The 144179-nt window shown below is 37.7% G+C and overlaps 2 protein-coding genes across 4 annotated transcripts in view; both read right to left on the bottom strand.

Annotated features, from left to right (window-relative positions):
• Window positions 1-54307, bottom strand: part of GRB14 (growth factor receptor bound protein 14) — a 58341-nt gene extending 4034 nt beyond the window's left edge. Inside the window, exons 1-13 of one of the 3 annotated variants that reach the window (XM_054277877.1) lie at window positions 54177-54307; window positions 52411-52543; window positions 21015-21171; window positions 16471-16592; window positions 14264-14338; window positions 9180-9317; window positions 8018-8128; window positions 7733-7828; window positions 7078-7158; window positions 4741-4857; window positions 4563-4620; window positions 4383-4470; window positions 779-872 (exon numbers count right to left, since the gene is read on the bottom strand). In XM_054277877.1, coding sequence (XP_054133852.1) covers window positions 779-872; window positions 4383-4470; window positions 4563-4620; window positions 4741-4857; window positions 7078-7158; window positions 7733-7828; window positions 8018-8128; window positions 9180-9317; window positions 14264-14338; window positions 16471-16592; window positions 21015-21171; window positions 52411-52543; window positions 54177-54307 — 1401 coding nt within the window. Of the gene's footprint in view, window positions 1-778; window positions 873-4382; window positions 4471-4562; window positions 4621-4740; window positions 4858-7077; window positions 7159-7732; window positions 7829-8017; window positions 8129-9179; window positions 9318-14263; window positions 14339-16470; window positions 16593-21014; window positions 21172-38683; window positions 38817-52410; window positions 52544-54176 lie in introns of those variants that run through there. The other 2 variants (XM_054277878.1, XM_054277879.1) reach the window with 2 other exon arrangements.
• Window positions 54308-72049: 17742 nt separating this feature from the next.
• COBLL1 (cordon-bleu WH2 repeat protein like 1) lies at window positions 72050-139653 on the bottom strand. The gene is made up of 14 exons (XM_054277793.1): window positions 139491-139653; window positions 105053-105232; window positions 100442-100643; window positions 99324-99552; window positions 97638-97676; window positions 96644-96738; window positions 96280-96519; window positions 89178-89322; window positions 88153-88221; window positions 82667-82925; window positions 80090-80175; window positions 77137-78746; window positions 76315-76497; window positions 72050-73612 (listed from the first exon to the last, which is right to left on the bottom strand). Exons 1-14 carry the CDS (start codon window positions 139514-139516, stop codon window positions 73526-73528), a joined length of 3450 nt encoding a protein of 1149 aa, XP_054133768.1. The 5' UTR covers window positions 139517-139653; the 3' UTR covers window positions 72050-73525.
• Between the last annotated feature and the right edge of the window lie 4526 nt (window positions 139654-144179).

Genomic DNA, 144179 nt, shown 5'->3' with positions numbered 1-144179 from the left:
GTCTGGAAGAAAGGTTCTTGTAAAGAGAGACAAAAAAAGCTCTGGGTCTGCTCAGTTATGTCAAGCATCTGTGGCCAAAACACTAAATGCTCAAGTATTTCTCAACTCAAGAGATGCAGCATGTAAAGAAACCCACATAAACCACCTTGGGAGAGAGTGGAAGCAATGAGGATGGCTAACCATTCTCTCAGGATAACTAGACAGTATGTTCAATGAAAACTAACAGAAATATGATTTCAGCTTAGTAACTTCCAGCTTACCTATAAAGCAGCTGGACTAAATAATGATTTTTTTTTTTGTTCCTCTGAATATACCACAGTAACAAGAGAGGTCAACAAAATATGTCTGACTACAAATATTGAAAATAACCTCAACAGAAGACTCAGTGAGATATGGACACATGATGGAGGCAGTCTAAAACAGATGACTTAGAAATTGCGTACATACTGAAAAGTAACAGGAAACATGAACTTTCTTAAAACATGATTTTCATGCCATCAGGGTTGCTTCTATTCCAATTGAAACAGATTTGTTTAGTTCTTCAAGAAAAACCTTTTAGGATTTTGTAATACTAGTCAAGCTTTAGAACAAATCAAGCAGCAAAGCTCAAAAACATTCAACCCTACTAAAGAATACTAATTATAACTAGTGATACAGGTATGATGTTTACATCTCCCATAAAACAACAAAAGAAGAAAAAAATCCATCCATATTCTACTACAGTTCTTCAATTTTTTGGCTTTAAAATTCCATATATAAACTGAAAAAACTTACTTACTGGTACAATTTGAAAATGTTTTATTTTTAATCCATGACTCAGTGACAATACAAATGTTTTGGGGTTACTTTGGCTATCACGAACCAGGAATACCCTAAAAGAGATCAAAAAGTTTCAAAGTAAGAACATTTGAAATCCTTTTATAAACATGAAGTTAAAACTGTTCTAAATTCATTACAGCAAGTATTAGTGAAAAGCATAAATAATATCAATTATATAAGTTAGGCTTTTAATCAGTATTTCTTTGCAAATGTGTCACTGGGAATACTTTCTCTTAAGTTCTTCTTCACCTTGTCTATTATGTGAAAAACATGCATTCTCAGAATAAATGACACTGTAGGCGTTAGTTTTTACACTGCATAGAATTACAATACATTTCTTCAGACAGAAAAGCACCCTCAAAGTTTGTGCTTTGAACAAATTTTTTCTTTGGACTCTGACTAGAGAAAACTTGAATTTTCTAAATCACAAGCATTTTAAGTAAAAGTCAAAAGGTAGTTCAGCAGGAATTTTACAGAAAAGGTAATGCAAGGCACACCAGAATGTCCTTCACATCTGGCCAATCCTCATAAATGCATGCTCATTTCTGCACAGCAGCAACATTCCCAACAAGACAGAGCTACATTCTGCTTGCTTTATGGAATGATTATTCAAATCATGACACTCTGAATGGCCAACAGTGCCACTGCAACTAAAATTCACTGATAACTTATTCCAACCAGAACATGCACAAACATAACTTTGCCATAGCCCTGGTAGAATAATTTGGTAAAGACAAAGGATGATTACCAGCATGAGACAGTTTTTACTGAATCACCTGACTTGGAATATTGGCAGAGTATTGGCAGAGAACAGTTTGGAGGACAGGGAAGAACCTGTAGATAGCTTTGGAGTGGAGAGAGTCTGAACTGCTCATACTGAGCAGGTCTGGAACAGATATAGCTGACCATTGTACCAAAGAAGGGAAATGGAGGGACAGCCACTGGCAAGCATGCTTCTCTTTCAGGACAGAAAAGAAATGGGCAAAATGGACTTGCAGGTTTCAATCAAGTGAGCATTAGTGACCACCTAATCATAACTGTTTGTCCCACCACGCACCAGAAATGAGAGCCCGGGTACCACATGAAAAGAAAGAATTTCAAGGGGAAAAATACCAGCCAAAGGTTTGCAGTGAATTTTCACTGACTTCCAGCATGGATTCAAAGTACTAATTTCATTCTCAAAGTTTTTAAGAGTTCTATTTTTACATAGTAAGAAAATTCCTGGAATTAAGAAACCTGGAGTCCATGTTCATTACCGTTTCTGTCAAAATGCCTGAGCCCCGTTACTGACGCAGTTCCCCCCGAGAGCTGCTGCCAGCCCAGCGCTCGGCTCGGCACGGCACGGCCCGGCACGGCTCGGCACAGCCCGGCCCGGCCCGGCTCGGCACGGCAGGGGCCGTGCACCGCCGGCAGCACGGGCTCCGCTCAAACCGGCTCGCTCCCACCACCTAGCGGGCTCTCACCCTCCCGGGACACGAACGGCATGCTCACAGCACTCACAGATCCTCCGCACTAACTTCCATACTTTATATGTTTGTCATCAATGGCGGGCACTTCATTTTTTTCAGAAAAATGACACTGTAGGAATGTGCCACTTTGTAGATATCCAACATAGGGTCTCTCTATACCCAGTTACTACAATCCACATTTAATGATACACATTTATTGGTTCTTATTCATCAATTCTTTTAAAGTACATTTTCTTACTTCTTTCCTAGTTTTATCACACATATAAGGAACAATTCTTCTCCTTCAGAAAAAAAGACCTTCATTATTTTCTAAAATAATCACAATTACCTACTTTAACTATTTTAGTTGTCAAAAAACCTTTAAAATTTTTGTTATGACAAAAGGGCTGTAGTTCACAGAATCTCAGAAATGCTAGCTGCAAAGAGCTTTTTAGACATGCTGGATGACTCCAGTCAACTTCTCCCTCGTGAATTTCTCTGAATGACGAGCTGGACTTTTTCATTGGCCTTTTGGTAATGCTCTTATCCCTTTCATCAACCATTTATCACTGAAAAGTCTCTTCAAATATACTTTAGGTGGTAAAATACAAAATCTACAATATTACCATATGAACTTTTTTAAGAAAGTTGGTTTAACACCAGATCCAAAAACTTTCCTCCTTCATAACATGCCTTAAGATTAGTGCTGTTCCTAATTCTGTTATTGGGCTATCCAAATTCTAAAACTACCGTAACTAGTTTATTTAACTGCCCCCTTGTCTTCTAAAAGCCATCATGAAAAACATATTTGTTGGTACATACAGTATTACAGAGGCCCTATTCCCTTGTCATATATGCATGAGGACTACTTGCTCAGGATCACCTTAAAAGGCCCAATATGGATTATTTTCTCTGCCCTTACTCCCAGAAACTATTTTTCCTATTAAAAATGGCTGCATTTCTAGTGATAATTTATGCTTTCAGATCATCAAAATGATGTCACATGATGTCATGTGTTCATTACTTCACTGTAACTCCTGAATATGTATCTGACACATATGAGCACTCCTACTACCAGTGTTCTAAATAATTCTGCATAGTCCACACAAAAGTTTCATCCTCCTCAAAATCCCACTGCACAGTTATGAATGGCTCCAAGAATATAGCATAAACAACACTGTACTGAACCAATGCTAGCAAGGTATTCACTTTCTCATTTCAGTGTGTGTGTAAGAAATACACTGAAAGATGCATCAGTTCAGAAATACATGTTGGATTCATCCCCATGTCCTGCCCCACTCTTCTAACAAGTGCAAAAATAAATGCAGAGCACAGAACCAGCTTCAAGATGATAAGCCAGGCTTAAAAACAAGACTCCAGAAATCTAAAAAAAAAAAACAAAAGTGGAAGTCCAATTAACCATTCCTGTGCTGGGTTTGTCTCTCTTTGTCTCTCTTTCCTTCCCTTCACTTTTTTTTTTCCTGGAGCCCTTTCTGTAGATGTAGAAAACAATATTACAACATACTTAATACACGACTAAGGATAAAATTGCAGGAATGAAAAGCAGGAGGATTTGAACATAAAATGCCTACTCGCTTTGTCATTTTTTAAATTAATATTTAAATGAAATATTTAAAATATTACAGTCTTATCCTAACGTTTATTGTTTACTATTAAAGAATGACACAATTCTTAGTCAATTAATGAGAAAAAACCATACATTTTTTTCAATGTCTGTCCCAGCAAAGCCCATCTTAGAGTACTGTTTTCAGGCTTTCTTTCATCTTTCATCACTAATAGAGATACAAAAGAGTCGTGCCAAGGCTGACAGCTCCAGAGAATCCTGTGCAAAGACACAGCTCTAGTGCTTGGCTCTGAACGGACACAAATAATCAGTCACTGACAGAATCTAAGTCCTAGATCACCACTGCACGGTTTCCAAATGATATAGAATAGGAACCAACTGATCCCCAGATAGCCCTATATAAAAGACTTTTTATCCCTATTAGGCAAGTGTAATCTCCTTGCTCCACCTCCCCCAGTAAGAGGCACATGAAAGCAGGAGTTTTTGGCTAGAAACATGTCTCAGAGAAGATAGGTAAAGAATTAACTTACCCATCTACAAGTCCATGCTGCAAAATAAGTCTCTGAGCCTCTTCTCTAGAGATTTTATGATGGAACCATGACTGAGATCTGTGTATAGCTGTAGAAAAAAAGATCAGTGAAAAAACATTTTCCCTTTATTGAAAGAACCAGTTATTGCATTTGTCTGGCAAGGAATTAACTCACACATACCCATATTAGACATGGCAATAGGACTACCATGGGAGTTGAGTCGGAGACACCCTCTCCTCTGTATGAGAGAGAAGCAAAAATGTGACTTCAAAGCTCTTTTGTTAAAACAAACAAACAAACAAAAATGAACCCCACCAAACCAGAAAACACTATTCTGATAAATCAAAGATATTTATACCCGCCATGCTAATCCTTCTTCAACTGCGACTGAAAGGGCTTCTGTTGGATTTTCTATAATTCTGCTTCTGTGTCCTGAGAAATCCATTGCTACTAAAGAATTTTCTGAAATGCTTCTCTGCAACAAAGAAAAATAAATTTAGTTTGCTCACTTTTTACAAGATCCATCATTTAAAAGCAAGCTTCTGAGAAAACATTATGTTTTGTAAGTGATATTTCATGTATTGGCAGTGTTTCTCATCAGAGCCAAACTCATTTTACCCTAGGGAGCATTTATAATTCCAGTATGCTGCTGCAAAGCTCAATTTTGCAGTCTGGCTGGACAGACCATTTTTTTGCATTACTGCAATGGATGACAAATATATCACTTTACCATAAACTGTATTTATATTTTTAACTATAACTAGCCCTTTCCATGTCAAAACAAGTCAGGAAACTGTTATTAAGATGTCCAAGTAACAGGGAAAAAAAGGTAAAATACAAAATTATTATACATAATGATCCAATTAAAAAATATTCAAAATATTTCATTAGAAATATGTCAGATTTATATGTTTGCTATATAAATTTCCATTCAGTTTACCATATTTAAGCATTGAAAACAGCAATTTCTATGGAGTACAGCTTCTATTTTAATACATCACTTCTAACTCTAATCACAGACTCAATAACTGCAGCATCTGTTACAAAAAATGCTTGTGTTTTTTTCTCTCAGTGAAGATCAATTTTGTAACAACTGAATAAGAACATTGAGGTTTGACAAAACAGTCCTAAAAATCACCAAAATGTTTCTCAGAAACCAAGGTTTACACAATCAGGTTTTATAAGAATTGTGATGGCAGGCACTGGAATATCTAATAAATAAAAGAGCATTCTACAGGTTAAAACAACATCTGGACACAAGAGGCCCAGATTTCTGTAGGGTTAGCAAAGCTTCCCAGTCCAAAACCAGAGCAGGTCTGGTTATTGGTCTTTTTTTGGTGGTGGTTTTTTTTGGTTTTTTTTTTTTTTTTGCTTTGTTGCAATCATGAATATAACTACAAATGGAGGACAGCAATTCTGTAGTTCACTGTACACTGTAGACTACGGTCTATCTGAGTAACCTGTAAAGAACTTTGCAAAAGTAAAAAATAAGGGAAAATTAAGAGAAAATGTTTGCCTCTAGCAGGGTGGAGGGAACCCTCTGTAGATGACATGGTTGAGAAATGAAGGGATGTGAAACGTGGAAGTGGCTTCCTTATGAAGTACGTTCATCAGCGTGTGCGCTTAATCCGCGATTATTCAATTTGCTGTTTTATTCATGAATTATACACCAGTAGAAAAACAGTGCCATTGTTAGCAGTGGGATAGATTCTGCCTGTTAGAAGCTATGGGAACTAAAATGCACACAACAGTGAAAGAGAAGACAATCAGTAGTAGCTCTCTGATCCATCATAAGAGCAGCAGCTGGCTATTGCAGTAGCTTCACAGAACACAAACTAAGGCACAGGCAGCATATTAAGCACATGCTTAATAAGCCATGCTTATTAGCAAGATCACTGAAAACTACTTATGTGAATACCTGTGATAGCAAATGCATTTTTTGGCATTTTATCAGCAAGAACTATAATAAAAGCTAAAAACAAATCACTATAAAATCATTGTCACAGATCTTTGCAAAAAGTAATTTTTATCCAATTTAGCAAAAACAAAACACAAAAGGAATATAAATCATCCATGAAAAAGTCTGAAATGACTCATAAAGAGTAGGGATAACGTAAGATATAAAGAAATGGAAAACCTCATCCAATCCCAACTATCCAACTGAGAAGAAGGACACGATATCTTGTATAGTCTGCTTTTCTCCAAAACAGGAGAAATCTGCCAAATTATGGTTTTCCCCCAAAGTCTGGTCAGTATTACACCAGCTCAAATTCATCTCAAGTACTTAATGTTTTTGGGTATTTTTTTTAATTAAAAGAGGAAGTATACCAAAAAGGATTTGTTATAATCTTCTTTTTCATCACCATGTGTAACCTTAAACATTTTGCTTCTCTTTTAACACATTTATGGTCCTGCTGCTTTCTTTTCAGAATCTTCTTTCCATTCAACAGCAATAAGCCAATGAACTCCCAAAATACTGAAGATTTTACAAAGAGAAAGCCTTTTAACTCATTTGTTAAATTGAAATTAATTAATTAGCTCTCTAGTCAACCCTGGTAGCCCTTAATATTTCGGCAAGCATTGGCACATGCAAGGTTTTGAAGGAGCAGGTCAGTAGTGTAACTGACACAAGTTACTTGAAAAGAGCACAATGGCAGAAACATGTATTTATTCATGGAGCTACTGTGGGACATACCATAGGTGTTATATTCAAAGGGCTGCAGCCACTTCTACCTTGATATGGTTGCATGTAATTCTGATACAGCTGCATCCCATACTAAAACCAGAAAATAACATGGTTAGCATTTTAAATTATAAACCTAAGCCAAGTAAGGTTTTTTCCAGATGAAAAAGATAGCACATGCCTTTTTTTACCATTAAAAACCAGGGAGAAAAGCTGTTAGGCTAAGGAAATGTACATCATCACTGTTGCTGCTGCCTTTACAAATGTTTCACTTTGCATGAAATACTACCCATTTAATACACCAACTGGCCTGTTCCTATTTTGTCACAAACAGTCACATTTTAAAAACACTGAAGTTCCCTTGTTGTGTATTCTTGTCGCTTTGTTCAACATTACTCAGCAATCTCACACGAATTCAACATGGTTACACAGAAACATATGCTTAATGTTAAATATTTTCAGGACTGAGGCATCATTCCACCCCTTAAAATGATTTCAGGATTTGAACGCTCTCTTCTTGTGGGGATAAAAAAAAAAAAGATTTCAAAGTACAAAATTGATACTGCTATTGCATGGGAACCTAAAATGATGTTACCTCTCTACTCACAGCATCAAAATACCACATAGCACACTTAAGCAAGAAGTTAACTCCACACAGAAAAATTACCTTGAGTAACCTAATTGCTGTCATCCAACAGGTCCTACTTTGTTCATCATCTGCACAGAGCTGTTTCAGGTCTCTGGTTCCTCCTGATTTGTTAGGCTAGAAGGCCACAGCACATTTTTTTAGCATTAAAGCATATCTTGAAGATAATACCTGTTGAAATAAAAGCCACTAATTCTCCTATTTTATAACAGACAGCTGAATATTGCTTTCAAAGCCTTAAAGAAACTTAAGCTTACCTAAAAACTGTGGCTTGCTTTAATATGTATCAGAATAATAAGCTTGTACCTTAAAGCAGAATCCATAGTTTGTTGGTGCTCCAGAAATCTTTTTGCCTGTTAAAGACATGTACATATCACTATTGCTGAATTCACAGAAAAACTGCAGATGCCTTGGCTCCTAAAAAGAAAAGTAATGTAATACCGTTAGACTACTTTTAGCCAGCCTCTCCAGATAAGAAACTTGGAAGAATACAGTAGTTATCCTGTTCCAAAATACAGTCTTACAAACTGCAGTTTCAAACATGACATCATGAAGTCTAAAAAGAGGCAACTCAATAGTCATTTCATAATTCAGAGGAAAAAGAAATCAAATCAGTTAAAGAGTTTATTCTTCCAGAGGGGAAAAATCCCCCAGACTATAAGTTATATAATTTCTGAGAAAACTTCCACTAGATCCAAGCAATAATAAAATCAGAGTAGGAGGCAAGTTTTGAGAGCAGTATGCATTTCAAACATCAAAACAAAATAAACTTTCATAAACTGAAAAACAACATACTGTTATAATTATTGCCCAGTACCATTTCTAACTATTATCTCTCCCCACTAAGTTAATTATGTCAAGGAAGCAAACGAAATTTGCCAAAGGATAAAAACCAGCTCAATGAAAACTTTGGCAGGTAATTACAGAAAATCCAACATATGAATAAACATTGCTTTGAGTAGTTTATGTAAAAGGTTTCTCAACTCCAATGCTTAATGCGATAAGGCTTAAAGTACCACCACCAAAAATTTGAACTAGTAGAATGAAAAACCGTGCAGTGACAAATTTTGAGAATTCCCAAATTTATCTGCAGAAATTATTATTTTATATAATTAATTACTGTATCCACTTTTCAGAACATCTACTTATACTTCAGAAATTTAATTAGTATTTGACAATTTGTCTTAACAGGGTACGCTGTTCTGAGAAACACCAAGCAGAAATGAAGCAAACTTATCAGGCAAAAAGAAACCAGAGTTTCTAAGAAAGCACCTTCCCAGTTTTGTATCTCCATATCTCTCTAGATTTTATCTATAATAACTAGATTTATCTTTTCTTTTTTTTATCACTCTAAGTTTAATTATTTGGTTATAAATTTTGGTTGTTATTATTACAACAAATGATAAATACATACATATTTGCTCTGACTTCACAGTTCTTGCTCTCTGTCTTTTTTTTTCCCCCTTACCTTAGATGTACCTTTAGTGGAAAAATAAAGGCCAGATCTTCTCAAAAGAAAGTACAATTTTTTCCATGATTTTTTCCCCTGCTCCTTTGCATGCAAATAACCATGAATCTCAGGATATGTGCTGGAGCTAAGGAACATCTGAAAGAAAGTATCAGACATGCATTTTTCTTTCTCTCAGAAATCAGCTTTGTGTTTCATTGACATACTCAGGGCTAAGGGGAATAACTCCTAAATACACTATCACACCACAGTAATTCAGTTATGATCACATCTAATCTCATCAACAGCACTTCTCATTTAAGGCAAGTAAGAATGTTATATAACTCCAAGGTATGCTAAGCAAGTTACATATTTATATGGAACCATATGGTTTGAAATGAGAGCATTACTTCTGCAGTATGTGAACTTCTGCAACTAAACTAGTGTAAGAAGTACTGATCCCATGCCTCAGACCCTATTTATATAAAACTGCTAATCAGTGCTAACAACAGAAGAAAAAAATTATGTCCCTCCCTTCATCCACCACGTTACAAACCAGAGAAATTACCTGACCTGAGTTAAAATTAATTCAGCAAACCACAAACTCTGAATTACAAAGCCATGCAGGTCAGGTAGATATTAGCATTGTCAGAAGTAGGGAAGAAAGGGCTCTGCACCTGAAAGGTGCTTCAGGAAGAGCTTTAGCTGAACCAAAATCAGAGCGACTGGGCCTGTCCCCAAGACAGCTCCTGCCTCTACTCAGGATATTCAATTACTTCTCTTCAGCAATTTCATCAGACATTGTCAGAGTGCAACACAGCTCTCATCTTGCTGAGGCTTTGACAGTTCTACTCAGTCTTGCTGCAAAAGTACCCACTAAAAGTGAGCAACCACATTAACTTTACCCTGATTCCATGTAATGCATTCATTTTTATCACTCTTCTTCCAATAACACTGCTCAGAACTGACTCTAAACATATTAACCCAGAACTGTTCTATTTCTGTATATACCACAGAATCTGTTATCTCTGAGCTCTTCTAGGAACCTTGCCCCGGGACTGGTCTGTGGTATCATAAATTCTGTCAAGGCTTGCATAGAGGTATGGCACAAAGGATTTTCTGGTCGATATCTGCAGTTTTCATTGCTGAATTTTCTTCCCACACACTTCTATTTCCAGAAAATCTTATTTGAGGAGTGAAACAACAGATTACAAGGCAAGAGATGCACTGGCCAGTACTGGACTCCAGCAGAATGAAACAGCGAACGCTATTTTGGAAGCACACCGAGTTCTCTGGCCACTAAATAATACAGTCCAACCAAGATATAGAAGGTTTCTTTGACTTTTTATTGTTTTTCTGCCTTGCAGTGCGATGCATGAGTACCAGCTGCAGACCAACCTGAGCTGGTGTGAATGCAGTAACAGGAGCAGGGCCCCACTGGCCAGGGCAGTGCCCCAGCCCACCACCAGGGCTGCATTATGAGCAGCTTCACTGCTATTCATCTGAACAGCCCAATTACAGTAAGCCCAGGTGCATCTAGCTACACGTGCTGCTGGCACACAGCTGTGTGCAAATGCAGCTAAAGCTATTTTAGCCACACTGAAGCAGATGGGTAGGTCTGGGTACATGTTCTGGCTGTTCATCTTCCCTTTTGCCATGCACTAACAGGTTCACTGGTGGGAAATATGCAGGCTCAACTGAAAAAGTATAAAATCCATAAACAAAGTCAACTTAAAGCCTTAAGAAAATCTAAACAAGCCAATGTATGCAAAAACAAAAGAGCATCTTTTTAGGCTTTAATGTCTCTGCTGAAACTAAAAGGAGTGGTTGGCTTCCTGCCTGCACAAGTGTCTTCCCCAGGATTTCTGCCATAAGAGCTTCAAACCAGAAATGTTGTCATGAAAAACACTTCTCTTACTCAGCAGACCAAAGTGGAGGAGCAATACAATGCTAAGCTTCGACAGCCACTGTTGTACCCATGCTATCAATTAAAATAAAATAGCAGTAATGCTAGTAAAAAGGCAATCTTAAATCCATCTTTTCCTTTCTAAGGAAAGACAGCTGAGGACTATGTGAGAAAATAGAACATGAACAAGCTGTAGTCAAAACCATTAACTGTCAGAAGGATGAGCAGTAAAAATATTTCAGAGTGAGAACTGAATGTCTGTAATAAATGCCAAAAATGAATTATAGTAGGAAAGAAAATTTCCTTGTTTTTTGTTTCAGCTTGCTTTTTGTTGGGGGTTTTTTGTTGCCCCTTGTTTTGTTGGTTTTTTTTTAATAGAGATACATATAAGTTTGTTATAGAAAGGAATGGGTCCCTGTTTATGCAAATAAAAATAAGAAAAATCCTTAGTACTGGAAGAAGAGGGGAGACCTAAATGATAGTACACTGCAGACAGGGACTACTGGTCACACAAAATGTGGAAATAAACTTGCACCCTCTTCCCCACACAGTGAAATATATCCCCTGATAAGCAGAGTGGTGTCAAATGCCACCATGTCCTTCAGCTGCTGATATAGACAGCACTGAGGAGTTGAAACATATGCAGTGTTTCAGGGAGTTAAAGAAGCCATCATTATACTAGACTTTGTGAATTGTGTTGAATTTGATGACTGATTTCTTCAAAGATGTGATGACAGTTAGCCAGACCAATGCTACTGGGAATGAGCTGGATTTTTACCGTGAACCCGCTAAAAATTTTGGGAGGACCAAGTAATACTAGCGAAGAATTGATTCTGAATCTCAATATTGTCCCCTATAGACTTCAGTCCACCTGAAAGGTTTAGACTGGGAGGCCAACAAAACCTAGAGTGGAAGACAGAGTAAGGCAATGGGGAGATTAAAACAACACCCAGGAGACTGGCAAGAGACTGAAATGCAGTGCAGGTCTGCTTCAGCCTGGAGTCTGAAATGGCAGTCATGTGAGAAACTGGTTAGGGAAAGGGGGACTTGCTGTGGCAGAGAGATTAAAGAAATTGAAGCCTGGCTCTTAATAATGATCTTAAAATTGTCATACCATGTTCATTTTTGACATATAAAACAGCCAATTTGCAAAAATAGCCTAAAGCGAGTTCCAAATGACCCAGACTGCCTGCCACTACACATGCACATAGAGCAGTGTGTCTCAGAGCTGCCATACCCTGATCAATACGGTGACACACCTCCTCTGTAGGCTAATCCATGGCAGCAATTAAACCTCTCTTGGGTACACACAGGCACTCAGTATATCCCAGACCTCGTACTTTCACTTAGCACATGCTAAATGGATAGGAGACTCACGAACTTCTCTTTTGTTTTCGTGGCTCTGTTCTACAAAGATGCTCTGATTCAAAATCATCAGCCAAAATACTCACTCTTCCACTTTCAATGAGAGTTAAGAAAAACAGACCTTGAAAACATTTTACTTGCTTACAGTTCAATCCACAAAAGGATGTCAAAGTATCAGAAGTGATTTTTTTAATGACTTGTAAGCATTGAATTGTCAAACTAATGTCTCTTTTGATACTTAACCAAGCACATCACAAATAATAATGCAGCCCATTAACTTGTCTTAATGAAAGTTTCCAAGGAGATAGTGACTCACTGTAAACAATTTACCCAACAGTTTCTGCTGAAATGCGCACAATGGCTGCACAATCCACCAAGGTATTCTCTACTTTGTGCCTATTAAGTTTTATTTGATGAAATACAATTAAGCATACAATGCAACACAAAATAGCAACAGAGGAGAGTTTGCAACATGTTTTTCAAGTCACCAAAATGACAAGTAACTAGCTGTATATTTAGAAGTTTCTTAAGTTTACCTAGCAGCTTTGAACATATTCTAGATCTCACAATTTGGGCTTAAAGAAGTTCTGCACAAGAATATATGGCAAACAGTTATCTTATAAAATTCTTCATTATTTTTGAACTACTAAATTACATTTGTGAGGAAAAATATAAACCTCTATTAACATAGGGGACAGAATTTTCTAAATTAAATGTTTGTGCTAGACTGCAAAATCTGTATTATGTAGGTGGCAAAATGGAAACAATTTTCATTAGATTTGCAGCACTTCTGAAATCACAAAAATTTTATTTAGGTTTGTAAAAATTACTTACAGAATCTAGTGTCTGTAAAATCTAATTCACAAAAATTTTTACCATATTTGGGATAATCTTAACATCTTGATTAAAATCCACTCTTATAAGGACATAATTATTTAATATGAAAGAGTACTTTGACAATTAGTTACTTAAAATGTTTTTCATTTACTGCTGGAAATTAAGGTAGACATTATCATATAGTTTTTTTTAAACTGTAATTTCTGTCTTTCTTTTCTTCTGCCCTAAATATCCTGTGTTAGGTTGCCTTTCCAATCATTCTTTATCCCCAAAACTCATGCATAGGGTTGCTGTCTTAAGACCAGTGGAAGTTCTTCTATTATTTAATTTTTCCAATGACAAGCAAACAAGAGTGATGTGTATGTTTCCACCTTTATTACTCATTTTTCCCCTCTTTGAAAGTAAGACAATGATCCCTGATACGGTCATTTTGTATTATCATTTCATTATTCCCACTGTAAATTAGAATCCTGTGTCTGCTTAAAAGATGACTAACACTGAGTGACCTACCATAATTTTTTTTGAAGGCTACAGTAGCCCTCAAGCTAACAAATCATACTAGTCAGTCTAAATTTTCTACTCGTTAAGTTTAACCATTTAACTCTTTTTTATATCCATTTGTGTCACATCACCAGTATTTTGGTATTCTACCATAGCCTGCTGCTAAGTTTGTTCAGCACTCCTCCACCTATTTAAGGATAAGGTGTCTTACACCTGAAATACCCAGTAAAGGTGTTTAATGTTTTCACTGTATTTCCTTCATTTTGGTGCTTCTTGATTGTTAAAGGACATCCAAGTTTCCAAGTGTGGACACATAAAAGCTGCTAGGAAGGGACACATTGTCTCTTATCTCTTGAGGAAAGAAGTTATTAACCATGTCTTGAGTTATTCAAAACCTAGCAACAGATCCAACAGCAATAAAGAACTATGCTCACACAGCACAGATAATGTGAAATTATGAGCTGTGCTGGGTCATCTTCATTCAAGGATTACATACCTGTAATATCCCAGAGTGGCTTAGAGCAGCATTGGTCTCACTTGGAAAAGATATCATATGATCTGGAAAAAAGCTCTGTAACAACAAGAACTTGTATCAAAGTTCTGTAGAAATAAATACAAAACTTTCTCTCTTGGATGTGCAATTTAAGTTCTCAGTGCAGCACAAGACACTGAAGATTCCCTGATCCAATAATTTAAGCTTACCTTAGTATCATCCCAAAATTTGGCACATGCTATATATTATTTGCTGAAAAACACAGAATTTTGAGAAAACATCAATAGTCTCTGGAACAGGGTTTCAGACACCAGTGCAAATCACATTGCAATATTTGGCCCTTAGTGTTGTTTTTCTACCAGTAATTTCTATTGCTGTTGACATATAAGATTTGCCTGGGGAGTCAATATGCTACAAAGTAAGGAGGCTATACACCAACATGCTGAAAAGTGTGTTGTTCTCTATTGTTTTCATTACACTAGAAACTCAGTAGAATATTTTGGAATATCTTCCACTAACAGAGAAAGAGTTCTCTCCTTTTTTTTAATCTTCTATTTTATGTATTGTACAAATTAACAAAACAAATCTGACTACATCAACATGATGGGGTTAAAAGCTTACAACTAAAATGCCAGTTTCATTATCAAGGAAAGCTCAAGGGATAATTTATGGGACAGACCTGCAGCTGGGGTGCTCAATACAGTCATGCAGATATGAACCACACAAGGGTCTGACCATCACAAATAATGTTCTCTCAAGGCCTGGACAAATTTGAAGTTAATATTCCCTTAGCCACCCAATGTCCAGCAATTTCCATTTTTAATGAAATTGAACTTCTGGTAGGGTTAATTCATATTAACTCATTGTGATAAAACATTCTTGCTGCAGCTGGGACCAGAACACCCAGCAGAACTCTGCTTAGCTATAGCTGCTGAAGCTGCTGTAGCTGCAGCTCCACTCACTGGGTAAACAATATATAAACTTAATTTTTGGAGGCAACAGACAGAAACTGATGCATACAAAGTCCCCCCTGAATATGAGGAAGAACTTCTTTACTATGTGGATGATCGCACATAGTAAAGAAGTTCTTTACTGGAACAGATTGCCAAGAAAGGCTGTGGAATCTCTCTCAATGGAGATATTCAAGAACCCTCTGGATGTAATCCTGTGTCATGTGCTCTGGGATGACTCTGCTTGAGCAGGAAGGTTGACCCATTCTGTGATTCTGTGAAAGCCTCTTTACTAACTGCAGACCATCTCAAGATGAAAAATTTTTCACTGGTATAGTGATATCTCCATATCTGGGACAAATCTATCATATTGGTCCAGAGACACACAGTTCAATCAAACAAAAAAATTCCCAAAACTCTTCTACTTCTTGTTATCTTTATATTTACCTTTTTATATTTTGCATAGATAGTCTGAGTTCCCTTTCACTTTTTATCTTTTAAGCCCTCACGCAGTTCTGCTATTTCTCCCTTTTACATCTGAAACAAGCTGGTTTTATAAGAGACAGCATTAGGAGTCGCCCAAATACACCATGGAGCAACCAGATGGTGAGTTCCTTCTGCTGAGCCAGGACTGCTTCCCTGGCCTTTGCCATCAGCCAAGGTCTGAATCAGCAGCATTAACCTTTGGCAACATCCCTGAGTTAGAGGACATCTCTGCTTTCTTTCCATTCCTTATGTATGCTAACTTTGGCTTCACTTTCACTTACCCCTAGTAGGTTATGGCTGCTCATGGCCTTTTGTGTCAGTTGTCACTTAGCTACAGCTGAGAGAAGCTGCAATTTGGCAGTGCTGGGCCAGAACATTCAATTTTCACTTCAACAATAAAATCATCTTTGCTACAGGTGCCCCTCCTCATACTGCTTCATTTTATATTACGTTGTCACTTGATGAAAAGTTCAGTGAGTAGCAAAAATTTAATTTGGTTTTACGTTCGTGTGCAAATTTCAATACAATTAAACCCAATCACTGCTCTCATCACTCCCAAACATAAAAAATGAACATGGCTGTTTGACAACTCTAAGAAAGGGACCAGCCAATGATCACATGCACATTGCTGTATTTCACATATTCCCTCTTGATTATTCCTTTTGACTCCTGCTACACTAAAAAATTTAAACTCTGACTATCTGTGTGCACCAAAAAAGACTTTTTTAGAAACAGTAACTGCAGTAACTTCACAGATAAAGTTTTAGGACTTACCAGTGGATTTTTAAAAAACTCATACTTTGCATAATTTTTTCTAAAATACAGTTTGGTTTCCTCTTCCATTACCCAATTTGACTGGACTTCCATCACTAATTCATGGTCTTCTATAGCTCTTCCTATAAGAAAAAAACCAAAAAATATTAAAGAAAAAACAAAAGCAAATATCAAGCTCATGACTAGCAAAAGCCAAAGAACTCTCATGATCTACAGATAAAGTGAAGTTAAACTTCCATTGCATTTAACTTGCCCTTCATTGAATTTTAAAAATTTCACCCAATTTTTGATCCAAAAAGACAGAAATTAAAGATGCTGTATGAAAATCTCATTTTGTAATCAGACTAAATGAAGCAAATAAAACCATAAAGAAATTCAGAATACAAAAAATACCCCAAAATAGTGAAAGAAAAGTAAGCATTTTGAAATCTTGTACAGGTTGTTCTATTCCAAAACACATTCTTTAGATGCAAGGGCAAAGAACTGAAGCTCTGAGTTAAAACCAGCATTTTTTTCCTTCAGCTTTATAAAGTGCTCCTCTGAGATGACATTTAAAACTCTTAAATGCTTGGCATTGTGACATTTAAGAAAACACCATTTCCTCAAGACTTACTTCTTGGTAGAAAAATATGACATTGTGCATCACCCCAAAAGATGGGTAAAGGTGCTGATATTTCTTTATTTTTAAGGTGTCACAGCAAAAAATATTTTATAACTGAGTAAACTTACTTTTTTGAAGGAACTGAAACACTGAGTGCCCTCCAAAAACACAGCCCTGTAATCAAATCCTTAAATGCTGACATGAAAAACCTGCCTTTCTGTTTAGGTAAATAATTTTTGTCTTCCAACTAGACTGGAGAGTTTCTACCTCCCCTTCTATCATCTCTTTATTACTGCTATCTCTAACATGAGGAGCACCTGCTACAGTCCACAACAGCCTCCTCAATTATGGAAGTATTTAATGCACATGAAAGATTTCATATTGGAGTACATGATAGAACACATTTCAAAAAGCCTCTTCTCCAGCCACCCAGTGGGGAAAAAATTTAAACTAAATAAGAAATAGAAAGCCATTGCTCAGCACTACGTCACAGGTAGTGCTTTATGAACCTTCCCAGCCTTCACAGACTACCTGAAAGAATGCAGAGTGAAATCAAAATGAGACTGAAGGATACTGATGTGCCTGGCCAAGGCACTGTCCTCTACTCAAAGAGGAGCCCTAGAAAATGTGTGTTCAGATGTAGAAGCAAACAGAAAACTCTTTACAGCCAGCAGAAAAATTTCTCACTATACAAGGAAAAATTTCTGGATGAAGATAGTACTTCCCTTACAAAGGAGAGCAGTTACAGAAAACTGTTCTGTTTGCAGAGCCTGCCCTGCTCAGGGGAACTGCAGCAGATGTATGGGACTCACAGCACCAAGGTACTTGGTGCTAGGGATGACATGGCATCATCCAAATTTAGGCACACTTCAGCTGCTTTCAATGATCTTAAACATTGTGAAAACCATTCAAGTTAAAATAACACATACCAGAAAAACACAAGTCTGAAATATATTGATTAATAGAGCTGCAGGAATTGCTGAACTTCAGATATTTGAAGTAGAACCCCTGCAACTGCAAAACTTGGGAGGTGGGGAGGAAAGCTGAGCTTCCTGGCTGCCAAGGCAGCAGCAGTGAGGACACAACCATCCTTGGTGTTCAACAATAGAGCTCTGCACCCAAGGGCACATATGTTTGTGAAAAGTGAAATATAGAGACCGTGGGTTTATGCTTTGCCCTAGGTGGGAGTTTTGTTGGGATTTTTTCCTTTTTAAACTTTCTCAGCAGATACCTCCACACAGCAATGAAGGCAGAATTCAGCAATGTAATTAATGTCTGTCTTGATTAAAAGCAGAACATTGTGCTCAGCTCACTAAGATTCATGCAATTATATCTAATTCAGGAGTATTCAGACAGCAGTTAGATTTTAAAGAAAATGTTCACTAATTGATGGATGAATTATTAATCCATGTAATCCTGGAGTTTACACAGACACACACATTTGCCCACAGCACTTCTCCTTTCAATACCAATTCCCCTAACTTATGAGATGAAAAAGACTTTCCAAATTTACATGCATAAACATACAGCAGTAACAAACAGAAAACAATCCCAAACTAACTCATAATTTAAAAAGTATTTGTTCAAACTAATCTTCCAATGCTTAAGAATATACTTAAAGCAAGTCAAGATGAATATGTTAACTCTTTCTAACAAAACCAAATCTAAATCAGCATCGTTAAAATAACTCCATTATTGTTCAGTGCTCTAAAAATACATAGGGGATATCTCAAATTGTTCCTTTCCTTGGCCAGTAATATTGAATTGCCAACCTCATAATCTAGGAAATTATTTTACTTTTAAAATTAAGCATTCACCTTTTTCTAGAATTACATTGAAAGCAGCTGGAGCAATTATAACACTGCATGGTGAATGAAGGTCTTCAGCAATTTCAAGAATATCAGAATATTAGGAAAATCAATTTCACTAATTATATGATATTGAAATCTTCCAAGAAATCCTCCAGATTGAAGACAACACACTACTTGTCAAAAAGTGTACTGTGCAAATACAGAAAGGTAGAGAAATAGTGCCACTATTGTTGTGGCATGGTTGCTCAAAGGCATCTTCTTCAATAGTTAGAACACTACTTGAACACCAGCTACACTACAGGAAACAGAAAACACTTCTGCTGTTTATACAGCACTGTTTTCTAAAGCCATTTTGCTACCTCTTCTTCTATAGCAGTCATTTTCAACCTCGACCCAGATTTAACTCTGACCTTCCTCTGAGTTGGAAGCACCTTACAGCTGATACATTCAGCGCAAAAGGTTACAAATATCTTTGAAGTTTTACAAAGCATGAAAAGAAATTTGAAAAACGCTTGTGTCTGCCTTCATAGGATAAAGGAGTATAAAAGGGCAGAAAACAGTTTTAGCTTTTGTAGTTCATCCTCAAATTACAGCTGATAAACATAACTGAGTCAGAGATGCACAGTCAAGTTTATTTTCAATAAATGCACAAGGCTGGATTCCCTAGATACATCCAGAGGAAGAAAGGGACTCTAACAATAGTTTTTAGTCATATTTAAATATTTGGGGGGGTGGGGAGGGTTGCAAGAGAGAGTGGCCAGGGAGAATGTTTATGGGGGTGTTTGATATTTGTTCCTGGTGTGTACATTTTTTTTAAATCAACAGCACTGGAGTTACCAGGTAGCAGCACAGTCTCTTTTGAGAATTAAGAACTCCATGGAGTTTTCTATGTATTTTAGAATGCAGGAAGGCATCCAGAACATCCTCTTTTTCAAGCCACACTTTGCACTAGCAGATGGAACTGCCCTTGAAGTTGCAGAAGTACTACCTTTTTTAGCTCTAGTACAGTGCCAAAGTTCAAGAATAACATGGAAATTTTGAGTGATGTGAAATTATAACCATATTTCTTTGGCATTTGTCTTCTAGTAGATTTTTTCTAACATAATTTCCTATCAAAAGCATACACAACACAGTACTGAAATACCGTGCTGTAAAAGCAAGATTGTCTAACTTGAGATTCAGTTCTATTACTTTCCAGCAGTGGGCTTCTAAACTCCTCTCTTGCTAAGGAAAGTCTTTCCTGTATTCTGCATTTTTTTCATCTCTGCAAACATTCCCTTTCTCCCTACAATTAATTTGTCTTATGTTTTTTATACTGCAAAAATACACCTATACACTTGAAAAAGGAACAGAGATCAGATGTTATATTTTGAAACCACAGATTACACATTTTGAACCGTATAATAGAAAAAGAGAAGTTTTACTACACTAGAGAAACACTGAAAAAGTGAAAGAATTTCAGAACATCTTGTTACCAGCAACTTAAAATACTACACATGGTATTGCTTCAATGCAGTTCACTGGTCCTATGTGGAAGTTTGGAGGAATGGTTTTGTTTTCCTTTTGCAGTAGCACTATCCCAGAGTTCACCATAAATCTAGCCAAAGTGAATGTAGTGAAGGAAAATACTGACAGCCCACTCTGATATTATTTCTGAAAACCAAATCCTATAGTAAAGATAAAATAGCACTGTGTAACCTCTTTCAGTCCCTGATGTCAGATATTTCACTCAGGTGTGTTAGGAACAAACAGGATTTTATTTCCAATGAAAATAACCCAAGTCTTTTTAGAGATAAGCAGAAAATACCACCCGTAAGAGAGAAAGAACTGCCTGATAAAAACAAGGTAGAGCAAGGAAGAATTTGCAGCGAGAACTTTAACTTTTAGTGTCTTCCAAATTGTTCATACAGATGCAGATCAACCAGTGTGAAGCAAATATACCATGAAAAAAATCTAGTTTATACCTATGCTTTCAAAAACAATCAGAAGCAACAACCCCAAAAATAAAAAATCAGAAGAAACTTCCCATCATATTGCTTCCAAGCCTTTCTATTAGAATTGTACTTCCATGTATGAAAATGAAAACCAGGCACCTTATTTACCATCATTTCATTATATGTTATTAGTCTTACCTAAACCTGTGTGGGTAAGTTGTTCAAAGAGAGTCCAGCTGTGGTCATCAACATAGTGGTTCTTCAATATCAAGAGCTGACACACATCCCTGGCTGTTATATCACTTGGTACTTCCAAAGCTCTGCTAGTATCATCTTCACTATACACTTTGATTACCTGCAATAAATAAAATCTCTAAAATATTCATAAGTTTAATCTTTGCTTCAGTTACTCCATGTATGTTGCTCTCTCAGCTCTGTGACTGAGACAAGAACCCACACACACAGAGTGCAACATGAAAGGCAGCCATTCCTCTCTAGTGCAATAGCATCATTGAGAACAGAACAGCCAAGCAAATTCCCCTACTAAATTTGACCACTGGATATCCCTTGCCACAGGACACTGGCCAGATTGGTACTTTACCTTGAAAAAAATTAATGGAGAGATAAATAAATGCAGTGAAACTGTACATTCTTAATAAGCTGAAAAAGAAACCACACAGCATAAACAGTGAAACTCAAGAATTCTCCGACTGCAGAACTGTAGAAGGATTTGATAAAGGAGTTAGTTCAGAGAATGGCAATCAGACTCAAGATGCTCACAGCTCACAATTCTGTAGAGAGTAAAACAGGAGATGTTACAGAGTGGCTTCAAATTTTGACAAGCAAGAACTGGAATTCTTGCACACACATCCTCAGTTTAAAGGGTGCCCAAGATGCTTTTAACTGACAAAATACTCCTCTCAGTTTATTGAATTTATCCATATTCATGAGAAAGCAAGACAAAACTCTCCTGAAATTTATGCGCAAAACCTAAATACCATTGTAAATCCCTCATTAAACAGCAAGATACAAGTTCTCACTTTAAAGACAAACAAGCCTGTTACTGTCAGTCATTCCTAACAGCTGCCTTACCGAAGGCACGCTCGTTTCAAGCATCTAATAAACAAGCAGCAATGTATTGTGCCCTAACTTGTCAAGGCAGCTCCCTCTCTGGTTTGTGCTGAAGTTGGTAGGAAAGTGAGCAGGAAACTCCAGCTGCATCTCCTACCACCTGCATCTTCCCACTAACAGAAAAAAATCCAAAAATAATTTTTAAAAAGACAGGTTCATTCACTCATGTTTGCCAAACATCAGATCAAGGAAAAAGGACTCCCTTTGTAAATCACACTCAGATTTTAAAGCACACTGATGGCCTTACTCCTCTACAAAAACCCATTTTTTCTGTGGAACTAAAGACCTATAGAAGTTTGGTTCCAAACTTTGGCCCTGCACATTAAATGAGTATGGAGCCCATGATAATTTGCTTTAATATTGCACCTAATCAGTGTTGACAGGTCAAGAGTCCCACACAACATTCATCCACCCTTGCCACAACACCAGTCTTCAGGATGTGGCAAACATTAAATTCATGCCCTAAAGTGCTGAAAACCCTCTCCCTACACATGAATCAACCACCTCAAAGCTGAGACTCTCAAGGGAAATAGAAGCCCTCAGAGAAAGAAGATCCAATGTTTCCACAGGCCTAAGCCCAGTATTTCCATTTAATCCAAAAGGCAAAAAGACCACATAGCTACTGAATTTAATACTGCCAAAGCAGCCATGCAGGATGGCTGTGGTTGGTGTTGTAAGACATCTCTGCTTTGGCAGCGTTCCCACTGCTAAGCAAAGGAGACCAGCAGCAATGCACCCTGCTTGCAGCAGAGCCTGGCTCCACACACACAAAGTCCTACTCCAGGCACACAGAAATCATGTTTGGCTATTCGGGATAAACTAGCATGAATTATTTAAATTCCTGCAATATTTACAATGGTTCAAAGATGAAATCAAAAGATGCGTCTGGCAGGGTGCACTGTGAATGGGATGGAGGGCTGTAGGGGTGACTGGAGGAAACAGCATCCCATCACCTTAAAATAGGTCCTACTGCGGGCAGCACTGAAGGTCACAGACAGCTTCATTAGTCTGTCCAGCAAGTCTATGTCAGGCTGAACCTAAAGGATTTTACAGGCTGAAATGCCAGAAAGGAGAGAGACAGTGGAGAAGGTGAAAGCAAAGGTAAGAATTGAATTAACTTTCCAAGTATTGACAATTGTTCTAAGTCCCTTCCAGCTGAAATATTCTATTCTGTTTCCTAATATTCTTGCAATAAAGCCAGGGTGGGAATCCACATGAGCATGCTGGCTAGGGACTCTATGGCACAGAGCAGCAACTGCAGTTTTCCCCAGGCACTCATCAAGTTCAGTGATATGCTTATTTTACAGCAAGAGCACGTACAGCCCATGCTGAGGCTCTTGACGGATATTTTAACAGAAATTCTTTTTAAAAGGGTTAAGAGTCGCAGTGCAGATGACTTCACTCTTATTGCTAGAGAAACAGAAAAAGAGTTTTTAAAATGCTGGAGACAGCAACACAAGTCATGATAATGAGCTGCCTGTGGCCATTCAGCTCAGGGAGTGGGAAGCCTTGGAGGTGGCCTTGGACTACTGGAGCTCAGCTAAAGCAAAACAAAACAACACAACAAAAAAACCAATGAGAAAAAACCCAGTTTATATTCTCTGTGAGTATTCTCACTCAGTTTTCTCAGTATAGGGAAATAAATCCTGCTCAAGTCTAGGAGAACACATCACCCCAGCTCACAGCTATGATGGGGTACCTTACAAAACACAAATGCTGTGACTTTTTCTTTTCCTTGCAAGGGATTCAGATGCAGCAGGAGACAAGAGTCACTTAATAGACACTCATCAACTTCTGTCACACATTTTGCTTAACGAATTGGTGTAAATCTCATCACTTAGAGTGATCTTTGGGGGTTTTTTTAATTAGAAGTTGCTCAGTATGCACTTGGTGTTGTGTTTGAAGCAAAGTCTCCTGTAAGATTGCTAGGAATGTACTTATTCCAAGAGGAGTGGATCAGATGAAAAAAGATAAATCCCAAATGCCATTTTTCCTTGGAAATATGTTGCAATATTTCTCTTCCTAGAAGTAGAGGATGCTTTGAGAATTAAAGGGTGGCAGAGTTATGCTAAAGATGCAGCTATGCTGACTTCCTACAGAAATGAGTAAGCTTGAGTGATACCTCCACTTTTATTGTGGCTCTCACCATGTATTTGACTGGCCAGTCATCTCCACTTTCTTCCATTTTTTTTTTCCCTGAAAAATTTGTCTGAGAAGTAGCACACAAGAAAAGAGCTGCTAATTGAGACCAAGCTCTCATTACAGTTTTCATACCCTACACTCTCAAACTTTGCTCCAAAGCAAAGCAAGCTGTTTCACTTCCCTTGACTATACCTATTACTAGGCAGAAAAACTTGTCTCAGCAGCACTGAAATTTTATTTCCGGTCTAGTTTATAAATACAAGGAGATTTTAGTTCTTCCCAAGGCTAGAAAAAGAAACACCTCAATAGCTTCTATTTAAGTCACTGGAAGTAAGAAATAAGCAGCTCCAAGATTTTCCTATAAGAGGAAAACACCAAGCTCAGCATGACAAGCATTAATCATTTTCACTGCCTATGGGAGCAGGCAAGGAGGTACAGCATTTCTACATGTTCTCTTTCAGATTTTCAAGATATTAAAAATCAGCCAAGATCCCAGAATTATGTGTGATGCATCTTTATCCCTCCAAAAATTATTACTATAAGAAATGTTGCTTCAAAATGAAATATATTATTTTTCATATCTCACTAATCAAATGAACTCAGAATGTAAAATAAATGGTGAAAAATACAATCAAATATTTAATAAAGGAAAATAGAAAGAAGACCCTAGTTTTTACACTAAAAACTAACCAGAAGAAGCAAAAAATCAGCAATTGTATAAAAGAATAAGTAAAAGAGCACATAAGGTAAGCAGTGTGGGAGGAGGGAGGAGCAAGAGATGCAAAGCTGGACTCTACTCCCCCGAGTCTTCTTCCCCACCCAACCGTCATCTCCACTACAATAATTAAATAAAGTGTTCATAGACTTTTAAGAGATGGTGTCCAAGTCTGATTCTTCAGAATCTTCATGCCATCTGTTTCGGAAGTTCCAATCTGCAGAAACAGCACAAACATATGCCCTGCACTGAGGAATTTAAAATTTCAAACCAAAGTCCTAACGTGTGAAAAAAGCCAGGTAGAAACCCACAGAAAAAGAACCAATACCACACAGATTCCATATTTAGGTGCCTACACCAATATGACCTGACATTTATGTGATTCTTAATGCTTCTGTATAACCATTGACACAGTGGGTAGTCAACACCTTTAAAAAAAAAAAAAAAAAGGGCCACATTTATTTATAAAGATAAAAGCCCCTAAATTTAGCTTATGACTTCTAAAATTATTCCCCCCTTTCCCCCAAATAAAACACTGCACATTTTTGTAATTACATTATAATTTCTGACACATTTTTGTTAAATGCAGAATTATTGTATGCAAAACCAGGCTTTGAAAATTCTTACACTCCCAGGGTGTCATACTTCTCCTGAAATCTGGCCTGATACTCTGCTAACCCCTCTCTATAGTTAAACAATCAGGCTTTTTGCCTGCAGCATTTGTTCTCCAACTCCCAACCCTTCTGCCTGCTAGACCAAATTTTTTGCTTATTGATATTGGCAAAGGGTAGAGGAATTTGGAGTGTATTTTAACTACAATGGAGGTGCTTAGAAACTTCTAGCACTTTGAACTGGTTTATGACTTCTAGCAACAGCCTGTCTTGGTTTAGTAAGAGTCAGCTAAATTCTGCATTCATAAAAATATTTAAGAAATTAAGTCACAACTGTTGTTAGAAACAAATAGCATGTTAGTAAAGTTTACTGTGTTCTTTATCAGCTGTGAATGCAAGACTTTCCATTCAAATATCCCCATCTACAGTTAAAATGTCAGCTTCCAACATTTCCTCCAAAGGGAGAATTTCCAGGCCAAAAGGATTCAAGCAATTTCCAGAAATTTACATCTGTCATTTAAAAAAGGTGCATACAATGTCTAATTGTACGTATCTTGACTTCTCATTTGGAACACAGTATAGCTTCAAGAGGCAGAAGGAACACAGCTCCTATTTTCTGTCTTGTAATGAAACCAAAGTGCAAAGAAGGAAGAGCAAATCTAGGAAAATTGGTCTACCTCTCCTTCCACAACCTAGAAGGACCTCATACTTTTTCCATCATTTAACCTTTTTTAAAAATGACATTTTAAAGAGCAAAAACAATGTTAATTTCCAGCCTTTATTCCAATGTAAGATGACAGACAAGGTCAGTTTCTCTAGCAATTAATAAAAGTTCTTGCTTCAAAACATAAAAATTTTTTTAGACCTAAATATTCTTCTAGAAATTATTTTAAAGCTTGTTAAATTTCATGTTAAAAGTATGCATATTTTATAAATTAAAACAATTTCTACTTATTTTCTGTAATATTCTTCTGTGGCAATGAATTTACTATGGCACTATGGCAACTGTCTGTATGATGCAGCTCACAGAGCCACTCCCCTACTTCAGACTGCTGGTACAAACTCCATACCCTGCCCAATCCAACCACCCATGACCATCCCAGGAATTACAAAATTACACCAAAAATACAAACTGAATAGCAATGCAAAGAAGTAACAAAAAATACTTTCTATTACGTACAGGCAAAAAGGTCCAATTCTTACTTTCAAATGGCAATTCTTGCTTTCAAAAGACAGCCACCTGACATTGGGCAAGGCAGCATTAGTCCCTCAGTTTTGCTTTTAACAACATGAGGCAGGGGAAGTGAAATCTGTTTCTGTACAGCAAGGTAACAGACTGAACTCATTAAGATTGGTAGAGCACTTATACCTCCTCACTTGACTGCTGCTTTGGATGTGTAAATATGTTGTATTATAAAAAGGGAGGTTAAATTATGCAGATCTCCAAATTATAATAGGCTATGTGTAAAAATATACCAGCAAAGTTCTTTCAAAAAAAGGTTATGACAATCTCATCACGATACTGGAAAAAACGGCAGAATGAGGACAATATGACATGCAATCATGGCAAAGACAACGTCAGTAAAACTGAAGAGAAGCAGAGTTTGAAAGACACAACAGGGAAGCTAAAATACAAATATCATTACTTAATCCTGAAATTGATGCATTCAATTTAACAATATTGGTCAACAGAAACAAAATGTAGTTAAAGATAGTAATAAAATAGTTACAGAGGATTCCATTTCCCTGCATAAAACTGAACAAAAGGGCAAAGTCTAGAAAAAGCCACTGCCATGTGTTGGAAAGTTAACTCATAATACAACTACTTTTAGAGCAGAAAGTGAGATTCTTGTAAACTATATGATAATTAAATGACACTTGGCCCAAAAAATTACAATAATTGAAGAATTAAATAGCAACAGCAACATTGTAAGTACAACATCCTGTAAGTAGGAATGGCAGTAATAAATAAAGTGAAAGATTTATCACCATCAACAGCCATTACCACAAAGGACCAAATCAGGAGTGAGAAATACAAAGGGATCTACAGAAGTAAAACACAAAATAAACTCCTTAAAAAGAATGTACATTATTTATAAGGAAAGGTAGGGGTAGATCAAACAATTTGTTTAAATTGGGAGTCCCAAGTTAATCTACCTTACCAAAAATCTTTTTCAAACTATGGAGATTCCAAACAAAGCCAGTGAAAAAAACTTCAAATACAACTGTTAAGATGTGTGCAAATAACTAGAAAGTTGTGAGGAAATTTAAATATTATCAGCAAAAAATTCAAATAATACACTTACACGGAACATCAGAAATGAAAGAAAATTAGCAGACTTGCCAAATGATTAAGCTGTTGAAGGAGCACTTATACAAGATAAAAACACCACAGAGAAGCTAAATCATTTATCAGCATTAATTATTCACAATAGATATGGAACAGGTTCCCAGATCTAGTCTTTATAGGTGAAATAAAATCGTCTGTTTAAAATGGAAATAAACTGGAAAAAAAAAGGCAAATAGTTAACAGGAGGTTATACAGTCTAGCATTTAAATGGCAAACCTCAGCCTATCCTAGCACCAGTGGAAAGGGAGGCTTAAGCTCCATCTATCACTTCTTCTGCTGTGAGTATAAAGTTCTGCTCAGACCTGAAAAAGTGGAAAAGCCCAAGGGCTACTGCAGCAGATTAACTTTGGGTATCGCTTTGCAAATTCGTGAGTCACCAGTGCCTACCACCAGGCAGCTAAGAAAGAATCTACTAACATTACCTAAATCTATCTCTTCCTAGAAGAAAACCTACTCTTACATTTATGAAAACTTTTTTTCCATCTTGTTCATAGCAATTCCTGAAGGGATTTAGAGTAATCATCATAATTCTGAAAAATCTCAGAGGGATAATGCAGTTTACACTGACTGGTATCAATAACTTTTCCCAGGTCCTTCAAAAAAAGAGCTATAATAAAAATTAAACAGTTATGAAGAAATAGACTACAGAATAAAGGTAAACTTGCAATACACAGTTCATTTTTAGAATAGCCATCTATAATCAAGTCATTTCAGGCTCTTACTCATATTAACCCTCTAAATCAGAATGGAAGAACCATGTTTTACTAGCCACAAAAAAAACAAGTCTTAGTTATTTTTCATTAAAATATTATTAATGCTAACTTTATACATTAACACCTGGCACAAGGCTATTTGTAAAACTTCTTGGTGCAGGGAAAGGTAAATGGCTCCCTATTCCTGTCCTCTTAAGACTACCACTCAAAGACAGCTAATCCAGCATAGGTTCCCTCTCAACTCCGGTGCACAGAATGCATGGCTTTTCAATTAATCTAATCACAATATGTGGATGATCAGGAAGCCAAGAGAGTTTTACATCTTCCTAGCCACTAAAAATAAATTAATTAAAGGTTAAATTTCCATGAAACTTGGGTAAAATTCTATATACAAGGGAAATTAACTTGAAAACTCAGCTGAGACCATAATGTAATCCAACCACTGCGTAAATGTACATAGGTTATTCTCCCTTAAACCAAGCATCACCACTTCTTGTGTTGGAATCACAATGCTCCTTCATCGAGTTCAGTTCATACAGTCCTCCTAACACAGCTCAGTTGTTTTGGCTAAATGTACATGCTTTATGACCCATTATTTTCACTCAGATCTTCCTCATTATTTCTCATAAAATCCACAGAAGATTGCTGGAAAAACCAGCAAGGTACAAAAATCCCCTTGGTAATAACTAAGAGTTTTTACCCTCAAAACAAGTCTTTTCTGATAAAGTTCAAAAATCTTGTTGTTTGACTGAAAGAGATTAATATTCAGACCAAACTTGATTATTCAGGTTAATAAAAGTGTACATTCACATGAACTTTTCTTCATGAAAAGTTAATTTAATGGAGCTGATCAGCATATTAGCCTTATTAGTAAACTTATGGTATTACTATCTTCAGTCCTTTGTTTCCACACTGCCTGCAAAGTCCTAGCTTTAAATAGATTCTATATATTTAATAGTAATATGCAGGTTTACATTTTACTACATACAAAAGCAATAAATAGAATGCACTTAGCATAGACAGATGGAAAACATCCAGTTAGACTAACTGGACTTAAAAAGAGAGATGGAACAATCATACTGGAGGATTCAAAGTATCTGACTTAAGAAGATACTTTAATATTTCACTTATTAAAAAAAAAAGTTTGTCAAACAGAAAATGAACAGAAAATGAGTCATGTCTGAAGACAGAGGAAAAAAGGAATTTAAATATGAAGCCACTAAAATATACTTCTGGTTTTTGTATTCTGTGTACAACGAAGATGAGGGCAAAATGTTATCAGCCTCATGTTTGTATAGCTTGTCCCTATTTATGTCAAGGCACTAACATTATTTAAATGAGGCTTTCTGTATTTAATAGTGCAGTTTGTCCAACATATCCTTCGCTTGTCAGAGATAAATAGAATGCTGTGTTCCAGCACAAGAGAAAGCAAATCTGTTACTGCCGCGTTCTGGCTGCAGTCTATGTTTCTGAAGAGATATCAGCTATAAAAAGAAGTACCTATTGTTTCTACCAGGTTTTTCACACCATGTTGCTGGTTTCTCAGTAGAGCAGATCTCTTGCAAAGCTGAGAAAGACCAAGTCTCTGAATAACACTGTTAAGAGACCAATTAGCTTCCTATTTCCTTTGCAGCAGTCCTGAAATAGATTTTTTAAATAAGAAAAAAAAAAAGGAGAACAGATTTTTTTCTTAAAACTCTCTTTCACTTTGGCCATTTTAAACAGAAGCTTTGGCTTGAACTGAAACACAGCTTAAAAGAGAAGAATGCCTTTATCATCAACTATAACAGCTGTGTATTCCCCTGAATATATAGAATATATAGAGGAGAAAATCATGTAGACTCAAAGACAAAACAAAGTTTAGATTTTTAGCTAAAGATACAGTTTGAAAATTTTCTCTATATTTCTGGAGTGGTACAAGGAATGTCCAGAGCAAATATGACAAAGGCCATGTAGAGTAACCTACTGTAATAAATGGTTGCTTTACAATGCTGAAATACTTTGCCACTTGGTATATGACAAAAAAACTTGTTTTGCTGGGTCAGACTTCCAGTCCAGTACTGTCATCTCTGGGTATCTGTTTCTAGCCATCAGTGGAATGTAAGAGCAAAGTTTAACTGTTGTAGGATAGGTATTCTGACAGAAAATTTTATTTCTCAGCACTTCTGAACATTTTTTTCATTCACATAGCATTGTTCCCTCTGGCCAAAGCATAAAATCCAAATAAAGCGTAAATCCTGCAGTAAATTTAGTAAGTCTACTCAAACCATGTAAAACCTTCAACTATACACTATTGTGTTATTACAGATTTGTCAGCAGGTTTTGTTGGCAAATCCAAACCCATAAAGGAACAGAAAAAGACAAAGGGCATCTGGGCATGGAAACCAGCTCCTGTAGCTGTTGGCAAAAGTGTAATAGTCACCACGTGCAGCAGACTAAAACAAGGGAACCAAGTGAAAAGGAAGATAAGTAGGTGATGTAGTTAAAAGCGGGTGATAATTTCATAAATTTAGTCTATTTTGATTATGTTTACCTCTAATCGTTTGCTCTGAAATGAAAATGAGATACATAGACTGAGCAGTCTTCAGTCCCACAGGAAAACAGAAGCCAGCAGCACATTTCCCATCTCTACACTTGTTGTGATACCCTACATTCAGAGGTCTGCTGGGTTGTCTGGCTGCTGCTTCGCTTGCCCACACACAAGCCATGTTCATATTACCATAAATATATGCATTTTATTTCTGTTATGATCATCCTACAAGTCTTGTCAAACAGATACCCAAAAAGACAGTGACAGACACCAATCCAACAAGTTACAATCAACAGGACCAAAGGAAAAATAACAACATTGAGGACTTGCATATGCAGCTGATGGGTATGATGAGCTATTGAAGCCTGGCTTTTGGGCCAATACAAGAAAAGCTGAGGGCTCCAATTGCTATTCAGTCTAGATATCATTTAATTGCTAACCTCTTGGAGAATAGGATTGACTAGCTCAGAAAAGCAGTCCAAGTGGCCTAAAAAAAAAAAAAAAAGCACAACACTACATTAGCGCGAAGGTTGTCAGTAGAAATTATACAATAGGCAACAAGAGTGATCAAAGGACTATGAGGAAATCACAATGCACTAAAGAATAGTGGAGGGGGGGGGGGGCGGGGAGAGGATTCTAGTAGAAAATAAAGGAAAAGCATTAAGGGTGTAAACTGAACACCTCTTCCCAGGTCTCAGTCCTTTATATGAATTTTAGTGGTGCCAAACAAAAACTATCTGCAAAAACACCAGTTGCAAGAAGTAGCAACTGCAGGGATGTGCAAAAAATGGGAGAGAAAGGAATTAAAGATGTCTCTCCAAGTTATCATTTTTGATGCACAAGCATGAGTTTTGGTGAAGATATTGGTCAGCAGTCCAAGACAGCCATTTGGATCTGGCAAAAAAAGGAGATGAAATATGAGAACTATGATGAAATATGCAATACCTGCCAAGAGCCTAACAACTCTGAGTGAAGAACATGGATGTGTATTCTTGAAAAGTGCAACTTCAAGTTTGACTTGCTTTGCTTTGTATTGTTCCCAAGGCACCCATTATAACTGTAGTGCAGCAGAGTAAATCTGTTCTTATATAACTACTTTAAACTGTGAAAAACTGGTTGCCTTGAAATAATGTAAATATAAATAAAGGGTTGAAAGCAACTGAATATGGACAACTTCAAAACTGAAATTTTAGAAAGTCACTACCAATGTAAGAGACTTAGACAGACTGGAACTGGGCTAAACTTTCCAGCGTTACCACAGAATTCTATCAGTTGAGGCATTTTGATCTGTGGTGGGTTGACATTGTCTAGACACCTGGTGCCCACCAAAGCCACTCTCACTTCTCTCTTCAGCTGGACAGAAGAGAGAAAATATAACAAAAAGCTTGTGGGTCAAGATAAGGATGGGGAGAGATCATTCACTAATTACCATCACAGGCTAAACAGACTCAACTTGGGGAAACCAGTTTTATTATCAATCAAGCCACAAAAAGGCAATGACAAATAAAACTAAATCTTTTAACACATTTCCCTACCCCTCCGCTCTCCCCAAGTTCAATTTCACTCCCAATTTTCTCTACCTCCTCCCTGCCAGGGGCGCAGCAGGACAAGGAACACAGGTTGCAGTCAGTACATCACAGACTGTCTCTGCTGGTCCTGCCTCCTCAGGGGGAGGACTCCTCACACTGCACCTGCTCCAGCACGGGCTCTTCCCACAGATCCCGCCACAGCCTGTGCATTGTGGGCTTTCCACAGGCGTCACAGCCTGCCTCGGGCACTCACCTGCCGTGGCTTGGGGCCTCCAAGGGTCTGCATGTGGGTCTGCACACCCCAGGGTCCCACATGGGGACAGATGTCTGACCCTGTCAGCACCACCAGCTGTGGAGGAATCTCTGCTCCAGCGCCTGGAGCACCCCCTCCCTCTCCTCCACTGACCATGGTGTCTGCAGGGCTGTTCCTCTCACATGTTCTCTCTCTTTCTTCTGCTGCAGTTGAACAACAACCTTTTTTGCATTCTTAAATAAATGATCCCAGAGGCACTATCACTGTTGATGATGGGGTCAGCCTAGGAGCCAGCTAGCATTGCCTCTATTGGACATAGAGGGAATTTTCTAGAAGCTTCTCACAGCAACCGCCCGTGTAGAGCTCCCCTCCCCCTGTTACCAAAACCTTGCCATGCAAACCAAATACATGAATAAACAGTCATAACTTCTTTAGATCCTTAAGGCAGCTGTCGTTTTGTCGGGCTGGTCTTGCCTCTGCTCCTGACCAACAGGCAGAAAAACAAGGAGTGAGGAAGATGGGGCATGGGCAGTACCTATAGCAACTGCATGAAAATGAGGAAGAAAGCATATCTAAATATGAATAATTCCTTGCCTCAATGTGATGAGTTTTCTTTGCATTCAGTGGTGTAGCTTCAGTTCATCAAAAGTAAAGAAAATTTTCTAATTTTTCAGGCACTTGCTTATGCATGTAGAAAGTAACATGTAACAGACATAAAAGTAAGGGAAATTTGATCTTTTGCATAAGGTTCACACCAACACCTTGTGTGCCGTTTGTTGAGTTTCTCCCTTCACGTAGAGCAATGCAGCATAATCGGTATGGGGTTTACTTCAGCAAAAATAGCTATTCAGCAGTAGCTCCTGATGCGCTTCAAGGCCAGATAACACAGTCTGAAGGTCAAGTTCTGACTTCTTGAAGCCTAATTTATTCAAGAGGAGACTAAAGTACTAGAGCTAGAAAATGGCCAAGCACTTTCTTCAATTGATGAAAAAACTGGGTTTTTTCCAAAGGATTTCTGCCCACAGAAGAGGATTATGATCAGAGTAGGGCACTAAACACTGCCAATTTCCTTGGTTACTGTATGAAGAATGTTAGATGTTCAAAGAAAGCAAGAAGAAACTGAAAAAAAACATATCAAAGATCTGTTCAAGAACTGAAGATAGAGAGGAGACAAAGTGCAACGTTAATTGTACCACTAAACCCTGTCAAACTATACAAAGGACAAGTAATGGCCAAGTGCATTAAACCACTGAGATTTTAAAGGACTTTTAAAAAGCTCAGTGCACTTAATACTCACCCTCTCATAGACACATACACATATACATCTCTGTCTACCCTTCATGGCAACTATGCAGCATAATGCTTTACATTTTAAATTTCAAGACCACTGATGGTTTTGTGTACAAAACACTCTAGAAAATCTGATTGCTTGTAGAGACTAGAATCCCAAAGGATAGAAAAAAACTCCCTTTCCCTGCCTGCACCTGAACCATAAGGACTGCTAAAGTTAGTTCCATTTTGATTTCATTTATACATGTGGGATAATTTTTGTACACAATAAAAACAGAAGGAAGTTTTACTGGTTTCATGCTAGTCAAAGCAGAAACTATGTCTGGTCAACCAATTTATGATGACTGTACCAGAATCCATCTTTAAGTGCCGGCTTGAGTATAAGGACTACATATTCAGTGCAAAAATTGGTCTAAAATTCTTTTCAAGTATAGTTTTAGATCTAGATGTATTTGGCCGACATCATAAAAAGGGGATGAGTGCTGCAATACGCTCCCTGAAGGAGGCTCTGTTTTTCTGGCTCAAAACCTTTATTCAATTTGTAACAAATTGCAGACAAAGAAGTAGCCTATCGTGATGTTTCATCCTAGCAATTTATGTCTAAGACATAATTCTGAACTGAATTTCCAGTCACACCCATCCTAATGATTTACCTGTGATTACCCCCATTACCTTCTCTCAGATTCCTCAATAATTCATTAAAGAAAATATTCCATTTTAAACAAAAACTCTTAATTCAAAAATTTCATCTCAACCACCACAGTTTTTCTGACCACTGCTCCTTAAGCCTTTAAAAGCCTTTAAAGCCCACTCAAGTCCATCTCCCACTCCCTCCATCTCTAAGAAACCTCTCAGCTGTCTTCAGAACTTTGCAGGATGCTGCCCTTACATTACATTACATTGTATTATAGTAAAAATCTTATTACTGTAGTGTACAATCAAAAAATCCTAGAAAGACTTGTGTTGGAAGGGACTTTAAAGATCATCTAGTTCCAGTCCTCCTGCCATGGGGACCATCCACTAGAGCAGATTGCTCAAAGCTCCAATCCAACCTGGTCTTGGATTATATTATTTATTATTGTATTTCTTTTATTTCTCTTACTGTATGAAAGACAAAAAGGGCACTGGCATTGTTTTTGTATTTTTAAATTACTATTTTTCAAACTGTCCTTATGAAGAGATGTTTCACACATGAATGCTTGGTCTGTATCCAGTAATTGTATAAAAGGTATCCATTTAATGACACCATTATCATGTCACTTAAAGTGCCTTATGTAAAATTCCTGGATTAGCACACTGGCCTTTCATCTCAGGGGTCCAAACGCAAAACTGAAAAATTACTTTCACGCTCTTAGCCTTGCAGACAGAAATTACTAATTCTCAGTACAATTTCGCTTAAGTGACCATTTTTCCTTGGGGGAGGGATAAGCGTTGATTAAAGCATCATGTGATTTTGGGCCAGAAAAATAGATGGAATAAAGATGCAAGAATATATTGAAATTTTCATGCCCAGTCCTAGATCTGAGCAATCTAAAATCACACCTTCCTTTTGTCATATTTCTTTCCATTAAAAGACACTATACAATCTCTTCAAGAATTGCTGGAAATTATTCATCTGCAATACATATTGACTGTGTACACAAAGCTTTTGAACATCATCTGACCTAGTGTGTTATGAAGTTCACAGCTGTTGTGGGAAAAAACTGCAAGTCTCTGTTCATACACCTTGCATACAACATCAAGTGGCTAAGTCTTCCACTTACCATGTAACAAATCTAATAGAATTGTGTTTATATTGAAGAATTTTTCGGTCTTTGACTGTAAAACAATGTCTTGAATGCATTATAACCTTTCAAATCTAATTTTTTAAGTATTTTTAGAAGAGTATGAAATTCTCCATACAAAAGACAAAATCATTTACTCTGACTTGGATTAAGTATATGTCTAGTCGATACAAAGTATAAATCTGGGTGTGATAGCACTCAATATACATAATTCTCCATGTTCATTAAGCATGTAATTTTGCCATCTGTGTTACAAGACCCCTTGGAACCTAAACAAGACTCAGTAGCTTTAGTTAAAAATATATTACTTAAGAACAAAACACATCAACTGTGGTAAGTACTTCACATCAGACTTCAAAGCAGAAAGTATAAAATAACTTTGGACAAAGTATATTAGACATTTTGAATGAAAATGAGAAAACCTAAGTGCTCAAGAAGTTGGCAAAACAGATTAAGTACACTGACAATGCAAAATTTTACTTTTTGTGAGATGGGAAAATAAAGATTTGCAATTTTTGTAGTATTGTGATTAAACTAGACTTCTTACACAATTACCTATTCCATGAATTTAAGAAATAATTCTTTGTAATCACTGACACACTAAAAGAGTATTTCATGAGCTAATACTTAAGTTTCTCTTGACTATGCAGTGTTAATGTAAAAATCCTACTTTTCCAGGTCCTTCAAGTGCAACAAAAAGTAGAAATTACACCACTTTAAGGCAAAGGTTCTAATGTCCATGAGAAACACAAACAAATTTACACATGCACATATGTCAGCCACCCCTCACCAGCATGGCTCTTTCCTGCCCACCTTCCCTTCCTCCACTATTCTAGTTCTAGAAATTAAGGCATTGCTATAGAAATAAGAAAGCCCCTTCTGCAGAGGGAAAAGATACTTTCAGAAGAAACTCTACATGCCTAGATACAACCATCACAAGCCTTAACAAGCCTATTAAATTTGGCACACAGTGAGACCTCAGTGAGGACACATGCCTTCAAGAATTTTTTGAAACAGCGTGCAACCCAATATCTACCTACCTAAGGCAACACCCTATGCTGCTTCCTCCTACTGCTTCCATTAATTTTATTTTGGGCTTACAAAGTGCAGAGATAAAGAGAAGTAAAGCCAATAACTGTTGGCAGCTAATTTGATAACAGCATGAAAAAAAAATGAGAGAGAATGTGCAGAAAATTATCTTACTGTGAATTTGTCAAAAAAAACTCTTGTATTTTCTCAGAGAATTATTATCTTTCAACATCAAAAAAAAATAAAAATCAATCCTCTGAAATATACACTACAGTTAAAATTGAGTTTCCCAGCCTTCTGAATGCTAGATTGAGTGAAGTTACACCTCTCCCCTCCCACACAGCACCAAGTACTGCTGTGTGCATACCACAGGAGTCTAACACAACTACACACTGCAAGAACAAAGACCTTCCTCTCCTTACATACAATTAACAAAACCCAGACAAAAATAAAATAACTATGACAACTCAAGATCTGAGCTCTAAAGGGGTGTTAGGGGGAGGAAGACAGGACTGGAAAGTAACCACAAGATTGAGAGGATGAGAGCTGAGAAGTTAAACCACAATTTTTAAAGGAGTATTTTTGAGAAGTGTAACAGAGATATTGCAAATTGTTAGATAACACCATGTTAACACTGTGCACATCTTGCACATATCTAAATGTTAGAGTTTTCATACCAGAAAAATAGTATATTATCATGCTAGTGAGACAGCAGCATAATCTAATCTCTACCAATCAATCCCAATTATGCTCACAGGCTGCCCCTCCAACTCAAACAATGAAATAATATAAATGAATACCATTTATATCACAAATCAATAAAAGTTATGTGTTTATATACTTCTTTAGACCCACAGGACTAATGCCATAAATATATGCTGCATTCCACATAAACTGCTCATGAGAACCATTTAATACTGTAGCAATCCTTCGGTGAACTTTCATTTTTCACAATGCTGGTACATTAAAAAGCCACTGACTAACAGAAGAGTCTATTAACAATGAGTTAAGCACATTATGCAGCAATGAGGTTTTGAAAAATATCTCCACATTTACAAAATAAATCGAACTAATTAATAACTTACAACTTGTTTGAAATAACTTCTCATAAGTTAACATATCTGGCTCAGCAGAGAGTCATATTTCTGTACTTCATTTCCGTGTGTATTTTTAACTTCACAGATACCCCCAGCGCATTGAGTTACACTAGGCAATCCTGGTGCACACAGATGTAATCATTTTGCACTGCTTACACTTTTTACTGAGATAACAAATAAAGGCAAGGTACAGTGGCTAAGGAAAAACACTGTACAGTGTCACCCTGGTTCCCAAAATACATGATGGGCCATCCACTCTAAAGACATTAGCCAGAACAGGTCAGCAAGAGCACATTGTGTGTAAGGCTGATGCAGAACCTGTGGAAGCAGACTCCAGTAATCCTTTGTTACGAACAGTATCGTAGCCTTCAAAAGAGGCATATTTTAAAGCAATCATGACATTTTGAAAACTACATTAATCTCTAAGTAAAATAATTTCCTGCACAAAGTACAGAATTATAGTTACAGAGAAAAGAGCACCAGTAAAAAAATTCAATTGTGGACACATATATATTTATAAGCAAACATATTTCACATAATGAAATCAAAAATTTCTACATTTATCAAAAAAGAAACATTATTATTACACTAGAGAAATTTAAGAAAAGGTGAAAAAATAAATACAGCCATGTTTAAACATTGTTATCAACCCATACTAATGTCAGAATTAAAAGACTGATTTAAATGCCATACCCTTTTCTGCAGAGTTATTGGCATAACTGCAGGCAATGTTACTCTTCTGGAAGACAAATTCATGTCTGCTTTTCACAGAATTTGGCAACCTTCATCCAGGTGATAACACGAAGCAGAACAAAGTAGTTAGCAATATTTCTTGAAACCTAATTCCTCATAACCTAAATATTGGAGAGTCAGCACAAAGACTCGGGCTCTAGTAAATGTCATTCCATTTATGTGAATTCAGTCCTACTCAAAGCCAATGACAGAACACAGTGGGGTAGGGCAAAATACAAATCAACCAACCAAAGAGCTTGAAAACTTGTGTTCTGTCCTTGCAAATGCCCACACTATCTCTGGCTATAAAAATAAGCAGAACAACATGCATTTCTATCACTCAGAGCTTTGTCTTTACTGTCAAAACAAAACCAAATCATTAAAGACTGCATTCTAACACCTCACACTGAATGGTTACAGTCTTGGGGCTTTTTCTCTGGCTTTTTCCAGGGAAACAAAATACTCTTCAGTGCTTCTGATCTTTGAATTCCAGAGAAGTAACTGAGCACAAGAATAGATTTAATGAATCCATGGAGTTTAATTATATGATTCTTAACTACCTTTATTCAAAGCAGAAGCAAAACATCCCTTTTACTTTAAGTAATGCAATTACTACCTTTCCAATGCAACCAAGGTCTGAAACAATGACACATAAAATGTTTCAAGGAGTGACATTTAAGACTGCTTTATGAACCCAAGTTTTTAATCACCCCCATTCACATAATTATTTTGTGTATCAAATATCTGCATAAAAAAATCTCTTTTTATTAACATGGTTTGACAAAGGAAATCTGGGGTTTTTCTTTTCTTCTTTGTCAAAAAAGGCAACATTTTGTATTGTTTAAATGATAAAGCAAGCTATAATTCTTTTTAAAGGTCTCATAATGCACTTAATAACAGAAATTTTTTTTCTGCTTTTATGCAGCATGACTAAGCAAAATTTCTGTTGTAAACCAAATTATTAAACAGATGTTAGAACTGTGATATTAGGTATTCCTTTTATAACTCTTGACCAAGCAGTTCTTAACAGAAACATTGCTTTTCATAGCTGAAGATTGCAGACATTTTAAAAAAAAAAATATTTTTATTAAGCACTCATAGCTTCTTGAAGAATAACATGTCAGATATGCAGGCTGCTGTGTTTCATAGGCAGTCACTGCAAGCATATTTTGATCATACACCTGATGCATAGGTCCTAAAAGTATTCAGGACTGACTTGGTAAATATTACAATAATCCATACTAAATTTCACTAGAACATATTTATAGGGGATTTTTTTCCCCAGTGGAAATGAGCACACTCTGTATTAATCCCAAAGTATCTAGAAAAGAATCTCATCTCCAAGACATAGGAAACTATTCAATGACAAGTTTAAAATAAATAATTTTATTTCATGGGATTTTCTGATTTGAGAGTTTTCCAGGTGGGAAATACATAACAAGTCTCTGGCACAACTGAGATACCTCAGAATCTATGAATTCAAGCATCTCTTTTCAAGCTAAATCACCCTTCTCAAACCCTAAAATCGCAGTACTTAAATAAGTTCTGTTGATGAACTAGAGGAGCAAACACCATAAATACAAAAAATACAACTCCCTCCAAAAAATAAAACCTGCATTGTACTGGCATTTTAGCACCAGCTCTCAATTAGGAATAAAATACGGCCAAGGAATAGGAAGTAAAGATAAATATTTTCCTAAAATTTCAAAACCTCTTGTCCTTGATTGAGACACACAGGATGGAAAAAAACTCATAAGAAACTTATGCCAAGTCACAAAGAGAATTTCTTTAGAGACAGACATTTGATCCTCGTTGTTAGCTTTAAAACAAGAGCTTCTAACAAAACCATAAACCTATTAAAATACAGCATTATTATTAAACAACTCATTGCCTTGCCTCATAATAAAGGTTCACTTTTAACTTTGACTCCTTCTACATTCAGTTTATAGCAGCAAGAGATCCATAGCAACTAATCTTTTAGGTTTAAGGTATTTATTTCATTTTATTTTTGTCCAACTCCAGTCCAAAATCTTTTTGATTGCTTTTGATAAAATAAAAAAGTACTTCTGAGATCAAGTTTAAAGTGTTACTTACGTAACATTTGGAATTAACATCCTTTTCTACTAGAGATAGCTATGATAAATGTCAAGTGTTTGCAATTAGGTTTTTACCTTTCAGGCACACAGTTTTTATTTCCTGTGGGAGCATGTTTTCAAAATTCTATAATATAGCTCCAAAATTTTGCTGTAAGAGCCAGAAAAAAACTTGTGGTACCAGAGCCCGATCCCACAGGCGTTTTACTCAAGGAATATTAGACATGCACATAATTGCAGCACCAGGACAAAAAACTCCCTCTATCCTTTTTCCCTCGGATCTTATGAAAAAATGTTTGGGTAATAGCAGCTGCAGAACTTGCAGCATTGCATTAGTGACTTCACTGGGAAAGAAACAAAAATAGCCCAAGCCATTTTTCCTTACCCTTGGGTACTGAAGGTCCTTGGCTCTTGAAAGCATGTGCAGCTTTTTGCTCTATGAATAAAATTGACCCATTTGTCTGCAAGGTGAAGCAAAGGCTCATTTTCCTCAGTGCAATTATCTGTATTGTATCTTTTCCAATCAGATGAACAGACCAGACCCATTCAGAAAGTAACCGAAAAATTAAGTGTTGCATTTGACTTGGTAATAAAAATCCAATATTCAAATAATGATTAGGTTTAAAAAAATATTACAGTAATTTATGTATACTAGTGAAAGTAAACATGGTTGCATCCAAGAGTGCTAAAGATAACATTAATTAAAATATTTTCTTTTTTTAAATTTCACAAACATACATTTAAGAAAATAAATGGAATAAAACACAACTTCTAAGTGCAAGCCTTTTAGAATCACTTCACCATGTGAAAGTCAAGAGGAGTTCTATTGATAAATGTGAGATACAGAAAGGCTTTGAAAGCCAAATATGCCTTCAGAGAAACATATGACCACTTTATTTTTTTTCCTACAGATAAAAGATTTTCCTTGTCCATGGCAGGTCTGCAAGGAATTTTGCTGGTGCTGGTAGACAGGAAGGAAATCAGATCCAGCTCACTTGCTGAAATAACTATGTTTATGCAGCTTTTCACTCCTATTTTTGTCACTAAGCTACCAGATACAGTTGTGAAAACATTGTGCAGATACTTTTTAGACACTTCAAAATATAAACCACTTCTACTTCTTGCCACTTAAGAAAGCATGACTAAATGGAGTGGGCAAGAATTGAAATGCCCTTAGTAAATTAGTAACTCCAATAAGGGTTTTAGAAGAACATATGGAATAGAGATCTCCTGCTAGAAGAGGAAGGTCAGTGATGTCCTTAAGGCACTGAATACAGAGTCACAAGAGCTGATCTATTCCTAGCTCGGCCAGATATAATGCAGGAATGTGAGCATTTATACGTAACAGAACAAATCACACTCAGCTTTTGCTTCTGTAGATGAAGAAGAAAAATCCAGATAATATAAATCCAGTAAGGTTTATAAAAATTTTTGATGCTATTTTTTGTACTTGTCTTTGAGCTAAGGCAGTAGTTTATTACACAAGACCAAGGTAAATCAGGCAAGTTATTCATGGTGCTATTTGCCCTTCCTTATGAGAGCTCCTGTCTGCCTGGCACAGCCACTTTGTCTCTTTAGCAGAAGAGCCCTTTAATGTGTGACCATAGAAACACACACAGTGTGGGTTTTGCACAGGTACATTTACATACACTGGACAAATAAATACTTACTTTAAAACCACCCCACAAAAGAGAGGTTTCAAAGTGATTGAGGTGTTGTTTTTCTACTCATATAGTCCCTTGCACAAAGAAAACTAACAGGTCTTAGTCTTCACACATAGCATACAGTACACCCTCCTGGAGGCTCAATAAGGACTGCTGCAGATGCAGTTGCATAAAACAGACTGTATTACCTGTAAAGCAACACAGACATTACAATGTACCTAGGAAATTCACTAAGTATGAGCCACAAGGAACATAATGAAGCTTTCCATCCCTGCCACTTTTCCTCACAAACTAGGGGGATCTTGAAGCATTGTTACACATGCTCCTTGCAAAGCTTTTCAGCTACCTATTTTTGTGATCAATAGGTTCAAGCCTGATAGAAAAGCACACTGATTAAGTTCTGTCAGCTGAGTTATTTAAGAAAACCCTCGTATTGCAAGGGCTTCCCTCTCACTACACAGCAGTGAATTCTAGCAATTATGAGAATAAATTCTTGCAAACCTCCAGCCTGTTTCTCAACAGCTGATACCATTTCTGTGCCATTATCAAGACCTTGCAGCTGTTCATAAACACCAAGTCTTAATGTAATCAGTAACAGGAGTTATCATAACATAACTAATAAAAAAGGCTATTTATAGCCCAAGAATGCAGTAATTGAAAAATCCCATTCTGATCACAGGACAATCTCGTGTATATTGATTTCCTGTGGATATAATATCAAGTGAAGAAGCTAAAAGACAGAGGTACCAGTATGCAGTATAAGCATATCAGAAACAGGCAGGAACACCTCATCAGTATCCTAATTAGAAGCACAGGCACACAACTAAGATAACCGATATATGTTTCTCTCTTGGGACTTCAGTATTAAATATCATGTACACTATTGGGCTAAAATATGAGCTGATTAGCTGCAAATGAATGTTCTGTGACTTGAAACAGGAGAAAAGCAACTTCACATTGTTACTAGAGCAGAGGTCTAATTTCTTCTTCCTCTTAATTTCTCCTCCCACAACTGCCCTTCATGAAAGATTTTTGTTGGCCTGATTAGCTTTTTCTATATTCCCATTTGAGGTGACTCCCATCAGGACTTTAACATGAGAGGCATGCTTAAATACTCTGGCTTGAAATTCTCCCTTTCTGTTCATTCCCAAATCAAAAGCAGTCATAAAAATGTGAATGCCTTTAGAAGTAGCAGCTTTAAATGTGCTGAAGACAAACATGGAGGACATGGGCATTGGTCAGCTGTTATCTCCAACTTATCATTGCCAAGTTTCACCACTTGCTAGAGACACAAGTGCCATCTTCTTCATAGGAATAAGCAACTGCTAGAAAAGTTTGGAAACTCTGAGCCCTGAAATCCCCAGCTGGAAGGTGTATCAGTTACTGCCTCTGCACACACACAAAAAGAGATCAGCATGAACTGTCCCTAAGAGGATGTCCTTCCACTGCCTGGCCATTGGTGTTCCTGCTACACAAGCAGCAACAGACAGCTATTATCCTAAAGACTCTCATCTGAGTGATCTGCAGATGTTAAGACACAGATATAAGTTGTCCTCTACTACAGAGTGTGGTAAGAAGGGTGAGAGATCTCAGGGTTATTGACAGCTTCTATACATTTCTTATGCAAGGGAACTGAAAGCAGAGAGTGAAGCATGATATCAGCAGGCACCTGAAAAAAGTGAGGAATTATTTTCCTGTCCTAACAGTGACATCTCCAATTGGTTCAGTTTTCATTACAACTCTAGCTTGATCTCTTAATAACACTTGTCACAGAGTAAAGATTACCACTGCAAAGAGTTAAAAAGAGCACGAAGCAAAAACCATGGGGAACAACCATACTGTATTAGTGGCTCTAGAATTATCATGTGAAAGAACAAGTAAGTCCTCAGCCATCTACTGTAAATAGATACAAGAAAATATGAATGTATAAAGAGTATTAAATTATTTTATCAATCACAAATATTCAATACTATTCTACATGGATGACCAAGTTAATTCCACCTAGTGAAAAATGACCAGGTTTAACAGTGGTGTTTATATGGAGGCATGGGTTTTTTTTAATATAAAATCTAAATTATACTTATTGTGTCAACATTTATGCACAGAAGTAGGATGGGAATATGCCTCTCCTTGTTTCTATAGTTCTCAAGCTCTTATTTGAAAAGATAATAACTCAGAACATCAGAAATGCAGTAATTCAAGGATATGCTAAAAACTGCACCAAAACTCCTAGGAAAAACTGATCTGAATTTGAGTTCCATTCTTCAGCTAATACCCCAACACTAAACTAACAAAGTTTTATAATGATAAAATCATGAACATTCAATCATCTTACACACTTTTTAGTACTGTAAAATGTATGGTAAAGTACCTTGTATTTTCTCCTTCCGTTGCACACCTTTTCATTCAAAAGAGGTTGTAAACCTTTATTAAGAATCATCTAAGTTGTCAACTTTACTAAACATGTATAATTTAAGTAATTTAACTATTAATCATTGACCACCCTAGTCTCATTCAATGCAACTATAAACTGTTTATAATATAAAAATAGCAGTAGCTGATATAACACTGGTGTTTAAAACACTGAGCAATGACACAACAAAAGAAGACCAGAAAAGAACAACAGAAGTTTTATAAGACCAGAAGAGAACATTGAGGAAAAACAAAATGGAGGAAAAAACCCCACAAAAATACTAAAGGCTTCATCTAATTTTATGAATATTACTAAACACTATTCTGATTAATCTAGACTGTGTGTCCCAGGAAATCAGAGGGGAACGTGTATCTGTTCTGATCAATGACAGTTCAGACAATGGCCATAAAGGAAAGATGCCAATAGTGTTCTGCTGTTACAATACTGACCTTTGCATGCCTCCTTAACACAGCATCACTTACTGACAATGCCATCACTGAGAAGAAACCTCAAAAAAGATCTGCCAATCAAATATTTCTTTAATCACTGATCTGTCTATGGCAGCTATGGAGTGGCTACAAAATGACCCAAACTTTCCAGCTCTCCAGTCTAACCCTAAATAAAAGTACCTGTCCCTGGGAGCAATTATAAATAAAAACTGTGTTAGTATCCATCACACCTCATTTCATTCTGTAAATTATGAGGATTCAAACTCCATTCACAAGAGTTTAATCTTTTAATGTCAAATTCAATAAAACTGAGTTATCACAAGTGACTCAGCAGCATAAGAGAGTTCCCTGCAGTTTCACCTGGCTTTAACTGACAAGTCTCTTGCACATTCAAAGAAGTTGATAATGTTTGTATCATCACCTGCTCTAGACACAGAGACTTGACAGGGCCAAAATGCCAGGTAGTCAGTGCAGAATTCAAGAGATAAATATTAATGGTTCACTTCTGGGAAAAATCAAGATTTCCAAATTTACAGAGGTTTTTCTGGGCAAGTTATTAGATCTACTGCAACATCACAGAGGTTTCTTGTTCAAAATAGAACTTCCCAAATAGCACAGAAGAGGCAGTTTCCTGTATTGAGAAAATGGGCCTAAAAGAAAAGATAAGCAGCTTCAGGTTTGACTTTTAGGCTGATGAATTCAAAACAATCAAAATCCAAAGGATTGTTAAAACCATTTCAATCTGACAAACACTGGCAATATGTCTACCAAAATCTTTGACAGTAATGATGTTTTTTTTTTTATTTTATACAAGTGAAAACTGTAAAACTTAAAGCCTAACACCTTCCTGATGTTACAAATTAAGCAAAAAGCTTGCAGAGGCAGTATCTTAGTAACCATAAAAGTTAGTTGTTTTCTTGCCTATTAGAATGGGGGGAAAAAATGCTATTTTTGTGAAGTTAGAATGTTTACAGTCTTATTTTTTACAGTCTTTGAGTTGTTTTTGGACAGTAAAAAAGTGAAAGGAAACACTAACATGAAGTTTGACAGAAAGCAACTAATTTCAATGTAAAGAAGATAAAGTAAAATACAAAAAGAAACAGACAGGTGATTATTCTGAAGTTTCCCCAGCCTGATATACCACACAGCTTGTGATATGGCACCTCCAGTATAAGCCAGGCAATATTCCTGATTGCTAAAACAAGAAACTGTTCAACCTTGCCTCCTGATTTTTACCTATGTAGACAAGCGACTGTCACAGTGTTAAAATGACTGGTCAAAGTACAAAGGTACCTGCATTAAAATCGCAAGTTTTAATAGGGCTCTAAATAATTCCAATCTGCTGTAATATCAATAAATCTTTCCTTGGTGGGCAGGTACAACCATATCAATGAAGAACAGAGCACAGGAACTGGAGCAGACCACCAAACGAAACATCACAAAAAGGGATCCAACTGAATCCTTTTTGCAATCCTTATATTAGAGATTTCATTGAGCTCTTTAATTCCGTTCTGCACAAAATGTTTTTACTGTTAATCTATAAATTGGTTGGAAGAGTTTTTTCCTTTCCCTTTTGACTTTCTTGTGTAATTTAAAGGAAAGCCATGGGGAAAACTGATATATGTTTGGAGTAAAGAAGAAAAGATTTGAGAACTTACAAAGGAGGACATGTGCAATTGTCTCCAGCTTGGAAGGAAATCTGCTAAGAAACACACAGACTGGAATTACAGAGTAAATTCAAGAAATGCCTCTTTTGGTCAGAAAAGATGTCGCAACCCTTGGAAATTGATTGGAAATTTATGAAACACTGCATTTCAAAAAAAAACCCTTTTTGTTATTGCCCTGTTTGAAAGTCAACAGTAAACAGATATTTCAGGCAAAAAATCTGTCATGAAAACATTTAAGTACCAAAGACTTAGGCCTGTATGTCTGCTAGTAGAATTATATGCAGTTTTGGAAAATGAGGCTCCAAGCAGATACATTAGAAGACCCTGAATTATAGCTGTAAAAAAAAATAATAAATGGTGCTCCAATTACAACAGTCAATACTCAATAGTATTCATAAACTTAGAACAGCACACATTTTTAAAAATTCTGTTCTTAAACATAAAGTTCCTGTTGGCTCTTCTTTGTCAAAGAGCTTTACATTACAACCTTTGTGAATACAAAAAGTAAAGTCAATTCCACTACAATCACATGTATTTGAGGTCTCCATACAACTCAATTCCTGGAAAGAACATTGTGGGACCACACTTGGAATCTACATCATAAAAATATCTACTTGTTTAGAACATCAAGAAAGACAAAAGAGGCAAGGTAAAATTTCAAATTTTCTTGACCTTGAGATTTACTTGAGTTTTATTTTTGCACTTCTAATTTAATTTAAAGAAACAAGGCACTAATTACCTTGAACTACTTTTGTCATGAAACACTTTTTGGCTTATCCTTGAGCAGGGCAAGAGTCAGCTTCTGCAGTGAAAATATTCAGGTTTTGTTTTCAGAAAGCAAAATAACTAAGCTTCCATAAAGCTACAGTAACATCTTCTTAGTTCATTTTGCCAAAGACAACAAGAACAGAATAAGTTTTCTTACAATTCATACTTTTCCCTACTAATATTTATTTTAATCATAATTAAAGCCAGAAGTGCAGTGTTTTATATTTTCAGTTCCTTGTAATTTCTTAGAGAACACAAGCTTTGAGGCACAATTAGATTTTCCATGCAAGTTCATGGATTCCACCCAGAAGCAGGAGATGCTTGATTCCTCAGAGGAAGGCAACATTTCCCACCATCCACCAAACTGACCACACTGTGTTGGACATGAGGGGAAAAACGGTATTTTCTTAGTCTATTCAGATAAAAATCTACCACCTGAAACATGAAATTCAGTTTATCTGAACACATTTCATAGAATCAGAGAATGACCCGGTTTGGAAGATACTTTACAGTCACCCAGTCCAACCATCAACCCAGCACCACCACCGTAACCCCTAAACCATCACCCAGCACCAGGTGCAGATGCCTCTGAAACAGGGATGGTGACTCCATTACCCCAGTACTGGGAAACCCACTCTGATGCCTGCCCACCCTAGCAGTAAAAACATTTTTCAATTATCTAATCTGAATTTGCCCTGCCTCAGCTTAAGAACACTTCCACGTGTTCTCTCACTGCAGAGACCAGCCCCCACCTCACCCCAATCTCTTTTCAGGCAGCTGTGAAGAGCAATGAGGCCCCTCCTGAGACTGCTTGGGACTAACCAAAGCCAGCTCCCTCAGCCACTCCTCACAAGACACATTCTGCAGTCCTTTCATGGGCCCTGTTGCCCTTCACTGGACACTCTCCAGTATCTCCACGTCCTTCTTCCAAGTGAGGAGCCCAGAAATGAACACAGCACTCAAGGTGTGGCCTCACCAGTCCCTGGCCCTGCAGGAACCACTATTCCTGATCCAGGCCAGGATGCCCTTGACCTTCCTGGCCACCTGGGCACACGCTGGCTCGTGGTCAGCTGCTGCCAACCAGCACCCCAAGGGCCTTTTCTGCTGGGCCACTTTCCAGCCACTCTGCCCCCAGCCTGCAGCACTGCATGGGGCTGCTGTATCCCGAGTGCAGGACCAGCACTTGGCCATGCTGAACCTCGTGCCCCTGGTCTGGCCCATCCATCCAGCCTGTCCAGGTTCCTCCACAGGGCCTTCCTGCCCTCCAGCAGATCAAAGTCTGACCCAGCTCCCCATGGTCTTTGAATTTGCTAATGGTAGCTCAATGCCCTCATCCAGACCATCAGTAAGGACGTTACACAAGACCAGGCCCAACACTGATCCCTGGGGACACCTCTAGTGAGCGGACACCCGCTGGACGCAGCAGCACAATTCACCAGCACTCCCTGGGCCTGGCCATGCAGACAGCTCCCAGCCCAGGGAAGAGTGCACTTCTCCAAGCTGTGGGCTGCCAGCTTTTCTGCATTCTTTTGCTGAAAGGGTTGTCAAGCACTGGAACAGGCTATCCAGGGAGGTGGCAGAGTCACCATCCCTGGCAGGGCTCAAGACACTAATGGACATGGCACTTGGTGCTATGGTTAACCAAATATGGGGGTGCTCAGTCAAAGGTTGGACCCAACAATCTTGGAAGTCTTTTCCAAACTTAATGATTCTGTGATTCAAAGATATAACACAAAACTCTTCCAAAACTGCAAGGGGAGAAAAGAGATGGACAGCTGTGTTGGTGAGGCAGACCAAATAATGTTCAGAGACATGGACATACCACTTCCCAAGCACAGAGGCAAATCACTATTCTGCTACATGGCTTTTACCAATTTGCTTTTATAAACTTATTTTCAGTGAGTCAACTTCACAAACATGCTGTTCAAGCAGCATGTTCAACGTTTTGAGAAGCTTACAATAAAAGATCATTAGAAGACAGTAAGAATTTCAGCTTAGAAAAACAAGAATTCAAAATAACGTTAATAATCTATTTAGAAGTAGAAAGATTTCAGATGTCACAGGTGCTATGAATAAAAGAGAAGATATTCATGACAACTTCTTTCTTCTACAGCAGCAGAAAATCTTTTTTGGAGAGAAAAACAAGACAGAAGAGGCATCTTTTCTTTTTTTTTTTCTTTTAGAAACACCCATTTTGATAATAGTTATCTACAAGACACAAGTAGAAATTCACTCTGCAATTTTCCTGCCCTATGCTTGAAATTAAACGCAGAGAAGAAAAAGAAACTAAATCAAAAGCAAGCAATCTAAAAGAAGAATCACTGAAAACATATGTAGATCATCAGAGGAGAAAGAATTCTGGCAGCTGTCAACGCTATGCACAAAAAAAAAATTCTTAAGAGTAGCTGGCTTCTCTTAAGAGTTAGTGAACTATCAAAATGTAACAGTAATATTCATGAAATTTTTGTATACAGATACATATTTGCACACAGAGCTACTACAAAGTTGACAAAATAAGGACAGGGGGTGGAAATACAACATTTCCTAGCACAGTTCCACAGCCACCTGTGGGAAGTCAAAGTCACAGCCAGTTCACTTCTCTTTGCACACCTGCTTAGCATTCCTTTCTTTTTAAACCTGAGTAATTTTTTAACCTATTAGAAGACTTCAACCTGAATTTCAAAGATAAAAGTTCAATCTGACAATTGTCATTTGGCCCTAACTTAAATAATTTTAAATGAAGAATACAACAACAGTCATTCTGAGTCTGAAAAATGGTCTGCTTGGCCTAGAATAATTTCTCCTTATAATTTCTCCTGTTTAGGGCAGTGGCCATGAACTGACACCTAGGGGACACAAATCATAGTCTTGTTAAAATGCCTCCACAAAAGTAACAGGAATATTTCTCTCCATTTTTCTGGTAGCTGCAAAACAGGTCAGGCCCTCCAACAGACACCAGCATTATGTTAGTTCACTTCTGTCAGGAAACCAGTTGTTCTTGTTCCTGCTTTTACCGGAAGAAGCACTACATTCTTAAATAAAAATCCGGGAGAAATTGAAGGACTGTGAGCAGAAATCATCACAAGAAGTACATGTGAACCCTTAGGAAGAAGCAGAAGTAAAGTCAGTGAAGACATGAACTTCAGCTTCTGGAAGACTGAAGCTGATTTAACCAATGAAGCCTGTCAGTAATGTTAAATATGACTGGCCACAAAAGCAGTTGACCTTTGTGTGTTAAATCATGCTTCCCAATTTCAAGTCCAAAGATTACCACAATGACTGTGACTTAGGCCTGCAACTAATTTAAACTATCTTTTTAAAAATGTGACTTTTAGTCCTTTTGTTCTTAAAGATAATATTACCAATTCAATGTTTCTCCTGCCTCTGCAGAGACAGTCAATGCTTCCACCTTGCCCAAGAAGAGGAAACTGGAACAGTTTTATCCCACTGTGTTAGCAACATTCAGATGCACACTGGTCACAATGCATCAGATTAGTATTGCTATTGTAGCATAAGTACTAAAAGCAATAAAAGTAGTCCAGAAAAACATCATAACTTACAGAGAGACACCATGGTGGAAATGCAAAATAGGGCAAGATCGAATCAGGGCAGTTTCCCAACACATACAAATGTTTTTCACTGGACAAGTGAGGAGAAGGCTCCTCCTCAGGGTACTGGTCACAACTTGGCTAACAAAGTTCTCTGGCAGGTGCACAGAAACAGCTGTGGCAAGTTAGCTTCAGAAAAGTTAACACAACTACAAGAAACTTCAACTTCCAAGCATATTCTTCATGCAAATCTAAAAATGGAATAAAAATGGAATAACCATTAAGGTTAAGTTCTTACACCACCAATATCACCCTTAAAACTGTTGAAACAGTGATCATGCAGACCACCAAAACACAGTGTGTGAAGGAGGGAGTAATCCTAATCCCACAGATGTTCCTTGTCAGAACTCTTTCCAGTCTCAAGAAGAGCAAAGAGGATGAGACAGGTAAGCTTCCAAAGAGTGAAACTGATCTTCAACGCCAGTAATCTCCAATAACTGGAAACTCTGTCTGAACAGTACTGCCAGGTCTTTTTGCCTGCTCAGATCTTCCCCTGGCTTACAGTTTAAGGTCTTTATGGAAATATATTAACATCAGCCACACACGGATAAACACACATGCATATAACATATAGCCAGGTACACAGCATCTCCTCCTTCCCCATCCATTTAGGTTTTTCCCATTATCCTGGCAAAATCAGAACTTTAGAAAAGCTGTTCAGTGACTGTTAAAACCCTCTGTTCTGTAACACTGATGACAGTAATTGGAGGTGGGGAGGAAGGGAAAAACGAAATTAACTTCTCATTTAAGGACATAAAGTACTGCCTGTCTGCCCCTGGTTCCACTTAAATTGAAAAATCTGCAGAGCCACACATACACTCTCTGAAAGAACAGTCATGTCTTAAGTCACAGATTCCAAAACCTCATTTTCTACAATCATTGATGACCTACAGAAAAAAATTCACCAAATTACAGAAATATGAACACCTCTATTTTAATAAAGTAATTTAATAGATAACTGAGCTTTTCCTCAAGATTTCATTTAACCAATTTAGGAACTGTCAAACAATAATTTATAAATCTTACCTGCTTTTTTCTTGAAGTTGCCTTGGGCAACAGACTGGCTGACAAAACTGATGCAAACGGCGAGCAACACAGCTCAGGAAAAGGATTTGGAATTGATGGGTTCTCCAAAATACTGTCACCTTTCTTTTTTCTCCTATTTCAACAGAATACATAATATCAAGCAATAATTGTAACAGCTGCTGTTAAAATTGCAATATCCAACCACAATATATTAACTACTGAGGCACTAATACCACGATGCTTCCTGGTTGCAGCAATTAGCTTTCTTTTTTGGAGTTATTTTATTTAATCAGTAGGCTGAATATATTAACATACAGTGCCTAACACTACTTGAAAGCAATCCAAGTATTCAGCTCTGAATATAAAGTTGTTTGAACATGCGAAAGTCTTTGCAGAGTAAGAGCAGAGATATATTTATATTGGCTTCTAAGGACATTAGTAAATATTTTGTTGTCCCTCTGTTTATGCCATTCCCTATGTACACATATTACAACAGTAGATGCATGTAACTTCTCAGCAAAACTTTCCAAGTACACCACAACAGTATTTTAAACAAATGCAAACTTTTTTTTTAACCAGAATCGAATCAAAGTGACTGACAAGAGAAAATAGTGCAAAGCAATCTATTCATTTCTGTTTTCAGTTAGTTTTGTATTGGCATCTCTGCAGCTCCATCATAAAATGAATGTCTCAGTTGTTGCTGTCTGCTGAAACAGACAGGATTGTGTCAGAAGTACCACCAGCCAGCATTTGCAGGAGTAGGGAAGGTAATCACCACTGCACTTGCCTAAGAGATCCGTTATGCACGGGTTTAAAGTATCACATTAATAATGTGGTTGTTTAGACTGCTGTGTACATTACAGTGCATGGTTTTCTCACATAAAATATTGAAGAGCACTTTGTCTACTTGATTTCATCTGAAAACCTGCACGCAAAGCACCTGATGTATTTGCATCTGCCAACATATTACAAGAGTTTTCTACATGTGTGAGTTAATGCCCCCAAGCTTCATATTTTACTTTATTACCTTCTTTATTATCATTCCAGATTTCATATTTTAATTAGCACAAAGTGGAGAAAACCAACAGAATAAGGTTACAATACAGAATGAAGATACTTCACTTATGGAAAATCCTCACCACACCGGTGAGGATTCATTTGAAGTGATATTTTCCTTTACGAGGAGCAAAAAATCCTGTAATGCAGTATTTTAAGATTTTGTAAACTTCAGTCTACCGAAACTCATCAGATGCTTCACGAAAAACCCAGCTCATATCTTCCTTTACTAAGAATAGAGACCAATGCCTTTAAGAAGAGCCTGAGAGGTAACAAACGGGGTGCACACCGCTGCCAGCGGCACTGCTCCCGGTGAAGCGGTTTTATCTCACCAACACTCTGAGAAAGACACTGCAGGGATAAAGTAGCTGCTGGCTCAGCCTGACAAGGCAGGCTCGGCACCGCCGGCTCCTTTCACCTCAGGCTGACAAACCTCAAAAATAAAAAGGGAGGTGGGGGGTGGGACACGCACGCATCCGCAGCGGCGGAAAGTGTCTGCAGGGCCGGGAAACAACTTTTGAGCTCCGGGGAAGCGCGGGCCGGTCCAGAGCCAGGCCGCCCCCTCCTGCGCCTCGCCCCCTCCCCAGGCCGCCGCACCCCGGCCCCGCCAGCCCCGCGTCCCGCCCGCAGGGCGCCGCCCGCCCCCCGACGGCAGCGGCGGCCCTCGAGGGAGCGGCGGGGCGGCGGCGCCTGCCGGGCTCCGGCCTTACCTGTCGGGGGGCGAGGGCGGCGGGTCCCGCCCGGGGGGCCGGGGCAGCGGGCGGGGGCAGCCGCGGGGGCCGCCGCCAGCGGGCTCCGCCGCCAGCCCTGCGCCGGGCGCACCGGGCAGCGGGGCGGCCATCGGCGGCGGCGACGTCCTGGCGGGGCGGCACGGCGGCGAGCGGCCCCGGCGCTGCCGGGCGGAGGCTGCTCTCGCTCCCGCTGCGGAGGAGGGGGAGGCGACGGGGAGCGGGGGGAAGCGCCGCCCGGGCGGCACCGAGCGCCTTCCCCGGCACACGTGCGAGGGCGGCGGCGGCGGCGGGGGCGGGCGGCCGCCGGCTCCGCGCTGCGACGGGGAGGCAGCGCGGGGCGGGCGGGGGCCGAGCGGGGCCCTTGGGCTGCTCCGCCAGGCCGGGCGGCGGAGCGGGGCGGGCCCGGCAGGTGCGCGGGCCCGGGACCCGAGGCCGCGGCGTGACCCGGCGGGGCCGGGGGCGGTGGGGCCCCGCCGGGCGGGCCCGGCCCCGGGCACCGCTCGCCCTGAGCCGCTGCGCCTTCGGCCGAGGGGGGCAGCGCGGCCCCGGCATGGCCCGGGACCTCCTGCCCCGCGCCGGGCAGCGGCTCCAACCGCGCTCCGCCGGACCGGCCTGACACGCGACTCAGCGCCTGGCAAATCATTAACTGAACTGACACATCCCTCTGGGCAGCGGGGATTTATGGACGTGCCTTGGAGAAATAGGGAATGACCGAGGCCGGGGAGCAGACCCGTCACCTTGTGCCGGAAAAGCGGCTCGTGAGGAGGCTGGGCTCCCGGCTGGGCCCAGCACCCACATCCAGCCACAGCCTGGGGCACAGTGGATTGTGAAAAGGTTTTCCCTCATGCCCAGGGCTGCTCCACAGCAGCTTGATCCCGCTCTGCTTTATGTACATAAATTCCTCTGTGGCAATTCCATGGTCGTCCTTATCAATGTTTGTCCGATTTCAAAATAAAAAATCCCCCTTGCTGTGTGAAGAACAGTTTGATGGCACCGAGCAGAGTGGGCAGTCGTGTTTAGGTCAATCCGATAGTCAAAAACTGAAAGCCCCTGGTGAAGACAGCACCACGCAGAAACCCTCTGACTGTCCTTGGCATGGTCAGGGGCAGTAACTGAGATGTGAGACTGGTAAAAATGTAGAATATTTTGAGGCAAATCCTTTGCTGTCTTCCTGAATCCACTGAAAAAATCATCACACACAAGCCAAGATTTCAGTTCTGGGGAAAGATTTTTGTGTCATAGAAGCAATACTTGCAGTTTTCATTTTGGCTGAGTCACAGATGATTTTGCAGGACATTCATTTTCAATTAAATGAAGGATTCCTTGTCCTCTGAACAGCTCATTCTGTTACACTTACAGCAGAAGTGGAAGTCTGAGTTGATTAACAGTTCTTATATACAAAGTCTGGCAAATATATCAGGAATTTTATAGTGTCAGATAATTGACTGGATTTGCTTGTTTCTTGTGAGCAGCTATCCTTTTAAAAACTGCAGAGACAAGGCCACTGGGTTTTTTTTCCTGGTTGATTCACAGGCATAACTGTGACATGTTAAACCTCATTGTCTTCAGAAGAATAGAAGGCAGGACAAATGTTATAGGTGCTCTAGGTAGAAGACTGAGACTGGAAAGAGATAAAAACCTGCAAGTGGCAATTGTATGCTGATATTCATCAGCATTTAAAAAGTTCAGCCACAAAAAGAAAATATATTTTGATTTTTCACCTATTCTGTGCAATGTGTTACAGAACTGCAACCTGACATACATGGTATGTTTTTGTGTCTTTGGCTTAGTCATGTAATTGTTTTAAAATGCCAGGCAAATAAAAACCACAATTAGAATGAATAACAGCAAATAAATACTTTATTTTTTAAAATAACTTTGGTGGTAATCTAATTAGTTATGACAGCAGCAATGCCACTTCTAGAAAAAATCAATAAAAATGTCACGCTATTATAATTTCACTTGCATGTTGTAAGAAACAAATTTACTGAAATTGTTTTTTTACATATCTCATAGTCTGTCCTGATGCTTGCTGTCAATGCTTTCTCTGGGAACAGCATTGCATGAGGGAAATGCAGTCAGTGGAACGCTGAGGCACAGGAGAACCTATGTGACTGTTCCAGTGTAGGCATTGCAAATGTTGCATGCATGAGAATGTGAAACTGAAGGTTCTCCAGCCTTACTGTCTCTCTTTGCAAACAACTGTAAGAATACAAATGGTTTCATGAGCTGGGCTAAAGATATCTGAGAGCATTTGACCTAGAATCTGTTCAAGTGTAACCTTTTTTAACTCCTTCTTTGAACAAGTACAAACTCAGTAATCTCTGAACAGTTAATAGAGTTGATATTAAAAGACTGGCAGATTTCTGCTGAGACCCAACACCAAAACATTTGTTGAGCTGTGTGACTTGGTTTCCTTTTCATCATAAATACACTTAAGCTGCCTAGTGTGTTTTTTTGATAATTGCCATGCTTGTGCAGCACAGTTGTTCTTGTAAGATTTACCATTTCCTAGTGTCCTGGGTTGGCTATATGATGCTGGTATCCCCAGTTCTCTGCTCTGTTTATGTTGGACAATAAGTTTTGCACCTTTAAGACTGGTTCTGAGAGCAAAGGGGGGAGAGAAGACTAAACTAAATTCCTGTGTATTCTTCAATACTCAACTCAGTAGGCTTATTCCCTGTCTTTTAATTTTTACCTTTCTTAGTCATAATCACATCCAGGTGTTTATCAAGTAAAATTAAAATATATATTGAGAAAAATTGCAACAGATTCAAGCTATTCAGTATGCACCCCACTTCCAGAAAATCAAGCTCTCCAGTTCTCAAAAGCCTGTATGCTATTTAGAATCACAACACTTGATTAATGTGACAAAATTATGCCTTTAATTAGAGTAAACTCAATTATTACTGACAAAGTGGAGGTTCAAAAAATCCAAACTACCTCTGATTATCTTCGAAAACTGTAGAAGATTTTTGTAGGGTTTTTTTTGTCCCCTTCCACACGTCCTCCCTTGCTTTTATCAAATTACTCACAATATATGTATAATAGTTTTATCACATAAATCTTCACTGCGCTAAGAGAGCCAATAGCCTACCTTTACACCATCATTTGTCGTAGCTGCAGTAGTAGAGAAATGAATTATTTCTATTTAAGTACTAGATTGAAGCCACAGAAATAGCTCCTTTTTCCCATGCAAGGCTACAACCAGGTATGTCTTGTCTCCTCATACATTTTCTCCAAAAGCCTCCCAAAATAAATTGCCTCAGCAGTAATGCTGAGGATCACCCTAAGAACACAAAGGATCACCCTAAGAAAAAAGTAATTTGTTCAGTAAAAAGGCATGTGCCAATTTATGTGAATTTATTATCTCAATGGACTTAAAATGTGTTGAACAAATGAACCTCATACAATGAGCTGTGCATTCTAGCTCCTTCTTGAGCATTTCAAAAGCCCATTTATAACTTTGAAAATGGGCTCAAGTACTTCATGAGAGCCAAATTTATCCAGTGACCACAAGTGGAGATACCACTAGCTAACTTCCTGGCAGTAGTGCATAAGTCTTTGAAAATTATCTGTGGTTGAATGTTTTGTGAGGAGTCTTCCCTATTATTAGAGCTTGAATTGAATGTTAAGTTTACAGTTATTGTTAAAATGTGTATCTTTTATTGCAGGTAAGGAAAAGGTTCCAAGGCATTAAATCACCAGTACCACCAGTCTCAGTCATTTCCCCACGCTGCTTTTCAACCTTATCTGAAACTCAGTGTACACAAACCACAGCAGAGTAAAAATCCAGTGTTTCCCCTGACTACATTCCCTTTCTCTGCACTTACTGTCAAGAAGCAGATTTGCACTTGTTTTCTGTTGTTTGGTTTTGGACTTTCTTTATCAATTGAAAAGCATGATTACTTTAGCATACTTTTGTAACAAACTTGAGTAGAGAGATGGATTTTATTGCCAGCTTTGACAACAGTGTTTGCAATTTCCATAGCAAGTTCTGTGATTCCCTGTGATAGCTCTGTCAGAACATCCCCATGATGGAATTTTGCCTTGAACTGTAACACAAGATTGAAATGAAATCCTGTGCAGGGTTTTTTAGAATAAGAATGATACCCTTCAGATCTATCAAATTAAATCAAATCAAGAGCTTTTGATATGTGAAATGTTGTTGTAGCCAAGAGCAGATAATGAGGTTCAGGGCAGGGCTGACTGAGTGGCATGTAGTGCTTGTGAGCTGCAGGTCAGACATGTGACACGCTGGCTCCTGCTCCCTCGCACTGGGGCTGCATGAAATCAGTCACACAGAAGGTCTGTAATAAACAATGCATTAGGTGATGCAATCTGCACTGGCCAACCTTGAACTGAGGCCTGAAGTTCCTTCCTAGAGAGGACTGTAATAGCACAGGGTGAGTGTTGCATACATGGGGGTTACCGTGGCTGCATCTGCGTCTGATGGTGGTTGGAGGCAGTGCGCTCCCTCCCAGAAATAGCTGCAGCAGCAGCAGTGCATTTATTGTGTGCTTCATCTGTCCACAACTACCCCCATACCACAACAGCCACTGCACTAGATGTACTCTTCTGGAAGGGAATTGACAAGTGGACGACTTTAAACATCACATAAATTATTAACCATTTAGATAAATTAAACAGGTGATGTTTCACAACAGCAGAGTGCTGCTGATACTTTTTACAGCCCTATTTCTGCAACTCCACCTTACACAAAAAATGTAATTTCTGACCTCACATGCCTTCAGAGTACTGCACAAAAACATGTAATTATTATGGAAGGAAAGGTTGCAGGCAACTGTGCTATCTAGTATTCCATGTGTTTATGCAGCACATAGAAGTTTAGTTTCCGTAATGTGAGTTGTTGGGAAATCAGATTCGAGATCCTTTAACACTAGTCATTTTGTTGAGTGGGAAACAAAATACAAGCATTAAAAAAAAAAAAAAAACCACTAACCAAAACGACAAAAAACCCCAACTCCCCAAACCAACCATAAAAAAGATAAAGACAAGAAACGTAGAGCTAAAATGACTTTTAATAAACAGCCACGCCACTCATAAGTCTCAGCCATTTCTGAGCTGCTGCCAAGGACACTGAAACAGTAGAACCAGACAAAGAACAGTAAGAGTCTCCAGATACATGCAAAAAGGAAGGCAAATATAAACTTCTTTTGGTCTTAAAGAAACAACATACCTGGTCAGACTCAAGGTGTGCAGCACTCAAATTTTGTTAACAGAGTACAAGGCTGATGTGTGCAATTGAAAGACAAAACGAATTCTGCTTTTGGAAGAATTGATGTAGAGATTTGTTTGCCTAAATGCAGACATTTCATACCAATTTAGATCCCTATTCTACCATGCCCTAAGATGGCACAGATTTCCTGTTCAGCCTATGTCACACAGGTCTGTCCTCTGGGGATGTTTCAGATATCACTGGGTATTAAATATGTCACGAGTCACTTGTACTTAGGTGCCTAAACTTCACTCACATTATTTCTTTTCTGCTTCTGTAATATGCAGCTTGCAAAAAACTGGCCGAGGCTTCAAGAAACAAAGTCTAGGAACATCAGAGATACTGCAGTGTGAAACTGGATTTTGAAAGCTTTCATCAGATCTAAAGAGATTTTCTCCAATTCTGGGAACAGTAAGAAATTTGAAATGTGTTCATTTGCATATCGGCATACATGTGAGAGAAGGAGGAATTTTTCTCTTCCAAAATCACTGGAATGATCTAGCCTAGATTTGCACCCCCAAATTTGCACCAGCCCTGGTTGAGCAAAGCAATTTCCAAATCAATCTACCAGTGCATGTGCAATTTAGAATGCCTTGAAAATGGGCTCTGGGACGGAAAGCTCTGCTGAACCCTGATGATGGAGTCATTATGTTTCTGCCAAATGACAGAAACCAAACAAATGCTCATCAGTCCAGCCAGAATTCTGGAGGTAGTGCCAGTGTATGATAACATACCTGCCACCATTTTAATACATCACCTGGTAGGACATTTAGCACTCTTTGGAACGAATTAATCACACAGAGAAGGTAATTTTCTCTGTCTCAAGAGTTATTCCAAGAAATCTATATTCGGGAAATGAGATATTCAACAAACCTTTGAAAAACCAACCTACCGTTCATATTTTAAAAGCATTGTGCTGACTACTTGAAGTTATTATATTAAAAGGTTATTAATGCAAATCTCTGTAATTCAGGAACCCTATCTAACAATGCCAATCTCAGCACTTATTACAGACCTAATTATCACAACATCAGTGCACCTAACATTTTAATGTATTTATTCCCTTCATACGGATGAGTAAGTGTTTGCATCTTTATGTGCCTGAACAGGTTTAAAAATTAACCCTGGGAGGGTATTCAGAGTACCTGACTTTAGACAACTATACCATGTTAGACTGGCCATCACAAAGCAGACAAACAGAAGACTCCAGATGTCAACTAAAAAACACAGGGTGTTCAGCACTGACAACCATCCCAGAAAGACTTTTTGTTTCCTCTGGGTTCATAGAAAACCTTAGGAGAACTGTCTTCTTACTTAAACATCTCTGTTTGCTGTTGCAAATTAGACAGTGCAATTAATTTGCTAAGTGGTTTTCTCAAAATCTAATGGAATTTGTGGCTCAGTAAGAAATGCAAACTCTGAGTCCAAAATTAGTACTCTAACAATCAGGCTGTCCTTCTTTGTATAATGAAGGATTCTTGTTTCTAAAAATAAAAAAAGGTAAAATGCATTAATACTTTGCCACTTCAAACAATAGATCAGCTTTAAATCTGGTCCAAAAGGCGTTTTTCCTTTGAGCTGGAGAAAAAAGTACCTTTTCTTTGATTTCATGCTTATTGAAGCTGTGCTCTGGAGTTGTTAAGTACCTACTAGAATTTAGTTTTTTTTCTAAAAGTCATAATTTTACCATGACAAGTAGAACAATTTCATAACACTAAATGTAAGCAACTATCTATTTTGCTTCTGTGTAATTATGAAGGAGACACTCACAATATATGAAAAACAACATAGAAGATAAATCCAGACAATTATGTTACACATAGTGACCTTATAAATTGTGTTTAACAGTCAAAAAGTTTTACAGAATTTCCCTTGGGGTGGATAGGCAAGGGGAGAATGAGAAAAATGCTGGCTACTGAACAAGTTCATAAATAATTTGCACCTGACTTCAAAGAAATTTAACATTTGGTGTATCTGAAGTATTTGGAAAGAAGGAATACAAACTGAGTGCATATCTAAAATTAAGAAAATTATTATACTCACTCAGCCCGTTCAAATTCAACCTTCAGTGTTCTCCACGTCCATAAATTTATCCCAACCCATTATACTTGTCTCAGAATTACAACTAAGAAAGCAGAATGTTTTTTCTTCTTTTTTTACACTACCTGAACTTAGTTTATAAGACAATGACAGTGAAGTTTTCAGACTTAAGTCCACTTGAGGTTTCATCCTCTCCATCAGGAAGAACGGCAGGACTAATGCATCCCCTTTCTAAAATGTCTGGGTCTTTATACATCCACACTACACTTGGTATACTTTCTTATGACTGGATTTCTGTGCTACTGGATCACTCAGGATGGCATATCCATCCCACAGATGGGCTAAGCACACAGACACAGTTCTGTCAAATTTGCCACAGCACACAACAAAGAATCTGTAGTAGCTTTATGGTTTTTCTGTTCTCATTATGGGCTGTGGGAGGACAGACAGTAACTAATCTGGCAAAAAGCCTACTGGTAAGAGTTCAAACCATTGAAAGTCTCTTAAAGAATTGGAACTGACAAAGTGAATTTGAGGATTCTTCTTCCTGTGGCAGCTCTTCAAGGCCTCAAGCCCCTTTTAGCATTTTGTCAAGCCCTGGCCACAGAGCCAATACCACCTATTAATCATGTTAAAGCCAAGATGTATCACTGAGGGTGATACGTGAAACTTACTGACTGATATACTGGACTTTGAGCAGTATATAACCAGCTTAACCAAATTCCAATTGACATTCCCAGCCTGCATGGTTTTATTTGGAGAAGGTACTTTGCGGTGTAGCTGGAGGTAGCCCATTTAATATTGCATTTGATCCAAATGTAATTGCAGATCAGCAATGGGTGAAGGCAGTTAATTCTTTCATGGGCTGAATTTTGCCTAATTGCAACTTGGATTCAGGCAAAAGCTGTTTGAATTTCCATGAGGAGTAAGAAAGGTATATTTTAATATCTTTTATTATCCCAGTCCCTTCAGAACATTTCTCCTTTTGTTTATTTGGAGAGAAAAATCTACCATTAAGTGATTTGTTAAAATATTAAAGCCCCAGTTTGGCTGGCTCTCAAGCAAGAACGTAGGCTTCTATTATAACATATTGGGAGCTTTCAAACCAAAGCAATTCATAATAAATTTATTCAAATTGACACATTTCTGGTTATAATGTCTTCATTATTTCTTCAGAGTTATGAAACATGAATTATATCACTGTAACCACAACACTAAGTCAAGGAAATCTAATTTTCTGTGAAGTGTTTTGAACAGTCATCATGTAGCTCAAGGCATACATTCAATTGCTTTTTTTCACTGTTCCTTATATTGGTGTTATTCCAAAGGCTATAGTAATATTATAACCTCATTGCATCTCATTCTAAAAAATTTTCTTACTTGGCAGGTTCTAAAAATATACAGCAACATAAAAAATTAAAAATAATTACATCATTAAAATCCATTAGGCATACATTGAAGAGAAGTGCATTTCAGATTATTTGGTAAATTTCAAACACTTTCTCTTTAAACAGTACATGGATTTTAATCATCATAGCCAGCAAGCTGGCATATATTTTATTCAATTTAAATTAAAACCGAATTAAATTAACATGGCATAGAATTCCTAAATCGTGAGATAAACATAAACCAAAAAAGAACTTTTTAAAGCAAAAAAAGGTTCTCCATAAGAATCTTTTCTGTCTTATACTTAATTTATTAAATTCTTTTAACAATAATGAAGTGAATTATAATTTAAAAAAAAAATTAAAAACACAACAACAACAAAAAAAACCCCACCTCGATGGTCTTTTTTACAGTTTCCTAGGATCGAAAGATTTTTTTTCTCTCACTTTGCTGTCAGAAATGAAAGCCTTAGCTGCAATCATTAAAGGTCTCAATTTGCATTTTTCAGCAATCCAGAGAAATGAGAGCAGGTATTGTTATCATCATTAACATTATAAAGTTCTTTGTCTGTGGATATTCTAACAAAGTCGCTGGTCAGCTGTTTGTCAGATGCCGTGCCAGTGATCAGATAATCTTATAGTAGATTAAAAAGAAAAGCAAATTAAAATTATAACTTTGTGAACTCATAGCTGTTAAATCCTCTATAAACTCAAGTAACTGGATGTGGTGCCTAGTGCTAGAGGCCAGCACAGAAAAAACTGCCAAAGCTAAAAATAAATTAATGGATTTGTTTGTAAATAGCTGGTAGGATCTTGTCTCCTAACACAGTCCTCTTTCCTTCCAGTCCTCTTTGTTCAGACAGCTGTTGGACAACCTCACAGAACTAAAACTCCCCTAGGCCTACACCTCTCCAGCTTACTGTATTTAGAGCAGGGATTTGAGGATTAATATTCAAGTCAAAATGACCTTTGATAAGACCTTGCTGGCCTGAACTACCAGTGAGCAGGATTGAGAGCAGTGTGCAAGATCCCTTCTGGAGTATTGCAAGGCAGGATCTCCTCTGCCACAAGCCAGACCAATTTAGATGGCTCTTTGAGTAACTGATTGAGCAAAAAAGAGGCAAACTCTAAGAATGAATCTTTACAGACCTGCTATGGAACCTGTCCAAAACCAGCTCAAGCAGACACCCCCAGAAACAGTGTGTCAGTGTGTTATCTGCTAAAAAGTATCAGGAAAAGTGGAAGCCAAGAAGTTTACTGTTCCTAGGGAGGTTAGAAGTATGCATATTTCATTTCCATTTTCTCTTACAAAGCGCCTTTATTTGTATTTTTTTTTGCTATGATCAGATATATGTGTATGTGTAGTTTCCGTGAGGAGTCAGTCTGGACCCTGTTTAAACACTGTTGCTGTAGTGCTGACTGTGGCAGACTTCAGTGGAGGGCTGCCACTGGCAGCTTTATCCAGCCTTCACCCCAGGGCAAACCACAGCCCGTGCTCAGCGTGCTGCCATGTGGATCAGGAGTGAGGCAGCATGTCCTCACTCCTGTGTGATGCTTTGGAGGTGAGGCAAAACTCTGCACAGGCAACCAACACCATCTTTGCTTCCTGGTCCTGCTCAAGGTGGGAGAACAGCTGAAACACAGTGTCTGCTTTTGATGTGGGTTCCCTCAGCATCTCTTTGTCCACCTCTGGCACATGATGGCGTGGTCAAATGCTCTTGGTACACCTTGCTGCAAGGGAGCCATGGATGTGCCAGAAGCGGCTGCCAAACACGAGGGGTGGTGTGGTGTTAGTCGGGGATTGTGGAGAACTCTTCTGAGTCTGCTGCATAGATCTGAGCAAGGTACTCTGACCTGAAAAGTCTTCTGGAGTGCTTGGCAGCAGTCAGATAGGGCAGGTGAAGTACTGCCATTGTTTCCAGAGTTCAGGGAATTAATGCATTTCCAGTGTCTGGTGGCTGCATAAGGGAACAGAAACAATTTAACAGCTACTGCAATTCGTTTTCATACTAGGATTCCATTTTTCAGGGAGTAATAGTGAGAATATATCAAATTGTTGACCCTTTGCAAGTGGGCTTCAACATAAATTAATTGTTGTGTTAAAAAAATGAATTTTATGTTTACACTGCAATTTGTCCCTGAAATGGAGGCTCAATTAGAGTTTCAATGATTTACTAAAGACATTTTAAACATAATGTCCAAACAATGCTACATAAATTAAACATGATGTAATTGAGTGTAACACTAAGTGGCTCATCACTGTTGATTCATGTGGAAATCACTGAAATTCTACTGATCATTATGCATTCATTCAGTATTAATGCAGATACCATATGTGCTTCCATGGGGATTCTAGTGTTACTCAGCATTCATTAAGTTTTAATGTACCATTAAAAAGGCATCAAAAGACCCATCTAAAAACACTGCCACAAAGGTAGTTCATTTAAAGACAGTTAAAGCAGCATGTTTCACTTAAATATTGCAATTCAAAGTAAGGTAACAATGAATCAGCAGAAACAGTTCAGGAAAAAATAGCATTTGATATCAAATGCTCTATTGTCTCTACCTAGCAATGCAGGCTAGAGTGTTTGAACTAGGCAGAAGTACTTAACATGCATGTACATGGTCTTTAAGTTGAAATTAACAACTAAATATATATCACATCCTTAAGATTTTAAGTTCTTTTTTTCACTGGCCAGAGAACTGAAAAATCACCTGTGAATGGGGTGATCACATCTGTGAATAAATAGGATTCACAAGATTCTATTCAGCTCAATGTTTAGTGCTTTAGAAGCATGACACAAACTTTTCTCAAACTTTGATCTTGTACAGAATAGGTATATCCTGTAGATGAGTTGCTATAGCAAAAGGAGACAGATTTAAAAAATAAATGTGTCTAAGAAAAAAAAAATTCCTCTTCCCAAGATATTGAGAGAAATAAAGCATAGGCATGTTCAGACCTATATATTTGTTTTGCCAAACCTTGCTGATATATAATTAATAAAATGGCAAAAGTGTGCAAGCCTCAAATGCCTATGGCACAAGTCCTGATGTTATGTAAGGCCATGAGTGGCACAGAGAGCATGAATGGGGATTGATGAGTTAATATCTCTTTCAGGAAAAGCATTGGAGAGGATAAAATTAGGCTAGCAAGTAGAAGTTCACAACAAACAAAAAATTGTTTTTCAGACAGTGTATCATTAAGTTGAAGAACTCCACATCACACAGGAATGTGTCACTCTTCAAAACTTATGGGAGTTGAAAAATTAGGTTGCCAAGCTCTTGAACAAGACTATTTAAGACTATTAAATACACAGAAATCCTCTTCACTTTGGCATTCTCAGAGCTAAAAATTGTTGAAGCTTTAGCATACTTGGGGGTAAGTATTACTTTGTGTATTTTATACTCTTATGTTTCTCCCTAAGAATATACTTTTGATCATTGTCAAAAGCCAGATAGCCAGCCAAATAAACCTTCAGTTTGACCCAGCATAACTATTCTTCCTTTATGCTCTGAAGCTAGAACAGTCTATTGCTTGAAGGTACAATGATTAATCACTTGCATTCATGTAGCAACTTTTGTGTTGAAACATGGTCATCCTAATCAGTTTTCCCTTTTTTTCCCCCTTGTTTTAACTACAGCAAACCCATTCCTTTAATCTCTCTTCACATGGTTTCCAAAGGTCTTGTTTTGTTCTCTCACCCAAATTGCCTTCCACTGTTAGATAAGCTATTTAAAGAGTTAGAATTCAATCTGAAATTCTGCTGCTTTTAACATCTTTATTTTTCACTTAGAGATTTGATTCCTGCTTATGTTGTTTTTCCCACTGATGATCAGGCAACTCATGTTTCACATCACCTCCAAATTATGTTTTTAAAGTAATGTAATAGTTACACAAGACACACCTACTTCCTTTTCCTGACAATATGGTCTAGCAGACTCTTCCTTACACCTTTTCAACCTTTTATCTTTACTTGGCAGGAAAGGCTATGTCTTTTACGTCTATTGAACTTCCAAGCACACCTGACATTCTAAAATATTTTTTTTTTTACTTCAGAAATTTTCTTTTAAAAAACACAACAGCAGACAGAGTTTAAATAAAGTGGAAAAAAAAAGTCACTATTTACAGGTACAGCCTTGCAGCCCATGTCCCCCAGACCTCCCTCTCTCGTGGTTCCTTTTCCTGAGGAGCCAAGGCCCAGGTGAACTTGATACATAAAGCTTGTGCCTGTGTCTCATGGAAGCTTCTGTTAAAGCTCTTAATACAGCTCACAGTAGAGCTCAGGTAGAGGTTACACAATGTGTAAGAGATGGTCAAAACATGCTTAAAGAGCTGGGGCCACCAGCAGCTCAACTGCCCTCTGACCATTCAAGAACCACCCTGGCACCAGTGCTGGCCTCGAGAAGGGCTGGCAGCACGCTAACCCTTGACCATGAGGCACCCACCTGTGCACTGCCTGGGTGCACAGCTTGCTCCCAGTCCTCTGCCATTTAAAAAGGAAGATTTCTGCCATCCACTTCTTCAACCTTTGCTTCACCTCCTTGTTTCACTTAGGTGCTGAGTTTAGAATCGCAGCAGCTTGGCGTTCATAGCGTGGGGATTTCCTTTTTGGTACATGCACTTTGAAACTGCAGGTGGCCAAATACACTTCAGTTAGCAGAATGCAAGTGTTTAATTAGCTTTTAGCAATTGAAGCAATGGAATAGTGTCTGCTGATCAGACCAATCCTGCTGTTTAACCAAAGGTGACCAATTTCAGCTCCTGCATTCCATCTCCCCATTTAGTTCAAGTATTTAATTTAGAAAACCGCAATCAGCTTAACTACTTAAAATATTCTTTTTATTGTATTATTGATAAATCAGAGCTATATAAAGCCTTAAGCAAATGTGAAATAATTTCATTTTTTCTTTCTTTGCCACTTCAGATTAAGTGTGACTATACCCTGTTAGATTGCAGTCTTTCTTGCTTTCTTGGAGATCACATAGAGGGAAAAAAGGAAAAAGACATTAAACAGGCAGACAGACACATATATCTGAGGGAAAACTACAAAACTCTAGGTCCGGCTACAGTTTATTAAATATTTTTAACTAGAAATAGTTTAACCATTAGTAAGTACTGTAGTGGTTAATGTACACCAGCACTAGCACACTGAGTACACTAGCACTTGCAAACAGCCACTGTTGGCCAGATTTTTTTTAATAGCTGTTAGAGGTTCTGTGGACTTAACTCTCCCTCTGCCCTGGGCTGATTGTATGCTTCAATTCCTTTACTCCTTTGGATGGTCACCACCACATACACCACAAACCCAGTCTTTAATAGTTGCATTCTTTAAACTATTCTGTCACTTGTGAAGATTTCTTTGGATGCCCAGTATTTAGTGTATTTGGTATTCTTGTTGCTCTGGCTGGGATGACATCAAACATAACGGGCAAAGCAAATTCTGCCCTGCTTAGTACTGAGAACAACTGGTAAAATGGATGAAGAGGCTAAAGAAAATTTCTTCCATCAGTCTGGAAGACTAGGAATTTCTGAAGAATGCATTCTAGTATTGTCTTAACAAGGACAGCTTATATATCATGTTTGTTATTTGTATTAACTGTGACCCAACTCTCAGTAAAAAGTGTATCAGTTGTTCTGAGAGCATTGAAATGACTAAGGGTAAACTTAAGAATAAGCTTTCCACCTTACCCCTCAAACTCCTGCTATAAGCATTCTTTGGGACATTCACCAGACGCTCATGGAAACTAATGCTTTAGAAATCACCAAGAAGATTTGTTGAAACAGAAGACAGTTGTTCTTCACCCACAACACCTGCTATCAACAAAACAGCCACTAAAAATACACTCATTGTACAATCAATCCCAAACTGCTAACAAGCAAACATCACTGGTGTTTGTTTATAATGACACTGCTACGTTATGGGCACAAGACTGTTCTCAAAGCTTGGGAAGTTCACAGAGAAATTACATTCCTTACGTGAACAACTTACATTCCAATTAAACTCTTTGGGATTCTTTTTAGCAATAGAGTTCTATTTCAGCTGGGAATGACACAGCCCTAATTATTTCCAGGTTCATACATGCACAATAATTTTAAAATAATACTAATAATACTACTACTAAGTTGAAATTTCCTAAAATTATTAATTTTCTTTTTAGATACATTTATTTTTCCTTTTCCCAATGCTAAGAGATTTTCTTCCATCAGTATATTAGCAAATGTGGAACATGCTGTTCAAGAAAAGCATCCAGATCAAAAAAACCAAAATTCCTTTTATCTCTACCTCATCCCTTCTCCTTCCCCCTCTCTTTTTTTTTTTTTTTTTTTTCTCTTAACTGTCTTAAATAATTTAGTCAATTAACAGTTTTGGTGATCTTTTCATGGTGATGGAGGGATGTGAAAAGAGAAGTGTTCGTCCCCTCTTTCACTTAAACACTATCTGTTGTACTGTTAGAGAATGTGAGGTTTAATACAGCTAAAAATGAGAAAACCACACATCTCTCCCAAATATGCTGCTTGAAGACATAAACCCACCAAAAATGTAAATTGCTTGTGTTAATAAGTAGGAACATGACAAAAATTAATGCAACTTTATGTAAAATATATTGTAATAGAGTCTTGATGAAAAGCTTCTGTGTTAGCTCCCATACCAAATAGCTCTTTCAAGGAAGACAAAACAAAATTAAGTTTTTAAGTTTTTAACAAGCGTATTTTACCATACTTGGAAATTTCATGTCATTTTAGCAAGGACACCTTCCCTCTCACAAAGCTACCCAATCAGAAATTTTAAAGAAAGAAACATCCATCCTAGCTGTGATTTTCAATTGGGTTGTATAAAATAATCCCCCATAGAAGGCAAGCTTTTCAATTAGAAGCTGTGAAACATTTCCATTGATATTGCTACAGCTTTGCTTTATCACCAAAACAGACTTCATAAGCAATCTGTCAACAAGTGATACTTCAGCTATGCCATCAGCAGCCAAGCACTAAGAGAACACCACAGCTCCAGGACCTCAGACCATTCACAGCATCCACAAACATTTTGGGCCCATGACTGTGGCAGTTCTGGTCCAAACACACCATTTTGACTTCAGTCTCACAGTCAGGTAACTCAGACAGAAAAATTAAGACATGTTCCCTTCTGCAAGGAGCTCTATTTGTTTGGCTCCCAACCCACCTGCTTAGTCATTTACATTTAGTCTTTTATCTTGCTGTAGTTGTCCAACACCTCATAGGATGCAGTCTGGCCAAGCACTCAAGGATGTATGCCTACTGCTCAACAGCACTTTTTCCTTGTTTCTACCTAATAGAAGCATTGCAAACCTTTTGACAACTTAAAACAGGATTCTATGTAGCTCCAACTGAAAGTGTTTGCTTTGGCTGGTAACAGCTACCTGAAATAAAGCTAACAGTATTAAGTACTGTCATGTGTGATACCATGCTTCTTGTCCATATCCACATAATTTTCATGTCTTCCTTGGAGATGGTCATGCTGTATGCTACAGTTACAAGTAGCTGGAAAAACTCAGGCACTGATTACTTAATGTACATCCCAAAAATGGAGACCCTGAGTGGTCCAACAATTTGCAGCTGCAAAGTATAAGAGCTCTTACCTTGGCCTTACAAACTTTAGTCACAAGAATATTTCCAAACGTTGTCTGGTGATGCTGTCCCAGCAAAACTGCTCCCTTCTCCATCTCTAGTCTTAATTTTATTCTTCTGTAGAATAAATTTAAAAATACATCTTCTATAATAGCTTCCAAGATCATTTTTACTACCTAACTCTTTGCTTTGCTAGCCCTCCTTAACTTGAAAGCCCTGGAGTCTGAACTGTGCACTGTGCTATGTGGATACCTGCTGCTTCTTCAAAGAACTGGTACCAGTAGCTTATAATGCACCTTCACTGGGCCTGCTGTTTCATCTGGACAATTACACTGACATTTCATTTACTATCCTGACTCTCATTCCCAAACATTTTGACTGCCATGCAAAACAAGGGGATTATCAGAGGTGTAACCACCTGCCTCCTGTTGGAAAACCCCTGTGACACATGTTGTCCAAACTGTAAGTATTCTTGAGCTCAAAAAAGAGTCTGTTTACCCTGCATGTAAGGTATCCACAACAAAAACTAAATGCTGTCTAGCTTGGGCTTACAGTTACTAGAAACACTTACTTGTTACTTGAGCAGAAATGTTTTTATGCTTGAATAATGAATAAACACATCAAGTTAATCAACAAGAGTTTCTCTAGTAGACTTTAATAAAAGAGTGTAAGAAAAAAAAGCATCTGTAGAAATACAATAGCAAGATTTAAAAATGTCTTACATATACATGTTGGAAGAAGAGGGAAAGAGAAAGTTTAGCTAAACAGAATTGCCAGCTAGTCACAAGTCTCATTGAAGAGTTTCACAGTACTATAGCATGTGTAGACATTTCAGTTAGTTATCAAGCAAGTTCAGTTACACAAAGAAGAAACCCTAAAATTCAAGCAAGGTGGTTCTAATCTCTGTTACATCAGATGATACTCCTTCAGGAGTTCACATGGTTATTTTTAATATATGGGACTAAGAAGCATACATAAAGAAAAGAACAAAGTATAGTTATTTGAACTTTGCCCAAAATAAGAAATTGGACAATGTTGATTTTTTTGAAAAAGTGAAACATCATATATATTTGTATTAGCACAGATGGAGATTAAAATTATTTTATTAAATAGCTTTGGTCACCTTGGCAGAGAATACCAACATTTGAAAAAAAACCTCTAACTCCCACACACCCAAAGTACAAGGAAAAGACCCTTTCACAATGCAACCCCTTCTCTGGCAGTTTACGATCAGCATGGTGTATAGGAATGCCTAAAACACAGACTTCAAATAGCACAATGAGCACAGACTACTATCCAGGGAGCAAGTTACAATTTTCAAGTCCCTCAAGACACCGTGAAATCCAGAATGTAAGTCCCAGTTAGAAACTAGAAACGCCCCTATATCTTTTATCTCACTATTTTCAAGTGAAGGTTGAAACTTTCTTTTGCAGTCAGACCCTGAAACAGATCTACTGAACTACCATGTGAGCTTCCCCCACCCTCAGAATGAACTCTTGATTGGAGGGAAGAACAAGGAAGTGGTAACACATTGGAAGTGGTAACGCCATTGACAAGGGACTAAGATACAGGAGAGAAAACAGGAGAGAACAGCAATGAAAAAAAATGTTCTTCAGATCTCTTTATGAATTTCTATTTACTAAAACATTCCTTAAAGGGTTTCAGCATTAAGTTAACACCGTAACTTGTAATTGGTAGTTGACTCTGTACTAGAAAAGTAATTAGACCTCTTTGAGATTATTGCACAAAAACCTGGCAGCAAACAATTTGAAAATGCACATATAGATCAGTTTCTGAAACTGAGTTACATAATGTTTCTAAAATACAATACATATATATATATAGTTAGAGAATAGAAACTAAATACAATTGCTTAATTTTAAATCAAGTCTAGCACAAAAATATTTTAATATGGCAAATACCCCAGGACTAGCTGCATTCATCCATAATGTAGCTATTTCATCATGAGTGTGATCATATTTCCACCCCTCCCCCAAAATGTATAATCTTGACAAAAAACTCAAAATAGATAAAATATAACATCGAACATTTTCTTTTAATAGATATTCCTATTTTTGTATTTAATGCTTAATCTATAAACATGATATCTGACATAAGCACAATTTATGTGGTTTTGTGCTATTTTAAGATTGAAATATCTTACATTAATTAGTCCAAAGCAGTTCATTTTTTAGTTATACTTCTAGTGAAAAAAATATTCTATTTCATTAGGTATCAAAACTGGAATTTGTTTTTTATTAGTAAGTGACTCTAAGTTGATGGTTACTTAAAGATATAATTAGTTCACAAAAATTATTGCTTATCCGAGTGCTAGGTAAATATTATATACAGATATTTAAACAGTAGTTGAGAAACATCACGTCACACTACTGTTAAGAAAAGGTTATGAGTAGTACAAAAGTTACCAATAATTTATGTCCTGAATTTTGTGTGTGTGCTACCAGGAAAAACAATTACAGGAAGGTAAAAAAAAATCCAAATATATATCCCAATTACTGTCTGCTAAAGGAACAAAAACATCAATTTTTTTTTTTTAGACAGGAACAAAGTATTGCATTGAATTAAGATTTCTGCTAATTACAATTTTAATTTAATAAAGTAATATGGAGGCAGCATGTGGTATATTTAAGTTCATACAATCTGTTAAAGTAATACACAGTCAAAAATTAATTATTTAATCTAAACCTTTTAGGTCTCTTCCAATCTGTAATTTCAGCATAGTGCTACATATTGTTCAGTCTTGAAGGCTAAAATCAACAATCTTCAATTCTCATTCTATCATAAGCAAAGCTCACCTACACCTTGTCTTAAAATATTATAGCAGCATAGTCAGCTTTATAAAGATAAAAAGGCAAAATATTACTATAATTTACATATTTTAATAATCTTTTCAAGGCATCAAAAGACCCAGCTTGAAATTGTTATTACCATTGACAAAAATATATTAACATATACTCGCATTTACACTTTCAAAAATTTGTAGTTAGTATTAAGTTGGCCTAAGAAGCAGTAGTAAAGTGCAAAACATTTGGTATAATATCTAGGGATTAGCCTTAGCTTCTGTGGAATACAAAGGATTAAGCCTGGCTCTTCCATTGACAGCTATGGTGTTTGATGGAGGACCAACCTGGAGGCAGGGTGTGGGAAGAAAAAAAAAGAAAGAAAAAAATATTAGAGAAATGTTAACCTAAATTTCCAGATTTTTATCTCTCTAATATGTTACACAATGTTATTTCATTTCTTGTTTTTCTCACTGCAATGAAAGACCTCCTATATGATTTCTTAACTAAGCATATATTCCAAGGAAGAGGAAACAGAAGACATTACTTAGAAACATATTTTATCCTGACTAAAAATTTCATATATATTCAAAAGACACATGATTTTTAGTCCTTCTCCACATCTGGTTGCAAAGAAATACTTTGAAAACATCACTAAACCAAACATTTTTATTAAATATTGAACAAACCTGATTTCTTACTAACTCTTCTAACAATTTATACCGTGGTACTGTTTCTTTTATCAGAAGCAAACTGTAACTTTTAGCAGAGATAGCCAAAGCCTGATTTTCAGTGGAACTGCATAACCCAACAGCTCCAGCTGGAGTTAATAGGAGCTGTAGATGCTCCACAGCCATGAGAACCACATACCACAGCACACAGTTTACCAAACACAATAAAAACATTCTCAAGAGAAAAATCCTTAAAAAGAAACCTCACTTGACCCATTTTAGGTTAGTAATTACTGAGGGCCCTATTGAACAGGAAAGGCCACAGATCTCAGCACTGCGTACTCATAACATATTAAATAAAACAGAAGGTGAAAAAAAAATTAAAGAACTTGGCAAGCTGTGCCAGGATTTTATTTTTTAAATGGCTCTCAGAGCTGCAAGAAGAGAGATTATGATGAGAGGTAAAAAGAGAAGCAAGTACCTGACAGACATCTCTCATTGTTCAAATGGATCAGATTATTACTCCTTTTCCTGACTGCAGCACGATACTGGAATCTATGAGGTGGATGCATTCTAGAAATCCTCTCAATTCTCAAAAGCACTTTTGGGTGCAAATAACTTATTGATACAAAACGCTTCATTTCTCTGTCCCACTACTGCCAGTTGTCCATGTTAAGCATAAAATGAGACCATGTTTTTATTAACTTTGCTGTATGCCAAAAAAATCTCTTTCTGCTGTCAGACATACCTGTACCACAGCATATGCACTCTGAGAGTGAAAAGAACAGCATGTACAATTTTATGCTTGGCAAAACTTCAGTGAGTTCTTCACTGCATTTTGTTTGTGTTCCAGGGGTTTTTTTTAAGCCTGGTTCAGATTTCTGTGCTGCAGAGTGCTCTTCTTTATGGTTACAGCTTCTTCATTATTATAACTTCTTCTTAAAAAGTACAGTCCTTTCATCACCCCAGTCTCAACATGTAATTTACTGACAAAGCACATCTCCCACCCACAGAAGAGAAAGGGAGGGGAAAAACCAATTTCAGTCATTATCTCTCTCCCCTTCCCCATGCCATTCTTGTACCTGACTGATAAAGACTGTATGGGTCAACTCTACACTAAGAACATTTCTATTATAAAGAATAAATAAATGAAGTGTCATATTATTCAGAATGTAATTATGCACTAGAAGAAAAAAAAATCCTAAAAATATATGCAAATAAAATCCAAACAGTATTTCTGGTAGAACAGATTTTACCTCTAACAGATTCTGAACAATACAGCATTTTCTTCATCTTATCCTGTTTTTAATATGATTACTGACATGTAGTTAAAAGCAACCCTACAGTGTATTATATACCATTTTTACTGACAGGAGATCAAAACCTACTTGAGCATGCTTGCAACTTTTCCAGGAAACTCAGTCCTCCTATTCACTGTAGAAATGATGGGAGATTTTACAAGCCTCAGAGAGGCTGCTGCACTACTACACTGAAACAAAAACCTATGAAACAGAACGTTCCACCATCTGACCATTCACTGTGAGATTTTGACCCGAGGGAATCAAAGACTTCCATAAAACAAACAGATAAAAATATGCCCACACAGGATTAGGTTATTTTAAGTGGAAAAGGGAAGGAAAAAAACCTACTGAATTTCTTCGACCTTCTGCAATGAAAATATATTCCTCAAAACAGAATGCAAATTACTAATGTGAAGTCAAGAAAACTTTGTGAAACTATGATTTTCTGGTTGCATACTAAAAACAGTACAGATTTTAGAAATGCAGACTGTTTTACCCAATAAGAGATATCTAGGTTAATTTTAGGAGAGAAAGTTTTTAACCAGAGGGGGTAGGGGAAGATGGTCCTTCTGGGACTGCTGACAAAAGATTGAGAAATATCTTAGTTATGATGCCTAACAGATTAAGGACCTGATAAAGTGTAATAAATAAGAAAACTGTCTTCAGAAATATGTGTTATGTGCCTGCAAAATGTTTTAGCCACTTCAGGTCTAGAACAAAGCTGTTCAGCAGGTTTCTAAAGCCAAACCCTTTCAAACCATGTAAACACAAACAAGTCAGATTTTACGGACAAGATACTTAATGAGAGAGAATGAAATAGAGATTTCTATTTCATTTCAGGAAAATTTTGATTACGTTCGTACTGTATGAAATTACAGACATTTGAAGCTCTGTGGGTGCATTCACCAGTTTATTCTGCAAAACTGACCCTCTTCCCCACCTCCCTTCCCATTGTTAAGAGAGCTCTTGGCAGCAGTTTGTGCCAAAACTAACTGCTTTTAGAATCAGGCATTAGTATGGTAATTCTGAAGGAAGCACCATGAGTTCTTTGTTTTGGATGCAATGATGAAAACTCACCCTTTTCAATTTGGCAGCAGCCTCTCCAGAGCGGATTGCAGCCAGCAGGCTCTGGTGGATCTGCTCGGGGTCAGCGCGCGGGAGCGTCATCGCCGTTTGTCTCTTGGTGACAGGGCGTGGGTGGCCAGGGGAAGCACCTGACTGCGCCTGACTCTTCTGCTCACTATGCACATGGCTGTCTTTCTATAAAGGGAGGAAGTGGAAGGAAAAGAAGCCAAAAAGTTTTCATCTGAATTAGTTATAAATGGAAAATCTGAAACAACCTGGCACAAGGTTGCTTAGCAAACTGCTGCCATTCTAGTGTTTGCTTGGTTCAACATTTCTGACATCAGCCACACTTCCAGCATAGCACATAGTTTCTCTCTCAAGTAATTATGCTGGCAAAACTTTACAGCTCCATTCAAGTGCGCTTGTGGCATGACCACTTGAAGCCAAATGGATCACACCACTCAGAATTAAATTTAAGAAATCAACACATAGAACTATGAAGAACAAATTGTAAACACTCCAAACACAAAAATAAGTATTACACAGGATATATGACTATTTAATTTACAGTTCTTTAAAGTAGGGGATGCTAATTATGGCAGGAAATAATTATTTCCAATCATCTGAATGATGTTGCTTTTATTTTTAACATTCCCTGTATTCCTGCACTTCATTATAATGCTGTGCTGCTGGTGGACACCAGGTGGACAGGGTGTTTTCCCTGCATAAATACAGCACTTTCTGGCCAGGAAGCGGTTCAGAAACAAGGCTGTACATCAGCTGCTCTTGATAGCACTGGATCCACAGTCAATCAGTATTAGAAATAAAGTTTACCTTATCCATTAGACTATTTTGTGACCCCGCTGTTATGGTCTGTAAGGAAGGACTTTTCACTTCAGCCATGGAGGTAGCTGAGGAGAATTCAGCTGCCAAAGGGACAGAGGAGAGTTCCACTGGAAATTCCTCTCTGGGTGCCTGGCTAGCGATTGTACGCGTTTTGTTGAATGACTGTGACCTTTTGACAGCAGATGAGACAGCAAGAGCAAAAGGAGATGGTCTTGAGCTGGAGTATGGCTTTGGAACTGCAAAATTTCTGAGAGTTCTTAGATTCAGTGGTGCTGGAGGACAGGAGGGAACATTTAAAGGCTTATTGCTTTTAACAGGAGAAGTGGAAGATTCAATGATTTTTCCATCATAAACTTTTTCTTGATCTGCAGGAGGAGAGGGAATACTTGGTTTTGGTAAAGGCAAAGCAGTCAAATCAGGTGATGAGATTTTTTTACCCATCTCTGTATTCTTAACTTCATTTTGAATTGAATTAGGAGCACAAACCGTGCTTCTGGCAACTGCAGATGTCACATAGTGACCTGACGCTCTTCGCTGCATCTGCAGATAAAAAGAACTAGGCTTCATTGTAGGACTTAATGGACTTAATGCATTTGACTTGTCCTGAGTCTCAGAAGAGGCATTTGTATTATCCAAGTTTAGCTTCAGTGGGACAGGCTGCCTGAAAGACTCACTTTCCATCTGGTTGCTCTCGGCAGCAATCTCAGCTCCAGAGGTCACAGTATGCTCAGAAATGCTGTTCACTCTCTGCAGCAGACCATTTGCAGCTGCAGATTCATTTTGTGACCCAACCTGTAAAGGACCCACACTTTTTGACAGATGAGGAATTTCAGTTTGCACTATGACTTCTTTGGGGTCTTCCAAAGAAGATACCTCTTGATCCTTGTGATCTGATAGAACTTCTGATTCCCAACTCTTCATCATTTCTAAGAATTTTGGAGGAACTATCTTATAAGTAGTCATCCCAATTTTTGGTATGTAATCCCTTGTAATTTCATTAGCAGGTTTGGGTTTAGGTTTGGTGTCCGGTCTATAAAAAGGCTGATCTTTTACAGGAGAGTCACCTGGAGTTTCAGCAGTTGTTTCTGGTGAAGCAAAATCACTGCCATTTATATAGATGTGACTCTGGTCTTTTATTGGAATTACTTTATGAGTAACTTCTTGTGTCTCAAGATTTTGTTCTATTGAAGTATCTTCACTCTCTTGATGCGTTCCATGCATCACTTGAGCAAGGGAGTTGTTCTTATCTCTGTTGTGTTGAGGAACCAGTTCTCTAAATGTGGATGATTCGACACCCTGAGGAACAGTAATTTCCTTCTGCTCAGTCCTTCCCAAATTGCTATCCAAAGTCTGGATTCCAACATCCTGAGTTTTTACTGTGTCCAAGCCAGTTGCATTTGTTTTGCCATCTTGCTTTTCTGAAATCAGTTGAGGATAATTCCTATGATTTACAGAGATGTCATTTTTACATGCCTGGCAGTTTGATAGTCTGTCAATTTCAAGCTTGTTATTCTCTTGAAAATCGACTGTTTTAATTTCGGCTGGCTGAAGTTCTTTTCCTTCTTCTGTTGTTGGAAGGAGTTTTGTATCACTGTGATCTTTAAGTTAAAGAAAGATTCCAAAATTAATGCAAATGCCAAAAAGATTCAAGCTTCCTTATTACATCATGAAGCTCTGTATCCAGTGTATTTAGTAACAATTACTAGCTTCTCACTGATGCTAATATTTTCCCTAACCCTTTTAAAGATATATTTATATTTTATTAATAATGTCAAATAATTATATTCTAACTCAAGTATTCTTCCTTAATACACAGGTTACAGATGCCATGCATCAACTTAATAGAAAAATTATTCAAGAACAATTTAAAAAGTGCTAATGAATTCCAGTTCATTTTATAGGCATCAGTGACTCAAGACCTCAAGGACTATTCAATATTGAGTTAGATGCAGTTTTTATTTAGTGCTACACATTTGTGGCTTCTGTTCTTAAGTTTTAATGTTACAAATCTTGTCAAATACACCTTACGTATTTGTACAAGGAAACAACTGAAAAACATATGGACAAGAGCAATTTGCCAAACCTATTTTTCCTACCTTTTAGTTGGTCTGGTAATTCAATTTTCCACCTCTGGACTAAACATGTGATCATCTCCCAAACATGTGAATATTTTGGTCAAATTCTTTTAAACACAATATTGGTAAAAAATACATTTTTCAGGAATAGTCATATGGAGTAGTATTTTGTAGGGGGGAAAAAAAGCCTCATTTCATGTATGCTATAAAATGGTAGTTAAAATTTATATCACATATAAACAGGACTTGTGTTGTTATGATTTATTAACAGAGGTGCACTGAGTATAAAAGACTATAGAAGGCCTAATATATAAATCTGAAAATCAGTGTCACAAAAGAACAAAATAAATCAGTCGGGCCACTAAATCCACAGAGAAATTTATGGCCCATTAGATGCACAGGATGTCGTCATTTTGTTTCAGATCAGTGTGCCACTTTCTGTTACTTGTGCTTAAAAATATTTGCATTTTAATGCAGAAAACTCATCCTAATTTCATAAGCAAGGAACAACTGATGGCTTCTTCTTCCCCAGTGGGATGTGGCAGCCATGTCACCCCATGTGGCAGGATTGCCTTTGTGTCCAGCCTTCCCCCTCCTCAGCACTGTCCCACCCACACCATCCTATAACAGCACAATGCAGCTTTGACTACAGCTAAAACAAAAATATATTACAAACAACCCCCAAAAAACCCCAAAACTGCAGCCAATTCTTGTCACCTCATCTCAAAGAAAACACACTAGAGCTAGAGCAAGTGTAAAGAAAATAATCTGATGATAACAATCCAAGAGTTGACTACATAGTCATTTCTTCAAAGGAATAGGAAAGTTCAAGTTTCAAGTATTAACAACAAGTAGGAACTACTCACCAACATTTTTATTTTGATCTAAAATTTCAAGCTTCCTATCTGTTTGAAATCCAGCATCCTCGCTGCTTATCTCAGTCTGTAGTCCTCTGCAAAGCACAACAGTACGTTAAATATGCTGGTATCATTCATTTCAGTAAACACAAGGAATGATGCAAGAGAACTGGCAAAATTCTCCAAACACAGATGGACAAAACAGAACTGCTCTGCCAAACACTGGAATACTCAACAGAATCGAGTTAAAAAAAAAAAAAAAAAAAAAAAGGGGAAATGCTGCCATGATCTTTTACCAAAATGACATGCAGCTCCACTTGCTTCTGTGTAAGCAGATGATCAGTCTTCCTTTGTCTTCTCCCCCTCATTTTGTTTACATGTGCAGTTTGAACAACCCACTTTCCAATAGCAACTCTATTCCAGTGAAGCCACAATGGTTTTTCACTCATATAAAGTTTTCTGACACCCTCAATCTAAAATGTGTCCCTGACTTTGTCCCCTGCATGCTGCATGAGACACTGACTGTGCATGAACACATGAACTGAGCAGTACAGACTTCTCAAAGTAGTCCCTTTCAAGAAATACCTTGAGAACAGCAAAGAAACACATATACAACATGTTACTTACATTCTAAACATCTTGGAAACCATACAATATCTATTTTCCTTATTTCTCTTGGGACAAGAGAACTGCAAAAATTCTGAATGAAAACCTCATCTTTTTGGGTGTGGGGTGGACATATTAAGTCCTTGGCTTCAAAAGGTAAATGAAAAAGGCAAAAATACTTAAAAATTTATTGATAAAATGTTATTAAAACTTCAAACTTTATTCAAGGTATTTTTATAATATGTAGTTAGAAATACTGGCATTATAAAGATTGCAAATTATTTGCCACACCAAATGCATTAGTTGTCAGAACCAGTGCTTTGAGCTGACACATCTGCTTTGAATAATTTAAAATGACACATTTCTCAATAACCATCCATGCCTGTGTTGTCTGTATAGTCCCAAACACACTGTAAGTGTCCCATAAACTGCTGAACAGGAGCATATGCTCTCAAAATTATTGCTGGAAGAAAGTTAAAGCTCAGTCCCGCACTCTGTTCTCTTGCTTAGCTCCATTCCTTTTAACAGAGTAAGATGGCTGAACTAAAACTATTAACAGGCTGAACTAGAATTTTAATAGGAATTCAAAAAAAAATCCAATCAAAACCCACCAAACCCAAAAGCCACAAAACACCATGGAGTATCATTATAGAAATTAGTGGTTTTGACTGGAATATTTTGCATGTATCCTAGGCTGTATAAAAAAGAAACACTTCTCAAAGTAACTAGATCTTATGTATAAAATCAAAATTATCTAAAGTTTTCCAGAAATATAATGTCAGAGAAGCCCCACTCCTCATTTTGGAATCCCCAAGATATTTCAGGAAGCAACTCCCAAGCTCTAAAGCCAGAGTGCAGTACCTTCCACCTGATCAACACCAGACATGAAAGACATGAAAGGTCACTACCAATTCACAGGGTGGAAGGGAAAGAAAAATCCCCTGGACAATTAGGCAAACTGGCCCAATAACACAGGCCTGACAAATTGCAAACTGAAGACAATTTATTAGATCCATAAAGAGGAGAATCACCCAAGTAACTGGGACAATATTCACCAGGACAGAGTATCAAAGATTTTTGCAAAGCCACATTTGGCCTTGGACTGACAAAAATGTCCCTTCAAACACAAGTTAAACCTCCCTTTACTACCTTGAAAGTTCTTGGCTACTAGGGCAGTCACACATTTTGGCTTCAGTACAATAATCGAAATAGTTCTTTCAATTTAATTTGGGAACAGTAGCCAGCTTAGTTGCCCCAGGGAACAGAGAAATAGTGAATTACATTAACACAATGGGACTTCTCTGGACAATCAACATTTATTTCAAGCAGGCACTAACTCATGTTGGAAACCTGCTGAGTCAGGTAGTTTAACAAACATGCTGAAGGGCAAAGGTACAGCATCACCAGAAGGGAAAAAGAGCAGTTAAGGAAACTAATGTGTTTATTCTTTAAAAAAGCTGGATTAACTTGTTTTCCTGAGAGCAAATGGATTGAGACAGGTCAAGACCACATATAAGGAAAAGAAAAAATAAAAATTAAAGCCAAAACAAATATGCAAGCAATAAGAATCATGCCCAAAAGAACAGAAATGGCTGATGTATCCATTTTCCCTCATCTGCAAGAATTATTTGGTACATTTTTATTTAACTAATCAATCCAAATTTTTTTGCAGCATTCTGCTCTGGTAAATACACTGGACATTTTAGAGCTGGGTTCAGCTTTTCTGGGCTCCAGCTGTTTGAGTAGTAAGGAAAGGGAAGATTAAACAGAACTGCAGAACACTTCATTGTCATTTTTGTTGAAAAGCTGCATGAATTACTGTGCACAGAAGAGTGCTACAATGAAAGCTAAGCATATTAAAGCTCATTCCTCTCTCACAATTCTCTATTCTGTGCTTCACAATAAAACAGCACTCTGTATTTTATTTGCCTCCCCCATTGTCCCCCCAATGCTCCTTCCTTTGTCACAAAACGTACTTACTTGCCATCTGTGCTCATATTTTCTTGTTTTTCTTCCTCGAAGCTTTGCGCGTTGTCTGTGGGAACACTGCCAGGAGCAGGAGCTGATGAAGCAGGATCAATTCTGTCATTTCCCAGTGATACCTCAGCAGAGCTGAGGGCTGCAGTAGCCTCTCCTGTCCCAGGAGAGGTGTTGGTGCTCCCACTGTCCTCTCCCTGTTGCACACCTATCTCCTCCCTTTCATCAATCTCTTCCAGGTTGTATTCTGAGCTCTTTACATCTACAGTCACAAAAGAAAGGAAAAGAACGTAAAAATACCTCCAAACCAACAAAGCCCAAACCAACCCACAGCTCTCAATGCAGGTGGTAGATTAAAAGGGACTGTTCAAGGCCGCTTAAATAATTTGAAGAAAGAAAGCAGATTTTTTTTCATAATTCAGGTAAATTTAAAAAAAAAATTAAAATTTAAGAAATCCATTCAATCTTCACAGAATTCTCTGTTTCTTTTCAATTCTCTCTCGACACGAATATGCTGATCACTGTGCTACTGTCCATCTAGTTCTGTATCTACTGTAAAACATTTTCCATATTTAACCCAAGTATTGAATTAGGATTGTTACATATATTTTCATTTATCTCATAACCCCAAATTTGATGGAGGTGGACAGTTGCTTTTACTCAGACTTCTTGTACTTCCATTAGCTCTTCAGTGAGTTTTAAAACACACAGTTCCTCTATATCAGAATAAGAATGTTCAAGAACTAAATAAAGGGTAACTGAAATACCAATTTTGTCCATGGTTTGAACAAGTTTCACCAGCACTATGAAAAATTTCCCATAACCATCCTAAGTGTATTAGCGTCTTGTGTAGTGCTTCATGGTACAGTACAAAAATAAAGTTCATAGAAAAGTGCTAATCCATTAAAATGCTGACATTTGCAGCCAGAGAACAGTTCAACTAAAAGGTTGAGTTGAGTAGGACATAGATAAATCAGTGTACTTGAATTAATAAATACACCTGACCAGGGTACTCCCATCAGCTTTGGGTGCACTGACACCTGTTAGGAACAAGCCTAGCACTTGGACAATTAGGCTTCAGTCCAAGCAGCATCAGTAAATTTCCAAGTGTAAACCAAAGTCAACAAAGAAAACAAAAAGGAATACTGGAAAGTCGCAGATCCCAGAGTACAAAAAAAACTTAGACTGACAAAAATGTTAGACTGACCTTTCTTAGCAGCTGGTATCCTACAATGCTTCCAGTACCTCTAGAGAAGTACAGTGTTATAGAAAAGCAATAAGAGAATGTATGTATTGGACAAAGGCTCTGTACAGAACAGAAACTTTGGAGTTTACAACATGGTCATTAGTCAAGAGTCCAGTAATACCAAAGATACTCATTCAGAGTTACAGAGAAACTAGAAAAGCCAAATATTTAACTGTTTAATTCTTGGTTTTGTATTGCAATCTTGTAATAGTGTTTTGTAGTTACACATTAAGCAATGTGGTCAACACATGCCATAGTGCTGAACACAGAGCCAATTTAGATCCCCGAGGAAAGAAAGGCAAGACTGCACAGTGGTGCAGGTGAGCTCCTTCCATGTGGTTTCAGCACAGGTACATACAAATATGTCACACTGGTATTACAGGGACTCCTACAGGTTTACTAGTCATAAGGGCCTTCTCCTCCTTTCATTGTCCATCAACCCCATTTCCACTAGGGAACACTCATTCCCAGCAGCCTCATGCTTTGGGGGATCATTTTGGCGGTGGCAGTATCATTTCATGTGTGACAAGTTAAACATGTATCTGTCAAAATGAAAAAACAAAGCATAACAGAATGTGAGCAAACATTGACCTGGCTAAGATTATCCCACAGCCCTAACTGGCTCTCTAGAACATTGCCTCCTTCCTGGTGAGACCTATTATGCCATGGGCCTGAGCCATCACCAACAACAGGAACAAAGACTGAGATTTTCAGTCTAAATGCTCTATGGAAACCTGAATTAAACAAAGAAGAGCCAGGATTTCTGACAAGGGAAATGGAAGCATTCTGGAGCTGCTATGGCTTTGTGCCCAGGCACTGCTGGCATTCCCTGCTGCTTTTCCTCTGGAGACGACTGTAACAAAGGCTGAGTTGTATCTATACTCCAGGGATGGAAACTTAGCTTGGGTTGGTAGGAGACATTCCTGACATTCCTGCTATGTCAAAGTCTGTTCTTTGCTGTGCTAGAAACACTTCCAAGCATTGGGGCCAACTAACCTGACCTACAAACAGATAATGCCAAACAAAAACAGCCCTCACACTTCTTAAGAAATGCTCTACCTCCTCTGCCAGCATAAGATCAGCCCTGCTTGCTAGTGGATTTTCATCTGTTACTGGGTCTGGTTCCAGACCTGGGCCATCGCTGCTGCAGGAGAATAAAAGCTGAAAACATTTGAACACAAACAACATTTAAAAGCCACCCTTCACTTACATCATGCAGGTAACTCCATAGGGGAGCACTTCTGACTCTGATTTGTCTCCAAGCCCTCAGTCTATAGCTCTTACATGCGATATGGAAGAACTTACAGCAATATTGGCCAGATACTGTTGTCTTATTGCTTATACACCTTATCAGTAGTTCCATATGTAATATAAATCGCATTTCCACCTGCATATAGTTTATTCTCCGGGAACATTAGTCACTGGGCTTTAAGAAGCCCTAAGTCAATACAGCTAGAGTTACTGTGTGTCACTGTGAAGGTAGATCTATAGATGAGTACACACATGTATATACATATATACACACACACACACACACACCCCTAATGACTGAGATACCAACTGCAAGCCTCCTTGGAGCAGTAAGAACACCCCATGCCCAGCAGAGAACAGGCTGGTGCTGCTCTGTGAGCTCTCCTGCTCATAAGCACCAGAGCCTGAAAGCCTGACTACATCATGCAAATCTGCTCTTGAATCTACAGCCCCTAACAAGGTGCTTAAGAAATACTGTAACCAATAGGATCATATCAAGGATTTGTTTGATGGAAAGTTTTCTAAAAATCTCCGATTTCAAAACTCACTTTGAATACTGTTTTACTGTCTTCCATAGAAAAGTAAAGACTAATAATTAAACTTTGGGAAGGTGAACAAAAAGTATAATTGATAAAGAGAATTGTTGTTTATAATCCCTAATTACTTCTCTGTCAATGCTTATTCTAGTAGATGTGTGTCTTCAAAGTACTTTTGTCAAAGTACACAGTTTTTACACCATGGGAAAACTGTCATTTCACAAGAGAAACGTTGCTTATTCCATACTATATCATGTATATGTGTCTAAGTAGTGCATGGCTAAGAGACACCAAAACATTTGCAGTGGTTCATTTTAGGGCAAAAGGTAACACTGTATTTGCAGCTTAGGTTTTTTTGCTTATTTGCTGAAGTAACACTGCATAACAGAACCACTCTGGAATGACAGTCACAGCCAAACAAAAACTCACAATGCTTCCCAGATGCCTGACAATCAAAGCAGTATTAATCCAAATGGAAGGAACTCCTGGGTTTTGGTAAAATTAAAATTATGTCCAACTTTGCAATTTAAGTGATACTGAACTATTTTATCCATTTAAAACAATACCCAAACACAGATAATTTTCAGACTAGGACTAGGACAAGTGTACTGCATCTGATTTTGCTGCAGGTTAATACTGTTTCTCCCAGCATGAGGGCCTTTACTATAAGGACCCTTTATACACAGACCTGACAGTTTCAGAGATGCCACCAGAGAGCAGCAGTATCCCATGAGAAAAAAAAACAGGCAATGAAGCTGTGCTATGTGACTTATATGTACATTAAACAAAACTGCACTACATTAAGTCTTCAGCAAAGGACACTGAATGAAGACACGAGGAAAACTAGAGACTGAAGATTGTCACTAACTGCAAAGGTAAATCCAAGGGCTCAACATAGACTGCCCTAAGCCCAGTAAAGATGATTACCTTTTTCTATTTCTTTCCATTACAGCTTAAATTAAAATATTTAATTACAGCACTCAAATGCCTCAAGCAGAAGTTTCTAAATCTAAAAAATAAACAAGCCATTTCTTTGAAGTTCAGGGTTGTTTATCTACACAGCACTTGTTAATTACAGTGATGGGAAAGGCAAAAATTCTAGCACAGATCAACAATCTTCAGATGGAAACAAGTAGAAGAAAACAAAAGAACTTGATTTAAAATCACAGTATGATGAACTTGCTCATCTTAGACACATTGCATTTAGACGGACAGTTTTCAACACACAAAATTCAGTGCTAATAAACAAACCACACACTCAGATTTGATTATTCTCTTTCATCTGCTGCAACAGCTAAGACAAGGAAAGGTTACATCTTTGTGAGATCTTCAACCCCAGACTCCACAGCATAGGTTCACATTCCCATTTAGTACGTTACATGTTGTTTCTACTTTATGTCTTTTTCAATAATTTACATAAATTGCCCTAAACGCAAACCAAGCCCAAGTTTACTGATTACTGTTTTTTATTTTTCCCCCTTTGCCACAGGCCTATCATCCTAGCAGATGACTTTCAGCTCTTGTGGTACACATTGTTTTACCACTCCAAACAATTTGACTGGCATACAGAATAAAACACCTGGAAAGCTACTTTAAAATACCTGTCAACTAGCACAGTAACTGAGTGCTTAGCCTTATATAATGACAGCGGCACCCCACAGGCTTAGCATTTATACACTCGATTCTTAATAAATTCATTGAAGAGTTATTTTTTCAGACTGCACTGGCACTGATTATTCCAAAAACTTTTGCAAATTCTAGAAGACTTCTAGATGTTGTATACTGTAACTGAACCCCACAGTCTGGTGCTTACAAACAACAGTATTTCACAGTACAAACGGCATAAATTTAAAAAAGCATTATGTTCAGCAGCTAAATAATTGTATTTTAAACAGCTATACTTTCATAAATCACATTTTTCCCATAATACCCAACAAATAATTTAATGTATAAACAGCTATTTATGCATTCAGTTTAGATTTACAACTTATGTTTTCAAAGGCTGTTCAGATGTCAACCAAAGCCAGGCACAGATTTGCTCCTGCCCCTTTGTTATGCAGGTCAAGGGCAGCACAAGGCAGGGTTCTAAAAACAACACTGGGCTTTAGCTTTTGAAAACCTTGTCATGAGGTACAAAAAAATCACAAAAAACTCTGGATAGTTCTTTTCTGTAACTTGTAAGGAAGGAGAGAAATCAGAGATAATGTTTAGTTTATTAAATGCAAAGCACAGATAGCAACACAAAATATATTGTATTTGTTTCTGTAGACAACAAAGGTAAAATATTCTTACTTTAGAAAGCCACACTTTTACTTCAAAGGAAAAGGTAATTGATCTGAAGCACTAAAATTAGTTCTATACTTATGACATATCCTTAGTATAGTAATTTATTGCTATGAATTAACATAACTTGCTAGGAAGTAAATTATATCAGTACTTTTGTAGAAACAACCAACCTGTTTCAGGCTGCATTTCAGTGGCTCTTCCTTCCACTTTAGTGGAGGCTGATTCTGTTGACTCTGTTACTGCAAAAAGTGAAGCAACAACTTTTATCACCTCTCAGTTTCAGCACCAACAAAAGTTCCAAATAAAATGTTAGATTGTGGTCATACAGCCTAGCAATTTCTTCAAGAAACTCCTCTGAAACAATTAGTTCTCATTGTCACATTTTCCAGATATTTTAATCTCAACTCTTAGGCATTTTTGAACCAACAAACTGAATTTCTGATCAAATGGAAGAATTATATAGAAACAAGTGGACATTCTCTAAGATTCTTCTAGTCAGTCCATTTACTATGATATTCTCTCTGATCCAGAGCAGCTAATCTTTTCTCCCCACCCCAAGCAGTCCATCAGAATAACATAAACACAATTCTGTACTTAACCTAAATATAATTAATTTGGTATTGTCTGGGGCTTTTTTCTGATCTGCATACTCTAAATACTTCTCTTTCTCATACCTGTGGGAAAATAACAGAAGATTGATGAGGAGCACTGTAAACACACTCAAGTGACTTGCAGTAGGGGTGCAAAACCCCACATATATGATATTAATTGCTTTTTAATCTTGTGTGTTTGACAAGTGGAACACCTGTGTTCAGATAACATAAGGCCTGTGATTAGACTTACAAGGCATCTTATGAGGCATGCTGGAGATTCCTGCCCTGCTGTGGGTAAGATCAAAGCACCGTGGCAGATACACCTGTGTGAATCCCTGACACAGAGGAAGGGAGCAGGTTTGGCAGCGGTCTGGCACGGGCTGGGCTCTGCGGTGCCGGTGTTCCCGCTTGGGTTCCCACCTGGACACCCCTGCCTGGGCTCTGCTCCCGGGCTGGTGAGGGAACATCAACAAACGCATCCTTTGCATCTGCGCTTTTGTGGTTGCTCACTCGAGGTTCTCATCTCATACGGTGGCGTTACCTTAATGTTTAGCCAGCTATACTTTCTGTTGCCTTGCAATTACACAGCATAAAAAGATTACCAGGCTCATTACTGCTTTCCCTTTGATCTCCGGGTGCTCTGGAGGGCGGCGAGGGCGCCTTGCGCTTGGTCCTGCGCAGTGAGGAGTTGACGGCAGCGGCGTCGCAGAGCGGCAGGGAGCCCTTCCGCACCAACCCCACCGCGGCCTGCCAGGGGACACGGCGCAGGAACATTATTAGCAGTCGCTGGAAAACACTGAAATAGCTCCCGTAATTATTCTCCAAAAGTATTTATAATGCTCATTTGGGAAAGAGAGAACGTATTACCAAATGTATTGTGTTTTTTCATCTTAATTCCCCCAAGGAGTTGTTTTAAAAAAAAAAAAAAAAATTTTCTCGAGTAATTGAATATATTCAGAGATGTGCAACATAGAGCAATAGAAGAAAATCAGTTGTTACATAGCGTCTAAAAGAGAATTTGAATTCTTTTATGCCCAAAGGCCATTCTACAAATCCAAAATAAATCTTTTCTAAAAGTAGCTAAAATCATTGTGGAAAGAAGCTTCAACTACATCCTACCACAACAACATAACAGTGTTTCCTTCTCCATTCTTTCAACAGCAGTCCTAAGTGGCCTGTATACATAATTAGTATGGATTTCTTTCCCTCCTTGAAATACTTGAACTTTCATAAAAATTTTTAGAATACCTCATTTCAAAACTTATCAAGTACAACTGTCTTAGAATATTTAACAAAGTTAAATTTACTAAGTTGCAAAAAAAAGTTATAGTACCTACTGATGTTACAGCACAGTAATGCCCTTATTATTGTAGCAAAAGTAAAAAAATCTTAATTCACAAATAATCAAAACAATTAAAAAATGGACAAAGGATACCTGCAGAAAACCTCATATTTTTATGACATAACAGTCCAATTGCATTTTAAGCTGTTTTTAGAAACACAGTCTCTGTCTCAGAAAGACAGTGATTGTAAATTTGCCTGCCATTCCTAACTACAGTTTGCCTTATGCTGAAGAAAATTATAATATCCACATCTATTACATAGACAGTGTTCAGGATTCCAGCAATAAAGGAATGGATTTTGGAACTGGACACAGCTGCCTGTTTCTGTAGTAATTCTGATTCCTATCACTTGTCTTCACAACAATAAAATAAAATCCTGCAGTGACATTCATTTCTGTCTAGGATCCACACAGTTGGGTGTGGGGTCATCTCCAGAGAACTTCTCTGTGCTTCAATTAACCAGCCTGCTTCACAAAGCACAATCTCAAGGAACAGAGAAGGCATAAAGACACCCACATATTCTTGTTTCACTGACAATCCTTTCAAAAACATCAGACAATAGAATTGTTGACCGTGTCAATTTCCATGGAAAAAGATGCTTGTCATTTAGAAAGCTGCCACTGAACAAATATCCAAAGATTCCACAGCAAGTGGGATATTAAAGACCAAAAGCTACAGCATTTGGTTGTATACAGTCAAATCTATAAAGAAAACGACAACAGAAAAGATACTGTCACAAGGTGTCGTTTGTCAGGCAGTGTTTGGCAGCTCCCATGAGACTGCAGTACAATACCTGAGTGGATGAACAGGGCTTTGAATGAAAAACTATCCTCTGAGCCACCCTGGGCACCCTCAGTCATCTGCTTTGTCCCACCCCGGTATCAGGTACAACAGGGCCACAGATACTGCACTATAAGGAGCACCACTGCCCAAAAATGTACACACAATTCTACCCACCACTCTAACGCCAAAGAAAGCACTCAAACCTTTTACAGCAAAGCAAGAGTCAGGGTTTAAGGGAGAAAACACAAAGCACGAGGTGAAATGTTTTTTTAAGAACACCAGATGATAGGAACACAGCAATCCTAATTAAAAATACTTGCATGCTTGAGTAGTTTTTAAACAAGTCAATTTCTAGATTAAAATGTCACACAACAAAAAACATTTTACACGTTTATAATTCCTTATTCACAGTTCCATAATAACTCTTAAAAAGCAAAAATAATAGTATTCAGCCTTTGAATTTATCCAGGAGGGGATATCAAATACAACATTATTTCCCCAAATGAGTTTTTTTTTTTCCTTGCTGAAGCATTTTCTCCTCAGAGCTGGGCAGTTGTGTGTGTCTGCTCTCTGGCAGCTGTGCTGAGGCTGCAGCCCCTGTGCTCTGCACAAAGGCACATTTCCCTGTTCCGAGGTCTGCCCCTCTGTGCTGCGCGCGGCGCCCTCAGCGGCTCCGAGCTCCGCGTGCGCTCACTCACTGCGCAGATGTCACCAGAGTCCCCTCTGCACACCACAAGTGCGTGTGTGTGCGTGTGGGGAGGGGAAATGTTCTCAGCACAAGAGCACAAATGCTACTAGGAGATTTTTATAAGCCTTTTACTGCCCTTTGCATCCAAAAGAAACAAACAATTTGCAAAGAGAGATTTCAAGTAAGTACTAAATGTTCCAGTTAAGGTTCAAGTGTTCAACAGATTTTCTCAGGAATTATTCAACATATGAATATTAAGAGCTTTCAAATCCCAACAAAGGCTGTAATGTGAAAATAGTACTTTAAACAGATGGAAAAAATTAAAATTATGCTATTAAGACATATCTGACAAAGCTTTGGAATATACATCTGGGTGTTCATGTGTCATACCAACTGCCTCTGATAACCAGCGCTTTATCAGTTACATTTAAACTAAAATTCTTGTTAGGATCACTAAAGTAATTAACTGTGTTTATGCAGAAACACCAGTGACCTCTGTTGTAACTTCTATAACACATGCAGGAGTTCTACTTTTAACACCATGCACCCTCTTCATCCTGCAACAAGCAAGGGTGGATATGAAAACTTTTTAATCTCAAATTTGACACCAAATCCACCTCAAGCAAACACTAGTGGATCCCAGTGCTTCCCAAGTTCCAGCCTCTGTAAGCAGTGGCAGACATAGTGCCTTGCCCTTCTTTTCATTTCAAAAAAAAGCAAATCAAGGTAATCAAGGCACAGTAATTTTGAAGCTGCAATGGAAGAAAAAAACCAAAAAGCATTTGGGAATGAATACAGTGGTAGTGGGGCATTCCAGTGTGCTGGAAAGCCTACCCCGTACCAAGGATCACTAGAGAGAAATTTTCATATCACCACATCCCACCTCTTTTGCTCCATACACATCTATGTTTAACAGAGAAATATAGGTGAGTGTATCATATAGGGATAGCAAAGTACATTGCTACTCATATTTCCAATACTTCTTTCTTCCCTTTGTATATGCAGGCATATGTCCAAGGAGTAACAGCAAAATATGTATTTGCTCCTACAATAACTCATGCACTCAATTTCTATTACATGGCTTAAGCTCCCCAAAACACTTAAACTTATCCTAAATACTACAAAGGAAGTAATATACCTCTGATCCATTGGAAAGAAAAGACATACAGAATATATTTGAAAAAACTCAGCTGGTGATATTCTGTCCAAACAACCAATATGACTATTTTTTACTAAGATTTATCTTCCTGGAAAAGAGACAAATACAATAAAGGAGTAAAGTTTACTCCTTTGTTGTGCATCTGATATACTGAAAAGTAGATGCATTCAACATTCATCACCAATTCTGAAACATTTCAGAATAATATCGGATTATCTTCATGCAAACTTCAGATAGTCCTGAGCACTCTTCACCCTGGCTCTACCCAAAACTTCCCTGCTGTCCATGTGCTCAATGTATCATTGTCCAACTTCTCCTTTAAAGACCTGACCATAAAGTGCAGGCAAGCTTCTGGTGTAATTTCTTCAGCATGGAACTCAACCCTCACAGAAATCCTAACTAAGCTGTCCTGTGACAATGGCTAAAAAAATCTTTTCAGAAGTACTTTAAGGTTCAGTTGCTTCCCACCCTTCACCCATTCTTTCATCTTTTTCCTTTTCTTTTTTAAGAGGTAGCCTGGAGATTTAGATTTCTTCAGGAGCTAGGGTTGTGTAAGTAACAGCAATTTGTATTTCTAGAGTCGAGAAGTTCTATCCATTATTTTAAACTGTAGAAGTTTTGACTAAAATTTTTCACTTGTTCCTATCCAAGCATAGTTTACACATGCTGCTAACAAGTGTAAACAGGGTAAGGAGAGAAACATTAATGGGATAAAATGCAGATGTATCAGTCTAGCTTTTATAAATAAAGCAGTAGGAAGAAAATCAGCTGTGGCATTTTGGGCATAAGCAAATACTTTTCTTTTAAAGAAGTGTTATTACTAGAAAATTGCAACCGCTATAATGAAAACTGTGAAGATACACACACTAAATTATACAACACTTTTTTGCAAAAACCCTTGAGAGTCCTCTTTACTTGCAAGTGTATTTAAACTTGCTAGTTCTAAACACACTTCTGACAAAAATCATCTTGCCCAGAACTAGAACTGACAAATAAGTGAGAGATTTCAATATTAGAGACTAACATGCTCATTTCCCACTTGATTGAAATAGAAATTTGCTGGACAAATGTTAACCATTTAAGCTTACTAGGCATCTTCCAAATCTCACGCAGGAAAAATAGGAAAATCATGCTATGTAATAACTTCTAAAAGGTACCCTGTCATCCACTGTACTATTTTCTCCCCTAAAAATAGTACCATGTCCCTAAAAACTAATTCTAGTCACCTTGAAATGGAGGCAGAACCTCATATCAGAATATTAACTGCTCACACAAAGAGAAAGCAGTTTCTTTAATGGAAAATTACTGGGGAAGCTGTAGGAGGTAAACATTAAAACCCTTTTTCATACTGTGAGAAACTGGACTACAATATGTTGAGAATTTGAAGAAAGACAACAGTGAGAACTCTGTTCCCTTAAAGTTGGCTCATTTCACTGTTGTCTGGTGTTACTACTTTGAACATTTCTCTCAAACCTAGGCAGGCAGTTCATCCTGCCACTGCCTCCCTGTCTGGGGGCTGGAGTACCTGCCTCTCGGCCCATTTTGGTGCCAACTTCAAGTTTGTTGAAGGTGGATTCAGTTCCATGATGTAGATTGTTTATAAAGACATTTAACACTATTGGCTATACTACCAACTTCTTGGGAACTCCACATTACAACCAGTCTGACTTGGAGCCAATACCACCACCGTTTGAACTGCAGCCACTTTTTGTCCTATCTTGTGTTTCATCTGTCTGGTTTGTATCTCACTTTTTCAAGAAAAAAATTTGAGGTAGACTGTGATGAACACCTTGCTAAAATAAAAGGTAGATGACGCCATCCTTTATCCTCGGATTTCTGCTTGCCACTAACTTAGAAATTTCTTGCTCATGACATCTTCTGCCACTCTAGCACCAGGCTTGCTTTTGCATTCCAAAGAGAACCTACTCATGTCTACATAGAAGTATCTATGTATTTCTTTCTGGGAATTGTTCTGCCCCCTTTTATTTTTGAACTTGAGTTCTTTCAGTAGCAAATTTAAATAAGACTGTAAAAACACATAAGTGTTTGTTTTTATGTCTACTCCCATTCCCACTTAGGAGAATGGACTACTCTTGTACTGCAGGAAGGCTGTCTCTGAAAATGTTTTAGTACTCTTCCAAGCAGCAAGTTTATTCTCCAAGGAAGTCTACAATGGGATCCTTATCAGGACTTCCCTGATCAAGCTCAGCAATAAGCCAAATTCATTCATTAGATGATAGGGAGGTAGATACCAAAACACAAAATATTTTACTTGACTTAATAAAATTCAAAGGAAGGAGCAAATATTTGTCCACATTTAAGTCCCAAGCACTATATTTTCTGATAAATCACTGTGCAATTAAATCCAAATGAGGGAGAAATCACCTTAAAAAAAGCATGTCAAAGGCCTCGAAGTTTCAAGTGAGTTGCACAAAGTAGTACAGAATAGAAAATATGCACAAAAATGTAACTTGATCTGGATGTCCTCTCTTTGTAAGCTATTCAACATCAGTCAGATCACTAAGAAATGTCAGTACAAAATAATAAATCTAAGCAACTGAGTGACAGCCAAGCAGTCATACATTACTTTTAGACATAATAGGATATTAATCATTTAAAGCATGTTAACATTCACAAGCTATTTTTTAACAAATTGAACTCAATTAAAAGAGAAACATGGTGGAGTAAAAAAAAAAAAAAAAATCATTATTTTCTTACTCTCCCCAAAGATTCCTTTTACTAAAATTCAGAAAGAAACCTTTATCTTCTTCAAATGATAAAGCTTTTCAGCAGGACACAATACACAAAAGCAGAACTTCTGTTAAACAGTGCTCTCTTGTGGTTCTGTGCATCAGTGAAAGACTAAATCATTGTATAAAGGTAGTCAGAGTCTGAAATTTCTTGTTGCCAAGTCTAACCCAAAATTAATCCCTCAGACTTGGATTTCATTTAGTTCTGCATTTAGTTTTTCTAGCATGTTAATAACCTCACATCCAAAGACCACCTTTAGATACTGTATTCAAAGCAAAGCAAGAAATTAAATTTAAAAATATAGATAACAAAAATGTTAACCTTTCTCTTTTATTGGAATTCACAACTGACAATATGTGCAATACCAGGATAGCAGTTAATGCATCAATTCTCACAAATTCTATAGGCACAATTTCTGCATGTCATGGTATATCTATATATGTTACTCAAATATGTAGCCCAGGTCTCGTTGCTTAAACAAAATACTGCCCAACTTTTAAAATAAAAATCTTACTTTAACTTGCTGGGAACAATATTTAGACTGCTCCCCATTTCCACTTTTTTCAACAATATAGTGTAAAGAACAGTATTCATGAAAGACTATTCATTATCTCATGTAACTAAAATATTAAAAATTAACAGGAATAATTAACCCAAATTACTAGTTATAATAAAGTGAGACCACCTTCTCATATTTAAATATAGAAAGTATTCATGTAAAAGAACAAAAAGGTGCTTACAAGACCAATTAATAGAAGAAGTTGGTGCTACCTCTTCAAAATACGGCAGCTACTTTTGATTATAAAATTTAAAAGGAGTGCATCGTTCAATTTCTACAATTATTTTCTAGCTAAAATTTTTTAAAGCAATTACTTCATTTTTATTTTCCATTTATTTCAAGCCTCATCATATACTAACAACAGGGTTATCGGGGTTGCTATGTCTGTATTTTAAAGAGAAGTGAAGCAGACGTGACTGACCTGCTCACTCCTGCCAAAGCTGTTGGATTTCACCATTTCGGGCGCAGCTGTGCCCTGGGCTCGGGCGAGCTCCTGGGGGGCGCTCTGGGAGCTGGGCAGGGGGGGCAGCGGCGCTCGGCGCTTCTTGGGCATCTCGGCCGGCAGCGTGCTGGAGTCGTACTGCCTGCTGACAGTGCTGGACCTCGTGAGGAACGCTGGCCTGGGCTTGCTCATCAGTGGAGTTGCTGGGGCACTGGCAGCCTTGAGGTGTGGGAAACAAAAAGAAACCCAAGTTGCAGATATTTTCTGGAAAATAATCAACAGTATTGATTGCTCAGTCTGAATACGCTTCTAGAAGTTTTCCTTATGTAAAGTTACACCTTACTTGTTCTCTTTTCTTCTTGTTTCGTTGGAAAAAGCTGAAAAATCCTTTGTTCTCTTTCTCTTTCAGAACATCTATGTTTTCAGATTGGTAGGACCCTAGAATAGAAAACAATAGTACTAGACATTACTTCATGCAGAGATTATTTTTCCTACATTCTTACTATTTCACCATGTGACAAACCTCCTGCAATGATACACCAAACACATCATAAATCATCTATATTAATATTTTTTCTAGATGTGGCAAAATGAACAGTTTGCCTAGCATCCATGTTCTTCTTCTCCTTCTCAGAACCCAGGGCAGATGAGTTTCAGCTGCTCTTAATACCAGTGCATAATCCAGCCCACCCCACTTGTCATATGCTATGGTTCATATCACAAAGGTAGTAAAAGGGGAAAAGAGCATCAGACTTTTCAGCTCTCCATTCCTAAAATTTATGGCTTAAATTTATGGCAAAGTGGCAAAATGTCATGTGGGAAAAGCCAGGCCCCAGCCTGCACATGGTGTAACTGTGGAGAAAGATCCCCCAAACACTCAATCAGTGTTTGAGTTGCAGTTACTATAATTGCGTGGCAGTTATAGTAACAACAGTCAAATCAATTCCCATTATCTTGCAAAATTTATCCTCCTTAAATTGATTTATTCATACAAAGGATTTGTAAATCTCATTAATGACTTTTTTTTAATTTTACTAGAATGAACTTTCTGAAAGAAATCTCATTGAATGCACATGTAATGAGCAACAGAAATCTGCAAGTGTGGTAAAAGTATCAACATAAACATGACCCTAAATTGAACAAATTGATCTAGGGTAAAAACTATACAAAAGTACTTTCTATATAGCTGTGTATATCCAATTCTGCACTATCATTTGCAATATGCATTTAAGATAGGACAGAGATATTACTCATGTCACAGTTAAGCAGATGCAGTAGGAGCAGGTGCTAATGTCCCATAAGTGCTAAGTTTCACTGCCTATTTCAATAAACCATACCTTGAAAAGATGGTAAATTTAAATCAACTGGTGATGTGGCTACAGAAAGACAAAAAGAAAGACAGAAAATGTGAATCTGAATCAAGGCTGTAGTAAAAAGATACAAACACAGAAAGCCAAGCTGGATCTTCAACACTGGTGAAAAATTAACTGGGTACTTTGCAGAAGCAAAAGGATGTTCATCTTTACTGCCTAATACTTAAATCATTCTAGAACTTGAGCCTGAAGACATGTAACACAGACTGCAACTGTGTACATAAGCAGGGAGGCTACACTTTTATTTCTGAAGCAAAGAGAAAAATCAGTATGTAGAATAGTTTGCTCTGATTTGGATGGTTAGGCAGTCCAAACTTGGAAAACAAAGAGGAATGCAAAATTAAAATATAATATTAATAAAATTTGAACTTTTACTTAATAGAATTTAAGATACACCTCACCGTTTACTTTCATAAAGATAATGGAAAATTCAGAGTTTGAACCTGCCTGCAAAATTGAAATGCTGAACTACTTCATATTAAGAGAACTGAAGAACATCTAAATTTCTGTGTGGAAAGCATATCTGCCCTGGTATGCCCACCTAAGGATTTTTGGCTCCTGCTTCAAGTAAAACACACATCATATCATGCAAAAAGCAGCTTTTCCAGTCTGTAGATGAAAGCAGTAAATAACCAGACAAAAAACAAATCATGCATTTGGGAGCACACACAATCAAAGTAACACATTTTGGCAAATAAAAATATGTTGGTTTCCAGTGTGGAAGAGAAAGATGTTTAATTTTTGTTTTCTCTATGGAACAATGAAATACTGTCCAAATTTGTCATTCTGAACTTTAGCAAGTAAACTGAGAAAACTCCTGGAACTGTAACCACCAAACAGTAAGGTTACCATATTTAGGTAGAAAGAGGGGCAAAGACAAACAAAACCCCAACAAGCCCCACAAGTTTTAAGCAGAAATAAAATCAAGCAAATAAAACAGTGGTCAATACCAGGAGTGAGTCAATCAATATTATTGCTTTCCACATTGAGGTAAAATTTCCTGTGAGAAACGTCTGAAATGGAACAAACCACACAGTACAAAATTTTTAATTACAGTATAGTAAATCTGTCACCTGTTCAGATAAAGTTCAATTCTGGCCTAGGAATATCTGTACAAAATATGGGAAAGTTAGTACATTGTGTCCCTGCTGGACCAGAATTGAAAAGACAATTATTATTCCTTCACAATCTATAAAATTAGCAAGCAGCACTTAGAAATAGACATAAAGACCATCTGAATACTCTAATGCTTTCAAGATTTTTAATTATTTAAAAGAAAACTAATTTTCTCTAACATTTGTTCTTTTCAGGCCATCATGATGTCATGTAGGAGCTAAGGGAAGTAGGGTGTTGTTGGAGTTTTTGGGGAAGGTGTGAGGAAAGGAAAAGAAGACTTTACATTTAAGTGAGGATTTGTGCTCAGCTAACTCTGCTGGTAGTGAACACTTGGTTAGAAAATAAAACTTTTATACAGAACTTCTGAAAACAAAAGTCCAGGTATACATGAGTCAGCTTCAATTTAGTGGAAAACCACTGAAATATACACTACATTTCTCGAAAATATTTTCATAAATAAGAAACCCAACAACATGTATACAATTATTAAGTAATTATCTTTTCTATAACAGCAATTTACAAAAGTTATCTTACCTTGACTGACATCCATGGCATACAGTTCTCTTAGTCCAAGGTCATTAAGAGATTTTGTCATATCAAGGGGTTCTTGAGACTGGTAACTCCTCAGTAGCAGAGTATGTGAAGGATCAAACTCACATTTGCTGCAGATAATTGATATGAGTTCTTGAAGTGGTGAATGTGGACTAACTCTTACTACTGTTTTCTGTGTCTTCTTGTAGTTTATCACTACCCTTACTGTTTGCTAAAGAGAAGAAAAATCCAATAAATACCACCACAAATTCTGAAAGAAATGGCATTTTTACAACAGCCTCACAATAATCACCAGACTTCCACGTACGGCCAACCTGACCAGTGCTGCGGGTTCAGAAACATTACATAAGAAACTAAGAACTATTTTTCTACTCCCTTCCATGCAAGAATAGGACACATTTAGCAGACAGCTTTCTCCCTTAGCAGCAGGGTAGGTGCCTGGAGGGTTACGCTGGGCAGCTGCAGAATCAGGTGATGCCCCACAAGCGAGTGCCCGTGAACACGGGTGAACGAGGAAAGCAGAAGGGCAGCAGAAGAGCCCTCCTGGCCCTCTGCAAGTGCTTTAGATAAATTAAAAGTCAGTATTCTTCTACACAGCACAACAATAAAGGTGGAAGGAAAAGATTTAAGGCAACACCTAGAAATTAGTTTAGTACTCCTTAAAGCTCCTGCCCTCTTCAGGGTATATAAAAAAAACCCAAGAGGGAATAATACGTATTGAAGGAAATGAACATACAATCAGAAGGGTACATATATCACAGCATGACAGATGGTACAAGATGTTGATTATCAGTTTGTTCAAGGCTGTCCTCAGCCACACTTCATCTGCAGAATTTTTCAAAAGGCCAATGAAGCATGGGATTTCAAATAATATTGCATGATTTCCTTCTTTCAGCAGCAAAGATATTTGCTACAACAAATTGAGATGTATTTTACCTAAGAGAAGCTTATCAAAAACAGACTAAAGCATTTCACAGAGCTTCAAGGTGAGAGGATGAAAGAAAACAGGAAACACTGAAACAAGAGCACGAGCTACCAGCTCAATTTGTTGAATACAGCTGTAATTCTAATTTCTCAATATGCTTAATTTTAGTTCTCACTTCTGGTATAACTGGAGCAGGTTTCTTCTTATCCATTTGTTTTGCCTTTACAATCACTTTTTCTACTTCAAGCATTCCCACTGGTGTGTTGGGCTTGAATTTAATCTGGGTGTTTTCTGCTGATACCAACTCTATGGTATAACTTGATGGATTTAAATGATACTGTGCACAGAGAAAGATCAGCAAGTCCATCATGGGCTTCCTGTAAAAGACAAATGGAACTGTCACAACAGATGACAATTAAGCAGGCTATAACAAGATGTGCTGCTTAAACAAACATTTAATTCAAGTCGTCCTTTCCCTTCCAAGACGAAGTAATTACTGCTAGACACCAACTTTAAATATCTTCAAGCTTTAAAAAACACAATTTAAAAAAAAAACCAACCCCCAGAAAAGCCACTAAAAAAAAAAAAAATGAAAACCAGTTTGCACAAAAGCATGCCAAGTACTTGAACAGAGTGGGAGCGTCTTGTTGTGTGAAGCTTCTCCTGAGGTCAACTGGAACATGTGGATTACTTACCTCATTTGACATTTAGTGGGAACTTCTAACAGTGGTGATAAATAGTTTGTTATTCATTAAGAACAGTTCTTTTGCAAAGCTTGGCATTTTTATATTCATTTTGAGTTACAAGGGACTTTATTTTCAGAAACTCTGTGCATTAGCCACTTGGAAGATGCAGGAGAAATTAAGTTTGAGAAAGTCACATTTTAAGCAGGTTGTGCATTAGGGATTCTAGAACTATCTAGGTGCTTAATACCAACAGTGAGAAATAAGCCAAATGACAATATATTAGGCAAATGCCATTTCTTGAGAAGCTTGGTGTGATGTAAAATGTCCTTCCCACAATGAAGAATGGCCACCAGAATTTGTCACATGTAGTCAGTACCTGTGTGTCCTTGTTCCCTCAGTGCTTAATGAAGAACATGCTGAATAGGGTATTAAGATGGGCTGAGTATTTCCAGCTGCTACTAAAATACATTTAATAAAGTTGTACTATAAACAGAAATGTTATAGATGTTTAAATAGACCAAAAGTAAGGAGAATGTACTAACTTTGCATGTTATGGAACTGAATTAGGCTATAGCACTATCATATCATTCCTCAATAATTTTTTTGAGTTGGGTAAAGACAATTTCATTGCGACACCCTCTGCATCTTTCAGTTACAACTATGAACAAGGAAATCCATCACCTGCTCTGTCTCACAAGGATATTATGAAAATAAAAGTCTGAAGCAATCAAATGGTATGTTGAAAAAATGCTGAATGTCTCTGAGAAAATTAATACAGGGTTAGGCTGGTATGGCTTTATCAGAAATCTTAAATTCTAGATTTAATCTCATAATTGAGGCAAGTATTCTGGTAGCCCAGCCAAATGTGGAAATAGCTTCTACAAAGAACCATCAGATGAAGCAGAATTCTAGATAACAAAGATCATGAATATATTTATTAAGCAGTAAGTTAAAGGAGACTTTTCATATGATACAGTTCTGTAAAAATAATTAAGAATGACTCAGTCTTAGAAGTTATTGTGAACACTGAATTTTTCCCCTTTGATTTACCCTAGAATATCATTCCCACTTCCCTTCATCTTAGAGGACAAATGTCCCATAAGCAAACTGTCTTCTAATTTCTAGCAGCAGGGTTGGACTCTCTGGTGCATTTGTTGCACTTCCAGAAGATAACTGTTTGAAAGCTGACAGATATTTCCTTTCTAGAGGAAAACTTCTGCCTGCTTAAGTGGCAGGAGAGCACTTGCCTCAGGAGACAAAGGCAGGAGGAACAATAAAATAAAAAGCCCATACTCCAATGTGTGAAAAAGCAGTTATGAGATGGTCTAAAGCGGTATAGGAGAAAGCAATATACTCCCATCCTTTCCTCTAGATGATATACAACAGCCTGAGAAATACCATGCAAAATGAAGAATAGTAACTGCTCCTCCCTTTTCACATTGCTAAACCAGAAAGTTTATTTCAATGCATCTCTGTATGTAGCACAACCTGCCTCAGTTATTGACAGAAGGAGGGAATACTTTATTTCTTGTAGTTCTAATCCCTAATAAAACAAGTACATGCATCTCACAGTAAGAAGAAAAGGGCTGCAAATGCAAATCTCGTCATTCCCCCATCTTGCTGGGGGCAGAGCAGGGCAGGGCCAGGGAGGAGGGAGCCAGAGGAGGATGCAGACGCTGCTTCTGCAGTGACCTTTTTGCTTGCCAGTGCATCCAATAAGTTACCTGTTACCTTTTTTCTGGTGAATTTTTATACACTGACTGGCATTAAAAGCTGCACTTCAGTTATTGGAGAGGAGTAAGAATATCAAAGATGACCAGAGCAAGAACTGACAAGCAAGGACCCCAGAAAGCCATTCTACAGGAATGCACCACAGTGACAGGGGCACACTCTCAAGTTAACCAGTCACAGTGAGTGACTGGTCAGTGAGAATGATAAGTGAGAATCAGTTGATAACAAACAACAGATACAGGCAGTTTAGTACAGGAGAAGAGTGATTCAGTGCAAATTTGCTCTCCAAAGGTACTTCCAGAAACAACCTGCTTGACTGGAGGATGATGGATTTCTAAGTCCCCTCCACTCCACTGGAGGCAAGATATCTTCACCAGCAGCTTTAGAAAGATATTCCTTCAGCAATAAAAAAAAAAAAAAAACACCAACAAGGTTTTCTTGTCACCATGTCCTCCAAAACTTATAAAACTCTTTTTCCCTAAAGCCTTCAAAGATTAAAGGTGGAAGAATACATATATCACAGTACATTTAACAGCTTCCATAATTAATGTTTAGCAAAGCACCAAGAAGAGGCCATCATCTACCTCAGAGTACACAGTCTGCTTGTCCTCCTTTATCTAACTCAGTAAAATATTTATTTGCAACTTAAATTCATCAAATTACTCAAGGTTTTCTGGAAATCTCAGAGCATAAATGTGTTTACGTATTCCAACTTCTACATAATCAGGATTTTTATTTCACTAACCCCTCCTTTGTGCTACATAGCGCTTGCTACCCACTATGCCAAAGCAGGGAGCAAACCAACCCCACCTAATCTGATAAAGAAAAGTTTCTTCTGGTGGACTATGGAATTTGAGCACACAGCTGTTAAATCTCACCATTTTGCTTTTTCTACTATGAGATTTAAAAGGCGTTCTCTCCTCAAGACCTTCAGAGCTGCTCACCTCCAATTATGAATGACAAAAGAAGCAAAGTAACAATTTTTCTGTTTATGTCATTCCTAGAGGGGTTATGCCTATTTGATCATGATAAATAACTCCAAAGCCAGAGCAAAGCTAGAACAAGAGATAGTTTGAATTATGCTTCACGGTGGACTGCAGGTAGTGCACATCTCCCTCATTCTGAGATGAGCCCAGCAGTGCTAATACTGGCAAGATAGTCACTTATGAAATCAATCACATACAGTATCTTGATTGAAAAATCCTGTAACTATGGAATAATAAAACTGATTGGGAAATGAGTGCAATTCCTGATAAGCCTGTAAGGCCTGTCTTGAATACTGAGTAATTATACACAATGTAATCTGACCAGGTGAAAATAGACGCAACAGCATTCCTTTCTAGCACTTTGTTCTGAGCAAAGCATGAGAGAGGGCCCACGGTACACATCACTCATCCCTGGACAAAAGCAGCAAAAAGAACAAGCTCCCGACAGTGCACACATGGAGCCTCGTGTCTAAGAAGGTTTAAAAACAGAGGAAGGCATCAAATTTACAGACTGCAATATTCCTTGCTATAAATGTGCTGACAAAACCAGTATAAAGCACCATTATTTCAGAAAATTTCTTCTGAGAAATAAAGTCTCACATTTAAGTTATCCTGAAAATCACAGAGTCAGGGGGAGGTGTAAAAAGACCCACTGCAAGTCTGGTGAACAAGCTGATATTTGATGTCTAAGCAACAACCTTATGAACTCCAGCAAATGATAGTGTGCAAAGAGACTCGAGGAAGATTTCATCCCTCATTAGGAAGTAGGTATAAGCACAGATTTACAGTACCTGGTTTGAATGAATAAATAAGCCAGCCTGCTTGGTTTCTGTAGGAGACACATGGGCTATACACTAACACAAGGACAATATACAAATAGGTTGTCCTATTTCAGCTTAGGATAGCAACAGACTGGCATCTAAATTGCTGTGATCCATACACAGCCTTGCACAGGACTCTTCTTAGTAGAGCAACATTACAGGCCCCAGGATTTATGATTTCAGCTCACCAGTAAAGGTGCAGGTCTTTCTGAACAGAAGGTGACTTAAGAGCTACATGCACAATTTATCCTACCAATTACCAGTCTGAAATATGCATTTTAAACGAAAACCAGCTTAAGGAAAACATAATTGTAAAAAGAAATCCAAAGCTGTAGCTATAAATTCTTTTTGAAGCATTACAGATTTTGTCTGGAGTGATTACATGTTTTTTGATAACTGCTAGTAGTCTACAGGTAGCAGAGCAAGTGCTGAACACAAAACTTTGTACCCAAATAGGATGAACAATCATGCATTTTACCAAATGGTTATAACCTGGATGAAGGTTGGAGTAAACTTGAGCAAAAAATAATATTAAACAAAAATATCATTCTGTGTAACAAACCTCCCATTCACTGTAGTGTACTTGATCACATCTCCTGGCAGGACCACTGATAATTCAATATCTTTATCAATTACATTCTCTTTCTGTTCCATGATGAGGTTGGTTGGCTCTGTGTTATCAAATGGAGAAACAGGAATGGATTTTGTTTCAGATGGAGGAGGTGGTGCCTTAGATTTTCTTCTGAAAAACAGATAAAAGTTAAAAATCAAGTATGCATTTATACATATGATTTCAAACTGACAAACTAACAGGTCTCAAAACAGTAACAAACAACACTTCATTATTTTCTAAAGTAATATATGCAATGAAGGGATAAGATACCTTAAATATACTATCAGCAGTGACAGAAGACAAAACAGGCTAAGGTATCCCTCACCAAAAAAAAAAGCACCCAATAAACATCAAGCCAAAAAGAATTCTTTAATGTACCATGAAAGAATAAATTATTTGGCTGGTTTTTCCTCCCTTGGGTTATGCAAAGACCCTATTTGTACATTCTCCAAAGAGATTTACTGGATTAGTATAAACAGAAATATTGCACTATGCAGTATGAAGCCAATTGTACTACCAGTGTGCTTAATACAGGATAGATACTGGAGCAAATAGTGACACTTTTCCTCCCCAAATGTTTATTTTGGTTATTAAAATTATTCAAAGAAATCCTACCAGTTCTACAGTATTTAACTTCTATACAGTAATAAAATAACAGTATAACTAATTCTACTCTGTTTTAGTATTTCCTGACATTTCACTCACAATATGCTTTCACATAATCCCCTCACCTATGGTGATCTATTTTAGTTTTCTTTATACCCTTTTCCATGTCAATAACCAGACAGTTTACATTTGAATACAAGGACTGATCACTAAATAAGCTGCACTTATTTCACTAAAAAAAGTTCTAAAACAGCATAAAATTCTCTATATCTCTTAACATATGTATGTTACAGCCAATTCTGAATGCAGAACTCTCATGTCCTAAAACATCTAGTCCAATATCTCCCTTTTTTTAAGTAACTCTCCACAATTAACCAATATATTCAGAAGGAAAAGATACTATTAATTAAGAATTTTACCATTAGAAACAAGACCAAGACATAGTCAAGACACATTACCTCATAACAGATTTTTAATTTCTTGTAAACATTCTTGAATGGAGCCACATTGCCAGTAAGTTTTAATACATTTCAACATAATACACAAAAGCTCAAAAAATATGCTTATCATTTATATGGAGCTGTACCAAAGTTTGTTTACTTTGAACCTAAGGAAAGAAATTAACCCCTACAATTGTCCTACAGAATTAAAACAAAAAGAACCTAGCATACAACTAGAAACACACGCCTTTCTTGAGAAAACAAAGTTTAAAGTCACTCACAATGACGAGCAAACAAGGTCCAGAGCAGCATTGCAAAAAAACAACTGTAACAAGGCTTCACATGACTGATCTGTTGCTGAAAGCGCTTAGAGTTTTGAACTTCAGAACTCTGTGCTGAATAATTAACTATTCACAGCCCCTCAGAGCTAATCTGGAGAACTCACAGCCTCCAAAACCACTGAATGGGGATCCACATTCAAAATGTAAACCTCCTCTCACAATGACTTAAATTAGTTTGGTGTGCTCTCTATGCAATTCATGATGTACAACATGAGCTGAAAATTTGACTTTGGTCTCTACAGCAGCTTGTCTGGGTTGTTTCATGATTACACAAACATTGCAAAATGTATAAGGCAAACTCCTTTGCATTCCTCTCTAGTTTCTTTGGGGTTTTTTTTGCAAGAGTTTTTGCTTTCACGTAACTGCCAAATATAAATTATTAGCAAGTGCAGAGCATCAATACAACTATTAGAAATAAATAAAATCCCACAAACATAAAAACTTACCCCATTACATTAATACCAAAAAGCCCAACGTGATCTAGTACTGCTTGTCCTCCCTTCTTTACTCTTTCTTACATCTTTAACTTCAAATGACTGTTAAAAGCTATTTATCTCTTTGAAGAGGTATCGCAGAAAGTTTTCTTTTCAAATGCTAGGGGACTCTATTTTCTATTAAGCAGACAAACACAATTTTATCACTGGAACTCTCTTATCACCAGAGTACTTAATGACACATAGCAATAAGTGTGGTTTATTCATACAGTGTCCAACTAAAACTGACCAAATACTCTTCTCAAAACATGTGTGCAACAGTTGAAGTTCCATATATTTATAAAGAACACACACACACACACGGGCAGTCTAACAACACCACTGAAGCCTTGCGTGCCGCACTGCAGAGCCATGTACCCCACCCATTTCTAGGAAACCTGAATGTGCTTTATGGTTACTTATGCTTACCTCTCCCACCCCACACAAAGGAAGAAAAATCCCAAGTGTACTTTCTCAGAAGTCAGGCCAAGTTTTTGGCAACCTCTTATTAAACAACAGGATCCCAATGCTTTCCTTTTCTGTTCCCAGACACCATGTTTTTGATTCTTCAGCTCTCACTATTTCTCTCATCTCTCCTTCTCAGCATTTGCAAGTGGTCTCATTGCTTTTTCATTATTTCAGCTTGTTTTTCTACCTTATCAGGGGAGCAGCTACCTGCCAGTCAGGCTGGGCTGCACTCCCAGCCCCAGAACTGGTGCTGGACAGCAAGAACAATTCAGGTGATCGTGACTAAATAAGCAGGTGATGGTGGAAATACACTTGTAGAGGTAGGTTTTACAGACAAACCCTCCTCTCCCTACTCTGCAATTCAAGAAGCCAATGAAAGTGATCTTCTCACCAAGGCATCTTCCACACATCATTTTATCCCAACACCAAAACCAACTCCAAGTCTATACCACCAATTCAAATACTTGACCACTGCAAGTCTTCAAGATCAAACACTACCTGCTAGGAAAAGTTTAGAGACAACTGCAGCATTACTATCTGATCTGCTCCTCGTAGTCCAGCACACGACTGAAGCTGTCAAGGCAAGTCACTCCTATATATTTCAGGCATAAGTATAGATGAAAAATATTCAAAAATAAATTATAGTCATCTTCACTAAATTATTACCACACACACATTTCTATACAAAATTTGGGGTGCCACTAAGTGCTTCAAAAAGGTTATTTTAAGTTAGACGTATGGTAGTACTCTGATATTTTCCCTTAACATTCAGCAGCCCAAATATTTGCTGTGCCAGCCCCAGAGCATCTATATAACATGACTACCAGCCTTGATACTGGGCTTTCATCTCAACATCAATATCACTGTTTGAGATACAATCTCTCCCTTTATTTCTACTACAAAAGCACCAGTTAGATGTTAAGATCAAAGTATGGATCAATGAGAGTCAAACAATGTCCATTCTTAGGTCATTCCTTCAAGCCAGGCTTATGATACATGTAGGATGATATAAAGGAAAAATATTTGCTGTATCTGCTCCAGAGAGAAATATGATCTTTCAGATTCTCAACTCATCCATTTAGTTATTTCTGGAAGAACATGAGGTCATATTGTACAAATATTGAGTCTAGCAGGTGGCTCAATAGGTACCAAAAAAAACCCCCAAGTTCAGAAACAAACTTTAATTTCAATTTCCAAGCAGCAGAACAAACATTAACAGTTTGCAAATCTTTTGTGGTAACAGGTTATTTTACAGGGCATATCTCTATACTAATTCCCAAGATTGAAAGGATACAAATATTGTAAATAATACTGGTATTTTTAAAATAATAGAGAAAAATAATACGGCATAAAATAAGGCACTGGGTATATAGCTCTGCCAGCACAATAATTCATAGTGCAACTGACATGGCAGTAGTAATGCTATGGGTAATGATAATACTAATATTACTAATTAAGTGATCTTTGAAGATTACCTCTACAGGTTTACTCAGTGAGGCTCTAGCAAACATCTAACAAAACCTCTGCAGATGTTCTCTTACTCATACCTTTATTCTGATATAAAGAAAGCAAAAAAAAGTGAAGTGCATTTTCAGTCTCTTTCAATAAATAAAGTGGACTGAGAAAAAGAGGCATCCCTGGAATCAGGATCTGTTTTCAAAGATGTTGTGAAAGAAAAAGTTTCCCTAGTCAAAGGGATGTGTGGATTTACCCCCTAGCTAGCCTCATTGCTCTGAAGATCTTTTTTTTTCAGTCTTATCCTAGAGAGAAATAAATCACAGGACTGGGATGGTAACCATGACAGTAAGGTGAAAGCTTAATAGAATCTCTGAATGTCTGGTTCACACTAAAAGCAAGAAAGCAGCAAATGAATCCTTCAGTTCCCTCCAGACCATTTGGAACAGACACTTGTCCCCTCTGATTATCTGTCCCCATGGCAGTGACAGTCTTGAAAACAGAAGCAACTGTATTTGAGCCATAATTCATTAAATGTTTTCTATCATTACAAGGAAAAAGAGGCAATTCTGAGACAACATAAACACAAATTGTATTATGGGCATATTGTTAATTGTGCCCCTCTTAGCATTAAAGGGTCACTAACTCTGGTATAAATATATAATTTAACTAATTAAACAACAAATTTAAAACTTTTCTAGAAAAAAATATTAACTCATTGCCCTTCAAAGCTGAATCACAACTAATATTACAATGATCTATTCAAGCTCACTTAAAACATATGAAAGACTCAACTCCTGAGAACAGAAAGCTGCTGACAGTGCGGTCTGTACCATCCAACAAAACACAGTTAGCTCCCCTCTAGGCATAAGAATCACTTTGCTCTTAGGAAGAGAGCCAAAAGCTCAGAATCCTAGCAGGCAAGAGAGGATAAAAGAAAAAAAAGAAAAAAAAAAAAAAAAAACAAAAAAAAAACCAAAAAAAAACCTCCTCCTCTAAATTAGTACAAAGATTATTATTATTATTATTATTATTATTATTATTATTATTGAGGGATTATAGAAATGTGTTCTGATACAATAGTTTTGTTACAACACATTCTGTTGTGCCAAAAGAAGTACTTCTTTTATTCCCGGGGGAAAAAAAAAACCAAGCCAAAACTAACAAATAAAATGACGTGGAAAATTAGTTCCAATGACATTACTTTTAAGAGGTTGAGAACTTAGACTCCTGAAGTAAATAGGGCAACACAAAATACAAGTACAAACCTGGCATGTGCATGTGTTACACAGCTCTACAGAAGGCACATACTTATATCTATTTTTGCAACCTTTTCTCATAGTAAAAAATGCAAAAAAGTAACCTAGAGATTTGCTGCCAAAAGAAAGAACAAAAAATCTGAATGGCATTCAAAACCATTAAAACTTTGTATGGCTCAGTTATCCTTTATTATATTTACAGTTATGAAAACAGCCTGACAGAAAAGGAGAGCAGGGAAGAGAAAGCAGTAAATCTGTAACAATAATTGAGTAATATATAACTGGCTGAATAAACAGGAAAAGAAAACAAAGAGCAGCTTGATGTGAAAGGGGGAGCTTAACCTTTGATACACTAATAAATCTGACAAATACTTAAAACTCAAGAAAACGTATGCTACCTCCACTAAAAATAAACCCTCAAATCTTTATCAAGAACTGCTAAAAAGGTTGCTCAAACAGCTGCTTTTCTTCCATGACTAGTAAGAAAGTTCAATTAAGGGCTTTCAAATGAAACAAAACCTGAATCTGTTCTTCTGGTCATTACCCCCAGTCATGAAAGCAGGTAAAATGCCACTGTCTTTTCAAAGCCTGCAGATGAAGCACCTAGCTCTGCTTGGGGCTTTTCCAGCTACTATTCTGAACATCAGTAGAAGCAAGAGTTGTCAATTATCTGAGCTTTGCTGCTGTTGCTTTTTTCTCCTGTTGAAAATAATGTTTTTGAAGTAACACTGGAGGCAGGGACTGGATAGATTTAGAGGCTGGGAAAGGTAAGGGAGAGAAAAGCAGAGCTACTCAGTTTCACAGCAGCCAGGAAAGAGGCTAATACAGACCCTTCCTTTTTCACACACAGACATACATGCCTCAAATACAGATATGTGGGTGTAGATGTGGGTGGGTAACAGATGAAGTGCTGCAGGACAGAAGCTAAGAAGCTGTACACTAACAGGGAAGACAAAATCCAACCCCTCTCCTTTTACCTGCTGTAGAAGGCTGGGTTCAACTACAACAGTAGCACTTCCCAGCTGAAAACTCAGATACAGGAAGAATAATTGAGAAAGCATAGCAAGGCAACTTTAGAAAGCACTGCAATTTATTTTCATTTTTCCTGCAAATGCTTTGAATAGAACAAGCTTTCTCCCTTTTAGAAGGTTCTTTATTCACCAAAAACTTTCTCTTAGCATTTATATCCTTTATCCACCTGGAGTTTGGTAACACTTAAAATCTTTTGTACATTCACGTAACCCAAAATTAGGAGAATTTATTAAACTGAAGAACAGAGATGATGTGAAGTATTGGAAGGGAATGGGACACAGGAAAAGTTTCCTATCCTGAGCAAGATTAAATAGAAATATCTCTGTGTGTATGCACTTATACACAGATGCTATGAGACACATGGTGAATGTATAGAGAGTTCCTACACTGACAACCAGGTCTGTCTGCAAATAAAGCACCCTTGCTCATTACAGGAAAGAAAGAGAAAAAAAGAGTTCAGTTTAAGCTGAGAAATTGTACAAAACCAAGCATTTTCTTCACTAGATTTCAAGAGAACCACCTTGTCATTAGTATCCAGAAAAATTTGATGTAATGAAGAAGTTTCTCCCAATACATGAAGACTATAGCTACAGTTCCCCAAACAGAAACACTGAGCCTCTTGGGCCAACATCGCCTGCAAAACTAAGAAATGCTTTGAGCACCCACCTGCCACCAGATTTTCCTGCTCATCCTTTACAGCTGCCTCCTCAACATTCACTCTCCTGCCTGCATCTTCCTCAGAAAGCAAAGTGGAAAAACCCTTTAACTCCAGGAACAGGGTCACATTTACTACTTCCCCAAATCCCAGTGCTGCTGCTGGAGCCGCAGCCTCATCTCAGGCACTCTGTGAGGGGCAATGGGTGGTACAAAGCAGAGCCACAAGTCCCATCCCAGCTCCCTGCACAGCATAAACCCCACCAGCAGTTTTCACAGCCACCTCTGCAGCCACTGGCAGCAGAAGCTCCCTCCCCCCCTTTGTCCTACTTTAACTTTACCTCCCTCATTGGTTGGCAGCTCAGGGCCCCAAATGAATTCTCCTATTTTGTCTCCAAACTCATCCCCATCTACACACAAGAGCTGTCGTCATCCCCTTTCTCTGCTTATATCTGCACACCCAAAATCCTCTGCATCCACTCCTCACTGGACTCTTGCAACAGGCAAGAGGCAAGGGAGAGAGAAGGTATTTCTTTGAAGAAAGAAGATATTTCTTTGAAGAAACCTGGCTCCCTGCATGATGGTAACACCAAAGCTATTTTGCATAACCACTTCATTAGAAAGCCTCTGCACTCTCTGTAAAAATGTACAGGCTTTCAGCATTAAATATATAGGAGGAAAAAAATCTTATTTATATAATAATGATTATAATCATCATCAGTGTGCTCTGGGGAATGTTAAGAAATTTTCCTAATGAATGCTTTGCTCTAACTACTATAATTCACTTCTGTATTCACCCCTGCATCCTTTCCAACTTTCTCTACCACAGCCAGTTTACAGCCAATATACTTCACTGCTGAGTTTTTAACATGCTAACAGATGACACAGTGCCAGCAGCATACTGACTCCTACAAGAAGCTCAACTGAGCACTGCTTCTTAAATGCTTTCTTTGTTGCTGTAAGCAAAGTCCATCTTGGCATTGTGCAGTTATTTAGGAATTTAGTCTATTTAGGTACTACAAAATATTTTAATGCTTTCCATGACAAATAAAATCATTTTACAACATACAAGGAACACACAGAATACACAGCAAGGACTCTACCATAATAAACACTAAAAAAATCAACTTTTACAAGGTATTACAAGCAACTAACTTTTAGATCAAAATCTCAAAATCTGATGCAAATCAAAGAAATCAGAAAAGCCTTACAGCCTGCATGAAATAACAGCATTTCTCACTTAAAATAATTTCAAAAACCTCATTTGAGTTTCTAAGCACCAAATATCATTTTAAAATAAAATAAACAACAGCTTATATACCCAGAAATTTACCACTAAAATTTCAGCAGTCTGCCCACATGGATAAAAACATCTGTACACACCCTCATCTCTTAGCCAGAGACGGGATTTTAAAAACTTTCTGTATAATTATTAGGTACTTTGTCTGAAAAATTACAACAGACATTAATTCTCCTTCCTTCGTACAGGCCTATATTTAAGTTCTGGCAATTTATGTACTGCCCTACACCTGAATTCTGTGTACTGAAGATATATAACTATTGGTAAATATTTTTTCCTCACAGCAGGTATTAGGACAACACAACACAAATATTACTTTGAGGCCATTCTGCTCAGCCTCTGAACAAGGAGAAGGAAATATAATAGCTAAAATTGATTACACTACTTTTCTGCTTACCTCCAAGATAGCACAGGTGGTTCTTCCCCATTAATATCAGGTGAGTTTCCCTCAATAGCATGTGGAGGTAGAAGGGAGGGTGTGTGAGTGTGTGTGTGCATGGCAAGCTCACTGTGGCTCCCTTCCTGTGGCTGCTGCTGACATCAGTAAGCCTACCTATTTATAATCCCACCACCTGACCAAACAGCCTGCAGAGTACATCTAGAGATTTGTACAGCCTGTAATCCCAACATATCTACTTCAGCCAATTCAAAAGAGAGTATTAAGTAGCTTTGTTATGTCTTCTGTGGCTTTAGACCATAAAAAGAATCCGATCCTGTTTTCCGCACCCCTTTTATTTGCACAAAATAAGTTTAGTGGGAATTTTTAGAATTAGGACTAGTCCTTCCATCCATGCTTTTCAGCCTTCCCCATTTCTCTGCCTGTGAGATATCCAACTAAACACCTCAGGTAAGCATATTCTAGGGATTAATGGAATACTTAGACAACAAATACCCATTTACATCCACGTAATTTCATCATCAGTATTACCTACAAAATTACTGAAATTTAAGATTTTCATAAATCAATTTCACAAGCCAAGTACAATATTTATGCTATCACAAAACCAAAAACAACTCAGAAGTGTTTAAAGTAGGATAATTTACAGAAGCTTGACCTCATTGTCAATTAAAACCAGAAGCTGCTTAAAAGCAGCTTAAAAGCAATTCTTGATTCAGTTACCTCTTCCCAAAGTCAGCCCTAATGCACTCAGCCATGGGAGGGCTGCTTGCAGCTGAGTCTGCCCAGGGACTGGAAAGGAATGCAGTCAACAAACTCTTAGGGCAAGTGCTGTCATCACTGGCAACATCCTGCAGGTTTCTATCATTGGTAAATGTTGCTTCCAGATCTGTATCAGGCCACAGTGTATTTCAAACTAGCTTGAGTAGTGCTTCAGTGAGAGGAAAACATCTGTGTGAGTGCCTGTGTGCTGAGTAAACAACATTACTGACAGTTCCTTACCTGACCTTTCCTACCTGAGAAGTCCTATCACCAGCATCCATCCCACATTAATGCCAGACAAAACAGAAATGTAAGTCAGCTCTGCCTAAACGTGGGTTAGGCTGAAGGAAACAATTAATCAGTTGTGCTCCAAGTCAAATGCACTCTGCAACCAAACTTCAGTAGTTAACAATAACAAATTAAAAATCCTTTGACTTGATTGATAAGTGGAGAGGGCAATAATGCAGACGCAGCCAGGCTTGCAGGAAAGCTTTGGTGCACACAGGGTATCAGTGTGGGCTAAAACACCAACATATTGCCTGTGGCTGCTATGTCCCACACAGGACACAGTATTTGAGACACTCACTTGGAAGCTTTAATTATTACCTGGGTCTAAGGGCTACAGCTAGAAATATACAATCAATACTCACAGTAATAAATCCCCTGATTTTTTTTAGTCCTGCTGTTATCTTGTGGTTATTTTACATGTAGTTTATCTAGTTAGCAATATGCTTCTTATGGCTTTCGTAGATTAAGCAGTAAATTTATCACTGCTGAAAAATCATAGGGCTCTCATTCAGGGAGTGACCAACAGAATTTAATATTACTGACCACAAGCAAGTGCACAACATCTCAGATAACCTGATAATGGGAAACAGAAAGGTTTCCCATTTCTACAAGTATGTACCTGGCCATTTTCCCTTCATCTGACAGAGGTTACTTTTACATTTTCCCCAGTATCACTCAGCATAGATTCCTTCCTTTTTGGGGTTTTGTTTTTGTCTTTTACGTTCCCAGAATACTTGTGGAAGGTAAAATTGCAAGAATATTAAAAGATGAAGAAGGAGGAGAGTATTATGTATTAGGAAAAAGAAGAAAACTACCATATAAAGGAAGGGAATTTAAAAGTTTTGTTAGAATTTGGTTTAGAATTTTAAAGTGCTTCTCATTGTTTTCATAAAACATTTACTTAAATTACAAATCCTGGCATTGCTGTGTAAAAACAATTCCTAAAGAAACATCAACTGAATACTATCAACAATGAAAGGCAATTATGTGAATGCACCATAAACTGCAATTTATTTTATTTCTCATGTGTATATTTAAAAGAAGCAGAAGAATCTATGTATGACAGATTCTATTCTATATAGAATCTGTCATTTTATTTTGCTAAATAGAATGACAGTATAGGGCTAAATACAAAACTCTTCTCAAAGAGGTCCCTGTACAGGCCACATTTGAGTGGCCTGTACAGATCTTTCATGCTTTTTAATTCATAGAATTGTTTCCACGACCAAAAAGTTTAGACTTGTATGTACTAGTGAGGAAAAGAAACCAAAACTTTCCCACTATTCATTCTTATATCTTTAATACTTCCAGATTCATCTGTCTGTGATTACCCAGAGCATTTAGAACCTTTGCAATAGGGACAAAAAAAAAAAACCCAAACCACAACTCCAGAAGCCCAATGCACTGTTAGAACTCAATGCATGTGTATCAATAATGTGTGTATGCAAAAGCTTCCCAGAATTATCTGGTTTTAAAAATCCCCAATAGGGATGTATCTCTGAAGCTGGGAACTTTTTGAACCTATTGTCTCTATTGCTATAAACAGAAGACTGCTTTTAAAACTATCTGATATTTCATCTAACCCTGAAATAGTAATGATTATTTTTTTAAAATAATATCCATGAGAAACTGAAGTCTGAAAGCAGCAAGAATAGCAGGAAGCACAGACTACCAGGGTAAGAATGGCATTGTTCCAGATTAAACTCTTGCTTTATTAAATACTCTGTTTCTTCAGTTGCTTTGTACCTACTGAGCTGACATCTCATCTGTGATGGACCAACACAGTCAAGTCTCCAGGGAAAGGCAAATAGTTTTGTTAAATCAAAAAGAATTGGAAAAGAGAGCATAGACAAGAGGCTTCCAAATGGCTTGGAAACAGACCAAGAACTTCTTTTTCTTATGCAAGTCATACATCAGTGAGGAAAGTTAATTTTAGATTGTATCATCATTCAACAATAAGGGAGACTTAATTATTTTACCATTAGTTAACATTTGGTTTAAGGATTTCATGCATCATCATTAGACAATTCTGCTGCACGTTCTCCTTTCATTTACTTGGAACAGTCAGAACATCACAAATTGGCACCTGGACAAAAGGTAAATGTAAGAACACAATGACATGATCTCAGCTCTCATGTCCCTTAAGTCATATCTGACCTTTGACCATCTCTATTGATTGTCTCTGAACCTTCTGTTTCCTTCATCCCTGTGGATATGGCAGAGACCAGAACCATGCACTGTATTGTCATTAGAGATTTATACACTGGCCAAATCCTGGTTTCCCTTTTGTTCTCTGTTTCTTTGCTAATTTGCATGGCAAACTGATTTGTAGTAAGTCTGTATAAAGTGAATTTAATCTCATTTTATTATCCATTTAGTTTTGAAAAACTTTTCTGCAAGTCTTCAGTCATAGCTCCTCTTATTACAATGATTAGTAACTTTTTACTGTCATCAAAGCGTCACCTTACTATTCAGCTGCTTTCCTAGATTATTAACATACTGAACTAGGAGCTCCAGCACAAATCCCTATGGAACCCCAAGATGGCATGGCCTCACCTTCACAGTAGAACATTTCCCACCTCACTGTTCTTATTGGGGCAAATTATATAACCATGCAAGGTTTACTGTCTTCTGCCAGGTTTGCTTTGTTTCCCAAAAGCTTTGGGGTAGAGACCAGGAGAAGCCTTCTGAAGGACAAGCAGAACTGTACCAGGGGGCTTTTCCTCATACATTTGGTCAGCAAAGCCCTTAGATTGTTTTCCCTTTCCACAGCCTTAAGACATTTACATTGTAGACACACTGCTACATCAAAGAGTTCCTCATTTTATTCTAACTGTGCTTGCTGCATGAGTCGGCAGAGAAACAGATTTTTATTGTTAAATTCAGCTAGCAAATTTAGTTTGTCCCGAATAAGGCAAGAGCCCTCAACAAAGCTGTCCTAGCTGCTGTGCAAATCTAGAATAAAAAAGAGTGTCTGCTCAAAAAACACCTGTGGACTAAAGGACAAGCCTGTATTTTGGGCTGCCTGTTGACAGTATTACTTTGATAAACTGGTGCCTGACCTTTTCACTTCTCTATCTCTATTACAACCTTTTATCCTCACTTTAATGTTATAGATCCAACTCACACAAAAGGTAATATGTAAACACTAGCACATTTTTTGACCTTACTGAGTCATTATGTCATCACAGCTGCAAAGGATCTGCCTCATTATTCCAAAATTGTTTCAGTATTCTCTTCTGTGCCAACTCTCTGTCCCACCCTCCCAAGAGCAAGTTCTGCACCTTTTTCCACGGGACCACCACCTTCTTCTCACTTGCATTACACCTACAAACATCCGACAATCAAGAATCTATAATATTTCTTGGTAAGTGCAAGGTAATATATGACAAATTCCCTCATTGTTAAGGTCAAAGAGAATCAGAAATCAAGGGACCTGGGATAGCTTGTGACAATTAAGCTCCACAGAGGAACACAAGGGTTAAGGTAAAAGTTGCAAAACCTCCAGCATCTGATAAGCAAAATGCTTCAATTCATGCTCACTAGGTCAGAGAATAAGAGCATACTAATAGATGTTATCCAGAAGTTTTGTTCACTTAAAACCAAAAAAGAACGGTAAATTGCAAGACAATCCTCAAGTTCTGAGTTTTGGTGATTCAGACATACTTGAGAGAACTTGACACTAAAATTAAGAGGTCATTAATCACCCAGAAATTATCATTTTGGGAAGTCAGCATTCTCCTCCCCCCAGGTACACATGTTACAGAAATGTCTAAGTAAACCAAATACATCATTTAAGGAGTAAATGACATGTTACTACATTTTGCTAGGTAGTACTGACATTGGATTAATAAAAGAAAAGAAGTAAGAGACAACCAGGGTTATAAAGTGGGGGATATTTTTTTCCAGTATTTTTCATGTCAATTTGATATAGCTAGGTAACAGATGGTATATTATCTTTTTCCTGCCTTAACACAATTTAAAAACAAGTTACAGATGGCTATAATGAAATCCTCATTAACACACTTACATTTTCACAGTTCAGTATAGCAATAATGAAACTTTCAGGTCTGGAATTTCCTGTTGGTTAATTAGTGGTTAGGTTAATAGCCTGAGGAAGTGCACAACCCAAAAAGTTTCTTTATTTTTTTTAATCATATAATTACTATATTCATATTTCTGGGAAAGTGCTCAAGAGAGATTTAATATCACAGTAAAGCTACCTTTATAGCTCTCCCTTGTTTTGTGAAACAACTGTATTATTTTATTTAGCAGAGCTCGTGGGCAGGAAAGCCATGAACAGACTTAATTCAGCTGCTTCTAGGAAGTTTCAGCTTGTTTTTATTTTGAAGATACCAGCTTAGAGAATTCTGCCAATACACATTACACCAAACACCCTCTAAAGAAAAGCTAGGATCAACAACTATGGATCTATTGCTACAATGTTATTACAAGATCATTGATTAATGCTTAAATAATTACTTTTTTTTTAATCCCACTTTATAATCATCTACCAAAGCTTGAAATATGACATATGGTTAACAGCATACTACGATATCCCTAAATCTCTGATCTAGAGGGAGGAAAAATAAAATAGAACCACCACAAATCTTGCACTCTGGTTACTTCCACAAGTTAAGCTGCTGCCAGCTCTACGTTGTGTTATTCAACAATATGATTAAAACAGCAGTGAAAGATGTGGAATTCAGCACTGAAACCTCTGGATTTCAGTAACCACACACTAGTTACAAACTGGTACCACTGCCCTCATTACTGTGCTCCTCACCCTGAAAGGCAGAGGCTGCAGCCCAAGCCTTGCCCTGGCCCAGCCACACCTGCAGGCAGCCCACGCCCACACACGGTGCTGCAGGACAAGGAACACGGCGCTGCCCTGGCACAACGAGGTCCCAAAATATTATTGAGTGTTGTTGCTGATTTTTTTTTCCTTTTTAACGGCCATCACCAAAAAACTGAATTGAGACACTGTCACACCCTCGTTACTAAGCGCAAATGGAAACAACCTTACAGCTCTTTGAAGTGCTAGAGCTTCAAAAGAGGACAGCCACTGCCAAATCCTCATGAAAGCAACATAATGTGGAAAACCTGACTTGTAACTGAAGCTACATAATTAAAAAGAGACAGTATCAAAATATTTAAAAGTTGCAATGCTAAAAATATCTTTTAAGTCGAGCAAACTCACTTATGACAAAGAATGGCAGGGAAAGAGAATTTGGATTCTCTAAGAAACGCATCATCATTATTGTTGTTGTTATTATTATTATTTTGCAGCCCTCCCATTTCTTCAAAACCTATTTTGACATTGAGGAGAACTGAAGCACTGTTATTGTCCTTAAGCAGCAGAAGTAGCAGTCACGTACTGCAAAGACTTTCTGGAACACTAAATGTCACCACTGGCTTCAACAGTCAAGTACAGCCAGAAACCAACTGAAAAAACCCGCAGTTTTTTAGAGATCTGAGAACTACAGCTCCAAACAGAGTTACAGTGCTTACTTAAATCACTCCCAGAGGCCTAGAAAGCCAATAAAACATATAACAGACAAAATAAACCTACTGCAATTATTTTCTTCTGGAAAAATCACATCTTTTAATTCAGAAACTTTCAGATCCAGTTTCACATACAAGTTTCCATAATCATATCCATTCCTTGACAGAACAGTCTGTACTGTGACAGATCTTTCTATGGCAGTGAGAAAATTAGTTGTAGCTTTAGTAAGAAGTTAAACAAGTTTCTTGTTCTGAATATTTACACACAGTATAATGTGGTTTTTATAAACCTGTAACTCTGGTCAAGTTCAGTAACACTCATCTCCTTCCAAAAGAAAATGTTTAAAAAAATTGCAATGTTTCAATCCTAAACAGCAGTTTGTGAAGCAAGGACATCTTTGCTTCACCCAGCACTCTCTCACTTCATCCTTCAGAACAGTGCATCTGGTGCAACAGTTCTCTTAATATTTTGAGTTTCCGTCCTTATCAGATGAAAAAAAGAAAAAAAAATTTATTATGACATTACAGTTATAAATATTGTCATGCAAGTTTCAGGTACTTCCTCAAAGTGAAGTAAACATAAGACAATGGAAAAAGTATACAGTTAATTTTACCACAAGGATAAATACTAAAATCTGTATAGAAAATCCTCCCCTTTTTAATAATGACATCAAACAACTCAGATAAGAGTTTTGTTTTACAGAAATTGAAACTCACTTAAAAGAGGGTCTTCATTCCAGAGGGGTAAGAAGTTGTCTGGGGAGCAAAAGTCCATGGCTATCAAGATGGCATGTGGGAAGGAACATGCCTCAGGTTCCCTGCTACCCACAAGACAGGAATGAGGAAGAACAATACAATGTTCTTTCTTACTTAACACACACGCACATATAACCTTCTTAATTCAGATAAGCATCTATCTTTGGAATCGGTATCACACACACTGGGAGTGTATCACACCAGCTTCTGGAAAAGGCAGCTAATCATGCTTGGGATTCTCTGTATCATTCTGTAGAAGAAAGTTCAAATCAACAAAGCCAAAAAAAAAAAAAAAAAAAGGGAAGTATGCCTTCCAAAATACAGACTTTATTCTAGATAAAGCAGAGATTACATGGTACCATTACAAAACAATTTAAAATATCTCAAATTTTAAAAGGCTCATTTGGTTTTCTCTGGTCAAGTCCTAATTTTAGATTAATATTTAGAAGTGCAGGTGCATTCAGTGTCTATTGCATGTGGTTTTGACCCAGCACAGGGTGCACCCATCGCAGCCACAAGCAGCCACAGATTGTCCAGGGGAATGCCATGGGAAATGGTATCAGAAGCTTTACTAAGGCCCAGGTAACAACATCCACCAGACCTTGTTACAGGAGTACAACAAGCTGGTCTAGCAGAACCCACCTTTACCAAAACCATGCTGGCTGGGACAGATCCCCCCGCTGTCCTGTACATGCCACTTGGTATCACTCCAGATAATCTGCTCCAAACCTTCCCTCACTGCATGGGCTGTTCAGCTCATCACACAGTGCCATTCTGCCTGTGCACTATGCTCAGTTTAATGACATAGAAATGCTTAACAAAATTTTGTATACCAGTAAATTCCAAATTCTTAAAAAGCTCTTTAGATAATTGGACCATGCCCTTGATTTTCTACCTACCCAAGAAAGATTTAAAAGAGGAGGTGATACAAATACTCAAACACTTCTATTTATGTGGACTACAATCACTGAAATTCTACCAAATGTAAAAAAAAAAAAAAAAAAAAAAAAAAAAAAAAAAAAAAAAAAAGAGAGAGAAAGGAAGAGAAAGGAATATATTTAGAATATATTTACTCAGTAGCGGTAATAGGCCCCTTGTACCACAGCAAGTTCACCAATGTTTCTAGGAGTCTTGTATTGATGTGCTGCTAGAAAAGCATTACCTTATTATGGCTACAGTCACAGAACATTTGGTCTGCTTTATCTCCAGTATCTAGTTTTAAACTCAGGAATACAATATCCCAAGTTTTTATGACTCAGTGTTTTACTGTAGCCTTGTAAACATTGCAAGCCTCCAGCAGAAAGGCAAACAGTTACAGTAAGTGACTATTTCTGGCAATATTTTTTCCTATAAAACATCAAACAGTCCAAGTTGGAGACAGCATATCCCAGAATTCAAGGAACAGAATGTATAAAAAATATTTTTCCTTGGATTTCTTGATGTTCTCCTTTCCCCTTGTTGGCTGTGTGTACAATCCAAAATGTATCTTTTCATAAAGGTTCCCAGAGACAGAAAGTTTCAGAGGTGAGCTCTTGTGACTGTTTTCTAAATTTTATTTTAAAGAAAGACATAAACAAAAGTACCCACCAAAAGGATATGGCAGGGCTTACAGCACAGTCATGAATTTCCCTTTCTCAACAGCAAGCAGCAATTTTCTTTCCTAGTGAAAAGCCACTAGAAACACTCACAGGCTTTTCTTAAAATGCTGAAGACTAATGAGAATTTGATACAAGTATACAAGCTTTGAAATACATTTTCTTAGGATACAATTACAGTTCTTTTGTGATCTATGGTATTGAAGGAAACATTGTGCCAGGCAAAATTCTAATACAGGAAGGACTCAAGTGAGGACCTGTGACCCAAAAGAACATACATTTATGTGTACATTTCCATAGTCTGTCTTCTGTTTTAAGGAGTAATCAGAATTGTCCATGACTTATACCTGAGTCATTTTAAAAACAAAACCCAAAATCTAAAGTACAATTAACTTGTTCCTTCCATTGCAATTTAGAGCAGCCTGAAGGATTTCTGCAATAACTAACTTCAGTCACAGACACTTGAGTTTACACACTACCACTACCTCAGAAGCCTGATGTGCAGTAGAAAGACCAAACAAGTTCCCTAAATAAAGACAACTAATCAGAAACTTCTCTGTCCTTGTTACTCACATCCACTTCTACCTTAGGTTGTTCCTATGTGGAAATCCAGACTTACCAAAATGTGTATTTAACTGCAAGTATTATAGCACTCAAAACTGTTTGACAAAAGTACAGTACAGTTTTTAACCGTTTCTTTGTAAGCTTTTTGTTCATTATCTTGCTTAGATACATACTGCATTTATAATAAAAATAATCAATAAAAAAGGATAAGCCTGGTTGACAAAGAATGAAATCATCCTGACAACACTGGAAGAAGAAAAATAATGAGAGATAAAAATGCAGTTAAGACTTTCCAGCTTTTAATTTAAAACTTTACAACAAACAGTACAACTACAAGTATGGACTGTAGCATCACACATTTCCACTGCTGGTTTTAAGATTCTGCAAGAACTCAGATACCACATTCATACAGCTCTACTTACAATTTACACACAAAATATGTTAATTTGGAAAAAGAAGTACCCAGTTTCCAAAAAAGACCAAGCATAACTTTTGTAATTAGAAGACAAACGTAAATGCAAGCACCCGCTTATCAGAAAAGCCGAGACGCATTAAGGATATAGCTTGATACTTACTATGCTCTCACATTTTTCATTTCTATGACTGGAAAACACAAAGTGAGGACGCTGAAGCCCAGAGGTGTCTCGGTAAGCCTGCTGAGGCTTGGCTAGCCCAGACTTGATGTGTCCTCCCTTAGTCACTGCCCTGCCTGCGCAGGGCGCGAGCGGCGCTGGGGCAGGCAGGGAGCCCGGGCAGCGCCACCGGCCCAGCGGCACCGCGCGCGTGGGAAGCGCCTCTCCTTAAAACAAACACTTGTGCAGCGAGAAAACACTGAAAGCATGGTCAAAGTGCTACAATAAAAACTTTCACAACACTGACGGCACTGACTCCAATACGTATCCAAATGGTAGGGAGTGGCAGGCCAGCCTTTGGGGTGTGGGGGAGAGGTGGTGGGCAGTGGCCATCAGCCCAGGGAATGCTGCCGAGGCCACGCTGAGCAGGGATGTTACTGCTCCCACCTGGGCAGAGGGGCTGTTCTGCTGTCCCCTGCCAGAATAACAGTAAGAAAATGCAGACAGGTAAAAACCCTGCCTTTCATTCAGAGATGTTACTAAACCTAAACTGGCTGTGAAGAAAGCAAGCTTTTCCTCTCCAAGATATGCCAAGCAGGTGCAGTGCTGAAAAGTTACTTTGTGCTTGCTTGTTGTGAAATATCTTCCACATCATATTACTTTCTATATATGAAAACCAGTCTTAAACATCCAAGTACTTATCCCACCAAGATTTGAGCAACTCTGTAAAATGGTGCAAGGCAAAGCACTACTACTTCAAAGCATAATGCTGCTTTTAAAAACAAAGTCTCCCTGACATCCTTCAGTTTAAGTCAACAAAAATGCAGACGTCTTGAATACAAAATAAAATCAACTACTTCCATAAGCAGTGTTGTGTCTACCTAGACAACCTAATTTTAAAGTCAAACCATCTGCCTAGAAAACTGACTACCTAGAAATAAAATATTTGCATATGTAGCATTGCTGGAACTGAATGAGACCAATTATCATAGTCCTTCAAGTTACTGCTGAGAAGTGACACATTTGCTTCCAGCTCCAGTGATCTTTCCTTTCCAATGACCAAACCAGGCATTGCTTAGTGATTTGATCCAGGAGGTGAATGAACTGGTATTGCTCAGAAATTCTCTTTCTGGTTCTTAATCTAAGCAGGTTTCAGCAAGGACAAATAATGCTAAAGATAGGCCAAAAAAAAGTGCTGCACTATCCTGGTTAGACAGGTCTGCAGCTAGGAGCACAGACATTTTATAAGTTCACAAGTAACCTTCCTGCTGGGGATGAGGCAACAGAAACCAGCTGCTTTAATAGAAGCCATGAAAAAGAAAGCCACAGGGTGGCACTGCAAGCAGGCTGTATTTTGAAACTACTTGGCTGTTAATTCTTTTCCAGACAAATCAGAGCATATCTAATCCCATCTGTATAAAACAGAAGCAGTTCTGTAGTTTTTCTTCAAACGATGTATTTTCCAGCAACAAATATCCCTAGAATATAAATCACATCATAAACGAGGCACTTACTTCAGAAAGGTCAGGGTATTTCATAAATTAATAAAATGGTATTTAAGAGTATCAACACAAGAATGCTATTGTAAAGACAGGCTAGGAATTTATACCTATTTTGGGTTTGTCAGTTCATTCTGAAACAATTCAAGAAAAAAAACAGTTTCCAAAGCATGTGCAATTTCATACAAAAGCTGAAGAATTTTTTTCATACCACGACTTTTTATGAAGGCTGAGATGGCAAAATCTCAAACAGATCTCTCTCTGAAAGGAAGGACAGTATTAACTTTAAGAAAAAAATCTTAACACAGCATTCAATGCTATCATATGCTTTTAAAACACTTTCCTTCTCATATATAAATGAATCATACTTCATTTCATCCAAGCTAAATGACTTACTACAGTAGTATTTCAAAGCTAAACTTAGACGTCTATTTAATCTGCTTTGTTGGCTTCTTCTCTCCCAAATTTCAAATCCCTGCCATCTGAGTTAAAGCAGAAACATTAGCAAAAAGTGCTATTCCTGTTCATTTAGTGAACTAACCAATTTTCAAAGGAGAGTTGGAGGTCATCCAGGATCACAAGTTACTTCCTACTTTCTAAAACAAAAAGTCCCTTCAAGGTATAAATTTGATATTTCACTAGATTCTGAAATAACAGACACTATATGACTATGCACAATCATTTTAGTTGCTGAAGTCCTAGATCAAGTTAAGTTTTCAGTTTGAAAGTACAATCTGTAACCAAAAAAAAAACCAACAAATATTGTATTTTTGTTCAGTTGCACCATAATATAAATTAGAACACCAATTCATCTGCTATGATTTTTTCTTATTCCAGAAGACAAGAATTCTAAAAAAATAGCAAGTTTTAATTTTCTCACCTCAGACAGAAGTTCAAGAGGGGACTGGCAGTTATTCCAACTGCCAAGAGATTCTTTCTGCTAGGAGATTGCTCCCTATATTTTTAAAACTGTTTGTATATGGAGATTATTTTGCTGTTAGATAGTATAACAATAATATATGGGCAAAGTAATATTCCAATATAGCTGTGCCTTTAACATTAGATAAGGCAGATGATTACGTAATTGTACAGATTGCCAAAGCTATATAAATTTGATTTGAGCACGTTTGCCTACTTTGCAGACTCATACTAAAGCACTCTGCATGCTAATAAAGGGTTTCTGCCTGACAAAGACTAAATTAAAAAGTTAGTGACCTGGAAAAAATAAATTAATTTTGGTACCAAAACATCAGTGCCTGGTGTCAATATTGCTTAAAAATCATGTATTTAATACAAAATTAATTAAGGCACCTCCCTCTCAAAAAAAAAACCAAACCCAAAACAAAACAAAAAACACCAAAAAAACAAAACAAACAACCAGCCAACCACAAAACTCAAGGGAAAATTCTTACTACTATCAAGATTTGTCTGTTATTATTTCCTCTGCTTGGAATGGGAGAGCAAGGGCTTCTGTTGAATTGTTGGTGTGCAGACACTGAGTAACTGTACTTCAACACTTCATACAATAACTTCCCAGTTCATCAGTTCAACATCAACTATGATGCTGTTTACATATAACACTGCAAGGTCATGTGCTGAATGCAACTAGTGGAAGCAAACTTCATCAACTCTAAATAAAGTAACTATTTAAGCAAAAAATAGACACACTGGATGCAATCTAATATGCTTCCAACAGACTACTCTATGCCCCTCTATTGACACTTATACCATGATTAATACAGCTAAATGAAAGTGGACAAATTTGGGAAGTAGGTACATTGTTCATCAAGGCCATATCCTTAAAAGTATGAACTTTGAGGAAGTTGTGTCTTAGAAGACATATGGAAGTAACCAGCATGTCTTCTGTTTGAATTATGTTTTCTTCTGCTTTTCCTCATTTAAGGCACATTAGTGCTCATAGTTAATTTGTACATATTTTTCATAGCTTTGGAATAATGTTTCTGGACAGCAGAAATCAGACAATGCATTAAGCTTTCCAAATTGGACATTAGTAACTGGAATAGCCTTTGGTCTCTGATGTGTCATTTCAGAATTTTCAGATCTAGATAACAGGTCACACACACATACAATCCCAGCAAGGGAAAAAATAAAAAACAAATAGCCAAATTTTCACTCATAAAATCCAATACCAAAGAAAGGATTCTACCAATCCTAGTCCTGGCTCACCCAATGTGGAACAAAAAAACAAACATATATGATCTATGTTTTCACATCTTAGGTATCTCAGAACTTCAAAGTTATTTATTTATGCAGATGACTAAGTACTTCCCTTCCATTTTCAACTATCCTTGAACGGAAGTATTTGTTCAAGAACATAAAGGACAGAAAATAAATGGCTGTATAGCTCTTGTCACTGCAATGCCAAACACTTATGTCCAGTTCTTAAAAACTGCAGTATCACACAATTTAACTCTTCCTAAATCAGTATTTAGTCCAAATTTCTGCATAACCTACAAGAATTTAGATAGAAGAAATTTTAAAAAGTTGAACAAACCCTACACACAACTATCCCTAGCCAGCACTGTGAGGCACATTCTTACATTCCCATGGAAAGTTAACAGGATGAGGAGCAGGGCTCCATGCTCCCTTGAGGCCAGGCACAACTGAACTACTGGACAAAGAACAAGTTCTGGTCCCCATCACTTGCACATTCGCATGGATCATGGGAACTCATTTTCTCTGGGTCACTTGGCTACACAGCTGTGTGTATGTCATTTGTTTTTAGAACACAAATATTTTCTTTTAAACGAACAACCAAGTAGTACATGGTTAAAAAAAAAGAAAAATAATCCAGAAGAGACAAAAATATCTGTCTGTACGGCATGCTTTACAGCATAAGCTAACCACACATGCAAAGCCAGCTTTGTAATGTTCAGTGAAACCATCTTATGATTCTGCCAAATTAAAAACTTAAGACAGCAGACCCTTATCATCATAATCCTCCCAGGAGGAGTCCAAAACCTATGATGCAGCAGCCCCATCACACTTGACAATCCTGTCCCAGTTTCTACCCCAAAGTCATGACCACTTCTTTTACAGTTTCAGTACAAGTAAGGAGTGATGGTGGATGGAAAACTGATGAAATCATGTTACTGCCACTACCATAAGTGGTTCTGTGTTCAAAGTTCTGGGACAGCCACAAATGACATTTGGACAAAGGTGGTCTAGTACTGAATCAGACATATTGATAGGGAGCAGAAAATAGGATACAGCTTTGTCACTTGATTTAGTTAAAGAGCCTCAAATCAAAGCATGACCTGCTGCTAAGAGACACCAGAATTCACCTGTCAGATTAGGAGCTACAGTAGGAAAAGACAGAGGAAACTGAGTGATTCTCAGGCTGGCCCACCAGCCTCTCACCATGTTCCCAATCTAAGGACCAGCCATTGGCTACACAACCTCACTGGGTGCCACTGCTAATCAGGATGCAAATCACCAGACCACACCTTCTAAATACTCACCAGCAGCCTGGCTGAATCTCTTTGCTAAACAAATAAAACCTAACCTGGCTAAAAAATGGATGTTCTTCAAACACTTCACACCAGTGCACTATTTCTGTGCCTAAGGTTGCATGGTTTCTTAAGCTCACCATCATTTATATTCTCACAATTCCATTTTCTGCACATTTGCTGATGTGAAACAGGGTTTAATGGGGGATACCTCTGCCATGGTAACATTGCAGACTGTGTGAAACACTGTTTCAGACTGCAAATATGACCCAACAGCCTTTAAAAATATTCTATGCCATTAGCTTTCTGGTCAAAGGTGGCTAAGAAGGATATCAGGAGACTGTCAAAAGCAAAAAACAGTAACAATGACAAAAACTTCTAAGAAAATTGCAAGAAAAATTCTACAGCTAGGCCAAGCTGTCATTTCTCTCTATCTTTCTACAATTACATGACTGCATAACTTTATCACCACTGATGTTAAGTGATGAAGCTAAGTGACTGGGTGAAGGAAACAACAGAAGAATAAAATAATCTAGGTTGGAGAAGTCTAATCATAAACTTAAAACTGCCAGGTTCTTATCTTCTCCACTGGAGGGATGAAACTGCCTTTTCAGATTGTCCACTCCTGTTCATTTTATTTATTTTTTTTTCTAAATAATAAGACAAAATGCAATCATCCCTTCCATTTTGGCAAAAGTACATACCAGCTTAGTTGCCAAGGCATTCAGTTGCAGGCCTTGGTACCCCACCTTCTTTTATAATTTAAAATCTCATTATTTTATTTAATTCAAATCTGAAACTCCCACTTAGGGAAGCTCAAGGGATATAAATCATCTGCTTCCTTTCTTGGCATCCTGTGTCTCCAAACATGACACTGTTATGTTCAAATCAGACTAAATTAGGAAGCCTAGACATTTAAAGTGGCATTAAGCAGACAACACTGGGGTCAAGCCTTTCCATTCTTTGCTATGACAGCTTTATCTCTCATCAGTCTTGCTTATTTCCAACAAAATTATAATAACATAATACAATTTAAATAAACCAACAAAGGAGAACCCTCACTGTTATTGCACTGAATTTGCTGTATATATAATTAAGCTAAAAAGCAAGAATGATTTCTTATGCTTACTATTATTTCAGTATTGCTCTAACTGCAGCAGGAGTCCTTACATCTGCTGACCAAATGAAAAGAGAACTCAGGGTGTCTCAGCTGGGACTGTGAAATGTTATGGTGCAATGCAACTATTCTACTTACAAGTCAGTCAGTCAAAACAGCTCAGATCAATAAGAATTGATTCAGGCCAGGTCAGAGTATCTTCCAGAAAATACTGACATTTTCTGATGACAAAGCCAACATTTAACAATAGGAACCAGTGATATGCCTGACTCCTGTAGTTTAAAGCACTAAGTGAAGCATCAGAGGTTCTATGACAAACATCCTCCTTATGGTTTTTTTTAGAACTTTTTCTTTATTTTTACTACTGAGTATCTTAGCATGTCAAAAGAGAAGTTAGATCAGTGAAAGAATCCATCAGAATTCATCAGCTCCTTGTATTTAATTTCTTCTTGATATAATTCCCAGGATATCAGTTATTTTTCTGTTAATTGTAAGGTCAAAGAGGACCCCATGGAAGCAATAAGCAGCAGGAACTAAATAAACAGAAGACCGGATCTTTAATGCAAATGTGTTTCCTGGAGGAAAGGAGTAAATCAGTGCAGATAATGTAGTACAGAAGCAGGAAAAAAATTAAAAAAATAAAAATCACATGTTCTGAAACAATCTGTTCGAAAGTTTTCTCCTGGAACATAAGCAGCTCTTCAAAACCAGTGCCCTGCTGAGGAATTTACGTACTTGCCAAGGTTTAAGTTACTAATCAAAAGCAACAGCTATTTGCTTTGTGGATGAAAAGTCACAGGACTTGCTCAAAATTAAAATAAACTAAACAAGCAAACAAATCACAATTATTTTAAGGTACAATATAAGTGCAGTGTGAGAGCTACCTGTGTGAGTGTGTAACCAAAACAAGCAGTCCAGAATACATCCCCCTTCATTACAAGTTTTAAGAAAAAGAATACTGGCAGTACAATTAAGAGGCCTTCAGAGTACTGAAGCAGTTCAAATAATGCTTAATGCTTGTCAAATCCATCAGTTACAAGGTCACACCAGGGTAATTCCACAGCATGTCTCCTGATAACCATGCTTCTGGCCTGTTAAAGAACCACATATTTATATGAACAGGTAGAATTTAAAGTTTATCTTTAATAACCTAAAACATTATCCTTATTTAATAAACCACTGCTACAGACACCAGGACATCTGATAACTGACAAATATGTTTTCAGAAATTAGTTTCTGGCCCCAGAAAAGGTTCCCCTTCACAGAAGTTTTTATCTCATCTCTGCATGTAATATTGTATCCTCCCAAGAACACCCAATATAACTTGATCAGTACTACAGAAACACCTTGGGTTTCAAAAAAAGACTTCACACCGGATTAATTTCTACAACTGCTTAGTAAAGAAATGAGACATATTTAAAATTTTGAGACTTCTGCCTCCCCTCTGAAAAAGCAGAAAGAAGTATATTAGAGAGGCCTTACTTCTTTAAAAACACATCATTACTTGTTATTAGAATACAGTCAAATCCTAGTTTTAAATATAAAGTTATTTTATCAACATTTTTAATTTTAAAAAATACTGAAAAGTGGGTACCATAAGGAATCAGGAATTATGAAAAAGATATACCAATAGGAATCAAGATCCTAAACACAGCTGCCTACAGAGCTCCTGCAATATCCTTCCCTCACAGACCTTCAGTGAAATGTAGATAAGTGATGGTCACAATGGAATAGTCATTATGAGCATCAAATTCTATAAAAACTATGCATTTGAAAGATGAATTAATGTTTCTTCAGTAAAAAGCACAATTGATATTAAAACAATATTAAGTTTATGCTGTGTCAGTATTCTTTAAGGAGTGAATTATATTTACTTTCCCTTAGAGCACTGCACACCTGTCTCACCTTTGCTGCCTTTTCCCTTTCTTTCTTTCTTTCTCTGTCCTCTGCTTCCATCAGCAGCATGGTTTCCCATCTGATTCATGCTCAGGATTCTCACTGCAGGGAGGCTAACTCTACACTTGAGTACAAATGCTAGCATGTTGCTAATGACAACACTCAACTGATTAGTGTAAACTGTTTCTGCCTAAGAAAAACTTACTAATATTTCCTAAATAATAATCTAGGCCATTCTACAGGGCACTACAGATCTACCACAGATTGGAATAGATGATCTGCAAAGGTTGCTTCCAAGCTAAATAATTCTATGATTTCCCTGAAGACAAAAAATAAACTGGTAGAAGTCAAAAGCAGAAAAGTATTTTGGCATACTTTCTTCCTGAGAAGAAAAAGTATAAGGGCATCTAGTGCTTGGAAGCATAAAAACTATTAAACTTAAAAGCAAAGGCAACATCATTCTAGCTGGCATTAAGAAACAGTAGAACCGTACAAACAGAGCAAAGAAGTCCTTTAAAAGACAATGTGAGAACAAAGCAAAAATGGCTTAGGCTATCAAACAAAAATTTAAAGAGGCTACAAGTGAATGCAAAAAAAAAAAAAACAAAAAAAACCAAGGACACTGGCACAGGGAAGGGAAAAAGCCACCTGGCCATTTCCAGATGCCATGACTAACTGGACACAGCTTGAACCAACAGGTTTAACAGGGGGAAATACTTAAATACTTCACATCCTCCTCAGCAAAATCACCTTTGACTTAAATGTAGTGAAGGGGTTTTCCACTTGTTCTAAGCAATCATAAAGAGGTAAAAATAACCTCATTCTGTTTGTCCTATTGAATAGGGGATTAAAATAACTGGCAAGGCTTTAAGTCATGAGCTTGAGGTGGATTCACCAGGTCACAATTGGAAAAGGAGAACTGCCAGTCCTTGATAAGCACAGCAATTACCATTCTTTTATATACAGGACCACTCCAAGGGAGTGCAGCTTCCTTAAACAGCAATAACAGCATATCCTTTGATTTATACAGCAGTCCTGCAGCAATACAACCAACATCCTGTTTTCATCTTAAAGTACAGCTGGGCACTTTGTCTACAGGCTTTATTTATCAGAGTCCCCATAACTGAGTGCTTTGTCATTATAAGTAACAGCACCCTTCAACTTAGCAGCATTTTATCTTCCTGCTTCTTTCCTCATGAAAATTCTTACATGGTACCCACCTGACCTACAGAACAAATAGAGATTTACTGCAAACTTTGACACAATATGACTTAAGTTTATAAATGTTAACTAAATACAGTAACACACTTCTCCCACCCAAAAAGTCATGTAAAAAATCCACCCAAGAAATTTCAGACAAAAAGGGTTTTCTTACTTCATGGATTTCAAAGGAAGCAACCAAAATATCTAAGCTGCCAGATCTCCTAAAGCCTGTAAAACACACAAATTCCTGATATATGAAACCAACTCCGTAAATTCATCCTGGATTTAGCAATTTTCCCTGAACATAACAGCAAATCTCTGTAAAATGCCTAAAAGAATATATGTCTAAAACCTTTGATCAGACATGGATTATTTAATAATTCTGTGTCCTGTGTTATCACAACAGTCGGAATCCTGACAGAAATGCACTATTTTCCACATTATTACCCATGAAAGTAACCAGCCAAATAGCATTTTGAATGATTTACATGCTCATACTCTGTAACCATGCAGTAACTGATGAACATGCCATTCACATGTTGTCACACTCTAGAAATAGAAAGACCAAGAGTGCTTAACTCTACCACTCTATTTGTTCAAAAGTTTTAGAAGAAATTGTTCCTTATTGAACACATTAAATCACTAAAAACTTATAAAATGAGGAAACTTCTGCTAGCTATAAGACATGCATACTTTTTACTCATTTATCCTCAAGCAAGTGGTAAGCTGCATATCAGCACAATCTCAGTGAAGACAAAGAGGCAATTACTAGTACCAATATAGGACAAACCTCTTATTTAGAAGTTAATGGCCCTGATTCAAGATCAATAGAGAACCTTGGATTTGTCTGGCCAGAAAATAGCCTGTGGTAGGGGCAAAGAACAGGGAAAATTACTGCCAACACTGTGCAGCAGAAGAAGCCAAAGTGACAAGAATGCAGATCAGAATAACACCTTGACCAGAGTGTCTACTCCTGTCCTTAGTGGTAGGAAACAGGTCAGGGACAAGCTGCAGATAGTTCATTTGCTAAAATCTTCAGAATTTGTCATTATTTCCCCACAATTAACTGCAGCATATCAGTGCTTCACTTGTTGTCACAAAACTGAAGTTAGCAAGTGGAAAAGCAGAGCAATCAATCTGGATAAAAAGCTCATGAGCAGCTATCTATGCAGATCATAGAAGCAGAACAAGACATAAATAAGGGAGCGCTAAAATTCAGCTGCAAATCTGTGAACTTTTCCAAAGTTCATCCTCACTCTGCTGAGTAAATCTAAGTGTCAGTAACCTAAAGCACATCAACCTCCCCCAAGTACCACATTTTCTCTCTCCCAGTAAGTATGGTTGAGTTTTGAATGCCTCCCAAAAGAGGAAATTCATGAAAAGAACTCTGGCTTCCTATCAGAGAAGACACTGAAATTGTGGCTGATGGCTATCCCACTGTTCTTTTGACACACATAAAATGACAATGATCAGAATTTTAGAATTTTTTATTACACAGGTATAAAGTCACTAGCATAATGCTGTAAGCTTAAAGCAGAAAGGCTCTTTGGATGCAGAAATTCAAAGCTGACACTTCAAAAACATCACAAACTACAATACCCTAAGGTGAATACAAACAAAACCCTTGTCTAACATTAAAAGCAGAAAAAGGAACTACTCCAGACTTCTATGATTTGATTGCCAGCAATTCTTCTGACTCAAGAAGAGACTATGAAGTTGCAACAAACTGAATGTATGAGCTCAACAGCAGCAGCAAACCCGCTCAGCTGAGAACAAGACACACAAACTTCCTTCTACCTGGAGAGACCATAAAGGAGGGAGAGCAGTATGCTACTTCTGTCAATTATTCAAACTCCAAACAAAGAAACAAAAAAATGGGGGGAAGAGGAAGGAATAATCTCCACATCCAGTGCCAGATCTTTAAATCAGCCTTTCTCATGGACCAAGTGACCAAGCCACTTCTTTCTTGCCATCACTTCAATATTTAAGTAAAAATATTTGTTAATCAAAGCCACTGGCAAATACTATGGTACACAATAGTGGTATAGCTACGTCAGTTTGAGAATGTGACTCACATTTTCTGATGGATCTCATTTTATCACTAGAAGCCAAAAGTTTTTCAAGTTGAGTTAAATGACTGTTTACAATTCCAACCAATGCTATGCCATGTTTAGCCATGCCCTTCCCTTTTGTCTTTGATAAAGGATCACATGGTCTTTTACAGACAGATGGGAGATCTTTCGACCATGTTGAGCATTTATTCACATGATACCACAAACTGACACAAACTGACTCAAGGAAACAGTCGGTGTATGACTGAGATGTGAAATATGATGTGACAGGATGTGGGAAAGGCCAGTAAGTTTCCAGATATCATTAAGCTTTAAAACTTATTTTTAAATGAAAATTGAAACATTATAAAGTACTTCTAAACTTGGAGCTTTTGTTTTCCAAGAGTCCAGAAGGATTCTTTGAATACTTAACCATTTTTTCCTGGCAAATTAATTGCACTCTTCTCAATGAACTAGGGTAGCATTTTGCAAAAGTGTTTCTATATTAAGTTGTTAAAGCTCTTCCAAGTATCCCTGAAAAACATTTTTACAAAATAAACAACTCAACTGGACACATCATTTCCTACTGTCCATGTCCACCATGAGCAGGAAGAGGCAGCACCAGCCTGTCAGAGAATACACAGATTTCATTCAGGAAATGTGAAGCTGTTCTTCATCTATAGGAGTAGGATGGTATAGGATGAAATCTCAGCATTTATGCTATGTGTCATTATTTCCAAACAGCCTCAATTCTAACATAAAATCTTATTCTGGATTAAGTACTGGCAACCTGTTAGCTGGCAGGCTTTATATATAACTATAAAAGCCAGGAAAATTTTGGGGTAAGTAAAAGCAGGAAGAAAACCTAACAACAGGAGCCCATAAGCAGTATCTTAAAGAACACCATCAGAAAAAAAAACAACAAGAACCAATTGATTTGTTTGAATATTTCTAAAACTATCATAGTACCACATCTCTATTTTTATTATAAAAGAAATCATTGTATACTTTTAAGGCTTCATCCAACATCTACAATTCACTGCATTTCTCTCCTTTATTAACTTAAGATTTATGGATAAAGATGCATTACAGCGGTGTATTTTGGGAGGAAGACTGGAAAGTTTGTAAGAATGTTTGGGCAGCAGAAATATAAGACCAGTCAAAGAAAGATGCTTAGAAATCAGACAGAGATTCCAACAGTTCAGACAGTGATGTCAGACCCTTATTACTTTTCCAAAATAAGCCTCTTCAGACTCTCTCTTACATCCCTCACTATCAACAACCAGCTCTAAAGAAGTGCTTATAAAATTCTTTGCTTATCCCTATCTTCTACATTTTCACCTTGCTTTTCTATAAAAGTGAACCAGGTGTATTGAGAATATCTCAACAATACCTAGGACAGGATAGGGGGAATTCTGTGCCCTGCACTGCAAAAGAACCATTAAAACAAATCACAAAAATTATCTAGATTCCAAAATCCTCTGATCCCTGCACAGATCACTTGGCAGAAAACCAGAGCCATCTCCCTACTCCAAGAAAAAGCCCCAGTCAACCATCAGGAAACAGGAGAGAAACATGAAGAAGATGAAGGAGTAAAGACACATCTGACTCAATTCCATCAGTTCATTTCTACAACAAATTCCTGATAATTTATCATAGAGATATTAAATTATATATATATAGCTAATTCTGAGGAAGGACAGCATGTAATACATGAATAAAATTACTGCTACTGGCCCAACAAAGTAATAGGTAAACTCTGAGTTGCTTGAATAAAAATAAAAAAAAATCCTATTTCATGTCTGTAGCTATCACTGCCAGCCTTGAGACCTCAGCTTCAAGTCCTGCAATGTCCAAGGCATTACTCAGCCATAGATAAGTGAGCAGATGAGATCAGCAACTGCAAAGACAGTCAATGACCCTGTTTCAAAATGCCACATAAAAGGGCCTGGGAAACCTTCTCCCCTTCAACAGTGCAGTGAAAAATCCTCAATGCCCATTTAAGTACAAGGGAATAGGAATGCAATGAGCTAGGTAAAACAGAATACACAATTTTTAAACACAAAAGCATATTCATAAAAAGAAGAATTTATAGCTTCAGAGTGGAGATGGGGAAGAGGAGATACAGGCAGGATGGGATAGAGGGGAAAGAAAAAAAAAAAAAGGAAAAAAAAACCATAGGAAAGACCAAGCTGCATGGCCAGGCCTTTTCTGAATGTGAAGATTTAAAAGAATGCACAAAGCCAGAGTACTGAAAGATCCACTCAATTGCTGGGTTCTTAACCCTTCAGGCAAAAACAAAGTACATCTTTAGTAGTAGCTGTAGACTTAAAAACTTATTTAAGACTGAGCAAAAAAGAACTTCCTCCAAGCAGTGAGTACTTTAAAAAGTGAATGAGGTAAATATAGCTCAAGGAGGGTGCCAAGGATAGAATTAGTGAGGCTGATTTGTAATGTGGGTGGAAGGAGAGAATCAAAGTTGCAGGCAAGGGAAAGTAAGAGACCATGAATCAGAGACCAGCAGAGGATCCAGAAAAGCTTAGGTCTGGAGACTTCAGAGGGTAAATGGAAAAAGCAATAACTCTTCAGAAATGAAAGTTGGGAACCTGGAAACAACTTTCAACATATAATTATACCTGATTTATGAGGAATTAAATATCCCCAAATTTATTTTTTTTTAATTTAAAATTTTAAAAATCAAAGACTGAGTTGTTGGCATGGGTTGAATTTCTGATTTTACACAAATGCCTTAAAATTATCAGAAAATCCACCTCTAGAAATTCCACCTACTACACTACTGTCATCAACTAACACATACCTTGTTTGTCTTACTAACTAAAGTGAAAAAAACCCACCCATCCATGCAAATAATTTCCATGCTCTCAAAGCCAGAATGGTTACATTTTGAATTCTGCACAATATTATCTTTTAATGAGAAGGACAGAATGTTGAAGTCTGTAACTACTAGTAAAGAAAGAGGTACTTCATCTTTGCCTCAAAGAGCTACACCCAGCAGACAAGTTGTAAACGTTTTCTCAACCTTGTTACTAATAAATATTTTGGCTCCTCTTTTTTTTAGATCAGAGACAAAGCATTATTCCTCCCACATAGAAAGAGCTTTCAGCACTGCTGTAACAACAACAATTAAACAATAGCCAGCTCAATAGATTATCCTGTACCTGCAATATTATGCCCAGTTATTCTGTCAGTCAAGTTTGACAGTGCAGAAGGACTGAGCAAGGTTTTACAAAAGTCAAGAGCAATACAATGATACTTAAACAATTGGGAAACTAGTGAACAACAAAAAAATCACAAACCAAACTTGGCACACCATATTCTTCCCTAATACCCTTCAAATTACTTTGATCCCTACATATAAAAAGATTCTGGGCAAAAGTAACACTACTCTACTGATGGTCCCATTTCCTTGAACATTCTTATTTAACTCAACTCAGCAAAGATGCCAGAACATCAAACGGTGGGGGGGAGGGGAGACACAGATTGACAAAAAAGCCAAACAAAACAAGCAAACAGTCGAACTGAATGAAACAAAAAAAATGTCATTTGTTTTGTGGAAAAAAAAACAGAGGAAGCAGCTCCTCCAGACAGCTTTGTCAATTGTAAGTTTGCATTAAGGGTAGAGCAGAAAATGCTTATGCTCTTCCCACTGCAAAACGTTTAAAAGTTACCTGTCAAACCTCAGGTATAGAAAATCTATCTGAAGGCCTGATATTAAAATAAGGTAAAATACCAAAAGGGAAAACTAACCAACAGAAAACCAAGGCCCATAAAAACAAAAAAGAACACTGTTAAATCAATATATCAATAACTCAGGAATATTAGATTGAAAATTGATTTGATTTTAAAGAAAAATAAACATTTCTAGTGCTCTGCTTTTGACACAGGATTGTGTTTTGCTGGTTGGATGTTTTTTGTCTGTTTCTGTTGGAGGAAAATTCAAGCTCACTACATTTCTTGTTTAACATAGAGCAACAGTTTGCATTGTTTGGGAAAGAGAGGTTTGTTTGTCTATTATTAAATAATAATATAAGATAAATAATATAATAAATAGGATTCCAAACCAAGCTCTATTTCCGGAAGAGAAATGAAAATCAAATAAGCAGACAGAAAGTATTTTTAAAAAACAGCTAAGAAAACTTCCAAGCTGTACTATTTCTTCAATGAGAACCACTGCAGATTTAAAGCTTGCAGCAAAACCAGTGCTTTCTCACAGAAGAAAACTTAAGCCCAGCTAAAAATATTCACATGCTCTATTTTCTTTAACTGAATATAGTAATCCTCACAACCATAGACATGCAGCAGAGTTGACATTAATACAAGTTCCCAAGGGAGATATTTCATAGATAGATTAGGGACTCATCCTTCAACCACCTATGGCACTCTGATCATTTACAACAACCAAACAAATGCACATGCCCCTTCTGAACTGGATAACCTCCTAGCAAATAAAAACAAATCCAGGAACTCTGAATTCTGTAAGAGTTCCCATGGTATTCCATTTCTGCATTAAAAAAAAAACATTTCTTAAGCCATGAAAAAAAAATGCAGTTATATCCATCAGTCTATGACATGAAGAGTGTAAGTCTGAACACATCTACAGGAACTCCAGTGAGTGTTCAAACTTACTTCACAAAGAGCTGCATTTTTAATTGTGGGAACTTACCTAAGGAGAGAACTCAGGTGAAGCATCAAGTTTTTAATTGGTTGCTACAGCTCAGAACAGCACGGGTGGTTTTCCCCCTTGAGCCCTCCATTGTTGCAAGCTGCACAGTCAGTTTCCTCCTCATTGTGCTAATGCTGGGCACAGCCACAGAACTCTACAGGAACCCAGGAGCCAACATCTCAGCCTTTTGCCATCCTCCAGTGCCCTGACGTCAGCTCTTTTAGAGCTGCACACAGGGATGCTGCAGCGAAGAGCAACTTCCTCACACTGCAGACAGCTGTGGGAACTGAACTTAGAGCAGCAGGGCAGCCTCTGGGCAAGTGAGAGCCAGGCGAGCAGAAAAGAAAGTGCACAATCAGACCTGGTTTAACTTGCAAGCAGCTATAAAAGAGAACACCTGGCATTCCTTGTACCCCCTACCTTAACACAGCAACTCGTTATACTGACTTGTTAATTTCTAGAAAAAAAAGAATAAATATTTAGTTGAGCATGCTAACCTTGTTACAGCTCAAAGGGCTGGCTGGATAATCTGACAGCTGCTGTTCCCCAGCACACACAAAACTACAACAATGGCAGCCCAGAACAGCAGCCAGGCTAGAAAATCCAGCATGCTCAGAAATTATTTTCCAAGCTACAGTAGAGATAGTCAGAAATGGTGCAGCACTTTATGAAGGGAGACCTATTTAGATGTTGCTAGATTACAGGAGAAACAACTTGTTTGTGAGTTTAAAATATTCCTACTCAATTATTTTGTCCGTCAGATGACAGAAGACCTGTAAAGACTTTCAGTTTCCTCTGGAATCTAAGGTTTCGGTCTTCTACAATGGACTCTTTTCTTCTTCCACCCAACACAGATGAGCCTACTCAAAACAAATAGTGATCTTCAGGTTTAGGAAAATACTGTGGTCCCATTGAAAGTAAATTTAAAAAACCAACCAGTAACTGCAGAAAGAAAAGTACCTACCATAAGGTAACACCTTCCAGTCTCAAACACTTTTTCCCCTCAAATGCTTTTGATACCCCACTATCTAGCTCTCATTTTTATTTTTCACAGGATACCAACACACTTGGACAAAGCTTGGAAATAACTCTGCTAATCTCTATTTGTGTATTACCCTCCTACACATTTTTTCTCCCTAGTATCCGCATTCCACCCCCTAATGTTTTCTTGATCTCATTCCCACAGCAACACACTCCAACAGGGAACATTACCAGTAACTATTCCATATGCACCCAGCTATTACTTCAGACTTGACAAAGTTTGAGTAAACAGCTTTTAAATACAACAATCAGTTAATGGCATCAGTGTCATTCCACAATTTGATGTTGCCTTGCTTAAGGCAGATACATTAAGAAGAACAACAAAATCACCTCAACAAGTGTTAAGTGTACATTTGGAACTCCGCCGGCTAATTGGCCCCTGGAATGATTAGCATTCAAGTGGCTCCTGATGGGCATCCACCCACAAAGGAGATAACTCCCTGCTTCAAACACCCAGCAAGCTCCACAGACCCAAATTCTCAAGATTCTTTCCATTTTGTTATTGCTCATTTACTTGGTCTTCTTCAGGGTCATGGGGGTGAGAAGAACATCCTAAGTATTATCTTGAAGTCCCAGGTCTAAGAAATGAAACGCATCTAAAATAGACCCATTAGACAGACCCACATCTGAGACAGACCCACTTAGTAGCACGAGTATAAAAGGTCTTGTACTTAATGATAAACACGTGTATACAATGCACAGAGCAATGGAAACACATGGTTCATTGCAAGAGAAAAACATAGTTCCACCCTTACATAAATTTCACCAAACTGAGCAAATTCAGACACGTACTCAAGTCCCCACACCCACTCTGGGGCTTGGCTCGGGCACAGAATGCTTGGTTTGAAGCTATTGCTACACTTGCTGTCCCTTCCCACACTCCACAACAGGAAGGACTTTCATTTATACTTGAACAAACCTGTGGCTATGTTGGGAGCTGACTCAAACACTTGAAAGAGAAAGAGAAGGAAGAGAGCTCAAATCAGTATTCCAAGCTTGACACCAGACATTTGCCAAAACTGCATCACAGCTGATGTGTCCGTAATGTGACTGAAATGATTTGATAAAAATTCAGTTACATGCAAGAGAAAAGGTTAATTTCTTGGGTTTTCTGAAAACATCTTACTACCAGAGACAGCCCTGGAAATCACATGAAAAAGACATTTCCCCTGTTCTCCTTACATTTTTCAACTACATCCACTACACCAAGCAGCAGTGATGGGAACCTGAAGTCACACAGGAGAAGTGATGCTGGCACTAAGATAACCAAAGCTGCTTGGCCCCATACCTTTCCCCACACAACCTGCTCCATCTTCAGCCCTGGAGAGCAGCTCCATCTCCTGAGCATGTTTTTGTTAGACACACAATGACAATGATAAAGACAAAGGGGGTTTGTTTGCTTGGGTAAAGCAGGCCAGAAGCTGTTACTTTGCATGTAAGCATACAGCTTTAAATATGGGAACAAATGAAATAACACAAAATTCTTAGAAACATTACAACTGAATTAAAGGTGGATCTCAGCAGGAAGGCTAGTATTACAAAGGATATCAATATTACATTTACCAAAATTCACATATGCTCCAATATTCTAATGGCATATTAAGCCATAATACAATTTGTCAGGGTAAAATCCCGTGTCAAATAGTGACATCTACTTGTAAGGAAAAAAAAGTATTTACTCCAGGTTATGGGACTGCTGTCCAGCAACAGTAGGAAAACTGTGTTCAGAAGGTAGGACGCACACTACAGCCACTCCTTTTTTTTATTTATAAGTATTAAATCACATTTTCCAATTATTTCATAAAGCAAATTCAGCTCTGTGATGAACAGGAGCAGACTTTGTCAACTGGCCTGGCGGGAGCTCCGTACCCTGAGTGCTGCTCAGACTCAGGCTAAGATAGATGAGCTACAAAACTCCCTAACTGCCCAGCCAAGCTTCTCCTGCCAGCAGAAGAAACTGTGTGTCATGGCCAGCCACTTACTGGACACACCTCCTATTCATCATATTCCAAAATACTCCAGCCAGTTGCTGGGCACAGTCTCTATTCACTGTATTATAAACCAAAAAACAAACCAAATCCAGGAGAGGCCATTTTTTAAAAAATCTGAATGTACAGAGAGAATAACATGGGCACGTTTCTCAACAAATTCAGACAAATATTATTGTCCACAACTGGTTTTAATAAACAATTTTTCAACAGGAAAGCATAATCCTGCACGGAAAACCAAAAAAATATACAACAGGATCCTTTTCCAAAGCTTGTCCCCATAGATCTGATAACAAAATTCTGTATTAAAAAGCCACCAGTGATCAAGTTATATAGGAGTTCCAAGCTTTAACTAACATCAGTGCTTGGAAATTTACAAAACACCACCTTCTTAGCAGTTTAGCATAAACAAACTTTCTCAGCTGCTTAGAGTTACCAGCAATTACACCACAGAACTTCAAACAGTGATTTAAGAACACATTGGCTGGAAAAGTCTTCAGCTGCAGATTAACAATATTTTCAACCTGGCTAAACAAGGAAAGAAGAGATGTAATGCAGTATATTACATCATTTGGTCATACTTTTAAAGCAAAATGCTATTTCAACTGAAATTCTTCCCAGATTGCACAAATTTTCCTATCATCACAGAGAGGGAACAGTAACTGCATACTATTCAAAAATGTATCTGTGGACTATTTTCAGTAAAACTGGGAGTTGTCTTCTTTTCTAGTATATCCACATTTTTTCCTCAAATCCAGCATTTCACGAGCAAATTAGACCATCTTACAGAAACAGTTAAGACTGTCAATGAAGAACTTTTGTAGCAAAAAAGGCATGGCAAATTGATTTTCTAAGTACTAAATTATATGTGAACAGCTGATAAAAGTCCTGAAAATCTCTCTGCAGGGCTAATGCAATGAGCAGTACTCTTAGCTACATGTATCTCAAAACTGAGAAGTGGATGCTGGCAGATGTTTGAAGTCACATAAAGGGAACTCAGATGTCAAGCAGCAGCCAAAATTCACTATACCAAACAGCTTTATAGCAGGCAACAGGCCTAGAGAAACTGTCAGAACAGCCAAAGTTTTAATTGTGCCTTTTTGCTTGTTTTTAGGTTCACTTGCTCACAAGTAAAACTGAAGACTTTCAACACAAACTGTTTTTGCCACTCCCTAACCTGGAAATGAAACCTATGAAACCTATTATCCTACACTCAGTCCTTCCAACTCTGCTGAAGTACTTAAGAGTCTTTAAAATGCAGTAATTACCTACACTATAATTATACCTTCGACACTGATTAACAATATAAAGTCAATTTCTCAACAGCTACATATAAATGTGGAATGGTGACAAGGCCTTAAGTGAATAAATACCATTTATGAATCTTCCATATTCACTACAGCCATGGCTTCACACTGATTTGATTACTGCTGCAAATACTACAGTAAATTTCCATCATCTACACCTGTTTATCCTGTAGCCACTTGGTCAGCAACCCAAGTAATCCATTTTTGCAAACAGTATGGAAGCTTCACAAAAACGTTCATATTAAAAGATACACCCACCATCTATTTTGTCCTTTCTATTTACAGATAACTTCAGCAGTCTTACCAGGGCTTTGATCCACTCCAGTTCCCAGTGAAACTAATTTTCTTCAAAC

The sequence above is a fragment of the Melozone crissalis genome, unplaced genomic scaffold (genome assembly GCF_028551555.1).
Source record: "Melozone crissalis strain CALT ecotype California unplaced genomic scaffold, PUWL_Pcris_2 ptg000023l_1, whole genome shotgun sequence".
In the NCBI taxonomy this organism is placed as follows: Eukaryota; Metazoa; Chordata; class Aves; order Passeriformes; family Passerellidae; genus Melozone; species Melozone crissalis.
Note: the sequence above shows the minus strand (reverse complement) of the source record. Positions and strands in the feature narration are given on the sequence as shown.

What these genes read in the sequence shown, in the direction of transcription:
- COBLL1 (XM_054277793.1), bottom strand. Translation starts at nt 139,516, where the DNA reads ATGCTTCACCTGAGTTCTCTCCTTAG. An exon ending in CACCTGAGTTCTCTCCTTAG is followed by an intron (nt 105,233 to 139,490) that starts GTAAGTTCCCAC and finishes TCTGTTTTTCAG; the next exon opens with AAGAAAATCTAAGGCACCAC. An exon ending in AAATTTACCATCTTTTCAAG is followed by an intron (nt 96,739 to 97,637) that starts GTATGGTTTATT and finishes TTTCTATTCTAG; the next exon opens with GGTCCTACCAATCTGAAAAC.